Genomic DNA, 137,728 nt, shown 5'->3' with positions numbered 1-137,728 from the left:
CGCACCTGAGTGAAGTTATTGGCACCATAGCCTCTGCCAGATGAAACCCTGTAACCCCTAAAGGGAGGGGTCTGTCCCTTCCATTCTCCTGAGCAGTTGCTGCCCCATAGCAGGAGAGGGGGCAGACCTATAACTTTGTGCCTTGGCCTACTAATCTCATAGAATCATAGAATAGCAGAGTTGGAAGGAGCCTACAAGGCCATTGAGTCCATCCCCCTGCTCAGTGCAGGAATCCACCCTAAAGCATCCCTGACAGATGGTGGCCCAGCTGCCTCTCGAAGGCCTCTAGTGTGGGAGAGCCCACCACCTCCCTAGGTCACTGGTTCCATTGTCGCACTGCTCTAACAGTCAGGAAGTTTTTCCTGATGTCCAGCCGGAATCTGGCTTCCTTTAACTGGAGCCCGTTATTCCGCGTCCTGCACTCTGGGAGGATCAAGAAGAGATCCTGGCCCTCCTCTGTATAACAACCTTTTAAGTATTTGAAGAGTGCTATCCTGTCTCCCCTCAATCTCCTCTGGCTTCTATCCGTATGGATGGCAAAGCTGTTCCTAATGGCTGAAGATGTCATTACACGTCTCAGCCACATATGCACTGGACACATTTAAATCCATTAAAATTCATTAATGCATTCTAAAAATTAAATATCCCCGAGGTGCACGCACCTAGCAGCCCCTAAGCATGAATGCCAATACTCAGGTGCTTAGGTTTCACAATCTTGGAGCTATGGGGGTGACGAGCAGGTAGAGATCCTCTGTTGTTATTATTATAGATTATGCACATGTAAAACAAGGATACACAACTGCATTTAAATTTATTCAAGGTGTGCAAATTGGAATTACTGGCAGCCCAAGTACAAAGGTTTGAAGTTGGGCGAGAGGTTTGCTTGCAACCTTACAACAGCTTCCACAAAACCCACATGTGGCTGCTGGTAAATAGCACGTAAGGTTGCCAGCTCCCACCCACCCCCGCCCCGCCCGACATATGACGTGAAGAAGGAGCCCCTTAGCAAGGAGGTTTTCATTGGGGCTCATGCAGAACCCCAAAACAGGCAACGTCCTGCTCCAGATCACTCAAGGTGTCCAGTTCTCCTTTCAGTCCTCCAAGTTGCGGAAGGCATTCTGCATTTCCTCATTCAGCTGGTTATAGTACGCTTTGATCTTTGCCTCCCCGTCTTTTATTGGGTCCTAGGTAGAGAAAGGAAGGAAGATTTATGAAGGACAGACTTGACAGATTCTTATCCTTTGTCCAAAGACACTCAACATCTAAGGTGCCTACTCCGAGGGAAGCTTGGAGGATAGCAACAAGGGAGAGGGCCTTTTCAGTGGTGGCCCCCCGACTGTGGAATGATCTCCCCGCCGAGGCTCGCCTGGCACCAACATTGTTATCTTTTCAGCGCCAGGTCAAGACGTTTCTTTTTAAAATTTAACAAAGCATCTAAATTTTTTGTATATTTGTTTTTAATGTTCAATGTTTTTAATCTTTGTAAACCGCCCAGAGAGCTTCGGCTATGGGGCAGTATAGAAATATTTATTTATTTATTTATTTATTTATTCATTTATTTATATAGCACCATCAGTGTACATGGTGCTGTACAGAGTAAAACAATGAAATAGCAGAACCCTGCCGCATAGGCTTACAGTCTAATAGAACCATAATAAAACAATAAGAAGGGGAAGAGAATGCACCAAACAGGCACAGGGGAGAGTAAAACTAACAGTATAAAAGGAAGATCAAAATCAAATTTTAAAAGCCTTAGAAAAAAGAAAAGTTTTTAGTTGAGCTTTAAAAGCTGCGATTGAACTTGTAGTTCTCAAATGTTCTGGAAGAGCGTTCCAGGCGTAAGGGGCAGCAGAAGAAAATGGACGAAGCCGAGCAAGGGAAGTAGAGGCCCTTGGGCAGGCGAGAAACATGGCATCAGAGGAGCGAAGAGCACGAGCGGGGCAATAGTGTGAGATGAGAGAGGAGAGATAGGAAGGAGCTAGACCGTGAAAAGCTTTGAAGGTCAACAGGAGAAGTTTATATTGGATTCTGAAGTGAATTGGAAGCCAATGAAGAGATTTCAGAAGTGGAGTTACATGGTCAGAGCGGCGAGCCAAGAAGATGATCTTAGCAGCAGAGCGGTGAACAGAAACCAACGGACTGATGTGAGAAGAAGGAAGGCCAGTGAGAAGAAGGTTGCAGTAGTCCAACCGAGAAATAACCAGTGCATGAACAAGCGTCTTGGCAGAAGAGACAGACAAAAATGATCGAATCCTGGCAATATTATACAGGAAGAAACGACAAGATTTAGCTCCTGCCTCAATATGAGGAATAAAGGAGAGCGAGGAGTCAAATATAAAGCCAAGACTACGAGCTTCCTTGACTGGAGTAAGCGTGACATCATTGACAGTAAGAGAGAATGAGAGATGAGGAGAAGGTTTAGGGGGGAAAACAAGCAATTGTAATAAATGTAATAAATAATAAAATAAAATAAATATTCTTTGTTAAAAATAAATAAATAGATGAGTTCCTAAGAAGGAAAGAAGGAAGGAAAATTGTAGATAGTCAGGCAGACAGACAGACAGATAGATAAGGTGAAGAAAGAAAGAAAGAAAGAAAGACTACAATAAACTAGCTAAGCAAAGACTGAGGAGTGAACCGAGCAGTTCACAGCTACATCATTGTGACCCACTCGTTGTGGGTCACCATGAAGACAAGGCGCTCTGCCCCCTTACCTGGAACTTCATGGAGCTCAGCTTGTACATGATGTTCCCCAGGTTCTCGCGTATGGTAGCCCACGTGACCTTGTGCTCGGACTGGGCCGTTGACTCCACCGCGTGGCGGGCCATCTCATAGAAGGCAATCATGTTTTGGAGCATTCCCACCGTCTTGTAGAAAGGGCAGAACCTGGAACGGGGCGCGGCGTGGGAAAGCAGATCTCCTCAGGACCGGTCCGCACGATCCAACAAGCCCGCGGGGCTCACGTTTGTTAAAATCAACGACATACGCAGGAAGCATCACTAGGTTAATTACTCGCCTGGATGCAATTTATTGCGTTGCCTAAACCTGGACGGCAGGGCTTGTTTGAGGGTGAAAGAGCCCTCAAATAACCGAGCAACAAGCCATGGGGTATTTGAGAGTTGCTTCCCCTTCAAACAAGCCTTGCCGCCTGGATTCAGATGATGCAAGAAGCCATGCCTGGGCAGGTAATTAGGCTAATGGTGCCCTGGCACGCACCGGTACGCGCTGCCGATTTTATCAAGCCACTGTGGTTTTACTTAAATAAGCCACAGTGGCTTGTTTTGATCATGTGAACCAGGTCACAGAAGAGCAAACAAACCTGAGTACATGAAGGCCATGAAAGGTCTTGGATTTAGCCAGGGTGCTGTGTGTGGCAAGCACGCCCCCTCCACCCCCCACCCCCACCCCCCACAGCAGCCCATTGCTATGTCTGCCGAGTGAGAAAAAAGTTGTTTCCTTGAGTGTTCTTTTGTTGTTTAAAAAGGAAAAGGAGAAACAACTCAAACAAATAAAAAAGACAGGTTTTCCCCGTAGCCCCCACGTGAGCAAATAACATTCATAGAATCATAGAATCATAGAATAGTAGGGTTGGAAGGGGCCTACAAGGCCATCGAGTCCAACCCCCTGCGCAATGCAGGAATCCACCCTGAAGCATCCCTGACAGATGGTTGCCCAGCTGCCTCTTGAAGGCCTCTAGTGTGGGAGAGCCCACCACCTCCCTAGGTAATTGATTCCATTGTCGTACTGCTCTAACAGTCAGGAAGTTTTTCCTGATGTCCAGCTGGAATCTGGCTTCCTTTAACTTGAGCCCGTTATTCCGTGTCCTGCACTCTGGGAGGATCGAGAAGAGATCCTGGCCCTCCTCTGTGTGACAACGTTTCAAGTGTTTGAGGAGTGCTCTCATGTTTCCCCTTAATCTTCTCTTCTCCAGGCTAAACATGCCCAGTTCTTTCAGTCTCTCTTCACAGGGCTTTGTTTCCAGACCCCTGATCATCCTGGTTGCCCTCCTCTGAACACGCTCCAGCTTGTCTGCGTCCCTCTTGAATTGTGGAGCCCAGAACTGGACGCAATTCTCTAGATGAGGCCTAACCAGGGCCGAATAGAGAGGAACCAGGACCTCCCGTGATTTGGAAGCTATACTTCTATTAATGCAGCCATATCGCACTGTTGGCTCCTATTCAGCTTGCGATCTACAACAATTCCAAGATCCTTCTCGTTTGTAGTACTGCTGAGCCAAGTATCCCCCATCTTGTAACTGTGCCTTTGGTTTCTATTCCCTAAATGTAGAACTTGGCATTTATCCCTATTAAATTTCATTCTGTTGTTTTCAGCCCAGCACTCCAGCCTATCAAGATCACTTTGAAGTTTGTTTCTGTCTTCCAGGGTATTAGCTATCCCACCCAATTTTGTATCCTTTTCAACATTGGAAAGGAGCGTTGCTGTACAGGACTTACTCATGAACAGACCTCATGGGGAATGACTGGCTGCTTAACAGTGCGCTGTTTTAATTCCATTTCCAGCTCATTACAGAAAAGTAACAGCAGCACCAGCAACCTTTGTCGTTGTCGCTGCAATGGGGGTTTAATCAATCAATAAAGACGTTTCCTGCAACAGCCCAGTTTTAGACTCCCATGGGCTGCTCTCGTGCAGGCACACCCGGGAAATACCGTGCTTTGCACCACCACAGGGGTCCACGGCGCCCGTTTCAGGTGTTTGTTGACGCAAGACTGGAACGGAGCCTGGGCTAAGAGAGGCCCAGTTATTGGGCCAGCTGGCCCGGCTTACCTGTCGTAGGAGGAGTAGCCATTCTGCTGCAAGAAGTCATCCTTGATCAGTTTAGCCACCTCAAGGGTGATCTTGTCAGTTTCAGCGAGAGAGGCCTGGGCGAAAAACATTGGGGGCAGCAGCATAAGAGGAGCGCGCGGAGGTGAGGAGGATGAAAGACAAGCGTCAGAGATGGATCTCCGGTCTGCTCCCTCTCAAACAAAGCATCCTGGGTTTAACTTCTAAACCAAAAGGCTCTCAGGACAAGCTGGCCTAGAGATTACACATTTTACTTTTTTCCTGTAATAACGGAGGGGGACGCTATGGTTTTAGAGAAGCGTTGAGACATCATGTCTCTGTAAACACATGCGCTGTGCCCTCTGTATTTCACAGGCATTACCCTAGCGCCTTTGCTCAAGGATCCATTTTAGTTCCGGAAGAAGCGGCGTGGGAAAGCTGCAAGGAAGACCTGAAATGCTCTGGGCAGCTGCGTGTATGTCAGCCTTCCCTGACCCCTGCAGATGGGTTGGGCCACAACTCTAAAGCCAGATGCTGGGAGTTGGAGTCCAGAACGTTTGGATGGCGCCGGGTTGGGGAAGGCCTGTGCTTCTTCCCTTGATGAGACGGAAGGGAGTTGCTCTCTGGCACTCGAGAAACATGCAACTGCTTGCCTGATTGGCAGGCCACGGAGGGCCCTTCAAATTGGCTAGTCCAGAGAGTTGGAGGGATTTTTAACTGCTCCTGCTCCTCCCTTTTCTTCCCACCCCACCCCCCTCTCTGACCTTCCTCCATCGCTCGCTCTCTCCTGTTTGTGTAAAGGAAAACTAAAAGAACTGAACAAACTCGCTTGAAACCCTACGCTGTGCCTGCATTTATATGCAAGAGTACTTGTGAGTAAAGCTGCTTTTCTTTCCTTCACTAAAGAAAGGTGCAGTCGTCCCCCCGCCCTCTCTCGGCCTTTTGTGTGTATGTGGGATAGGTGAGCGTTAATTTTGTTCTGCCTTTTTGTCTTTCTAACCAGAAGCACCAATAGCAAATGATCTCATCACTCCTTACCTTCCCCACCAGCTGGACAATCTCGGCCAGGTCTTCCTCCTCTTGCAGGATCTCCTTGGCCTTGGTGCGCAGGGAGACGAACTCAGGGTAGTTCCTCTCGTAGTGTTCGTCCAGAGCCCGCATGTACTTGCTGTAGCTGATCAGCCAGTTCACGGAGGGGAAGTGCTTCCGCTGGGCCAGCTTCTTGTCTAGGCCCCAGAAGACCTGGAATTCAGGCCGGAAGGGGAGTGAGAGGTTATTTATTTATTTATTTACTTAGAGTATTTTTATCCTGCACCTCAGCCAAAAGGCTCTCGGAGTGGCTTACAATGTATCAATAAAGAAGACAGTCCCTACCCTCAGGCTTACATTCTAAAAAAAAAAAAGACATGACACACAAGGAAAGGCAGATGAGGAGGGAAGAGGGAGAAAATAAAAAGAAATTAAGGAGACTGCTTAGGCTGGTGGGAAGGCCCTGCTCCGTCCTCTCATCTCCCAATGGAGGGGCAAACCAACAGCTCCTTCTTCCCCACATGGTGAAGATGTTAGCCCTGTGAGGGGGGGGTTCCAACTGAAGCAGGCTGTGATGGTGCCTGCCTGCTCCAGTCTCCCTCGCATCTTCTTCCCCACAGGGTGAAGATGTTAGCCCTGGGGGGGGGGGGGTCCAACTGAAGCAGGCCCCGACGGTGCCTGCCTGCTCCAGTCTCCCTCGCATCTTCTTCCCCACAGGGTGAAGATGGCAGTTAGCCCTGGGAGGGGGGGTTCCAACTGAAGCAGGCTCTGATGGTGCCTGCCTGCTCCAGTTTGTTTCTGTCTTCCAGGGTATTAGCTATCCCACCCAATTTTTTGTCATCTGCAAATTTGATCAGCGTTCCCTGCACCTCCTCGTCCAAATCATTAATAAAAATGTTGAAGAGCACTGGGCCCAGGACGGAGCTTGAAGACCCTCCCTGACGGAGCAGTTTGGCAAAAACCTGTCGGGCATCGCAGGAAATTGCCCATTTAGTTGATAGGCCTTGCTTCGTTAGTCTAATTAAGCTTAGAGGACAGCTCCTAGCATTCACACTCCTTTGGAATCACGACAGCATGGAGGAGTTGGTGGCACGGTGGGAGACTCACCTGGACGATCCCTAGGGTGGCTGAGGTCACCGGGTCAGAGAAGTCGCCACCAGGAGGGGACACCCTGGGGGGCACACGGAAAGAAAAGCTGAATATTGCAAGCGCTCAGCCCAGGCGCTGATCCTGCTGGGTGCTGGCTAGCCATGGCCAGCTTTGCACGAGGCACGAAACAAAGAACTCACTGCAAAATATGCACGCTTCTCACAACTCCTAAATGCATGCGCAAGTAGACCTTGGCCTGTCACTGTTGTTTTAACAACGAGACAACTGAGTCAGGCTAACTGGTGATAATAAATATATATGACAAAATCTAATATATATATATATATATATATATATATATTCTGTGTGGTTTAAAAGCATACATCTAAACAATGAAAATACAGTGATATTGTGCTGGGGAAAAACCCTAACCATACCAAAAATAACCTAACATGTTACGACGTACAGTCTTCTTCAGTGGTCTAGTACAAACGACATCGTCTAGTATATAAAAGGCATGACAAAGTGTGCGGACATCTGTATGTAGACACCCTGCATACAACAAATCACTCACAATTACTAACATAAGACACAGCAGTAATTAAACCAAATTATAAACCTTGTCAAATCTCCTTTGGTACACGTACCGGCCAAGGCATACACAGGTTATGAAAGTAGGTACCCACTTCCAAGTATTTTAAAGAAGCACACAGAATTTGACACACACACACACACACCCCTTTTGTCACACACATTTTGCACTTTGCCCAAGATATAAAGTGAGGACTTTCTTTCCACCCCCGCCCCTAAAGTCACAAACTACCACACTGCCGCCATCATAAATTTGGTGCAAACAGTTGCTGTTAATAATCATAACAACAACAACGTGCTAATAATATGCACGGAGCTGCACAAAGTAGCAAACAAGAAGGAAGGGCTCTGCCCTGAGACGCTTACAATCTGAAATGCAACGTAAGGAAGATGAGTTTCCTTTCTTTAGACAAGGGAGTCTTCTGTTTCAAAAAAGAAAGGAAGGCGTTCTTCTGCACAATAAAAACCTGTCTGTCACCAGCATTCAGCATCTTTATTACGGTGTTGAAATATGTAAATGTAATCAACCAATTGCTTGAAAGCGAGACAGCTAATCTGCTCGGAGTTTCTGAATGGGCTCTGCAGCCCTGCTGGCACCTTCCTCTGCTTCTTTTTCCCGACCCAACCTTGCAGCGAGATGCAGCGGTTGGGAACGGGAGACCTTCGCACTTACGCTCCGACGATGCTGACGCTGCCCTCTCGCTCCGGGCTGCCCAGGCACTTGACACGCCCGGCCCGTTCGTAGAAGGAGGCCAAGCGGGCCCCCAAGTAGGCCGGGTATCCGCTGTCTGCGATATAAAAGGACAGGGTCAGCGGTTCCCAGCAGACCCAGCCAGAGGAGACCTCCCTCTGTGTGAGGATCCTTGGGGGAAGGGAGTGGACGTTGGGAATATTGCAACCTTGTCTGCAAGTTGCTGGAAGGGGCACTGTTGCAGTAAGTTAGACTGCTCTATAGCCTACAGTGTGGTTTCCTGTGATTTCCTTTTGCTCTTCCCCTTCCTCCCCCACCCCCCGCTCTCTGATTTCCACCATGGCTGGGAGCACATGGGTTTGTTCTCTTGCTCCTGCCAATGTAATGAAAAACACAATGAACTGAAACAAACTCTCTCGAAGCCCTACACTGTACCGACATTGTATATGCAAGAATACTTGTGACTAAAACTGTTTTCTTCCCTTCATTGAAGGAGAGTGTGGTCTCCATTTGCTGTTCTAAGATAGACTGCATGCACGTGGGACTGGTAAACGCTCATTCCGCTTTGCCGTTGGTTTTGTTTTTCTCTGCTCATTGCCTTTCTAACAGGAGGCATCATTACTAAATAATCCCATCAGTGGAGAGTTTGGGTAGTGGGGAAATTGACAGGGGAGGGAATTTGGCAGTGATGGTGGTGGTGGGTGGGGTCTGGGCACCCTTGGGGGCTGCAGTAAAGGCTTTGAAGGGCAGCTTCTAAGTGCAGGTCCTGCACTCCTGCTCTAGGGCTGGCTTTGCCTGGGCTTTGTCCTTTGTCCTAGATGAGGGTTTTTCTGGGGCGGCCCCTCCATTCCTTTGGTTGGGGTCTTGCCTGCATATCTATCAGCGGGAGATTGTCCCTATTCCCCACTCCCTGCTCAATCACTGCTCCCATCTTGGGGAGACGTTAGGGCTGCCTTCTGGAAATGTCGCTGTTCACACAGGTGCATGGGAATGCCTCAGATTTCGGGCCTTTCTCCTGACACATGCAAAACGCCTACGCTGGGCTGCTTCCCTCACGTTCTTCCCCAAATCCTCTGCTCCCAGAACTGTCTCCCTAGACAGTGGCTCAATTCAGACAACATGTTTCTCTATGCAATGGGAGAACTCCACTCAGTGGTTGAGTTTTTAGGGGGTTCTTTCCCACACAACATGTTCTAACTCCACCGTTGTGTGACTGTGGGCCCCCTCTCTCCTCCCATCAGCCATCGCTGGGGGAAAATATCCCAGCAGCTCTCCTTTCACCACTCTTGCCAGAAAACTCTGTAGCCAATGGGAAAAGTCCACTCAACACAACGGAAAACTCCACGGAGCCCTCCACACAACACAACAGTTGTGCAGGAACTCTCCTCTGCACAGTGTGGATATTCAGCTCCACCGTGGGGTGGAGTTTTTCCTCCAGACAACATATTTCTCAACAGTGGTGGAAAAGCTCTACTGGGGTTTTAAAACCACCATTGAGAAATGTGTTGTCTGAACTGAGCCAGTAAATGCTGTTACTGAATATATTACAGCCAAAACTATTCCATAAGGCGAGGGCAAACCAGATCCAAGAAGAAATCATTAAGTTTCATAAAAAGCAAGGGTCAGTTTAACGAACAGCAGTCGGAGTGTATGCTTACATGTCTGCATGCACACCTCAGGCATAAACTGGGGTGTAAGAATTGAGGAGGTTAGAAATATGCAAGGTACTTTCCTATTGTGAAAAACTGGACAGTGTGCATTCACTGTCAGTCATTCTATTTATAGATTTGATGTTTTGGTAGTGGTGGTTTTCTTAATTTCAAAAAATGATCATGAATTTTAAATATATTGTCACACTACAATCCTGTGCAAGTTTACTCAGAAGTTATTCCCACTGTGCTCGATGGGGCTTGCTCCGTAGTAAGCGCATAGCCCCAGCTGTCTTGAGCTTTGGAGGGAGGAGGTGCATTTTTTAAAAAAACACATTTTATTTTTTAATATAATAACAGGACAGGATTAGAGAGATGGCGGAGCAGGACAGAGATCACCATACAGCAAAGGCAAAGAGTTGGGGGAGGGGATCCCCCCCCTCCCATGCCTACCCAGGAGCCTAGGAAATCCTGAAAAGTTACCTGCAGGCATTTCAGCCAAGCGCCCAGAGATCTCGCGGAGTGCCTCAGCCCAGCGGGAGGTGGAGTCGGCCATCATGCTGACGTGGTACCCCATGTCACGGAAGTACTCCGAGAGGGTGATTCCTGGTGGTGGGGTAGACAGAAGAGAGGAAAGGAGACAGAGGCATTGCATTTCTCTGAAGAGCAAACGGCTCACGCAAGAGGCAGGGCTGTGCGCAAATTCCAAAGGTCCAAAGAACTAAAGTTGGCACAGCCTACGGTATTTTTTTTAATTATTCCATATTACGAACTGCTTGGAAAGATTGGGACCGGATCGGGCCATAGAGGTACGAAGTGCTTTGAGCCACTTTGGCCAGACTCGGGGCAACAGTGAGTCGCTGCCCCTACCTGCCCACGTGTCCTGCGATTGCGTCGCCTTGAGCAGGATTCCTTCTCGGAGGAAGAGGGAGAGAGACAGTTAATTATACCGCAGCCAGAACCATGTGCTGGAAGATACACCGGACAACGTCGCACAGTTACAGGAGTTTCCCGGGGCGTAAGGGCCAAGTCAGAGACCAAAATGCAGTCAAACCAGTCCAAGGTCATATCGGAGAGTTCCACCAGCGTCAACAAAATCCAAACCGAAAGTGAGGAGCCAGAAGGTCGTGGAACCAAACGTCAAGCCGGTCAGGGTTGTCCAAGAGAGAGTCGTCCAGGAATGAGCCAAGGGTCTGATAGTCTGAGTGCCACCAAGGAAGTGTGCCACCAGGAAGCTGAGAAGCTGACAGTTTGTCTTCAGCACTGTGTGACTGGGGCAGGGCTGTTTTATAGCCAGCTGTTAATCAGGCTCAGCTACCTCATTAGAGCCACGTGAAGTATTTAAACGACCTGCACGCTGTGCTCGACTTTTCCCTTTCTTCTGTTGCTCTTCCTTTGCTGCACAGGATTTATTACGTCCAACTCTGCCTCCGGCAGCTGTGGAATTCCAGACATGCTGGTGGAGGTGCCAGGATGCTCCTCTGGCTCCTGTCACTGTGTGACGTTGTCTGGTGAATCTTCCAGCTTTCCACGTGGTTCTGGCTGCACCAAAATTAACTGGCTCTCTCCCTCTTCCTCCAAGGAGGAATCCCGCTCAAGGTGAGGCATGACACCACGGGACTTACCTGACCTGTGCAGCAGCTGCCCGTCCTCAATGAGAGCTGCCATTTTAAATGAAGACGGGGGCTCTGCCGTTTCCTAGATCTAAGGTCGCAAACTACAGCAACCGTCAAGGCCAAAGTCAAATCGGGACCAATTCGGAAGCTCCGAATCAGCCTCTAAAGCGAATCAGGGAGTCCATGCACAGCCCTATGTGAAACTTCCCGCCATTGGGGAAGAGAATGGGGCAAGGTGGTGGTTGCTGGAGAAACGCGAGTTCAAGGCCGCCATCTGGGTGCACGAAACTAATTCTGTAGTTCTTTGGGTCCCAGGAAGCCAGATTTGCCCAGAGCTGGACAAGGAAAAGGCAGCCTCACCTGTGTAAATGGAGGCCTCCCGAGCCGCCACGGGCATGTTGGAGGTATTGGCGACAAGCGAGGTGCGTTTCATGATGCTCTCCGTCTTGCCGTCCACTTCCATCGTGAGCTGAGAGAGAGGGGAGTAAGCAATGTGGTTGGAGAGGAGATGTGGGACGGGTAGATCAGGGGGGCAGACGCTTGGGCCCAGGGGCCAAATACACCCCCCTTTGGGTCTCAATCCTCCTTTCCCTGATGGCCACACGCCCTTTCCTCTGCTTTGCTGGTTTCCCAGCCCCTGAACGTTTCTCCCCAATAGTACTGGCTCTGCATTCCTGCCACAGGGGGAAGGGAGTCAGCGATTAAGAAAAGACACACGGTGGGACCCTGGCTCAATGGCATCCTTTTTGCATCCTTCTTGAAGTATGGGCACCACACTTCAAGAAGGATGCAGAGAAGCTGGAGGAGGTTCAGAGGAGGGCAACCAGGATGATCAGGGGTCTGGAAACAAAGCCCTTTGAGGAGAAACTGAAAGAGATGGGCATGTTTAGCCAGGAGAAGAGAAGATTGAAGGGAGACATGAGAGCACTCTTCAAAGACTTAAAAGGTTGTCACACAGAGGAGGGCCAGGATCTCTTCTCCATCCTCCCAGAGTGCAGGACACGGAATAATGGGCTCAAGTTAAAAGAAGCCGGATTCCAGCTGGACATCAGGAAAAACTTCCTGACTGTCAGAGCAGTATGACAATTTTTGTGAACCGCCCAGAGAGCTCTGGCTATTGGGCGGTATAGAAATTAATAAATAAATAAATAAAATACGACAATGGAACCAGGACACGGAATAATGGGCTCAAGTGACAGGAAGCCAGATTCCAGCTGGACATCAGGAAAAACTTCCTGACTGTTAGAGCAGTATGACAATGGAACCAGTGACCTAGGGAGGTGGTGGGCTCTCCCACACTAGAGGCAGCTGGACAGCCATCTGTCAGGTATGCTTTAAGGTGGATTCCTACATTGAGCAGGGGGTTGGACTCGATGGCGTTATAATTCTTCCTCAAGGGCAACTCTGATTCAGTCTTTTCAAAGATGCTGTGAAAGGCAGTCAAGCCCAGCGCGGCATCGAGTATTCTTGAGCAACTGCTGTGCTGTGGGTTGCAAATCCCCCGCCAGGGCCCGTCAGTGCTGACACCCCGTGCCCCACCCTGTGCACACATCCCAAGCGGCATGTAGCTACAAGCTGCCATTTTAAGCATCCCACAGGGACCCAGGGCACCCAACAGAGCATTGCTCTAAGTCACTGTGGGGATATAAAACGGCAGCAGGCATCTCTAAGGTCAGGAGTGCTGCCACAACGTAAGGCGGTGGAGAGTGGGGCGTGGGCTCAGGAGGAGGCCCACAGAGGGCCCTGTGCTGAGGGCGCCGCTGGAGCGGGCCCCGAAGACACGTTGGTTCATCTCCCTGAAAGGATTGACTCAGAATCATTCAGACATTGAAAAGAATTATATAAGGCTTGAAACACATTGGGTCATAAGATTACCTTCTGTGCCTTGTTGAGGTCTCCACCCATTCTGTTCCTGCACTATTTCCCTCTTATTCATTCATTTATTTTCTAAAAATATTCCTTTCTTGTGTAGCTTTATATGTTCACCAGGGCCTGGGGCCAGATTCCATCCTTCCGGGATGCAAGCCAGTCCCTTCCCTCCAACCAAAGATTATTTGATCATGTCTTACGCTTTTGCACGTTCCTCCCCCCCCCCCCCCCCCGTTCTAAGGGGTCGCAATGCCTCTCCTAAGGCTGACGGACCGGCTGCAAGAGCTTTAAGCAACAATACGCCGACATTTTGGGAATTCGGCCCTCGAGATAAAAGTGGTTCCCTAACCCTGCCGTAAAGGAATGTGGAACTCTTGAGTAGGTTTGTGCCACGGCCGAAGGACCACACACGCTCTGCCTGCCGTGGAGAGCGGCCCTGCCCACATCTCACCTCAGGGAAGTCCCTCAGCACCTCCGACATCTCGTTGCCCCGCTCGCCGCAGCCCACGTAGATGATGACGTCACTGTTGGAATACTTGGAGAGCGACTGGGAAATGACCGTCTTACCGCAGCCGAAGGCTCCAGGGATGGCCGTGGTCCCACCTTGCACACACCTGGGGGAAGAGGGCGGGAGGCGAGGATGGGGAAAGAGACTCCGTGGCCCAGCCTCCCACCACCACTCCCTCAAGATGAAGAATCAGGAACCTTTGAGAGAGTGGCCCAGTGGCCGCACATACATCTACTAAAAGGCCAGTGTTGTTGGAAGGAAAGAGTTGGGAATGTCGTCTGGGGCTCTAAAATACGACCTAGCCTTCCCCTATAAACACCCAGTTGACCCCTGAGATCTCCTGAGGAGGCCTTATTGGTTGTTCTGCGACCACTAGAACGTGGCTAAGTAACGGCACGTGAACAGGGCCTTCTCAGCATCAGCACCACCCTCTAGAACACTCTCCCATGTGTTGTTTGGGGGGGCAGAAAATGTGGCAAACTTTAAACACTTCTTGACGACTGATTTCTTTCCCTGACTTGTAATCCACCATGACACTTCTCTGTTTGATCATTGCTTCCGTTGTAATGTTTTAATTAATCAGTTAATTAATAATTCTTTTATGTTGCTCTTACACTATATCAGAACCCTTATTTTACCTCTAGGCACACACTGGAGCCATTCACACAAATGCTAACCCACACTCAGTGGTTACATACGGATTGTTCTTGTACCCATGGTGGGTTGTTTGTTGAACCGTGGGTTAGCATGCTGTCTGAACATGTGCAGGGTGGCTTGTTAACCACCCATCAAACCGTGGGTTCTCTAGGTGGCTTGTTCGAGAAAAGAAGGGCCTGTTCAGACGACATGCTGACTATGGATCACTCAAAAACACTATCCACAGTGGATTAGCATGTTGTATGTGTGTGGGGATGCTTAGCAGTCATCTAGCAGGGGCCCATGGGTATTTTGGTGAAAATAAATAAATGGCACTGACAATAGAGTCTGCTGGCAAGAGTGACCATCACTTCTGGCGACGCTCTTGACCATCTCTATGGCTGGTGGCCGTTTTTAAATTTTCCTTAATAGAGCAGGTGCCAGCCAACCATTTGGTGAGTGAAGGATGATGGAAGGTGTGGTTAAGCCGCACAGCAGTAAGTGGTCTAATCACGGAAGAGTGGTGGGTAGGGCAACCATGGGATGTGGTGTGGTACCACAATCGTGTGGCAGGCCCGCTTCTCATTACCCCTCCCTTCTCTGTGGCTCCCCTGCCCACCTGAGCACGTGTGCACAGGCCCTTTGCCACACTCAGGGATGGTGCTGCCATAGAGGCCACTCAGGCGGCCGCCTAGAGTGCCAAGCTAAGAGGGGCCCTGTGCTGCACTCACGCGCGTTGTTGGCTGGGAGCCAGCCTGGCCCGAGGATTTAGCTAGGCCTGGGCGGGTGAGATGGCGCCCAGCGCCCGCCCAGCTGAAGCGAAGCCAGGGACGCTGGGGTGGCTCCACGTTCAGACTTCCACCCGGAAGCCGCCCTCCCAGAGCCGGGAGGCCACCACCAGAAGAAGAAGAAAAGCACGTGGCGAGCTCGACCCTGGCCCAAGCCAGCCTCTGCCTTACTCCCGAGGAAAGGGCACTGGGTCGCCTCGCTTCTCTCCTCAAACAGGCCGCGATGTCCATGCAGGTGGGCAAGCGAGACTCCCTCTCCCTTCCCCCAGGAAAGCGAGGGACTTGTGGACTCCTCGCAAGGCAAACTTTCCTGCTTCCCGATCCTGCACACGTGGATCAACGGGACTTGCATCCGAGAAAACGTTGCACCAGGAGGCACCTATGCCTCCTTACCCAGAAGCCTTATTCCCCCGAGTAAACGTGCGGAGGGGATCGGGACACCAGGATGCATAGCGGCTTGCGTTCGCATGGAAGTAAGTCCCAGGGAATTCCAGACGGCTCGGTCCCAAATCAAAGTGAGCCAGTCCCAGCTCTCCACTCAGAGCACATGTTCGGACTTCCGCACAATTTGTGGGGGAGTGCAAGTAGCTCACCTTGCCTAGGGCGCAAAATAGTCTGGCGCCGGCCCTGGCCACACTGCATGGCTGCGTTCAGACAACACAATAGCCCACGGTTCAACGAACAACCCATGATTCAACAACAAGCCACACTCAGCCACTGAGTGTGAGATAGCGTGTTGTCTGAAAAAGTGGATATACGGGAAAGCACAGAAGTAGCGCTTTCTCCAAGGCATTGAAAGCGCTGAGCCAGGAGCTCCCCTAGAAGTTTAGATGGCTGCCTTGTTTGCCTGCCAGACAAACCCCAGGCACCGGCTCTGGCGGCATCCGCATTGTCATCCTCGGCCTTATCACAGCCGATCAGGGAGAGCAGGTCTTACGGGAAGAGGGCGTCCAGGACCCTCTGGCCGGTGAGCAGCGGATGATTGGCCGGGAGCTTCTCGTTGACGGGGCGGATCTGACGGACCGGCCACACCTGCACCATCGTGAGTTTCTCCTTCGCTCCCTCAAAGTCCAGCTCCAGCACCACGTCCTTGGGGGAGAAAGAGGCAGGTGAGAGTGGTGGAGGAGGTGATTTCTGTGAGGAGGTCAGTTCAGATCTCATCCCAGCCCAAAGAATTCACAAGCCAGCCCCCTTCCTTTGGCTATATGGGTGTAATAGCACCGTCCTACCTTACAGGGAAGTTGTAAGGATGATTGATGTGATGTATGTGAAGCACACGAAATGCTCTAAAGGGCTCTATAGAAGAGACTACTGCCAGGAAGAGGGCCTTTTCTGCTGTGGCACCCTTGCTGTAGAATGAGCTCCCTAGAGCAGTTCGCCTGGTGCCAGATAAAGACTGTTTTATTTCCCCAGTATTTTATCATCCTATTCTTTTAGCTATGCTCTTTTAAATCTGTATTTTAAATCTCTGCATTGCTGCTCAGTTTTATTCTGGTTGTACTTTTTATGTTGTGGTTTTATGTTTCACATTTTATGCTGTACTTTGTGGTTTTAATTTTTGTGAACAGCCCAGAGAGCTTCAGCTATTGGGCAGTAGAGAAATGAAATAAATAAATACTATTACTACTACTGCTAATCATGATGATGATGATGATGATGATGATGATGATGATGATGATAATAATGAGGGTAGATGATAACCAGCTATGGAAATAAGCTAGAAAAATTTCTGGATCTCCATTGCTCAGCTAAAAGTAGGTTTGTTTCTTGGTTACAGAACTCCTAGTTACATGACATTTAGTCCATTAATTAATCAATTAAATCTGGATATGAGCAATCAAATAGTTTTGAAGGGGGAAAAGCAGCCTTCATTTGTTTTCGGCTGATGTCTCTGTGGGCTCTACATCTACATCTACACCAAGCAGGATATTCTCTTCTCGATCCTCCCAGAGTGCAGGACACGGAATAACGGGCTGAAGTTACAGGAAGCCAGATTCCGGCTGGACATCAGGAAAAACTTCCTGACCATTAGAGCAGTATGACAATGGAACCAGTTACCTAGGGAGGTTGTGGGCTCTCCCACACTAGAGGCAGCTGGACAAACATCTGTCAGGGATGCTTTAGGGTGGATTTCTGCATTCAGCAGGGGGTTGGACTCGATGGCCTTATTAGACACCCTTCCAACTCTGCTATTCTATGATTCTATGATTCCACTATGAAAGCGGGTACATAAAAGGCAGGAGCCACACGACTGCTTTATAGTGGTACCAAAGTGCTCTGACAACTGCTGGGGGCCACTGACACATCTACACCAAGCAGGATAGCTCCGGCTATTGGGTGGTATAGAAATGTCATAAATAAGTAAATAAATAAATAAATAACACTATGAAAGCGGTACATGGTCTGTGTCAATGGGCCCCAACAGTTGTCAGTGCACTTCAATACCACTATAAAGCAGTCGTGTGGCTCCTGCCTTTTATATACCGCTGCCATACTGCTATATTCTGCTTGGTGTTGATGAGCCCTACGTGTCATAGTAGAAGACACAGTGGAAGAGGCACACAGGTGGGGTGGGAATAGTGCTTCTAAGATTCCACCTGTCAGTTATACACATATTTTAAAATTATTATTATTATTATTATTATTATTATTATTATTATTATTATTATTAAAATGGGTTGCCTGGTTAACATGGTGTTGGGCAACTATTTAGGCAATCAGAAGATTTTAATCAATTTAAAAGGTTGTCGCACAGAGGAGGGCCAGGATCTCTTCTCGATCCTCCCAGAGTGCAGGACACGGAATAACGGGCTCAAGTTAAAGGAAGCCAGATTCCGGCTGGACGTCAGGAAAAACTTCCGAACTGTTAGAGCAGTACGACAATTAAATCAGTTACCTAGGGAGGTTGTGGGCTCTCCCACACTACAGGCCTTCAAGAGGCAGCTGGACAAGCATCTGTCAGGGATGCTTTTGGGTGGATTCCTGCATTGAGCAGGGGGTTGGACTCGATGGCCTTGTAAGCCCCTTCCAACTCTACTATTCTATGATTCTATGAAATACTGCAGCCCTACAGAAAAGGCATCTCATGGGTCAGAGGGAGAGGGCACACCTGGATCCATATCACAGTGAGGGATGGAAGAACTAGGGACACTCAAGCAAGTTTGCCAAGATGCTCCCAACTCCCCTCGGCCGCTCGGTTCAAGTCACCCCCATTCTTCCTTCTGACCTCTTTCTCTCTTCATGTGAATGGGGAAAGTGCGCACCTTTGTGCCCGTGTTTCAAAAGTGTGCACTTCCCCCCCCCCCACTCCGTCCCATTGACTAAACCCTAAAAAAATACAGGTTTTCGCAGTTCGGAATGTGAATGTTTCAAATACAGATCTTTCTCATGCTGTCACAAGTTCGGGAACTGGCAAACGTTTTTCTCAAACATAAAAATGCATTCCCGCTCTTGTTCAGGAATTTGAGTGGGGCAAGTTCAAATGATTTGCAATGAAATTCTCCTACATGCCAAATTATAGCACCGAGTCATGAAAACGGGAGACCCTGCGTGGATAATTATTTGCTAGTGACCCGAACCTCCCCACCCCCACGGATCTTCCGCTCTGCAAACACAAGCAACACCTACTGAAACGTCGTAGTTCCCAGCCGGAGCGACGTGGGTGACGGTGCCCCGGCACCGGGGCGGCACCATGATCATATGTTTGATGAGGGAGTTTTCATGAACCACTCCATAAATATCCCCACCGGTTAAATGGCTCCCAACCTGAAGACAAGGAGAAGAGAGTAACAGGAATGCTAACAAGTCTAAGAGGGTCTCTTTTTTTGTGGAGATAAAAGGAATAAGACGCAGCGCTAACTTTGCAGCGTTCTGGCCAACGAGCGTAAAGGCATTTGGATACCTGATAAGCACCAGGCTGTAATTTTTAATTGTTATAAAATGTGTATTTTATTGCATGAAAATTAAACGTATTGAAATAACGTTAAATGTATTTGGCTACCTTCATCGAGATCGTGACAATTCTGTACTTATTCCCACCCTCCCCTCAGGCCTCCTGACTGCAAAATTTCTGTCCTCCTGTAATTCAAACATTGGCATAAGCACCCACAGCAGGCCACTGGGTTACACTAGATGCTGGAATAGGACTGTGGAGCGCTAGGTTCAAAACTCCACTCAGCCCTACCTCACAGGGTTGTTGTGAGGTTAAAACAAAAGGTGTGAAGAACCCCAAGGTACATTGAAGATTTAAATATAATAAATATTTTTAAAAAACTAGTTTCAAAAGGCGGCTTCCCCTGTGGTGGATGTTGCCACACGGCTCAATAGGGCAAAAGCTGAGCTCGATGGCTTGTCTGGTTTTTACCCGGATGTTGGGGCTCGGGCTGAAATCCCACTTGAGCTCTCTGGACAAGGCCGAGATGTTGATGCCCCGGGGGATGTAGATACTCTTGGTCAACTCCGTGATGTCTTTCAGGGGACGCTGGATCCCGTCAAAGATGGAGCCCATAATGCCCGGGCCGAGTTCCACCGACAGCGGCTTCCCGGTGCGCAGCACAGGATCCCCCACGCAAACCCCCGCTGTGGCAACGTCTCAGGAAAAACCCTTGGCTGAGAAAAGAGGGGGACCTGAGAGCGAGCAGAGGGCAGGAGGAGAAGAGAAGGCAGCTCCCGGTTGGGAGGCTTTGGGAGGAAATTGCGCCCGGGCTGAACATGAACTGAAAACTGAAATAGTTCCTTCTCCAGGTGTCGACCTTATTTATTTATTATTTACAATATTTATATACCGCTCCCCAATGAAAACTTCGGAGCGGTGTACAAGATAAAATGAAAATAAAAACAGAATAAAACACTTAAAACAGATCTTAAAAGAAGCAAATACAGTGACTCCTGGGTGGACATTAAGGAAAGGCTTCCTGGAATAATGACGCTTTCAGGAGGCGCCAAAAGGAGTACAAAGTTGGCGCCTGCCTGACCTCCAGAGGCAGGGAGTTCCACAGGAGGGGGGCCACCACACTGAAAGCTCTTCCCCTGGTGGATTCCAATCGGAGGATGGATCTAGGTGGAACCACCAGGAGCAGGCCCTCGGATGACCCCAGTGACCGGGCAGGTTGGTAAGGGAGAAGGCAGAGCTCTCTCAGGTATCCTGGTCCCAAGTTGTTTAGGGCTTTGTACACAAGTACCAGAACCTTAAACCTGGCCCGGGAGCGAATAGGCAGCCAGTGCAGCTCCCTCAGCAGAGGAGTTCCATGCTGGAAAGGGGCAGCTCCAGACAACAGCCGAGCTGCAGCGTTCTGCACTAGCTCCAGCTTCCGGAGCAGTTTCAAGGGCAGCCCCACATACCTTGCGCATGTGCGCATTCAGGTACCCTCTTCACAAGCCCCATGGTGGCCCTGCCATTGAAGCACTTCCTTTTTGCAAAAAGTAATCAGAGCCTTCACAACACGTGTAAGCAACAGCTGGATATTTTTGTGTGCTATAAATACTCTTTTAACTTTCTATACCCCCAATTATAAAAACGCCATATATTTTCGGGGTGGTTTACAATAATAACAAGAACAGCAGTTTAAAGGGTTAGGATTAAAAAATCAACCCCCGCAGAAGTTAAAAACTGTAGCGTGATTAAAAGCCTGGGAGAATCAAAAGGTAGGTGTTCAATTATACACGGTCAAAAAATGTATAACTAAAAAAAAGAGTTATACATTAACTCTAAAAAAAGAGAACACAGATTATAAAAAAAAAAACACTAAAAAAAGAGAACACAGATTTGCATACAATTTGCATCTGCTAATTTGTATGTATAGATGCAAATTTAGAAATGATGAATATAATTGAAATTGAAATGCAATACATCTCACCATAGTGGAGAAGACAGTGACCAGGTGAGCCATGTGCTCAGCCTGGGTTCCAGGTGCTGCTCACCTCAAGTCCCCTCCTCCAGACTTCCTTTGTAGTGTTCTTTATCTTTAAATTGGACTTGGACAAGACATCCTTTCAAATAAAGGACACCTTCAGATACAGGACTATCCTCTGGCGGCCTTTCAAATAGAGGACTGTTCTCTGTAATGTAGGGCACCTGGCCACCCTAGGTTGTCTTCACCTGGCTTGGGAAAGACAGCAAAGGAGGTGCCAGGTGGGGGGCCCCTGGGGAGGGAATTCCACAAGTGAAGGACCACATCTGAGAAGGCCCTCTCCTCCATCACCACCTGCCTCGCCTGAGGAAGGCGCCTGAAGAGGACCTCCGTGTTTAGACAATGATCATGTAGGAATGAGGCCTCTACAACGGGGGATGAGGGACATCTTCAACAGCTAGGGGTCAAACTCAGATGTTCCTTGCAGCCAGGAGCACCAGGGGTCTGCCTTAAGAGGGGGACGAAGACCAAAAAGGGGTGGAGAGATAGGGGGATTAGTCCAGAAAGGCGCTGGGGGACAGGTCCCTAAGCGAGGTAAGAGGAAGGAAAGGAAGGGAAGCAAGAGCCAGCAAAGCGGAAGGAAATACAAGACTTTCCCCCAAAGGATACAGGTCTCCTCGTAGACTTGGATGGTGGCCAAGTCGCCCTCCAGGCGGATTATCTCGCCCACCAACTCGAAATGTCCGACGCGCACCAGCTCATACATGGCAGCCCCGGACATCTTGCAGGCGATCACCACTGTGGAGAGGGAAGCGAGAGGCAAACTCACCTTGCTTGTTTGCTCGGTTCCTCAGGTGCTGCTGGGACCATGAATACTGAGGTGGTGGGAAAGCCGCCCTAGTTTACAGGTAGGCAGTTCTGGATCAATGGGACTCAGCCCAATTAATATCAACGTTCAATAGGGTGACCCTATGAAAAGGAGGACCGGGCTCCTGTATCTTTAACAGTGGCATAGAAAAGGGAATTTCCGCAGATGTCCTTTGTATTTATTTATTTATTTCATTTTTATACCGCCCAATAGCTGAAGCTCTCTGGTGAAATTCCCTCTTCATCTCCACAGTTAAAGCTGCAGGAGCCCTGCCCTCTTTTAAACCTGGTCACTCTAGTACAGCTCCTGCAGCTTTAACTGTGGTGATGAAGAGGGAATTTCACCAGGTTCCCCATATATACCACCGACACCTGCTGAAATTCCCTTTTCAATGCAACTGTTAAAAATACAGGAGCCCGGTCCTCCTTTTCATAGGGTCACCCTACGTTCAATCAATGTGGGAATTAAGTTTTGGTTTGCAAGGCATGAAACAGCAAACACTTCTCGACATTTCATGTCCCTGTTAGTGTAATTTCCTAAATTCGACAAATGCCACAGGGATATTCCTCTATTACAATAAACATGGCAAAAAGAGTCCTGCAACACTCTGAAGATCAACACATTGTTTGTGGCAGAAGCTTTTGTGCAATACAAGCAGAAAGCAGGCCGTGCTGTTGCACAAGGTTGCTATTCTCATCTTGTGTACATTTGAGCTTTGCATGTAAATGTCAGAGACTGCACCTTGGATATTTTTTTGGCCTTTTGGGTACATTTGTTTCTTTACACGCAAACAGCTGAAAATAACGCTTCCATGCATCTAGTCCATGAAAGTTTCTGGGCTCCTCTAAACAAGCGATTCATTACACACTCGTGATTGGCCATGTTTTCGGGTCGATTTCATGACTCATCCATAACCAAGACATCTACCGCGAAATCACAGTATAAAAAGAACCACTTTTAGAGAAACAACAGAACCTTCCACCACTAGATGGCGCTGTCTCAATAGACCTCAGTGGAACTGAACGGAGGGGAAGTATTCAGTTAAAACCCCTTGTCGCCCCTCTCCTCCTGCATAATGCAGTCTATAACAATCGTGCCAAAGAAGACGGAAGCAGAAAAGCCCCGAGTAAACAATGTGATTTCCCTTAATGTAGAGATGCTCTCAGTCATAATCCATCCATTAGGGCCAAACTAGTTGTGATGTTGGGGACACCATTAGCCTTGATGTTATCCACATTCCATTGGGTGCTTTCTGGCTCCTTGCAAAATTCCATGAAAAAGGCAAAACAAAAGCCACACCTGGAAGCACAGAGGAACTGTTCCAGGAGAGGAAGTCGGGGAAAGCCTCTTGGGGCACCTTGAAGACCCACCGATTTATTCTATCCTAAGTGTTTGTGGACCACTAGCGCCTACTTCATTTCTCCTCCTGCCATGGGGTTCTTAGAGAAACCGGCACCCACAGGCCCAGTCAGCAGTGCCGGGAGGGCTCGTCACCTCCACATTCTTCCGCTCTACCTATTTACCAAGGGCAGCCCCTCTTTTCTGCTACCTGCCCCTGATCACTCACTGTCCCTCTGAAGATGCCTTGCGGATGCAAGCATGCGCAGGGCAGCAACACCCGGGCGTTCTTCAGAGTTCCCCAAGAGGGGCGTCATCTAGACGCAGCAGTGCAAAAGCAGGCGGGCAGGTGCAAAATGCCCCGGGATGAATGGTTTCTCTCCCAATCCTTCCCTCACCTTTATAACAACCAGTCCAGACCATACATGTTGCTGAACGCATTAGAGTTGCAGCTTTTGTACAAACCAGATCCACTGTAAGATGAAAGTCTCTATTCTACATTCTTCCATTGAAACAAAGAGGAATTGTGTTCTGGGCATGTCCTGCTGCCGTTTCAGAGCCTCGTGCAGAGCAAAAGAATACCACGTAAATCCCCTGTGTCCCTGTTTTTCTCTGTGAACCACCGGAGATGCAAGTTATGCTTCAGCTTCTCCACCCGCAGAGGACCTACCTGGTCCGGAGACCCCATGGACAAATCCCATCTCGCTCTCCTTTTCCGCGTCCCCAATCTTGGGGAGTTTGGCGAACTCCATCTCTCCGGCAGGGGAATTGAGGCAGCCGGGTTCTATTCACAAAGGAAAGGAGACCTGCATCAAGGGAGGTGGGGAGATGGAATGAGGCACCGTCGACACGGCTCCGCGTGGAACTGGGAGAAGCCCCGGTCCCATGAACTTCCCCCTGCCGCTGAATGGTGGGTCAGGTCTGATCCAAAGCTGTGAAGATCGCCTGCCCTGCTTCCCCCTTTCCTAGGTGCCAAGGCCCTGGCCTTACCCGCTGGAAGGGAGATATTCTTTTCAGAGGAACAGGGAAGGCCTTCCTCTGCTCAGCCTGTTCTCTCCTTCTGCAGGTAAACTTGCCGGGGCGGTGTCTCCACCTTTGGCAGGCTAGGGGCGGGCGGGGGGGGGGGGGGGGAATGCTATTTTTCTCCAGTAACAGTGGAGGGCAAACTGCTGCCTTCTGCCCAGAAACCAGTTCTGTCCTGAGCCAGCCATGGGGAGCTGGGAACAGACTGGAGGTCACTGGAAGGGGAGAGACGGAGCAAAGCATTCAGGAGCAACTGCAAACAGCCTTTCTGTGTACTGTCAACAGTTCGTCCCTCTTCCTTGTGCCTTTGGGGCAGCAGGTCCCTTGGCCGTTAACAAATTGTACCAGAAGCAGGAACTCAACAGCTTTTCCACATCTCCATGCCAAGTGGTGGGGGGATGTACCTGTTGAATTTCTGTCTGCCGTGCAACTGTTCCAGAGAGAGAGAGCTTGAGACTGAGAATTGGTAGAGTATTCAAATGCTGCCCCAAAGGGAGAATGTTGCCAAAGGCCGCTTTTCCTACCACAATGATGCAGGGACAGGACAACGCCAAACTCTGCAGATTATTATTATTATTTTTATCTTCTGTGTGATTCTTAAAGGTACAGGTCGCATTGCAAGCATTTTATGGCATGCTTTTTGAACAGCAGGGGATTCTACACGCCGTACTGAGGGCGCTTCCATGCGCCCCCAGTGCGGCCCCCGCATTTGCACGATTCCTAAAGGCGTGGAAAAGGGACATGTGATAAAAGCCACCCAGCTGTTCCTCTGCTGCAGCTGCCTTGACTCCTCCCTCACTACACATATAAACAAATTGGCGCAAAGCCTTCCCCAACCCAGTGCTGCTCAAATGTGTTGGACTTCAACTCCCACAATTCGCTGGGAATGATGGGAGTTGTAATCCAACACATCTGTAAGGCACCAGTTTGGGAAAGACTGCTCTTGAAGTCCAAGCTCTGGGTATGTATTTCAAACGTATCTTTAATCTAAGGAGCGAACGCCCCCTCGGCTGTGAAATCGACGGAGGGCGCAGAGCTGCCACATGCCCACGTTCAGAACAACTTACAAATAATACCATAAACACAACTCATACGCCACAAATCATTCCAGTGGGGCAAGACTCCCATCACCTATTAGCATGGGGAACAGCTCAGAAATTATTAGCCTGCTCAGAATTTCATACTCCAGATTAACTCTTTTTGTCATTTCCTTGTTTATTAGTAATTCACTTTCCCAGGAAGTTCAAGGCGGGCTACACTGAAAAGCATAACAGATAAGCAAAATTCAACAGCTACCTGTTTATTTTCAACTTTCTTTAAGACATGTTTCAAAATGAAACAAAAGAAACAGAAGCCTTTGGGGGAAAGGGCGCTCTGAACATGTTCAGGGACATTTCTGCCCTCATATCAATTTCCTTTTAATGAAACCGTATAAGATCAGTGTTGGAGCACGTGCAACCACAAACGAAAGTGCTAGATTCAATCCTGGTGTCTCCAGTTCAAAAGAAACCGTGGACAGCTGCTTCCAGTCAGAGCAGGCACAGCACTAGGCTGGATGGACATTCTGCACATGCTCAGAAACACCCAGCTTGTGGCACCAGAATGACTGAAAACAGACAACATAACACTGCTTCTTTTCCATCTCTGCTGCTGCCAGGACCTCTTCACTCCCACCCTGGGTGGGGATTATTCCTCTGCCCGCTCTAAATCCTTTCCAGATTCCTCTGCGCATGCCCTAATCCACCGCTGCTTTATTTATGTTCCTGCTAACTTTTACCACACTCAGCAAAAGCTTTCTGGCAGGGCCAGCTTTTTCCTGCAGCCGCCGAATCCGTCCGTTGCCAAGACACACGGATGAGGTTGCTATGGGCTCCCGGTTGCTGAGCAACCAGATTCCACTCCGCCGGGGTTCCCTCTTCCAAGGTAGGCCTCGATTGACTGTTTCTAACCTTTATAACAACCCCGCCCATGGTTCTGGTTCAGGTTTGGGTTCATGTTGCCACAATGCAACTGGAAAACGCATGGGTGGAGCACGGAGGGTGGAGATGCGTCCGTGAGCGTTTTTGGCACAACGCATCAATCAAGCTCTGCAAGACAGCCAAGGAGAGACAAAGGCTGCAGCCCCTGCCTGGACACACCAGTTCCAAAACCTCAACCCTTTCACATTTGTGACATGACAGCTTTCATTTAAACAATAGGAACAATCCGGTTTTTAAAAAGTGAATCAAGGGCATCTCGTGCTTCTCTGTTACCTCCCAGTAGTTCTCCAAACTCCTGCCATAAATGCTTCAGCTAGGGTGACCCTATGAAAAGGAGGACAGGGCTCCTGCGTCTTTAACAGTTGCATAGAAAAGGGAATTTCAGCAGGTGTCATTTGTATATATGGAGAACCTGGTGAAGTTCCCTCTTCATCACAACAGTTAAAGCTGCAGGAGCTATACTAGAGTGACCAGATTTATAAGAGGGCAGGGCACCTGCAGCTTTAACTGTTGTGATGGAGGAAATTTCACCAGGTTCTCCATATTTACAAATGACACCTGCTGAAATTCCCTCTTCAATACAACTGTTAAAGATACAGGAGCCCTGTCCTCCTTTTCATATGATCACCCTACATAAATGCTTCAGCCATCCCCATTTATACTATGGACAGACACACACTCTTTTGTGTGTGTGTGTTACCTGCTCCTAGTACGTCACTATTTTGCCCCTATTTTTGGCTTGACCACATTTAAAAGAGGGCAGGGCACCTGCAGCTTTAACTGTTGTGATGAAGAGGGAATTTCACCAGGTTCTCCATATATACAAATGACACTTGCTGAAATTCCCTTGTCAATGCAACTGTTAAAGATACAGGAGCCCTGTCCTCCTTTCCATAGGGTCACCCTACCTATGGTTATGGCTGATTGTTCAAAGTTGTTTAAGATATATGATGTCTTTGTGTTTGTTTTGTTTGTTTTATGTAAATAGTTTTTAAACTGTGGATACACCAGCACCTGGTGAAATCCCCTCTTCATCACAACAGGGCAGGGCTCCTGCAGCTGCTGCAAAGGACACCTGCTGAAATTCCCTTTTCTGTGCAACTGTTGAAGATACAGGAGCCTCGTCCTCCTTTGCATAGGGTCACCCTAACAGAGTGGGCCTTTTTCACTGTGCCAGACAACAACACCCTTCTTTCTCACCCTCACTGTTTTTTTTAGCTGAACACCCACCTTGATTAAGAGTTTTCGTTTACTCGTAAGCTTTCTTTCTTTCTTTTGAGTTGGATCTAATGAAGGCATTATTCTTGATTTCCCACCATGACTAATGGACTCTCCCAAAATGATCCTACCCAGACACTACCCAGATCCTCCTCTTAGGGAGGGTTGGAGGATGGCGACAAGGTTTTCCAGTGATAGCTTCCCGGTTTGGGAACACTTTCCCCAAAGAGACCTACCTGGTGCCAACTCTGCTAGGGTGACCCTATGGAAAGGAGGACCGGGCTCCTGTATCTTTAACAGTTGCATAGAAAAAGGAATTTCAGCAAGTGTCATTGGTATATATGGAGAACCTGGTGAAATTCCCTCTTCATCACAACAGTGAAAGCTGCAGGTGCCCTGCCCTCTTTTAAATCTGGTCAGGAGGGCAGGGCTCCTGCAGCTTTATTATTATTATTATTATTATTATTATTATTATTATTATTATTATTATTGTATCCCGCCTTTTGCCCAATGCTGGGCATGTTGCGATGAAGAGTGAATTTCACCAGACACTGCATGCATACAAAGGACACCTGCTGAAATTCCCTTTTCTACACAACAGTTAAAGATACAGGAGCCCCATCCCCTTTTCCATAGGATCACCCTAAACGTTGCTATCTTTCCATTATCAGATTAATGCATCAGTCGAATTATTTAAATGTTGCCACTGATGTTTAGTTGCTATATAAGGTGATTGTATTTTCCTGGGCAATTGTTTTATCTGTTTTAAATTTTGTATTTTTTAATTCTGTTGTAACACTCCGTTTTGTTTTGTTTTAGAACAGTATCTAAGAAATCTTCATAACCCTAATATTAATACTACTATAACAACAACATCTACAGCCCCAAATTGACAACTGACCTGTGACTTGACCTTTGTTGCTCTGCCCCCTGCAGGTCAGACTTGGTATGACAGCCACCGGTGGCGTCCACTGGGAGTGGAAGACCGTGGTGCGCAGTGACCTGCTGGCCCGTGGCTTCCACTCGTGCAACGTGGTGCAAGGGAAGCTCCTGGTCTTTGGAGGCCTGAAGTCTCAGGAGAGCCGCGAGCCGCCCCTCGGGGACGTGGTGGCCTTCGACCCGCTGCTCCAGACGGTCAGAACAGTCGCTCCCGAATGTGGGTGCCACCGAAGCCACCATGAGGCCGTGGTCCTGGCCAACCGCTTCCTGTGCGTGGTTGGGGGCTGGGACGGGTCCCGCAGAGTCTCGGACGTGTGCTGCTTTGACGCTGAGCAGGGGCAGTGGGACCGCTGGACCGCGGGGCCTTCCAACGAGGCCCCCGTGGGGCTGAGCAGCCACACCTGCACCAAGCTAACGGACCACGAGGCACGGGTGGTGGGCCGTGAAGGCGGGTTGCGGACACAGCGCCGCTATGCCAGCATTTTCACGCTGCGCGTCAACCCCAGCACCAAGACCTACTGGTACGTCCTGGCCAGTTCCTCTGAGAAAGCACCTGCTGGTGACGAGGCCCTGTGCAGGCTTCATTTTGGGGGAGGCCAATGTTCATTTGGGCCGTACCACTGGCTCACATAGAATCATAGAATAGCAGAGTTGGAAGGGGCCTACAAGGCCATCGAGTCCAACCCCCTGCTCAGTGCAGGAATCCACCCTAAAGCATCCCTGACAGGTGGTTGTCCAGCTGCCTCTTGAAGGCCTCTAGTGAGGGAGAGCCCACAACCTCCCTAGGTCACTGGTTCCATTGTCGTACTGCTCTAACAGTCAGGAAGTTTTTCCTGCTGTCCGGCTGGAATCTGGCTTCCTGTAACTTGAGCCCGTTATTCCGTGTCCTGCACTCTGGGATGGTCGAGAAAAGATCCTGGCCCTCCTCTGTGTGACAACCTTTTAAGTCTTTGAAGTGTGCTATCATGTCTCCCCTCTGTCTTCTCTTCTCCAGGCTAAACATGCCCAGTTCCTCCAGTCTCTCCTCATAGGGCTTTATTTCCAGACCCCTGATCATCCTGGTTGCCCTCCTCAGAACACAGCTGGTTGAATGCTCCTCCAGTGTACTAATAATAATCCCAGCACATAGAAAACTAGGGTTCTAACCTAGCCTCCTCTCTCACATGCTAGTTTTCTAGGTGCAAGGAATTATTTTGCATGGAAGAGCCTCCAATCACGTGAGCTCCCACCTGCAATCATGCATGGTACAGCCCAGACACAGGAACTGAGCAGTATTAAAAGAGTATTTTTCCCCTTTTGAGTCCTGAAAGGGCTGCAATCCACACTGTTAGGGCTTCATCAGGTGTAGCAGTGTGCATTCCACCAACCCCGCTGTCCGATAGCAGTTTCGCAGATATTTTGAATTTGACTGTACGAGAGTTAGCAGGAAATGGCATCTGAAAACAGCAGCAAAGCATGGTGGGATAGGCAGAAGGTCCGCCACAATGTAGAAGCAGAACAGAGAAGAAACTGCTACTGTTAAAACAACAATTGATCTGGTTTCTCAGAGCTTTTGTGGACTATCAGCTCAGGGAATGGTTTAGATTAACACTGGGTCTGTAGCTAGACCTCAGGTTTATCTCTGGATCATCCAGGAGTCAAACCTGTTCATCTAGGTGACACACAGAGGATCCAGTGCTCAGGCAGGGGCGAATCCTGGATAATCTCAGGATAAACCTTAGGTCTAGCTGTGGCCTTGGTAAATGGGTGCCTGCATCCAACCACCTTCCCCAACTTGGTGCCTGTAGTAGACTACAGTTCTCTTCATCCCCACCATGACCTAATGGCTGGGGCTGATGGAAGCTGAAATACAAAACATCTGGTTGGGGAAACCTGGCTAACCAAGGCTGTGGGATGCCCCTGTGTTCCATCTTAGGACCGTTACAAACAACAGAATGGCCCTTTTCAACTATACCAGACAACACCTTCCTTTCTCACCCCCACCTTTTTTTAGGGCTATTCACAGACTCCCCAATTCACTTCGGATCCTGATTCGGACCTTCCGAATCGAGCCCGATTCGCCTCGGATTCAGATCCAAAGCGATGCACAGCCTTATTTTTTTTTTTAGCTTAACACCCACCTTAAGAGCTTTTATTAATTTGAAAACTTCCATCATCCCCAAACCTGAGCAACACAATGGGGCTGACCTCTGAGTAAACATGCATAGAATTGCCCTGTTAGATGTTTCTCAGTAATGTTAGTTAGCATAGTTCAAGAAGGGTGCAAGAGGCAGCTGGACAGCAGTATGCAAGGGCTGCTTTAAGGTGGGTTCCAGCATTGAGCAGGGGGTTGGATTCGATGGCCTTAGAGGCCCCCTTCCAACTCTACTGTTCCAGGATTCTAAGATCTGTAGCACAGTGGCACAGTCCACCTACACAGGTTGTGGTTTCTCATCTCTGGAGGTTTTTCAGAAGAGGCTAGACAGACACTTCTCAGGGATGGATGAATTGGTTTTCCTGCACCTTGCAAGGGGTTGGATTGATGATCATAGAATCATAGAATAGCAGAGTTGGAAGGGGCCTACAAGGCCATCGAGTCCAACCCCCTGCTCAATGCAGGAATCCACCCTAAAGCATCCCTGACAGATGCCTGTCCAGCTGCCTCTTGAAGGCCTCTAGTGTGGGAGAGCCCACAACCTCCCTAGGTCACTGATTCCACCGTCGCACTGCTCTAACAATCAGGAAGTTTTTCCTGATGTCCAGCCGGAATCTGGCTCCCTTTAACTTAAGCCCATTATTCCGTGTCTTGTAACTGTGCATTTGGTTTCTATTTCCTAGATGCAGAACTTGTCATTTATCCCTATTCAATTTCATTCTGTTGTTTTCAGCCCAGCACTCCATCCTATCAAGATCACTTTGAAGTTGTTTCTTTCTCCCAGGGTATTAGCTTGTGGTCCCTTGTGGTCCCTTCCAACTCCACCATTTTATAATACCTGGGGAGCACTAGTTTGGGAAAGGTGGCTGTTGAGATAGAAGTAAAGCCATCTTTCCCTACCAGCCACCCTATCAGGTACGTTGGATTGCAACTCCCATTATTCCCATTATAATGGGAGTTGCAGTCCAACACAGCTGGAGCTTTATAACTCTCTCAGCGGCCCCCTTCCCCAAGTATGGCCACGCAGGCAGGGGAATAATGGGTTACAGTTACATACCTGGAGAGTGGCTGAGCATATGCAGAGTGACTGTCTTTTATTTCTGAGCAACCCTTGCATTCTCTTCCCCTTCTTATTGTTTTATGATTTTATTAGAATGTAAGCCTATGCGGCAGGGTTTTGCTATTTTATTGTTTTACTCTGTACAGCACCATGTACACTGATGGTGCTATATAAATTAATAATAATAATAATAATAATAATAATAATAATAATAATAATAATAATGTTTCTGGGTCAGAAGATGTAACTCGAAGAACGGTCTTGAACTCTGATACCTCCTTCTCTAGAAACCATGCTGCTTGCAGGAACTAGATTTCTCCCTCCCAAGAGCCTCTTCTCCTCGCAGCCTTCCCCAACCTGGCGCCCTCCAGATGTTTTGGACTTCATCTCCCATCAGCTCTGGCCAATGGACAGGGATTCTGGGACTTGCAGTCCAAAACACCTGGGCAACAGGTTGGGGAAAGCTAATCTATAGCAACTAACTGCTCCTAGTAACAGGGAGAGCCAACGCCCCTTCCATCAAGGGGCAAACGTGGCCACTGTTTGTTTTAGCTAATTATTATTGTTTTAGATTATTTATTATTATTATTATTATTATTATTATTATTATTATTATTATTATTATTATTATTTATATACTGCCTCATAGCCAAAGCTCTCTGGGTGGTTGGGGATGAAACATGAATCAGTTTGATTCTAAATAATTGTTCGCTATGTCTCAGTGCAACTGCCATCTTGGAAGAGGCACCCCGTCTGCCCCACAGAGGAGAGAATGCCTCTTTTTAAGGGGAGAAGGGTGCAAACTATGAAGGTGACCTTGACCCAGAAGGTGCGTACGCAGTGTATTCAATTACCTGCAGCCTCGCATTGAAAGGGAACTTTTGACAGAGGCAGGGGAAGTGGGCTGGTTTGAATCAAGGCTCCGTTGCCCGTCTCCTCTGGTTCCCAGGTACAAAGAAGAGGAATCCCGCACCGCCTCACGGGCCGGCCATTCCGCCATGCTGGTGCGCGAGAGCAGCACAGGCGGGAAGAGCAGCGGCTACAAGCTTCTGGTGTTTGGAGGGCGCGACTCTGCTGACCTTGACGTGGCTGGACGGTGGGAGAAAGGGAAAGTCCACGTGAGTGGGACGGGCAACGCTTGGCGTGAGCAGCTTCGTGGTTAGCAGGGCTGAGATGTCCCATAGAAATCCCCCCCAAAAAAACCGGTGCTGGGCCCAGGCTTTGGGGCAGCCTTAGGACGCACGGCTATCCTTAGTGGTCTCTGCTCTCTGCGGCCACCCAGTCTGCACCGCCACTCAGAGGGCAAAGGGAGGCGCAAGGGCTGCTCATCCCATCCCGTGCTGCTCATCCTGGCAAGGGGGCAAGAACAGCAAGTGAAGGAGCAGCAGGGGCAGGGAGGTCGGCCCTTAGGCCCCTGCGGGCGTTGGGGCCATGGCAGATGCCCCACGAGGCCAACCACTGGTGCTGCAGCTAAGCGTGGCACTCGGGGGAGGAGCTCCGGTAGGGCTCAGCCCCAGCCCCACGGGCCACGCAGCGGCCTCCGGAGGGGCTCGTCTGCCCCTGCGACGTCACAGACCCTTCCACTAGGCCCGTCACATAAACCCTTCTCAGGCCAAGCGCCGCCACTTGAAAACCTGAGGGCAGGTTAATTAAAACTTTTCCCCTAGCTACGAGGGAAACAGGTTTAATATAGGATCTTCTCTAAATATACTGTGGGTATAATCTGGGGTGGGTGTTTAATACCGTATTTCTTCGATTCTAAGATGCACTTTTTTCATAGAATCATAGAATCGCAGAGTTGGAAGGGGTCTACAAGGACATCGAGTCCAACCCCCTGCTCAACGCAGGAATCCACTCTAAAGCATCCCTGACAGATGGTCATATAAACATCTCTAAAAACGGGGTGCGATTATTATTCTTAGAATCAAAGCTTTTTTTTCTGTTGGTGGTACTGAAATTAGTGTGCGTCTTACAATCGATGGCGCCTTAGAATCGAAGAAATACGGTATACTGTAAGGCAGGTAAATAATGCCAAGCTGACACGTGGTATTTGGTAGCTAACAAAATAATAAGTTTATTGTTGTTTAAAAGTTTTAAATCAAAATATAATACTTTCAATCCTGCCTAATCTAAACTCTCCACACACCAACCACCTCACTCTTTTCACACCAACCCTAAGTCCCTAGAATCCAAACTCTTCTTATAACTGTCTTCACACTCATACACCTCACAAACTCCCAACACTCTCCTTATATACTCCTTCCCCCCCACCTATTACATCATAAACCACACCCACTCAGTTCTAACATTGCATAATTACCAGGCATATACAAGATAATCATAGAATCACAGAATAGCAGAGTTGGAAGAGGTCTACAAGGCCATCGAGTCCAACCCCTTGCTCAATGCAGGAATCCACCTTAAAGCATCCCTGACAGGTGGTTTTGGGGTAACACCACAGCCCCCTCCAACCCAGAGGATGGGTATGAAGTCCATCATATAAATCACATCAGCAATCCCTTACAGCCTACTTTGCAAGTTGGGGGCTTTGGAGAAGGTATCCTGTAGTTAAATTTGACATCAGTGTGTGAATTCTAGACCTTTCTGGACCTTTCAGGACCCCCAGTTTTGGTCTCTCTTTGCAACAGCCCCTCTTCTCCCCATGTTCTCTTCCTTCCCCCTCCGCCCCATTTTTTGAAACCGATCCACTCCTCTCAGCCACCCTTCCCCACGGGGATCTCCTCTTTCAGCTTCTCCACCTGCAGCTCTCAGAAGAACACCCTTGTCTAGTTAAAGTCAATCTCTTTTAATCCAAAGGTTTTAAGGACTGCGGGGGCCACGAACGTGTATACAAAACCTGCCCAGCTCTGCACTACCTTCCTCCAACCTTATCACACCTTTTCCCTCCTCAGGTCGATTCTGTCCACGCGCCCGGGCTGACGGAGCATCTCTCCCGCTTAATCAGCACCGCAAAGGGATCCTGGCAGGCTCCCAAAGGCCTGAGGCACCAATCCTGCACGGTCGTGGGGCCTTTTGCCGTCATCTTTGGTGGGGAGACCTTAGCAACAGGCAGAGACACCATTTGCAATGACCTTTACATCTATGACACAAGTAAGGCTCTTTCTCACTCCCAGAAGCTGGGACAGGTCTTTGCTGCGCTGATTATGACAGCGCATGGATTTCGCAAGCCAGACCGGAGCCGCACACACCTCATGGCAACATGGGTTGTAGGGCTGCCTTCCCACAGATTTTGACTCTTAACTCCCAGCATGTTTCTTTATTCGCCACGCTGGCTGGAGGCGACAGCCAAAATGGTGCAAAGTGCCAGGTTGGTGAAGGGTGTCATCATGGCTTGCCCAACATATAAAGAGTGCAATGTCTTGCTTATTCCCCCCACCCCACCCCGCCCCGCCCTCTGGGTTCTTCTTGGACTCCCTCTCTAGCATATGGCTCAGCCAAAGGTTCTAGCGCAACCTTTAAACTGGGAGGCCAGAATCCGGAGCGTCCCTGAAGTGAGGCCCAGCGGATTCCCTCTCTCCCCCCAGCCAGGGCCGGTGCCAGACCATTTTGCGCCCTAGGCAAGGTGAGCTACTTTCACACACACACACACACACACCCAAAAATGCCAACTTTGATTTGTAAGAACATGTTTCCTGGAAAAAAATAAGAAGCACAAAACTTGAAACTGCTACATTTATTTTAAAGTGCAAGAAATATGTCGTGCCAATTATAGCAAACAAATTGGAAAGGAACGTCTATGGGTCTAGGAGGGTGGCTTCCAGGCGGAAGCCCGAATGTGGAGCCGCCCCGCCCCGCCCCACCCCAGCGTCCCTGGCTTCACTTTGGCAGGGCGCGGGGCGCCATCTCGCCCACCCAGGCCCAGCTGAATCCTCGGGCCGGCTCACAACTAACGCGTGTGAGTGCTGCGCTATGCCCAGCGCCCCTCTTAGCTTGGCACTCTAGGCAGCCGCCTGAGTGGCCTCTATGGTAGCGCCAGGCCTGCCCCCAGCTAGCAAGCAGCCTTTCTGCTGCACCTCATGGACTGCTTTTGATATTCTCCTCCATTTCAAAAGGAATTTCTCATTTGGCATTACTCCCATCTAACAAAAAGGCCTTCGCTTTTTGATAGAAGAAAGGCAAGTGGGAGGAAGAGGGTGTGAGCCTCACAGCTAAGTGATTTAGATTTGTTTCCTGCACAAGGCAGAAGCAGACTCCACAGTTAACAGCCAGAGAAGTTGGAGAAAAGGGGTCCGCTTTTTGGCTGCTGCTCTGCATGCCTGCATGCCTGCCTCTGTGTGTGGTTTCATTCTTGCACATTAACTGCATGAGGAGATTGGAATAATGTATGTGCCCGAATGTGTTAAGCTAAAAATGTTATATAAGCAAGGAAAAGCTTAATTGGAATTTCTAACTCTCAAGACCTCTTGATATAGTAGAAGACTAGCTTGATAAGGAGGAATGACCATCCAGGTCAATTTGACATTGCCAGAAAAGTTATGGGCCACCTGTTGATAAAGTATAATGAAGAAGTTTTCTTTGATCTTTGTTTTGCTTTAGAACCTTGCCAACTGCTAATTGGTTAAGATGCTACCGTGTATAAATAGACCTGCTTTTCACACTGCCGGGGAAAAGTTATTTGTTTGTAGGACTCTCTCTGTACAGCTGCATTACGCTCAATGAAACAGAGTTGCTTTACAACCAAAGTGGATTTTTATCTTTGACAAGACGGAGTGGGGAGGTTGACATTTCTCAAAGAACCACAGGGAATCTCTTTTCTTTTCTTCTAGGGTCTTCACCAGCAAGCTGGTTCCATTTCCCTTGTTCCAACCAGGCCCAGAAGAGAATCGGCCACCGGACGTGCCTTTGGAATGACAAGCTCTACTGTGTTGGGGGGTTTGGGGCGGATGGCAAGACCCCCTGCCCAGAGATCTGCAGCTTGGAGATCACCGCATGAAGTCCAGAAGCTCTTGCTGCTGAGGGACCCTTTCAGGGGACGCTGTTCTGGAGTCTGAAGAGTTCCTTTGTCTCCCGGGAAAGGTTGTCCTTTGTTTACGTGAAATAAAAGCTCCCCCTCCAGCATGTGAAACCGACTTCTACCTTTCTGCAGATAAACAAACAGCCGGAGCAAGTGACCAAACTGAAGCTCACTAGGAAAAAAACCACCTCACTTGGGCATGTTGAACACAATCCAACTTTATGAATATAGTAATTACCAATTCAAAGGCTTGAATTCAAATCTAATACCTGGAGCACTCCAAAATCAAAATTTGATCCACGTGGGACGCAGCTATAAGACAAGGAACTGCACAGACACCTATCTAGCTAGGTCCTGTTAACACACATTTTGCCATGACAAAAACTGAATTCTTCATACTTATGTAAATTTGTACGGTTTCTCTTATTTTCAGGGCTGTGGCTCACGTTTCAGCAAATTAATTGTGAGTTTTAATCAATTAATTCTACATTATATACACATTAATAAAACAGTTGTGAATTAAAAACACTTTGTTTTCAATGATACACACTTTTAAAAGAGGCATTCCCTCATGCAAGAGAAAGGGGGAATGCTTCTTCTAAAGTGATGTTTGCTGCCTGCATTGTAATTAATGGTGTTTGGGTTTTTTAAAAAAATGTAAATCAATTTTCAGGAGCACCTTTTACAATTACTAATCAATTGGTAGAATAGGGGTGCAATCCTATGCAGGTTTAGACAGGGAAAAGTCCTACAACTCTCTGCATTCCCACCCTAGCTGTTGCAGTCCTACTTTAGATTTATTATCATTCTATAATTTTAAACTTCTCCTTCCTAGCCTACCCCAATACCCTTAAACTCTTCCTTTGTCAGCCCTGATACCCAGGATCCTTTACTGGATGCTGAACCTGGGACCTTCTGCATACAATGCAGATGCTACGGACCTTCCCCAGCTCTGCAAGGCCTCGGGCAGGATTGGGTCATTCCCAGCCCTGCTGCCCAGGACCCTCTAATTGGCCTTTCAGCCCTTTAATTCCAAGAACTGAAGCTACGACCACCTACACACAAAGGGACATGCCGCACCATTGTGCTTTGAGGATGGGAGGTGACCCTGCATGACCAAAAGTTGTGACACACAAAACGTTTATTTAACAAAAATATTATAACAGATGACACCAAAATAATAATAATAACGTTAAGCCTTTGAGGTCAAGAGCTGCAACTGTAGAGTGAGGGGCAAGTAAGTCCTTGATGAGGAAGCCTCTCTTCCCACTAGGAGACCAGGACCCCCGCGGACGTGGTTTTGGCACCCTCTGTGCTCTCCTTGGAGGGAGGCTTCTGGTCATCTTCGCCCATCAGGCGGATGTTGTGTTTTTCCCGGAACTCGTTCAGCTCCCGGCCTTTCGTTTGCAGCTGCTGACTCAGCGTCTCTATGATCTTGTTGATCTAAAAAGTGCAAACAGGGAAGGAGAGTCAGGACCGGCAAGCTGGAGAAGGGGAGATATTTAGGGAGGAAAAAAGAAGAGGGCTCTGAACTTTCTGCCATTCTCCCAAGTGGATGGGCACTCCATGTATTCCATCCAGGTATCCGTCGGCCTTTTATTTTGGTAGTCTTGGGAGTTTAACTTGCATGGTCTCCTACAGGCAGGCATCACAGCCTGTCACGCCTTCCTGTGCTGGACTGAAGAGCAGAGGTGCTCACTAGAATAACATCCAAGGAAGGAATGGAGGTTAATACAACCCTGAAATATCCTCTGCGTTGACAGACCCAACCCAACCTGCAAGTGGAATTTGGGAGCTGGCAGGTGCGTGCGGTTGTGTCACTCACCAACAATCAGTGACAGGGCAAAAGAGTGCAACAAGGAAAGGACAGCCTACAAGTTGAAAAGTGACCTCACACCTATATTTGCTTCTCTGCTGCCATGCTCAGACTCCAGATTCTAGTTATTTTCACTGCCCCTCTGCCTAGGTGGGGTCAGAAGAAGCAACAATATTTGTTTGGTATAATTCAAGAGAAGGCAAATAAGAGGGTTATAGAAGCTTTATTCGGGAGTTCACAAAGGGGTTAAAACCAATGCATGAGGAGGAGTGCGACAGCCACGCCCCTGTTCCTTGTGTCTGTCACCCTCCATGCATGCAGTCGGAAGATGAGAGCCTTCTTTATCTGCGAGCAAGAATGCTGATGTTTCCTGAGGCCAAAAAATTCCTCACCTCTGATCTAAAGTTGCTCGGTGCTTTTCCTTGCTTCCCTTTGCCTCTTTTTCACATGACCTGTCAGCTAATTAAGTCATACTCGTCGTAATCCTATTTTCTCTATCCTTCTGCGCTTCTCTAGTGGGGAACGTGAGCATCCAGAAGGAGGGGGAAATAGTGTGAAAATCTCTACATACACAAACACCGGACGATTTAATTATTTTTCAGCAATAAAAAAAAGATATTCTTTGCATGCGCTAAACATAGATGAATGTTAAGGGGATGGATGTTGGAGAGGTCTGTATTAGAATGACAAAACTGTGCCAAACAGAGGAGTTAAAAAGGGTTGCTGGCTGTGTTTTTACTTCTTTTTTAAAGGTGCAACATATTTTACGGGAGGTTTATGAACTGTCATTTGCACAATGGTGGTCTTTAGTGAAGAAAAATCAGCAACAGGCAACCAGCAAGGAAAGCTCTTGTGCATTGTAAGAGAGGTGGTCTTATTTTTCTCTCCAGCCTTTCAATGGCAGAAATGAATAATGAAAGTACTTTCAGAGGCATTACCTGATCTTTATTATTTTCCAGGGCTGGGAGAACCTCCTTCACGGTGCGCTCCACCAACACACCTCCAACCATCCGGTAACACTTCCTGGTAGGGTCCACTTCTCGAAGTGTTTCAATAACTAGCCTGTAGAGCGACAGAAACACAGAAAATCTGCACAAGAGCTTGTGTCAAAGACAGGGCTAAGAGATTCAGAAATCCACATAGCTAAGAACCATGCTTGTCAGCTTCATATATTGAAGAGCCTCGTAGTTGCAGGAGAGACATTTTGTTTGTTAAATGCCCAGCAGCCAAAAGAGGGTATTCTACTCCAGTAGTAAAAATAGGCAGTGTGTTATTTCGAATAAGTGAGACAAAAGGTTATATTCCCTGGGTGGCTTTCAGCAAATTATTCTCTCTCTGATCTATTCACAGGACTGTAATAAAAACAAAACTGTAGAGCTCTAAGAAGCACTATCCAAAAACAATTGTGGTGACTTTTCAAATCCCCGCCCATTGCCTACTTGTGTTCATTCAGGTCCATCTCCAGCTCAGCTGCCTTTGAGGCCAGACCTCGCTGCTCCTGACGCAGGCGGTTGAATCCAGCCACCACCTGAAGAGGAAGAAAGATTGACCAAAGGCCAGGTCACACTCCAGCCAAATCCAATCTAAGCAACTAAACAGAGACCCATTATAGTTATCCCTTTTGCATTTGCTTCTCTTCCCCCCACTGTCCTCTTCTTCTCACTATCAAACATTACAGAGGAAGCCCTTTGAGGGGGAAACTGCCTTTGTTTTTCTTACATGGCCAGTACACCACATCATATCACGCTCACCACAACACATTTAAATCCTCCCCAGGCACCGCTGAGGAAGGGGACTGAGTTAGCAACACCTGGAGATGGAGTCTGGCTTCATCTCAAGAACAACCACGTCCAATATCCCCTTGCCTTTTCCTTCGAGGTCCACTCCTTCCACTGGCATGGCCTGGAACCTCCTGGCGCCTGATCTTGACCACCCCCCTGCCCCTCAACAGCTGTGTTCACACAGACTCAGCTTCGCTGCTAGACCAGTTTTGGGTACTCGTATCCACGGCCGGCGTGGTGGGCCCTGGCCAAGGGCCACCACCAACCCTCAGCAGCCCTGGTGCTGCGGGTCTTCCTTGCCGTTCCGGCCTTTCCTCTTGCCCTCCTCAAGCATGAGAGCAATGACAAGAGGAGCAGCTTCAACGCCCCTTTTCCCTTCTCCTTTCGGGCAGTGATGCAAATTGGGCCCCGGAGGCCAAGGGCGAAGCGCAGGGGCAGCGACAACGACGCCCCTGCTGAGGAGGACGACTTGCCCAAGGGTCCCAGAGAAACCTGGACTTAGCAAGAACATGCCGTATTTCTTCGACTGTAAGACGCCATCGATCGTAAGACGCACACTAATTTCAGTACCACCAACAGAAAAAGAACCCCAAAGACACACCCGCGATTCTAAGACGCACCCCATTTTTAGAGATGTTTATATGGGGGGGGGGAGTGCATCTTAGAATCGAAGAAATAGCATAACTGTATCTTGTAGTATATTAGTATATATTGTATTATATTATTATTATTGTAGTGGGAATTTTGTGACATACTGGAAGGTTTTAAGAACGTGAGAAGCACCCTGTGGCTGGATCAGACCGAGGGTCCATCTAGTTCACACAGCGGGCAGGCAGACGTTGGCCAGGGACCTCCCAAAGCAGGACATGAATGCAACAGCACCCTCCCACCCATGCTCCCCAGCATCTGGTGCGCACAGGCTTACTGCCCACCAAGACTGGAAGCATCTTCAGCATCCAGAGAGGTTCGCTTGGTGCTTACATTGTTTTCCTTTCATCACCAGCGAATGACCTTTTTATTTTCTCAGTATTTTAACACCTAATTTAACTTAAATTTAAACTCTGCTGTTTTAATCTCATATTTTAACCTATATCAATTTTTGCTGTGTGGTTTTATCCTGGTCGTGCTTTTTATATTGCATTTTGTATTTGCGTTTTCAAATTGTTGGTTGTTATATTATGCTCTTCATGGTTTTAATTTTTGTGAACCGCCCAGAGAGCTTCGGCTATTGGGCGGTATAGAAATGAAATGAAATGAAATAAATAAAGTATTATTTAGTCGCTGCTGAAAGTCGCTCATGACACCAGCAGCTCCCAAGCGCCTCACAACAGATCTTGGCTTAAACGAAAGCCCTGCGCTTCGCACATGCTCAGAGACCCTGCCCTGGGACACGCCAAGGAAGAATAACGTGGAGCAGCACTTTCCCTCTCCGTCGCGACTTGGCAGACCCCAGGCGCGTGGAGAGCAGGCGCTGCACTCTGCACGTGCGCAGAGGCGCTCTCCCCACCCAGACCCACAGCCGGGGCCTTCCTCCTTCTCCTCCTCCTCCTCGCTCCCCGCCCCGCAACCCCCAGCACCTGCTCGGCCGTCATGGCCTTGGCCGCGGCCCCCGCGCCGGCGCTGGAGGGAGGAGGCGCCGGGCCGCTCTTGGTCTTGCCGCTCTCCGCCATCTTCCTTCCCTCGCCTGACAACGGCCCAACTTCCGGTGCCCCGGGGTCACTGCCCCCCTCGTGACCGGAAGCTTCCTCACTTCCTGCTTCCGGGTCGCCGTTTTTGACCTGGCGCCCTCTCTCTTCCCCCGCCCCCACTCTTTCTACGTATTGAAAACAGGACCCACAGATGTTATCCCTGGGGGAGGAGCCTTTTCTGTACCTTTCTAAAAGTCTTCCGCCCTCACTGTCCCCGCCGGCGCCATCTTTGTTAGGGGCACCGTAGAAAGCAGAGCCGCCGAAGCTCCTAGAACGGCGCAGAAACCATCAGATAAACATGAATGGCATTACTGACATGAAAGAAGCTTTGGCGGCACCAGCGGCGGAGGGACGACGACGACAACTCCTTTACCCCGCATTTTATTCCAAGGACGCCATTTTGCTTGAGGGCACGGTCCCCCTGCGCCATCTTTGTTCTGGGCTTCCAGCGACATTTTAAATAAGGGCGCTGGGAATCACAGAGATAGAAAAGGGGTAGATGGACCACCGATTTCTCCGCAGAGAGATTTCCGGGTTTGTTGGAAGTTTTTCCTAGGGACCCAACAGATACCCGCGGAGAAATGCAGCATTGTAGTCCACCGGTGGTTGGGCGTTCACGTGTACGTTGCATACACACGCACAAACTCAGCGCCAAATAAAAGGCACCGGCCAAAGCCAGGGGCTCCTGCTGTTCTGACCCGCGGTGGTGGTGGGATCTTATTTAGGGTGAAAACATCCCTGGCTGTGGATGATGAGAGTTGTAGCCCAACACGCCTGGGCGGAGCTAAAGACTGGGAAGGGCGTGGTGTAGACCAGGGGCAGCAGCGTGGTGTCTTCCAGATGGTTTGGCCTCTAGGAGTTTGGACTACAACTCCCATCAGCCCCAGCCAGGAGAGCCAATGCTCAAGCATTATGGGTAGGACTGCAATCCTATACCGCCCTACCTGGGAGTAAGCTTCAGTGAGCGCCATTGGGCTTACTTCTGAGTAGACACGTGCAGCATCCCGCGCCATCTTTATTATGGGCTCCGGCGCCTCAGCAGCGCCATCTTTGTTAAGGGCAAGCTCGACTTCCGGGTTGGACTTCTGCACCTGGCGGCTTGGGGACCACCTGGGAGCCTCTCGCCTCGCTGCTGCTGCTCCTCCTCCCCATGTAAACACTGCGGGGGGGGCGGTTGGTGGGAGGAAGGCTGGTGGCAGGAAGGGGATGAGAGAAGGGCTGGGCTGGGCTGGGCTGGGCAGGGGGTCGAAGGCTGACATGACCTGGGAGAGGAGGCCAAGGGCAGGAAATGGGGGCGTGGGCAAGGGACCCTCTTCTATTTGGGGGAAGGGGCACGGAGACTGAGGACTGGGTTTGCCCTGCGTAACTCCTGGCAATAGAGACGGCTGCCAGTTCTTATCTCCTCCTCCTTCTCCATCTCTGCTTTTATTTCATCTTTAGGCTTTGGTAGGGTGACCATATGAAAAGGAGGACAGGGCTCCTGTATCTTTAACAATTGTATTGAAAAGGGAATTTCAGCAGGTGTCATTTGTATGCATGTCGCACCTGGTGAAATCCCCTCTTCATCACAACAGTTAAAGCTACAGGAGCTATACTGCAGTTATATTGTGACTAGATTTAAAAGAGGGCAGAGCACCTGCAGCTTTAACTGTTGTGATGAAGAGGAAATTTCACCAGGGTCTCCATATATACAAATGACCCCTACTGAAATTCCCTTTTCAATACAACTGTTAAAGATACAGGAGTCCTGTCCTCCTTTTCATATGGTCACCCTAGGCTTTGGTGCTTAGACCCAGCCCTATGCTTGTGCTTTTAAGACTTTCGTGACACTCACGAATGCAGCAGGAACAGCTTTTCTCACCGCTTCCTGGCATGAGCAGGACCGGCCTTGCTAGGGTCAATCTCGGTGTGTTGGAGTTTTGGGCGCTCCTTGACATGGCGTGACTTCCCCCCACCTGCCCCCCATCCTCTAGGGCCCCTCTGCACTGCAGCAGTCCGAGGCTCCAGAAGCTTTGAAGAGAGACCCATTTCCCCCCTTTGACATTTCCAGGCTGAGAGTCGTGATCCAGAAGCCCCTGCAAGTCCTTCACGTTGCCAGGAAGCCGTTTCCAAGCCAAGCCAACAACAGCCTCAGGTAACTGGAACGGAGGAAGCTGCCTGACACGGAGCCAGACCCTTGGTCCATCTGGCCCAGTATTGTCAACACTGACTGGAAGCAGCAGCGGCTCTCCAAGGTTCCAAGCAGGGATTTCCCAGAGATTTTGGCTTCAAACCTGGGGCCTTCTGCATGCAAATAATATACTCAACCGCTAAGCTCCACCCCCACCCCACTAGCCAGACTAACAGATGCAAGACTCTTACCTTTCAGAGCTCAGGGTTCCTCCCCCACCCACCCCTGGCTGCCCTTTTTATTCCCACAACACCCCTGTGAGTTAGTTTGGGCTGAGAGACCAGGGCCCCAAATTACCAGCTAGATGGGTTGATTTTGAAACTCCCTGGTTTATCATTATTCATTCTCATTAAATTTATATCCTACCTTCTTTTCCCTCTTGCAAGGAGCCTCCTCTCCATTTTATCCTCAAAACAACCCTGTGAGGTAGGTTAGGCTGAGAGTCTGTGTTTGGCCCAAAGTCACCCAGTGAGCTTCAAGACAGAGTGGGGGCTTGAACGCGGATGCCCCGAGTTCCAGTCCAGTGCTCTACACCACACTGGCTCTCTGGTGGCTTTGTTATACCAGGTGAATGATTGATCACCCGTGCTGGGGCAAGGAGAACTTGCAGCTCTGCCCCTTGCAGTGGGGAAGGCTGCCCTCGCTCTGCAGGCTCCCTGCCTTCGCTCTGCAGGCTCCCTGCCCTCGCTCTGCTCTCTGCTGCCCCCGCAGATTCAAAGCCATGCTGAAGGGTGCTGGACCCCGGAAACCCCTCATTGCGGTCTGCCAGGTGACTTCGACCCCCGACAAGGAGCACAACTGGGCCTCTTGCTCCCAGCTCGTCCGAGAGGCAGCCGGGCGGGGGGCCACCATCGTCTTCCTTCCGGAAGCCTTCGACTTCATCGGCCGCAACACGGAGGAGACCTTGAGTCTAGCTGAGCCCCTGGAGGGAGATCACCTGCAGCGCTATGCCAAGCTGGCCAGGTAGGACGTGCTGGGGGCCGCCCCATCTGGCCGTGGGGCGGAGGAAGCGCCCCCATAGCTTGCCAAGGAATGGTTTGTCAATGAGCCCCAAGAGGACCTGCTTTTGTCCCAGAGACGAGGACCGGGCATTGCCCAGCCGGAGAAAGCCGCCCCGACAAACCATCAGGTCGGCTCCTCTGACTCCAGGGACAACCAGCTTTTTCTCAGCTGGGGTTGGGGGTGAGGGTCACGGCCTCATTTTCTGCACAACCCATCCTGCTTCTGGAAGCACTAAAGCAGCCGTCGCCATCCTGGTATCCTGCAGATGGTTTGAACTATTTATTTTAAACATTTCTTATTTAAAGAAATTATTTAAAACTACAACTCCCTGACCATAGTTTAAGGTGGCTGGGGCTAATGGGAGCTGTAGTCTCAAACATCTACAGGGCACTAGGTTAAAGAAGGCAGCATTAGAATACAACCTCTGCCTGCTTTCTGGCTTATATATACTAGCTTGACTTGCGCAGACCATCTGCACGCTAGTACTTTACTGCTCAGTATCCTGCCTTTCTGCTGGCGCCTCGAAAAGCTGGGTATGAGGCCAGCTGGGAGTCCAGTGGACTCCCCCACTCCCAGCCACTTCCCCCGCTCACCCGCCCACAGGACTTACCTGAGGCCTCCGTGTGAACCACTTCAGCAATGATACGCTTCAGTGCTGTCGCTCTCCCCCAACCCCACTCCCTGCTGTGTTTATATATCCTATTGCTTAGCAACACAAAGTTCTTCTCATAGCTCAGAACCTCCAGAACACAAAGTTCTTCTCATAGCTCAGAACCTCCAGCATACAAAGTTCTTCTCATAGCTCAGAACCTCCAGCCTGCCACGCATTGCCATAGCATTTTTTATATATAGATATGTGTGTTTGTGTGCCTCGCCCTTTAACCGCAGGGGTGGTCATCAGTCCAGCAAAAATTCAAGTCAAAATCCATTCCCCCAACCCAAAGTCAATGTCAGTGTCATTTATTTATTTATTTATTTATCATATTTATACCCCACTCCTCAGCCAAAAAAGGCTCTCGGAGCGGCTTACACTTAGCAAAAAAGAGCATTTATTTATGCTCCCACCTTTCCATATATTGTGTCCAAGGCAGTTTGGATCAAAACAATGCAAAACAAAAAAGTTAATCCTCACAGTATCTTAATATGTAGAATGCCATAAATTCATAGTTTGTATTTTAGCTTTTTAACTGTTCTACACCATTTTAATCTTTTACAAACTCTGTTTGTAATCCACCCGGAGAACATTAGCTATTGGGTGGATTAGAAATGCAATAATTAAATAAATAGTAAGGCAGTAAATAAGTAACTCCATTAAACAATAAAAAATAACAAAGCATAAGAATAAAGCCAATCGCATAACAAGTGAGTTCAAATTTACTATGTCATAACAGCATTTCAAACACATAATAAAATTAGAAATGAAACAAATTATTCCAACGAAAAATATCATTATCCAGTATCAAAAGCAGTAAGCCGATGTACAGCAGAACATGGGCAGGAGGGTGCTGTTGCACCATGTCCTCCTTGCAGGTCCCTGGTTGACAACTGGTCAACCATTGTGTGACCAGACTGCTGGACTAGACGGACCCTTGGTCTGATTCAGCCTCAGGGCTCTTCTTACGTTTTTAATATCTTTCAAACAGGACACAAAATGCCCAATACAAGGTACAGGGATGTTTTTGCCCAGCATGGGTACCAGCCATATTGGAGAAATTTGGGTAGGAAGACGGAAAGTCTGCTTGAACTCAAATAGGGTGGTCCTTCTCCATTCTGGCAATAGATGAGGACATAGAGAAGGGCAACTCTGACGGTTACAGCTATCATGATTTGCCCTCTTCTTCCTCCACGCCATTGCTAAAACCAACCGCCAAGCATTCACGCGTAGAAACAAACCCTCTCTCCTTCTCTTCTGGCAGAGAATGTGCCGTCTGGCTGTCCCTCGGAGGCTTCCACGAGAGAGGCAGGGACTGGGAGAGCACAGGACGGATCTACAACTGCCATCTCCTCTTGGATTCCAGCGGTGATGCAACTTTCTTAATATGGATTGCTTCTCCCTCAGCCAGGTTTCCCTAAACCCCAGTTTTCCACCCTAACCCAGTTTTTGAGCAATGACACGGCACACGGACACACTGCAACTCAGTGGGAAGTGATGTACACTGGGCCACAGGAACCCCAATTTAACATCAGCGTCGAGGGTGGGCTGAGAGAGCTGTTGGGCTTCTGCTGGACAACTGGGTGAAAATGCCAACTCAAGAGGTGGCAGGTGTGTATAAAGGCAAACGGCCAGTATTCTACCAATCGATAGCATGACCACAGTTAGAAAACCGCGTACAGTTCCGGTCACTACATTTCTAAAAGCAAATTCTAGAGCTGGAAAAGGTGCAGACGAGGGAAGCCCCCGCCCCAAAGGGTCAGGGGATTGGAGCCACTTCCATTCAAGGGAAGGCGAAAGTGTTTGAGGCTTCTTAGTTCAGAAAAATGGGGTGGCAAAAGTGGAGAAGTTTCTGCCGCTCAGAATTTTGGAGCTCAGCATTATCCAACAAAACTGACTGGCAGGAGGTTGAGAACAGCTGAAGGAACACACTTTTTCAAAGGCATACTGAATTTTTGGGAGTAGCTATCACAAGATTTGGCGAGGGCCCTGGGCGAGCAAAATCCACCACGTTTTGCTGCTGTTCCTGTAAGCCTGGGCTGTTGGTTTCTATTGGCAGGAAGCGTTTTTTTAATTAATAATCTCTGTTTTATGGATTTTGTAACGTGGTTTTATGGGGTTTTATTGTATCTGCTTTATTTTGAATGCTGGTTTGAGAGGGTTAAACCCTAAAAGGTGGCCCAGAAATGTTTTTAGATAGCTCAGGTGCCTTGAAAGGGAATAGACAGATTCATGGAGGAGGCAAGGTCTGTCCGTTGGCTACTAGTCGTGATAGGAATATGGAAGCCTCCAGAGTCTTTGACCGTCATTACCAACACCTTGAATTCCGACCGGAAGCGTATTTGGAGCCACTGCAATTCCTTTAAGACCGGTTTTATATGATCTTTATGAGATGTACCGATCAGCAGTCTAGCTGCTGCACTTTGCGCCAGCTGCAACTTCTGAGTCGTCTTCAAGGGCAGCCCCACGCAGAGTGTATTGCAGTAGTCTAAGCGGGAAGTTACCAGTGCATGGCCTACTTTGGCTAGGTTGCCCCTGTCCAGGAAAGGCCGTAGCTGGCGGATCACCCTTCTTTTCAGCATCTGAAAAATGCTCGCAGAATCTTGGCCCACAGCAGCGTGTCTGGCACCTGCTCCTGTTGTGAAGCTAAGGACGGTCCGTGGATTAGAACATTGATGCAACACTGGTGTCAGAAGGGGACTAGAGACAGGCATCTCAGCACGCCCCCACTGCTAAACCCAGCCAGCCAGCCAGCCAGGGAAGAATCATAGAGTTGGAAGGGGCCTATAAGGCCATCCAGTCCAACCCCCCGCTCAATGCAGGAATCTACCCTAAAGCAGGGAGGAGCTGCCGTAGCTAGAACCCACGCACCACGCCCGTCTGCCCCTTCCCTGCCTCTCGGGAAATTCCTTCCCCCATCTGATCCTTCTCTCCTTGGCGAGGCCGGCCTCAGGAGCTGTCGCGGCTGTCTACCGGAAGACACACCTTTTTGACATGGAGCTGGAGGGGCAGGTGTCCCTGAAGGAAAGCGCCTACACCAACCCGGGCTCCGAGATTACGCCGCCTGTCGACACCCCAGCCGGAAAGGTATGGGAAGCATCTCTGCCACAGGGAGGGAGGGAGGGAGGGAGGGAGGGAGGGAGGGAGGGTGGGTGTGTGTGTGTGTGTGTGTGTGTGTGTGTGTGTGTGTGTGTGTGTGTGTGTATGTAGAGGTGATGGTTCTGAGCCTTCTGCTGAGGCCTGTATTTTTTGAAACCTGGGAAATGTGTAAAAGAATCCAATGTGTGCAGACCGAGTGTTTTCATTAACCGCCATTTCCCCAAAGCCCTTTTCCACTTGCCTGACCCACCGCAGTTTACTGGCCGGACTCTGCTGTGACAAAGAGGAGCGTTTGAAATGCCCCACATGCAAAACCGTCCCAACGATTCTGTTGGGTCTTGAGCTTTGAGGATCCACAAATTTTGACCGGCCTTGGTGGCCGGCGCAGGGCCGGGGATCTCGTCTTTGCCGTCAGGGTGAAGTCAGGGACAAACTCTCCACCTTGTGGGGTGGGGTGGGGTTTGTCCCTGCACAAAGGGGTGTAAGGTCAGTGATGGTTCGCTGCTGCCCCACTTGAGAGAGCGAGGAAGCCCGGGGCTCAGCGTGCTCACAGGAGCGGGGAGGAAGAGTGGAGCCAGCTTGGGAATCCGCACCCGTAGCTTTGCCTTCTCCCCAGGCGGGCTGCTGTGAGGCTCTGAATGGCTCAGCAAAGGTCCTTCCCAAATGTACTATTTGATCCGGGGACTTCCTGCTCCACTGCTCTGTCTTTTAAGTGTTGGGCAACTTCAGGGGGGTCAAGAGGCCTCTTTCCCTCCTCTAGACCCTCCCCCGTGGGCCACACGCCTGGGGCCACGGGACCACCAAAGTTCAGCAGCATGGTGGCAAAGGGATCAGCTTGTTTTCAAGCAAATGTTGTCCCTTTTAAGCCTCTGTCGTGGTTTGCTGCCAAACTTTGGTGGCAAGGGGCGTGGGGGGGTTGCCACCAAATTTCAGCCACACAAGGGCCACACCAGGGGCTCTGTGTAGTTACGTGTTTCCCACCCAGCTGAGAGTCAAGTGGTGTAAATACATCTGTGAAGGAGCACACAGGTGGGCTGCAGGAAGGAAAGGAAGACACACACGCGAAAAGCACCGAGATCTAAAACAAAAACACGCCTTAAAATCCATTGGCAGAAGTAACAGAGGAAATGGTTAAACGGCTTGAGAAAACCAAAAGGTATTTGCCTGGCTCCGAAATGACATCCGTGTAGGTGCCAGGCAGGCCTCTCCGGAGAGAGTGTTCTGTGACCAGGCCGGCCACCCACCTGTTCTCCACCTGTTTCAGGTTGGCCTTGCCATCTGTTACGACCTTCGCTTCCCAGAAATGTCCCTTGCTCTGGTCCAGGATGGAGCGGAGATTCTCACCTACCCATCAGCGTTCACCGTGGCAACAGGCGCTGCCCACTGGGAGGTAAGCCATCCGACATCATAGCGTTTGGCTGTCTGCTCAGAACATGCGTGCATGCACACCCCATCGCTTTTCATAACTGAGGACAGAAAAGTCTTTTTGTCCACATACATTACTCAAACAAGGCATGTTTAGCCTGGAGAGGAGAAGACGGAGGGGAGACATGAGAGCACTCTTCAGATACTTGAAAGAGGAGGGCCAGGATGCAGACAAGCTGGAGGGGGTTCAGGGGAAGGCAACGAGGATGATCTGGGGGTCTGGAGACAAAGCCCTGTGAGCAGAGACTGAAAGAACTGGGCATGTTTAGCCTGGAGAAGAGAAGACTGAGGGGAGACATGAGAGCACTCTTCAAATACTTAAAAGGTTGTCACACAGAGGAGGGCCAGGATCTCTTCTCGATCCCACCAGAGTGCAGGACACGGAATAATGGGCTCAGGTGACAGGAAGCCAGATTCCAGCTGGACATCAGGAAAAACGTCCTGACAGCTAAGAGCAGTACAATAATGGGACCCATGACCTAGGGAGGTGGCGGGCTCTCCCACACTAGAGTCCTTCAAGAGGCCCCTTCCAACTCGACAACTCCATGATTCCTTCACAAGACTTTGCACATCCTCAGACACCTTGTCCTTAAAAACAAAAAGCCTATTCGGTACCTTCTCCTACCTGGAAGAGGCACTTTTCACATGCTCAAAGGCATTCAGCTCAGCGCACTTGAGCTTTGTGAAAGCGGACGTGTGCAAGCGCAGTGGGGACACGCCGGGGCTGGGCTGACTCGGTGCACTCCTTGCTCTTCAGGTGCTGCTAAGAGCGCGGGCCATCGAGACCCAGTGCTACGTGGTAGCGGCAGCGCAAACAGGCAAGCACCATGAGCGCCGCACCTCCTACGGCCACGCCATGGTGGTGGACCCCTGGGGCAGCGTCGTCGCCCAGTGCCACGAGGGGCCGGGACTGTGTTACGCGGAGGTCGACCTCGCCTACCTGCACCAGGTCCGGCAGGAGATGCCCGTCTGTGGCCACCGCCGGACGGACCTCTATGGCCGGGAAAGGGCTGCTCAGGAGGTCGTCCCGGACCCATGACCTCGCTCACCTGCCGCACAAGGCTGCTGGACTCTCCTCCACAATCAGGAGGTGGGGGCACGCCAAGAGAAAAGCACAGCTGCCCTCTCTTCCTCAGACCTGAGTGGATTCATAACTGATGTGGTAGCCCAGCAGTACGCCTGGGGTAAGGTGATCAGTGGAACGGTGAGAGAGAGAGAGAACCTTTCCCCGGTCTGGATCAGGAAGAGGAAACACATTAGCCCAGCCCCCCACTAGAAGGTGAACGCACCTATCCAGATTAATCCACAGCTTATACCTGGTCCTAGACTCCTCTAGTTGAAGTGCACTTGCTCAGACAGTCTCCAATGAATCACTTTTCTCCTAAATACATTGTTTACCTTTCTTTCCTTCGTACTTTTGTCTCTTCTTTAAGCAGGTTTCGGACTCTGAGCCCAGGTTTCACTTTGCAAAATAACATTATAGACCTTAAGACAGGTCAGGGGGAACTTTGCATTCAAAAGTTGGTGTTAAAAGCAGAATTTTACCTGATGCAAATTTATACACAGTCTCTTAATTTGCCATTTATTTTCGGTGGCCACGGAGAGAGAAGGGCCCTCAAATCCTGACCTCCACCACAGAAAGTCTTATTCAGTAGGTCTCTAGAGGCAGCTCTGCTCATTCTTTTGCTACCATGTCTAGAAACTTCTTTTAAGAAAGATTTTGAGGTGTGCAGGCAGCACAGTTGTGGAACTCTCTCCCAAAGACAGTTAGAAAGGTTCTCTCATTACTGTCCTTTAGACGGCTGGTAAAAGTTACCCTACAAAACTTTTGCTGATTAATGCCACTCCTTGCTTTGAGAGGGTTCCCAAACCTGCATTGCTGAACAGAATTGCTAGTGGCCCAGGTAAAAAGCTTGCTGGCTACCAGCAGGTAACCCTTCCAACTGCGCTCCAGGGTTTATAATAAATAACCCTAATATAGGCATGGTAGCCCTACAGTTAATCTCAAAACAGAATCAACGTCTTCACTGGATACATTGAGCTGAAGGAGGCGTTTCTCTGTAAATCATGTTTAGGAAATATTTGAAGGGTTACCAATGGGGAATCTTGATTTAAACCGGTCTCTTTTTTGCAGACTTAAACAGCATCTAAATGGCCTCAATTAAAGATCAGTGAACCATGAAGAAAAGTATGACTTTAGCTGAGTATTGCTCCCACAGGCTTTATTTTTCTGCTGCTGGAGCTGTTAACAAAAGTCATCATTTTTGACTAGTTAGAACAGGGACTCAGAAGCTCTTTCAGCCAGAGGGCGAAATTCTGTTTTCCAGTTGGTGGGTGGGGACTGAAGGCAAAAGGCATATGGGGAATGCCAACCTTTCAGCATGGAGCAAACCAAAACATGGGTGGTGGGGGAAAGTGGTCGTCTGGGGATCCCTGGCAGGCCAGGGCCACATCTTTGAGTTTAGAACAACTTACAGGGAAAAACTGAAATAGTCCTGTGAGCCCTGAAAGATTAAACGTATTTGTATCGAGGCATGAGCTTTCTTTGACTAAAGCCCACTTCATTGGGTGCATGAAACATTATTCTCGGTTGGCAGATTACAGTTTATACACACAGGTATATATTGGGGGACGGGGACTAAACAGTGCAGCGAAAAGGCCACGGAATGCAACCAGTAAGCTGAGGTACGTACACATACAAGAAAACTGGGCACAGAAAACTCTTGCCCCAAGAAATCTTTCAGACTGTTGTGTGTTTTGCCTTGGGCTATCTGCTAAGAAAAACTGGCCAGTCCTTCTGATAGGAAATACCTTCTGCCCCCAAATCACTTCAGCAAGACCCTGAAAAAGATTTGCCTCGTGCACATACCGCAGCCACAGGTGAGCAAAAGCACAATTCCCCCAACCCCACAACAGCAGCAACGATACAAAACAGAAGTTTTTTTTTTAATTATTATTTTTTTGTTTTTTTCTCGGAGGAAAACAAAGCTACACTGGGATCATGACCAGTTACACTGGCAGTTACTTTTTTTAAAAAAATACAGAAGTCACAGATTTTACACAAATTTGTGCCAGAATTGCCTTGAAATAACAGGGAGTGACTGTTTGTGTGGGTGCGCAAAGGGGCGGGACTTTTGCATACTTTGCTGAGACCCTCTGCACAGCATTGAAAGGCTTTGGACACTCACGCGCCGAGTGGAACGTTCTGACCGAATCAGGCAGCGGTTCGTTGGGAGCTTCAAGGGGCTCGGCGTTTGCAGTCAGCAGAGTCCAGTGACACGGCTTTCTGGGGGCTGCCACCACTTGAGGCTGCACCTGGAGCACATCCGCCTGCCCAGCTCGGTTCCTTCCAGCTGTGTTCGGTTACAGCTCCTATCATCCCCAAACAGTGGACCATGCTGGCTGGGGATGATAGGGGCTATAGCCCCAACACATCTGGAGGGCTCTAGGCTGGGGAAAGCGGAGCTACACATCTGAATGCTCACAACGCATGAATGTGGCTCAGCCAAAACCTCTGTTGGGTAGATTTTGCAGATTTAGTATTAAGCTTTAAAACAACAACACCTTTTGGGTTGCTTTTTTTGCTTTTTCTAGAAATCCACAGAAAACAAGGTATTGTGGGGAGAGAGAAAAGAAGAACCATAAAACAAATTCATACGGATCGAGTGCAAAAACTAATAGGCCCGTTGGCTAGCAAAAGATCCTGCCCAAAGGGGGACACAGTTGGATGGAGGAAGCCCCCCCCCCAAAAAAAAAGTAGGTGCAAGGCGGCGGCCTGCTGAGGCCTTCCTGTTCTTGAACATCCTCAAACAGAAGCACCCAACAGGAAGATATGCTCGGGAGCAGGGCTGATTTCTTAACAGAAAGAAAAACCCAATCTCTTGCAAAGATTGGTTTGGATACCTGAACGCTCTCTCCCCGCCCACTTGTTGTGTTCGTTTTTAATAAAGCATCGGTACTTTCCCACGAATGGGGCCCAAGGAAATCCAAAAGCCTCTTGGAGCAGGCAGCCAATGGATTCTAGCTTCAGCAGCACGAGGCCCTAAGGGTAGGGTTTTTTGGGGGGAGAAGGGGGGTGGTCCAGAGGGGCAGCCCCATCTCCTGTCGCAGGGTTATCAAAATGTTAACCCGGCGGTTTTGCACCCTTCCCATGAGCCACCAGGGCTCTGCTTTCACCCCTGCGCTGGGAACATCCAGCCTGAAGCTGGCTCCAGCAGCTCCAAAAAGCTTCTTCAAAACGGCATCTTTAAAAGCAAGACACCAAGTTGGAGGCGACCGCCGTGATGCTCAGCACCACTGGAACAAACGCAAGATCCGATTCAGCTCTCTCGCGCCCCCCTTGTGTTTTTTGCAAAGCAGGCTTTCTGGAGGAACTTTTGTTTTGGAGCCTTCGGGGAGTTGGGAGGGCAGCCTAGAACTAATCTCAGGTCCAGAAATGGAAGAATATGACCTCGGAAAGAACAAAACCATCCAGCGAGCGAGGAAGAACGGAGAGGATCCAAAGTCTTGGTCACACACAGAGCAGGGGTGAAGTTTGTAGACTGATCTCCCATGACCATCCATACATGGTACAGCCCTAACACACACACACAGACGACCAACAACAACAGCCTCTCCAGGTGGATGGGGCCACCCATGGGCTTACTGCAGTCTCAGAGAGGAGAGAGGAGACCCCAAGGAGTATTCCTTTCTCTGTCATCTTTGGAGGCAGACGCTCCCTCGACCGTCAGTTGAGGGAAAGGCACACACAGTGGATCAGAGGGGGGTGGGGTCTGGCAGCTCTCTCCACTCAGGATGCAGTCTGGTGGGGGGGGCGTGGCAAGGGAAAGCACCTGAGGGCCATTTTCAGTTCAGCGTAGCTAGGTGGGCTCAGAAGCCCCCCAAAAGCACACCTCTCTCACTCACTCGGGAACCATCTCCCAGAAGCAGATCTGAGAGCAGCAGCAGCCAAGGCTAACATGTCTCTGCATCCCTCACGCTCGGACCTCAAGGTGCTCCAGGTTGGGGTGGGGGGCTTCCATCCACACCCTAACCCCAACCCAACTCAATTGCATAACAGCTCCAAAATCCAACCGGCTGGATCTAGAGCAGCTTCAAGGACATCGCTACACAGTGGGGTGGGGGCCTGGCTGAGGTGCAGCCGCGCTTCCCCGTCTCCGCCCCGAGACCCCCAAGCTCCTCACCCACCCACAAACTCACAGCTTCGGAGAAAAAAAAAATACTGGCACAAGATGTTTCCCGTCACAAGAACAGGGACGTTTAGGTTTGCTTTTTTCTTTCTTTCTTTTTTAATATAAAGGGATAAGTTATGTCTCGCCTTCTGGACCCCGCCACACCTGTCTAGACCTTTTTTGGGCAACAGCGCACCACAGGACAGCCTAATTTTTGGAAACAGTTTTTTAAAAAAAATAATAAAAGAAAGAGAGAAGGAAAGAAAGAAGTCAACAGCACAAGAGAGGAAATGGTCCGGAAGGGCGACAGGTGCCAAAGAGCAGCGTGTTGGGGAGCCAAGACGCTGCGCTGACCGACGGGGCCCTCAGTCTACCTGGCCAGTGGGGGCCACAGGCCACAGGACCCTTGGAATTCTCCCTGTCTCCTGTTTCAGTTCCCAACGGGCAGAGAAAGAAAAACCAACTGCAGCACTGGATCCTCACATTGAAGCAGGTCTTACAGTTACTCAGTACATGGGCAGGAGCTCGAGGTTTCATTCCTTTGAGACATTTTTTCCTCTCTCTCTTTTTTTAAAGGAAAAAAAAATCCATCCAAAGGAGAGCCGGAGGAGGGGGCAGGAAACAACAACAGGCAGGGTTCAAGGTGCCGTCTGGAGCATCAAGTTCCGCAGGAGTTTCTGGCGGCCCACCTCATAATCTTCTTCATCCACGTTGACCAGGAGCTTGATGGCCTCGTGGCCCACCGCTTGCTTGAGGGAGTCCGTGATGAAGACCCCCTTCAGGGCCTCCAGCAGCGAGCCGTTGATGTAGTCGCGCCAGAAGGCGTCGAGGTAAGTCAGCTCGGAGAACTTTATGTCACAGATGATGGAGCCCAGGTCCCGGGATTTCAAGATGGTGTTGGCCTGGCTAAAGCGCTCAAACTGGCGCTCCAGCGGGTCCTGCTTGTTGGAGAAGACGTTGCCCTCCAGAGCCGTCTCGTGCTGACAATACTCCGCTCGGACTCGGAGGCGGATGTCTGGAAGAAAAACGCCAGAAGACAGGGGGCGCGTTAGTGGCGTCTGCTCAAAGCGGCCGACGCGAAAGCTTTCAACGCCGAGGCCTTGCAGACTGTCTTGTGCTCGGGGCAGTGAAGCCTCCAACGCTGACCGGCTGAGCTCAGGCGATGGGAGCGGCTCAGGCAAAAGGCAGCCTGGCAGGTTCAGCTTCTACAGGGGAGGGGGAAGCTGTCAGTTTGGCCGAGATGGAAAAGCTCGCCCCCCAAAAGTCGGCCAAGTACAGGGAAGAGGCCCGGGGAGGTAGGGGAGCTGAGGGACAAAGAGCTCAAGGGCCAGGAGGCTGAAGAAAGAGCGGGTGGAGAAAGAGGAACCTGGAAGAAAAGGAGGTGGAGACGGAGGCCTGGAGGAGAAGGCAGGGGGCGGAGGTCAATGGAGGCTCTGAAGGGGTTTCACGGCACTTAGGATTAGGAGAAGCTGTATAACATGGGGAAGGGAGTCCGAGCGAGCCAAAGGGTTTCAGGCCTGTAGGCAGGGAGCCGGGCCAGAGACACCCCATGAAGAGGATGCTACCAGTTGTGGCTCCTGCTGAGGCCACCCTGAGAGGGCAACAAAAGCCAAGAAGCGGTGGACCCTCCAATTCAGTTCTACACATGCATCTGAACAAACCAGCCAGTTCCTTGGCTTAAAGGCTTTAGTATTATTAGATTAGGAGACATGTTCATTCTGTCCAAGCAGAGCGCGGGATTCCACTGACGATTCTTGGGGCAGGCTGCCTGCACTACTGCCATCAAAGGGGGGCCCAGGTCAGCCAGCTAGGTCTGACGAAGGCACAACCTCCCAAGACCCATTGCTCCTCCATGCCCTCCTTCGCAATTCTGGGGGGAGGGGGGACTTGTGCTAGGGGCCGCCAGTTGCTAACCCCTACAGTTGCGTAGGGCCAGCAGCGGAACAGTTCCCGTTTCTCCCCTGGTATGGAGAGGTCTTGGGATCTAGGAGAGTCCTGGGCCTTGGATTAAAACCATCAGTGCCTGGAGGCCCATGCCGTCGGGAAGCTTACCGCACGTCTGTTTGTCTTTTGGATCTGGCGTCACCGACTTCCTCCTTTTCTGCTGGTTACTGAGGAAGGCTCTTTTCCTGCCCGATCGCTTGGTACAGATCTGGGGTCCCGAAGAGGAGCAGCAGACCAGCGGATGGTGGGGAGGCACTGGAGGGGACAAACGTCATGGCTAAGGAGCCAGGCCTAACAGCGGCCACTTATCTAGATATACACCTTCTATCCTGCTCCATAAGCGACCCCAAGCGGTTCTCAGAGCAAGGCAGCTGAATAGCTGGAACGCGCTCAATCCTCGATGGAGGCTGAAGCGTCGACACATCTGCGTCCCGCCCTCCCCTCCCCTCCCGGAGCTCAGGGTGGTTTACATCCCCATTTCCAGCCTTTCTCCCACACCGAGGACACGTCGGTTTACTCCCAAGTCAAACACCTGGAAAACTCTGGCAATCTCATCAACGCAGCCCTTTCCCAACCTGGTGTCCTCTAGATACTTTAGACTCCAAACTCCTAACAGCCCCAGTCAGCGTGCCCAATGGCCTTAAGGGCATGAATAGTTTACAGTGTTTATTAGAATCTCACATTCATTTTAAGTGGTGGTGGTGGTGTTTTTTAAGGGCTTGTTCAGAGATCTGACCCATATTAAGCTTGTTAGCAGTAGCAAAATTAAATACAACCTCCAGCTGACCAAAATCATCCACTAGTTCACACTACTACAGCTAGGCGGTTAACTGGGACCAACAGCGCTGCTGGCTGCATTAATTTCAACAGTGCTTTGAGAATTTGCCAGCTTGTCGGTCAAGCCTTGCATTTGGGAACAGAGGCCCACAGAGGTTGTGGGCTCTCCCACACTAGAGGCATTCAAGAGGCAGCTGGACAACCATCTGTCAGGGATGCTTTAGGGTGGATTCCTGCATTGAGCAGGGGGTTGGACTCAATGGCCTTGTAAGTCCCTTCCAACTCTTCTATTCTATGATTCTATGATGGCCTTGTAGGCCTCTTCCAACTCAGCTATTCTATGATTCTATGGTCAGGGACTGGTGTGTCTCAAGGATCCACAAAACCAAAAAGCAAACTCTTGGTTTTAAACTGATATTGCCTTCCATCATTTTGCTTCTGCTGCATCTAAAGGATCCCCTGCTCCCAACTTCAGACTGGAGATGGGTGCCTAGCAGAGACAGGGCACGCTCTGGGGTGGCCCCCTGGTTAAAGAAATCACTCCACAGACTGATTCACCAGGCACTATCTAGGTGCCAGACAGAACCTTGACTTTTCTGATAAGCATTTGCTGGTATTTGCCTGCTTTACTCTGGCTATGGCTGGCTCTTGTTCAGTGATGTATGAAAACTTGCAATTTTTGTGGTATTTTACTAAAGATTTATAAGCCACACTGGATGAGACCTTGTGGTAAAAAGTAGGTTTTAAAAGAATATAATTTAAAAAATAAAAAAGCAGGGCAGCCATCCCATTATTTTTAATGCTTCAAGAACAATATAGCAAATTATGGTGAAGCGAATGTTCCAAGAGCCTGAGCAGGAAATTAAACATCCCCCAAATTTAGAGGGATCTGGTTAATTTTCATATCAGGTTGAGAGAGAGAGAGAGAATGCTGAGCCACAGTAATTATTTGTAGTAAGTAGATTATTTGTAGTACTACAATTCTGTAGATCATTGTAGTGGATCTAATTTACTGAATAACATAATTTGGGAAGCCAAATTCTGTGAACAAGGTAGTGGGCAGGGTCTTCTCAGTGGTGGCCTCCCAATTATGGAACACTCTCCCCAGTGAGGTCCGCCTGGCACCAACACTGCCATCTTTTGGGGCACCAGGTTAAGACTTTCCTCTACTTCCAGGCGTTTTACACCATATGATCAAAGGGACGGGGGGGGGGGATGTGCGACCCTGTTAATTCTGCTTGATCTCTCATTGGCTTTTGGTACCATCGACCAAAAGCCTTTGATCGGCTCCGCGTGTTGGGCGTAAAAGGCACCGTGGTTCCAGTCCTACCTGCGGGGCCGATTTCAGAAAGTAACCTTGAGCAACTATTCCTCGCCCCCTTGGCAACTGAGCTATGGGGTCCTGCAGGGCACCATCGTATCCCCAATCTTGTTCAACGTCTGTATGAAGCGGTTGGGAGCGGTCACTAAGGGATTTGGAGCCCACTGCCATCTGCACGCTGATCACACACCGCTCTGTCTCCCTGTGACATCCAAATCAGGTGAGACTGTGCAAGTCTTGGATCAGACTCAGTGATGGGCTGGACGTAAGCCAATAAACTGAAGTTGAACCCTGGGAAGATGGAAGCCTTGTGGGTGAGTGGTTCCCAGGTCCGGGCGATAGGTGTTCACTGCCTGTTCTGGATGGGGTTGCGCTCGCTCTGAAAGACCAGGTTCACAGTCTGGGGGATACGCTGAGATCCATCACTGCCGCTGGAGGCCCAAGTGGCCCATGATGGTTTACTAGTTTCAGCTGGTTCGCCAGCTGCAGCCTCTGCTGGACAGGGACAGCTTGGCCACAGTGGTACAAGCACTCGTAACCTCAAGACTGGATTGCTGCGATGCGCTCTGTGTGGGGCTGCCCTTAAGGCCGGTCCAGAAACCGCAGCTAGAGCAGAACGCAGCAGCTCGGCTGCTGTCAGGAGCTGCCCCTTTTCAGCATGTAACTCCACTGCTGAGGAACTGCACTGGCTGCCAGATTTAAGGTTTCGTTACTAACGTATAACGCCTTAAACAGCTAGGGAACAGGATACCTGAGAGAGCTCTGCCTTCTCCCTTACCAACCTGTCCGGTCACTGAGGTCATCAGGGGAGGCGCTCCAGGCGGTTCTGCATAGCTCTATGGCCTGCTTGGAATCCACTCTTCGGTGTGAGTTGGGGGGGGGAGGGGGGTTTCCTTTCTGTGGAACTCCCTGCCTCTGGGTGTCAGGCAGGCAACAACATTGCCTGCCTGACAGCATCTGTCAGGGATGCTTTAGGGTGGATTCCTGCCTTGAGCAGGGGGTTGGACTTGATGGCCTTAGAGGCCCCTTCCAACTCTACTATTCTGTGATTGTTTTGTTTGTGGTGCCGGCTGAGGACATTTTTATTTCAACCAGCCTTCCCCAATTGACAGGTTACGGCTTTTACTGGTATTCAGATCTTTTGTAAAAATAACTTTTAATATTGTTTTTTATTTCTTTTATCTTTTATTGTTCACTGCTGTGGATTCTGTTTAGATATGGATGTTATAAAAATATGAATACATATGAGAGGGCTTTTAACGGGTTTCTCTGATTTCTTATTGCTGATCGGAGGGAAAAAGAATGTAAAAAGTATTTTTTTTTGTATGATGTTATTATATTGTAATTTTAAAGTTTTTATCTTTGTAAACTGCCCAGAGAACCTTAGCTGTTGGACAGTGTAGAAATGTAATAAGTGAAAATAAATGAAATGAATATGATCTGATCAAATCAAATTTCAGATGAGAGCCCCTGGCCCAGGATCACTGCAGTGGTAACCACTACTTCAAAGACTCTACAATCTCATGCTTATTTGATATCTGCCTTTCCTGGCTGTGCTAACGTGGTGCAGCGAACAGAGTGTTAGACTTTGGCCAGCAAGACCTGAGTTCAAATCCCTGCTCAGCCGCAAAACTTACAGAGTGACCTTGGGGCTAATTGCCATCTCTTAGCCTAAGCTACCAGCGAAGATAAAAAGAAAAGGGTGGGGACGAGCCATGGTATGAGTTGTTGTGTTCTGGGCTGCCGTGATGTGTGAACTAACAATGGCCCCATTCAGAAGACACCTTAAACCACAGCTTTAACCACGGTGGTTAAGCCAGAAAGCCAGGCTGAGTTCAGAAGACACCTTAAACCATGGCTTTATCTATGGTGGTTAAGCCAGAAAGCTGGCTTTCCAGCTTAATCACTGTGGTTAAAGCTGTGGTTTAAGGCATCTCCTAAACAGGGCAATGTGTGCAGTAACAAACCACGTTAACTATGAACAACCCTGAAAGAGAAGGCATGGTTTATTGTTGGGTTGTGAACTCTGGGTTCTTTAAACTATGGATTGTCATTATCTATGAACCCAGAATGTGGAACCTGTGGGTTGTTTCATCAGGCTGCAGAGGTGATGGGCAAGAGCAGTAAAAAAAAAATACCAACCCTCTACAAGTGAGTACTATGGCATCTCAAGGACTTTTGGGATACAGGGAAGGAGCACGCAAAGGAGGGCAGAAACAAACAACCCGGGATTGAGAAAACAAAATGTGGTTTGTTCAATCATCTGCCAGACAAACTTGGGTAGGGCAACAAGCCATGGGTTAAATAAACCATGGGTTAGCGTTATGTGTGAACCAGGCCATTATACTGAGCACCTTGGAGAAAGGGTGGGATAAAATGTAAGTACTGAACAGTAAATACACTGTCCACCCACACCTTAGCTCTTGTATTTCGGAATCTGAGTTTGACAAGACTCCTTGGGGAAATGACGGAGAACATTTAAGAGCCTCACTGGAAACCCCATCCCCCATCCCTTATCGTTTCATTTCAGAATTTTCAACAGACTAGGCTTCTGTCCTTAATGGCATTTACTGCCTTCATGAAGAGAAGCAATTTGCCAAGAATACACAGGTGCTGTAAGCCCCAAGCAACACAGGCTAAACAGGTTGCAGGGCTGGGAAAAAACCCTCCTCTCCTCATCCAGAGGAGGAATGTTTTGATTTTCTGGGATGCAGAAATCAGGCTTGTCAACTAATCAAGTGCCTGTGGCCAGTGAGGGCTCCCTTTAGGGCAACCAGGCACTGAAGTCATCCCAAACGTTAGTTCTTTACTTCTTTTGAGGCCCAAAACGCCAGAATGAAATGCAGCGGGCAGGAATGCCCAAAGCACGGACACCCTCAAGTGGAGGGCGAGACCGCTCCCATGGAAGCGAGATGGGTCAAGGGGCCTGGCGCTTGCCTGCCCGGGGCGTCTCACCGGATTTGGGTTGGTGGGCCGGTACGTGCTCTGGGCTGCTGTGGGCTCGCGGCGTCACGTAGCGAATGGAAGTCTCTTCTAGGTACTTGTCTACGAGATCCGGACACACTGCAAGAGAAAGGAAGGACGCGTGTGAACCGGCAGGGTGTCAAGAGAACAGATCTGAGGTGAACACTAGAAGAGGATGGATTTGAACCCTGGCTTGCCAGGGCCAAAGGGAGAACTTAAAGGCGTGTGTGTGTGTGTAGGCGCACACGCACGTAGAATAGGATAATGCGTTGCCCTTTGGAAAGAGAGGGACAAATAATTTACCAAGGTGCCTTTTTGAAACTCCTTTCGGAAGCTTCCCCTAAGGGAGAGAACCAAACTGGAAGGGGATGCCAACTTTCCATTCCTTTTTAAATCAAATTTGAAGAGGGACCAGGCACACGTGGGCTGCCTGCCTGGTGGACGCAGCCTTCCAGATGTCCCAGACGCCAGAACTGCTGGTTCTTGTCAGATCCAGAAGACAGTCAGTCAGCCACTCAACGTAAGAGGGGTGTCTCAATGCTTTAAAGCAAGGTAGGCAACCTGGTGAGCTCCAGATGTTTTGGACTTCAATACCCATATTCCCTGATCATTGGCCCTGCTGACTGGGCATTATGGGATTTGTAGTCCAAAACAACTTCAGTTTGAGCAATCCTCAGATTGCTTAAACTTGAAAACATTTGTAGCAAGTGGCTGCGAACAAATAGTTATGGTCGAAGGCTCTCGTAACCTCAAGACTGGATTACTGCAGCAGGCTCTACCTGGGACTGCCCTTAAGGTTGGCCCAGAAGTTGCAGCTAATGCAAAAATGCAGTAGCCCAGCTGTTGTCGGGGGCTCACCTTTGATGAGGGAACTGCATGGGCTGCCTAATTGCTATTAGACCAGGTTTAAGGTGCTGTTATTGGTGTATAAAACGTGGGACCAGGAAATCTCCCGTATCAGCCTGCCCAGCCACTGAGGCCACTGGATGAGATGCTGCTGGTGATTCCACACGAACCTGAGATCCGCTTGGACTCCACTAGAGTAGAGCTGTTTGGCTTACTCTCTGTGCCAGCTGCTCTCAGGTGGGCACCAACATTGCTTTGTTTTTGGCAGGTGCCAAAGACAGTTTTATTGAAAGAAGCTTTTCTTGAATGACCACCCATGGTTTTATTGGTTAACTTGGTTTTAATTGTTGTATTATATATACATCCCCTGCCCTCACCACCACACATGCACACACTTGACTGTTCACTGCTCAGAAGTCTTTTTTTAAGTTGTAGAGCGGTTTATAAATGATGTAAACTAACATGGGAGTTAATAATGGCAGTTCCGCATAGAGTGGTGATTAGCACAGGTGACCAAGCGCTGGGAACCAATGACAGGGGCAGGCCACCACTTTCACCCCCTGCTCATGAATCTCCTAGAAGCACCTGGCTGGCCCATGCTTGATACGCCGGTCAAACGGTTGCCTATTATTTGACGGCAGCCAATCATTCCGAGAATGCCACGGGACAGATGGCACTGTATCTTTAAAAACAAAAAGCGCTTAATTACGGTAGGAGTCCACAACCTTCTTGGGTCAGTGGACAAATATGGGATTTTGATAGAATGTTGTGGGCACTCCCACAAAATGGTTTCCACGGGGCACCCTGCCCTTTCATACAACGGCTGCCATGGAGGGCACAGCTGGTCACAGAACACTCATTTCCAAGAAGCCAAACTGGTGAGGCTAAAAGAGAAATAACTTGCCCAAGAACCTGATTACACGGCGGAGGTGAGGACTGAGCTATGAAACACAAAACCGCTCTTTTGGACCCGAATAAAAATGGTGCTGGAGGACAGAGCTTTGCGACCAGCCAGACGCCCAGATAAAAAAAGGTTTAATCAGAAAATTCTTAATATTTTTTTTTTAAAAAAAAACCAGGAGCGGCCCTGGAACCTGGTGAGCCAAAAAGAGAGGTTTCCGTGGGCACACGTGTGCTCACTGGCACCACTTGGAAGAGCCCGGCATGAGGGCAGAGGAAGGGCAGCTCGCCAGTTCGCCTGCAGCAATCATGGGCAAACTATTCACACTGCAAAACTTCCCCCACTGGCCACCTGCTACAGCTGCAAGAGCCTCCAAATCTGAACAGAACCAGCCGTCCGGTGGGCGAGCAGGTGGAGCGGCAGATTAGGGCTGGGGACGACGGCCCAGGTTCAAATCCCCATTCAGCCATGATGCTCATTCAGTTACAGTGAGCCGGTCCCGCATGCCAGGGGTGGCGGGAGGATGAAGAGGAGAGGAACTATGTACATCACCGTGACCTCCTTGGGGGAAAGAGAGGGAAAGGGTCGTAGAACAAACGATTCAATATGTTTTTAAAAATTGTTTGCCGTTGTTGTGAAATAACCTAATTATTAATTTTTGTACAGCCTCAGTATCAAACGTGTCAACGAGCATCTTCTTGGTTCCCATAATATTAATGCTTTTGACCATTTCTTTGTTACACAACGGCCTTCCTCAAACTGTGCCCTCCAGGTGTGCTGGAGTCAATGGCCTTTAGAGGCCCCCTTCCAACTCTACTATTCTATTTTATTTTTATTTATTTATTATTGCATTTATATCCCGCCTTTTTCCCTCTAAGGAACCCAAGGCGGCGTACATGATCCTCCTCCCCTCCATTTCAGCCTCACAGCAACAACCCTGTGAGGTGGGCTGGGGCTGAGAGCCTGGGACTGGCCCAAAGCCACCCAGTGGGTTTCCAGGGCTGAGTGGGGACTAGAACCCAGATCTCCCGACTCCCAGTCCGACACTCTACCCACTACATCACACTGGCTACGATTCTACGGACATTTGGCCTGGTCAGCAAGGCCATTAAGATGCCTACGGAAAATAGATCAAGCCCTGACGACTAGCCAGGAGCGCGAAATGTTCAGAGGCAGCGTCCCAAGCACCAACAGAGGAAGGGCGCTTCCAGTCTGTGGCACCTGTGGGAGCTCTGGACAAGGTGTTCTTAACCCAGCCAGTGGAAAAGGGGGTGGAGGTGGGGTGAGTCCAGGGTCAGGGGCCCAAGCCAAAGGCCACCTACCAGCCTTCCTCCTCTTCAAAGTGACATAGGGCAGCAAGTCATGGCGGGTGATGATCCTCAGCAGCTGTAGCACCTGGCGGAAGTTGGTCTCATCGCAGCGGCCCTGCCTCTCCAGCGCCAGGAGGAAGTCCCGGCCGCTGCGAATCATCCCCCTTTCGTAGTCGTCGATGACGTCCACAAAGAGGAAAGACAGCACCCGGACGTCGCGGTGGGTCAGGTGGGTGCCCACGATGTCGAACATGCGGTGCAAACTGTAGAGGCCATGCTCCCGGTCGCCCTCCTCCTCCGGCCACGCCTGCGCGCAGCTCCGCTTCAAGGTGTTCATATCGCGCCACGGCCGGGCCTGGTTTGGGCCACCCAGTTTCCGCCGAAATTGAGGGGGCTCCTAAAACTCGGGCGCTGAAAGAGAGGGAGGCAAAATTGGTTCAGGACTCTGTACGCAGAATGTTGGGGGTTTGGGGGCGGCAGAAGAAATGGAAGTATTTGGGTTGGAAGAAAGGAAGAGGGACTGCCCCACGTTCTTCAATTCATACAAAAGCAGAGAGAGAGAGAGAGAGAGAGAGAGAAGACAGCGAAGTAGTTCTTTTCTTTGCTTTCTAAGATGAGCACACTATTAGCAGCATTGACAGAACACACTTTGCCATGAAGGAGGAGGTGGCACCGGTCTCTTAGGGAGGCTGAACCAAAGACCCTTACGGATCTCGAGGTCAAAACTTTGTCCAACGCATCTGGAGGGCTCCAGGTTGAGGAAGACCGGCCTGGACGAAGCCAGAGGCGGTCTAAAGCCAGCACAGTGAGCTGCAGAGTTGAGCAGGGCAGATTTACAATCAATGTTTTGGGAGGAGTTTTTTGAATGAAAGTTTCCATGGCTCATTACATGTGAGAAGGGCCCGACCTTGACAGCTTCTACACGGGATGGGCGACGGGCGTTATCTTTGCGAGTGACATTTATAGCTGGCAGAAACTCCTGTGGATGAGCTGACCGCAGCAGCACATACCCTGGCACAAAACTCCTATTAGGGGCCAACCTGAGCCGTAACTTAGCTACCTGCTTTCACCAGGGGGAGGAAAGGAGACATAATTCATCAACAACCAGAACAATAACTGAACGCACCTTTTAAATTTTAAATTGTGAATCAGCCATCTGGTGCCTGACAAGGAAATACAGACACACACACACACACTTACTTTTACACATTGACTGGGTTCACACAACACACTAACCCACACTCTGTGGTTGTCTGTGGATTGCTGTTGAACCGTGGGTTATCGTACTGCCTGAACGCAGCGCATTTTCTGTTAACCATGCAGTGTGGCTTATTTTTCTTGAACAAGCCATCTTGAGAAGCCATGGTTTGTTGTTCGGATGTTCAGGGTGGTTAACAAGCCATCCACAGAAAATGCACTACATTCAGACAACACAATAACCCACAATTCAACAACAACCCATACTGAACCACTGAGCGTGGGTTAGCGTGCAGTGTGAACCTACCCCCTGTCTAACATGGAGCACAATCCAATGGGAAGTTCTCCCCCGCAAGCTTCGTGAAATGAACAGGGCCTGCGAAAAAGCACTGTCGTGTGCTTGGGTCACTTCATTTCAACAAGGTCTGCCTTCCTCAAGAGCTCTTCCTGGCTGAGTGTGCCTTTTCCGTCAGGTCTGAATCTTCCACTCCCAGTCTGAGGTTGCTGCCCCACGCTTTGCCTCATGGCAAACTACCTCAGGCTGCTGTCGGAGGATGCATTTACAGGAGCCTCAGATGCAATGCCAGATGCGATGGTGCTGCTCCTGCTTTCCATACAGGAGGCCCCCAGTTCGATCCCCGGCGTTTTCAGGTAGGTCTAGGAAGGAATTCTGCCTAAAACCCTGGAGAGCCAACTCCTGCCAGTCAGTGTCATCACCACCAGGCTTGATGAACCAAGGGAGCTTCCTAGATGACAAGCGCTGTTCCCCACCCACCACCCCACGCCGATGACCCCTCACAGCTACAGCACTATGGACCATCCTTTGCTAAGTTCAGTGGAGCGCTAAGCCATGAACACTGGTGCCAGCTTCTCCTGTCTAGCACAGAGCCTGCAAGGGACAAGCTCCGTTTCACCCTTTCCCAAGGCCATCTACAAAACCACTTGCTGGCTCTCCCAAAGGAAGGGCCCTCAGCCCGCCAGCAAACAAGTTGACCGAGCAGCACAAATCCCTGCCAGGTTCTCAGTGGGGTCCAGGGCAGGAATTCCCTCCAGAGCAGGGCGGGGGGGGGGGGGGGAGGCGCATTCTTCCTTTCCGCAGGCCTAAAGCTGTCTTCTCTGCCAAGTCCTCTGCGTGTGCCAGGACCATGGGCAGGAGAGGGAGATTTTGGTGGCAACCACAAATAAGAGCTAGCCAGCCTTTCCTAGCCAAGAGCCTTCCAGATATGCGAGGTAGGCAGACACATACAGACCCCATGGCTTTTCTGCCCCTCCCTCTCTCACGCGCTTTCATTCTGGATCAAGCTGTCATGCTTGATTCCTCAACCTACAGCCGCTGGCGAACTCAGGTCAAAACTGTGGCATGCGTGGGTGAAAACCCACTTTTATTCCGCGACCTACCTCAACTCCGAGAACACAAGGAGAGTCTGCTGGGTTAAATGGTAAACAACCAGCCTGCCTTGAGGACCATGACTCCTGCGACTCCAGACCCACCTACTGTCAGCTCCTGCTTCAGGTTCAGACGCCGGCCGGACTTCACTTTCCACCCAGCTTCCTGATTCTGACCCTGATCCCAGATTACTCCCATTTACGGCCACACGCCTTCTACCTCTGACCCAATGAGGCTGCTGACCTAGTTCACGGCTTTTCCTCAGCTCAATCATGACCTCTGGTGGAACGCTGGCGTCGAGATGCCTAAAGACGCCTGTTTTAAATCGCCAATACTAAGAAAAACCCCAAAGAGTCTGCGAGGCAGAAGAGATTGCTTCAGCAGCAATCTCGTTAGACCTACAAGCAACCACAGTCCATTTTGAATACAGCATGTCTTTCCTGGGGCTTCCAGATGCACAAATCTAGAGCCTTTCTGCTGTTATCAAGGCACCTCCCTTTTAATTAACACTTTCTAGTTTCCTCTCCTAGGCCTAGAAGATGCAAAGAAAGTCTTCCTGCTTACATGCCATTCCTCTAATTGGTGGAACCCGTTGGGCGGTCACCTCTGCTCACCCCGTAGCCAATGGGAATATCGTTCTTTATTCCCCCTCCTTTGACCACCGGAAGATACTGTGCCTGTCACAACGCTCTGTGTGACCCCTGCATCATGAGTATTTTACCTCAAGGAATTTAGTGTAGGCTAGCAGGCTTAGCTCTGGGGTCCCCCTACTCAAGGTTAGAGGGGCGGGGTGGCAGCGGCTGCAGGTTGACAGTTTTGGCACAGCAAAAGTTGTTCAGATGTATTCTAGCAAAAAGGATTCCACTGGGCACAAAGTCACAGGAATGTGGCATTCGCCTCTGCTAATTTGCCTGCTGTGTAGCAGACACATTTTTGAATTTGATACAAAATGAGGCCCCTTTGTGTATTGCTAATGACATCAGAATAAAAAGGGGAGATAACATTTCTATTCAAAGCTCGTTACCAGCACTGATGCCTTGAAACCTCTTTTTAATTTTTGTGAACCGTCCGGAGAGTTTTGGCTATTACGTGGTATAGAAATGTAATAAATAAAAAATAAAACACCAGGCCACAAAGACAGCCTGCTTTGGCTAAGCACACACCCGCAGAACCATTTCACACGCTACACAGCTGCAAACCAGGCTGGGCTGCTTCCAAGCGTATGGCTTGGCAGCAAATTTCAGCCTATCTTTGACTCACTGACGAATATATCTTGTACAATGCTGGCGCATGCAAACATGGGCTGGTCACATTCATACATTACATTTAAATCCACCTTAGATGTATGCCTGAAAACCATCACGTGTGAAGATGCTTTGCCATATGTTCAAGGGCAAACGCCTCATTCAGGTTTTTGAAACGAGGAGCAACAGATGCTACAATTCAAGAACTGTTCCAAGCCAGAAACAACTCAGAGAAAAGTCATGAAAAAACATCTAGGAGGCAAACCTAGGAAAGAGAATTGAGCGTGTGCACGTTCCAATATGAGTTCAAATTTGCCCCCCACCCACCAGTGGGTCAGAGGGTAAATTAACGGGGCAGAGGGGGAGGGAAGAGAGAAGAAAAGAGACATTCCTGAAGTTCAAAACCATAGGACAGTCAAGAAGGGAGAACTCTTGCTCCTGTATCAAGCAAGGAAAGGAAAATTGCAAAACTCCAAGAAGGTTAAGGAAGGCTAAACATTAAGGAACCACTCCAGGCCATCTAGGCTCACTGAGAGGTGGGGGAGCCCCACGGTTCGCCGGAGAGTCCCTCCTGTGCCTGCCGAAGGTCCCAGCCTCAACCCCTGGCGGTGTCAGTTGAAAGATCTGAGGCAGGGAAACACTGCCTGAGGCCCAGGAGAGCCACTGCCAGTCCAAGGAAACGCCACTGGGCTGGATCGGCCAACAGCCAACTAGACAAGGCCTGGGAATTCTCCCCTCACAGTGCAATTTCAATACAAGTAATAAAGTACGCCTCTGAGCATTGACAAAGTGTCTCTCCCTCCAGAGTAAGCCCAGCCAGACAACACTTGCAATTAGAATGGAAACCCCAGAGCCTCCGGTTCCAGAAATTAAGCACTCCACGCAAGCCCAAGCTGGGTGCTGTCCTCCTCTGAGCTTAGGTGAAAAGTAGGGCTAAGGCACCACTCAGGGTTGGGGAAATTGTGGGCCCCCAGGCGTTGTTGGACTCCCAACTTCCATCAGCCCCAGCCAGCATAGCCAAGGGTCAAGAATGATGGGAATTGGACTCTGGAGAGAGACAGCTTCCCCATCCCCAGTTTTGATAGAACCTCCGTTACTCTACCCCATCCACCTCTTCTGTATTTTATATGATACGATTTTAGGAGGGAAAGCTCGTCTGCTTCCCACAGGTATTGAGTTAAACAGCAGGTTAATATTAGGGCATTCCCTCTGGCTTAGCAGATGCTTGCCAGAAGCCTTTTGACCTCCAAAGCAGGAAAAGGAGTCAGGGCCTTGGCGGTTCAGCCCTGTGTGGCCAAAGTGCTCCAGACACCTCAGCCATGCAGGTTGTTCAATTGCCCTCATACTGGCTCACCTGTGTAGCTTCAAGTTTTGGGGGAGGGAGGCTGGGATGCCTCATGCTTGCCAAACAGCACACTTGCCATGGTGAGGAAAAAACAGTGGGCATAGCTTTTAAACTCCTTTTCAAGCGCTTTTAAGTGGGCTCTTCCATTCTTGAAAAGCTTTCATCTTTGTGGAAGTCCACATGAAAATACAACAGCAGGGCATCCCAAGAGCGTAGAAACCATAGAGCCAGTGAGTTAAAGGAACCAAGACTGTGACTAAGATGCCACAGAGTTCAAATCTCATTTTAAACCATAAACCCACTAAGCCTGCAGTCCTATGCATATTGACCAAAGAGAGAGGGAATAAAATGTCTATAAAAGCCGGGATTTTCTTCCCAGTAAACATACTTAGGGTTGTGTTTTAAGTTATCTTAGTCCTGTCGCTATCGCTCCACCTCATTGCTCCCACCTGCAATATGGGGATAATTATAGTGACCTGCCTTACAGGACTTAGAAGTGCCACACTGGATCACACCAAGGGTCCATCTAGTCCAGCACTCTGGCCAACCAGCTGTCAACCAGGGACCTAAATGAAGGACACAGTGCAACAGCACCCTCCCACCCATGTTCCCCAACTACTAGTGTATATAGGCTTACTGCATTGAATACTGGAGATAGCACACAACCATCAGGGCTAGAAGCCATTGATAGCCTCTGCCTCCAGGAATTTATCCAACCCTCTTTTAAAGCCATCCAAATGGGTGGCCCTCACTACATCTTGTGGTAGTGAGTTCCATAATTTAACTATGCGCTGTGTGAAGAAGTACTTCCTTTTATTTGTCCTGGATCTCCCACCCATCAGCTTCATGGGATGGTGATCCCATTGGGTTCTAGTATTTTGAGAGAGGGAGAAAAATGCCTGCCTGTCCATATTCTCCACACCAGGTATCATTTTGTCTCCCCTGAGCCTCCTTTTTTCCAAGCTAAATAATCCCAGCTGTTGTAACCTTCCCTCGTAGGGGAGAGGCTCCAGCTCCTTAATCATTTTAGTTGCCTTTTCCTGCACTTTTTCCAGCTCTGTAATATCTTTTTTAAAGTATGGTGACCAGAACTGTACACAGTATCCTAAGTGTGGTTGCACCATACATTTATATAAAGGCAGTATAATAACTGGCAGTTTTGCAGGGATACCCGAGTTAATGCATTTGAATCCAGAGCTATCTGGTTCATGCTCTTTGCCAGAAGCCTCACTCAGACCATGGTCAGTGAAGACAATCAAGAATGGCCAGACAACGGTTCTCCAAGTTGTCAGGCCGAGACGGGTCTTTCCCTTCCAGAGGTCCTTTCCGCTGATGACGCCAAGGGTTATTTGCATACAAAGCAAAACTTTCTGCCACTGAACTATTGGCCCTTACAATTCTTCTTGTCAAGATTCACATTACTCCTGGTGAGGACATGGGATCTGTTTTGCAGATTAGGAGATGAAGCAGAAGGGGGAGGAGAAAGGGGAGACCTGCTAAAAGAACTGAGCTGATATTTGAACTATTATTTTTTGAAAGATCAACAGCAAAAACACCATAAGAATTCTCTAGTATCACACCAGGGGTCACATAGAAACTAAGTATACTGCACACTGATCCAGTATATTCAAGCACATGGCAAACCAAAGCTACATTTCACATATGCTAACCAAGTTTCCCCACCCTTTTTAAGAGGGTCTTTACGGTGCTGTCAAGAACCACACTCTGGAAGGAAATCCCCCACCCCACTTTCCAAACACTTATTCCTTGACAGCTCCAAAAACCCGGTCATGCTCCACGCAAAAGGGCAGGTCAGTCAACAGGAAGACATCCAGGCAGCCACAGCCTTGCCCTACTTATGCTAATAAGCAACATGAACAGCAACGGAAAGGAATGAATCACCATGCATGATATCAAAAGGTTTTGGCACAAGTTAATATACAACAACGAAGTCACACCAACCTTATGTCTTCTTGTTTCCTTGAGGCTCCCTCTTTGCCACGTTTAGATCCAATCCTGCACAGCTGGCGGGGCACACAGGGCCAAATGTGAACATACGAAGTCTCTAGTCCACTTTGTGTTACTTTTTAAATAAATAAAAAAATGAACAGAGCAAAAAAAAAAAAATCTTGGCAAATGGATTTCATATATGACTTGGGGGAAACAGGTATCTTTTATTTTAAAGCTAGATTTTCAATACATAATCCTGGAGGGGCCCAATCCTGGAACAACTGCCCTCTGCACCTCTTTTGCTTTCAAAAGAAGATCCGCATGAAAGGGAAGAAGTCAGGAACTCCCCAACAAAACTTGGGAAACTTTGGGTGTTTCCACCCGCGTCTCCTTCTCTACCCATATACCCTTTGCACTAGCAAGCCTAGCTTTCTTAGAACTTAACTCTGATTTTATTTATTTATTTATTTATTGGGGAAAAAAGTTGTAACAATCTTGACATAGTAATCTGGGGTGGAATATACTCAAAAGTATTAAAAATGCAAACTTATTTTTGACTTGACTATCCGTGGCGACAGCTGATGCAACCATTTTTAATGTATATTTAATGCCTCTCTCACACCGGTTATACTAATTCATCGAGAACGTGGGTGCTGTCTCCCTCGCTCCCAAAGCAGAAAAGTTATCAAAGTTTAAGCCGCTTCCCAGCTTTTCATCTATTAAAAATATGCAGCTGCATGCAGGATTGAGATGATCAGACGCTTAACGTATGAATAACCTGTTATACGTTAAGTATAAATCACATAATGATTTTTACCAGTCTATAGGAAGCAAAACAATTCCGATTGTTCCTAGACATACAGCCTGTGATTATTTATTTCCTTTGTTCAACAGCAAGGAAATCTAAACATGTTTATTTGAAACACCCTTCGAAGGCCAGTGTGCCTCAGTTTTGAAGCGTGCAGTTATACGCCACAGCCCCCCCCCCCCCAACAAACAACCCCAGGTCCACCTCCTCTTTCCCCGTTACCTTATTATGCCTTTGCTGTGGCCCTTCCCTCCCTTCGGCTTAAGGAGGGAAAACAGGTCACAGGCACAGACATCCCAGGGGGCCACCGCCTACAAGACCCTGTCGGCCCCACCCTTCTTGCTCTCATCGCCTTGTGCCCCAATATGGCCCACTCCCCAAAACGCCTTCCAAGGCAAATGGGGTGCGTGTGGGGGTGGGGGTGTGATGTTTGAAAAACCCCGCTCTGCCCCTCACCCTTGCCAAACTCTCTGCCCCTTTGCAAGCCCACCCACCCACGCAAAAGATAGGTGGGTGCATGGGGGGTGGGCTTCAAAGGGGGAGGGGGCTTTAAAGGGGGGAGGGGAGGGGGGCTTAAGTCCCCCTCCCGCACCAAGTCATAATGCTCTGCCTGCTACCCCCCCCCCCCAAACCTGGCTCCTGGGGAGGGTAACTTTTTGAGGGATAACTTTTGGGGGAGTCCCCCCTCCCCCCCATGAGGGATGACGCCCCCTCCCCCTGTGGCCGAGGGTGTCGCCGCCTTGGCCCCCTCCCCCTCCCCAAAACAGGCCTCAGCCGCCGCCTCGGCCCCCTCCCCCGCCTCGCCCCCTCTGCCCGGGCCCGGCGCGGCTGCCTAGGCCTCGCGGTCTCGCTCACTCTCTCCTCAGGGCCGCCGGGGCCGCCATGTTGGCTCCATCCGCTACGCTGCCCCCGGTGCTGACCGAGCCTCGGCCGCTGCTGGAGCGAGAGGCACATCCGGGCAACCGGCACCTCCCTCCTACCGAGGCTGAGTAGCCCACATCCGGGCATCCCCGACCCAGCGACCTACTTCCTGCCGACCGGGCTGAAGCTGGCGGCGCCATCTTTCTCTCGGGCGAGACTCAGCGCGCCCGTTCGGCAGCGTGGCGGCCATCTTTGCTAAGGGCGCTGGGGCTGGCTTCGCTGCCATTACGGACTCTGGGAGTGGGGGAGCCATGTCGGTGCGCAGGAAAGGGCAGCGCGAAGGGGCGGGTTAAGGAGAAAAGGCTGCCCCCACCCCCCAAGTCAGCCCCAGGGCTTATTTCAGTGGCAGGGCTCTTAGCCTGGGGGGAACCAGTGGCGAGCGGAGTGTCTCTGAGCATACACAGAGTACGTGGGGATTCCTCAGAGCGTGCTTGAGCACTAGCACCAGACTCTTTGCTTTAAAAGGACTTATTTCAGTGCCAGGGCTCTTAGCCTGGGGTAATCAAGGGTGAGCAGAGCGTCTCTGAGCATACACAGAGTGCGTGGGGATTCCTCAGAGCGTGCTTGAGCACTAGCACCAGACTCTTTGCTTTAAAAGGACTTATTTCAGTGCCAGGGCTCTTAGCCTGGGGTAATCAAGGGTGAGCAGAGTGTCTCTGAGCATACACAGAGTGCGTGGGGATTCCTCAGAGAGTGCTTGAGCACTAGCACCAGACTCTTTGCTTTAAAAGGACTTATTTCAGTGCCAGGGCTCTTAGCCTGGGAGTAATCAATGGTGAGCAGAGCGTCTCTGAGCATACACAGAGTGCGTGGGGATTCCTCAGAGCGTGCTTGAGCACTAGCACCAGACTCTTTGCTTTAAAAGGGCTTATTTCAGTGGCAGGGCTCTTAGCCTGGGGGTAATCAATGGTGAGAAGAGCGTCTCTGAGCATACACAGAGTGCATGGGGATTCCTCAGAGCGTGCTTGAGCACTAGCACCAGACCCTTTGCTTTAAAAGGACTTATTTCAGTGCCAGGGCTCTTAGCCTGGGAGTAATCAATGGTGAGCAGAGCGTCTCTGAGCATACACAGAGTGCGTGGGGATTCCTCAGAGCATGCTTGAGCACTAGCACCAGACTCTTTGCTTTAAAAGGACTTATTTCAGTGCCAGGGCTCTTAGCCTGGGAGTAATCAATGGTGAGCAGAGCGTCTCTGAGCATACACAGAGTGCGTGGGGATTCCTCAGTGCGTGCTTGAGCACTAGCACCAGACTCTTTGCTTTAAAAGGGCTTATTTCAGTGCCAGGGCTCTTAGCCTGGGAGTAATCAAGGGTGAGCAGAGCGTCTCTGAGCATACACAGAGTGCGTGGGGATTCCTCAGAGCGTGCTTGAGCACTAGCACCAGACTCTTTGCTTTAAAAGGACTTATTTCAGTGCCAGGGCTCTTAGCCTGGGGGTAATCAATGGTGAGAAGAGCGTCTCTGAGCATACACAGAGTGCATGGGGATTCCTCAGAGCATGCTTGAGCACTAGCACCAGACCCTTTGCTTTAAAAGGACTTATTTCAGTGCCAGGGCTCTTAGCCTGGGCGGGGGGGTAATCAATGGTGGAGTGTCTCTGAGCATGTACAGAGTGCATGGGAATACATCAGAGCACTAGCCCCAGACTCTGCTTAAAAAGGAAAGAGCCATTAGGAAAACAGCGGTCAACATTTCACAGATGAAAACAGGGACGTGTTTGTAGCTCCTTTATGTCCATACTAGAGGATCACTTTTGCCATCCAGCCCCTCCACACTGAGCCATTGCTGAAGCCTCTTTCCTGGATTTGATTTCTCTGCAACAAACCTCCACTTCTGTAGCAGATTGCAGAAGGGCGGCTGTGTTCATTTGTGGCACCAAAGGCAGAGACTTGTGGCACCTTCGAGACCAACACATTTATTATCGCATGTGCTTTCGCTGACTGCCGTCCACTTCATCAGGTGCATGAAGTGCCTTTCTCAGTAGCATAGGAACCGAAAAGGGGAAAAAACTGAGATTGCATCCAGTGTTAGTCCAATTTAAAGTAAACCCATTCAAATAAATGGGACTTACATCAGTCTAACATTGGATACTCTCTAATGTTTGTTTGAAATAATGATCTGCGGAGGAAAATTAGTTAATATACCATACCCATTTAAAGAAATGTATGTAAAATTATCCATTGTGTTATCCATCTGTCAGGGATGCTTTAGGGTGGATTCCTGCATTGAGCAGGGGGTTGGACTCGATGGCCTTGTAGGCCCCTTCCAACTCTGCTATTCTATGATTCTATGATTTATGGTGGAGAAAAACATTAAAATGATTTTAAATGCTTAAAATATTGGAGTCTCAAAATATGGGGATGGAGCCGCCATTACTATTATTGCATTTCAAAGGTATTTATTTTTGTTTTTAAAAATGATTAAAATAATAAGTCAGCCACTCTTCACCATGTAAGAAATTATAAAAGAAAGTGAGGGAGGAAATGATCTGAAATAGAAATATTGCTTACCAAAGGAGAATGACAGAGACAAGAAATGCACACTTCAGTTGTTCCGGCCTCCCTGATTTCTTGCCCCCTTTCTGCTTATGCCATTGAATGATGAATGAAAAACTGGAAAAAAGAGATTAATTAGAATGATCTGTGTTGAGAAGCCTAACCATGTTTACTCTGAAGTAAGTCCCACCAGTTTTGGGGGAAGTTACTCCCAGGTACATAATGTGTACATAGAATTTTTGAGGTGCTTACTTTAAAAAAAACTAACTTAGAGATAGGCTCTGCGGCTTAAGCATATTGCAGTTCTTCCAAAAAGCCAAAATCTGGGAGATGCAGCTGCCTTACAGTCTCACACTACACAATTTTAGACATATCTACTCAGAAGTAAATCCCATTGAATTCAATAAGACTTACTCCCAGGCAGGTGGATCCGAGACCTGAGATCTGTCAGAGGAGCCCTTCTCCTTGCCCCACCAATGCGAGATATACGGTGTGGTGGGACATGGGAGAGGGCCTTCTCTGCTGCGGCACCCCGGCTGTGGAACGCCCTCCTGCTGGAGGCCCAATTGGCACCAACACTGGCTGCATTTCGGCACCAGCTTAAGACATGGCTTTTTAACAAAGTCTGTGATGGCTAAATCCACCAGCCTTGCACACTGTCTTGTTTTAATTGGATTTCACTGTTTTAAAATGCCATACTGGTTTTATCATAAAAATGGCTTAATTTGTTTTAGAATCGTATATTTATTGTTCTATTTTATACATACGATTTTATCTGTACGCCACCGTGAGATCCTAGTGATATAGGGAGGGATATAAATGTTTTAATAAATAATAAATTTATTAAAAGCTCTGGTTGAGCTTTTATATTGTATTTTATATTATGGCTTTATACTGTTGTTTCATACTTTGAATGTTTTTAATTTTTGTGAACCGCCCAGAGCGCTCTGGCTATTGGGCGGTATAGAAATGAAATGAAATAAATAAATAAATAAAAATATAGCAGCTTTCCTGACCGGTTGCCCTCCAGGTGTGTTGTTGGACTACAACTCCCAAGACTACAACTCCCAGGGTCTCCTAGCGAGACATGCCGGCTGGGGCATTCTGGGAGTTGTAGGCGAACACATCTGGGAGGCGACAGGTTGGGATTGCACCCTGAAAGGCTCAGATCCAACCAGAATAGCAGAGATGGGATGGACGTGAGGGAGAGAAAAGAGGCTCTTCAACAACCCGCATGGACAGGACTGAACAGACCAGGCTAGGATTCCTCCCAGCCCTCAATGAACGACTTGCAAAGGCCAAGAGGGAGAATTAAAAGGCAATTGCTTCTTCTAGAATCCTCAAGCCAGACAAGCAATAACAAGTTCAACCACAGCTTTTAAAGCTCAACTAAAAACTTTTCTTTTTCCTAAAGCTTTTAAAACTTGATGTTGTGCAGACTTCTACTGTTACTTTCTACTGTTAGTTTTTCCCTACCCTGTGCCTGCTTACCCTTCCCTGTACCTGTTGGCATTCTCTTCCCCTCCTTATTGTTTTACTATGATTTTATTAGATTGTAAGCCTATGCGACAGAGTCTTGCTATTTACTGTTTTACTCTGTACAGCACCATGTACATTGATGGTGCTATATAAATAAATAATAATAATAATAATAATAACACGATTACTAAGAGAAGTCATATACTGCCCGTGTTCGGAAGACACGCTAATCCACGGCTGTTTCCCTTTCTGTTCCTATTAAGCCCCCCCTCCTTCCTTCCTTCACTCTATTAGCGTGTCGTCCGAACTCAGCCACTAATCGACCCTCGCTCTTCCCGGAACTTTACTGTTCCGGCCCAGGGACGCCGCCGGGCCACTTTCCACAACGGGCCGGAAGTATCGGGCTTGACCCGGAAGTGGGGCTCGAGTAACCAGGAAGTGCCGCCCGGCTAGACCTGAGCTGTACCGAGGCGCCATTTTCTGCGCGTCCGGGCCCGGCGATGGGCTCCTCGAAGCGGCACCGGGAGCGGGGCGAGGCCTCCGAGGACCCCCCGCCGCCGCCGCCACCACCCTCCTCCGGGAGCGGCGCTGCTTCCTCCTCGTCGACCCGCCACCGGGAACACAAGAAGCACAAGCACCGGAGCGGCGGCGGCAGCAGCAGCAACGGCGGCGAGCGGCGGGGCAAGCGCAGCCGCAGCCGGGGCGAGCGGGGCAGCCGGCGGAGTGGCGGGGATGAGGCCTCCGCCTCCGCTTCCTCCCGGGGGAGCCGCGGCGCCGCCGCCGCGGGCCAGGACGCCGAGGTGGGGAGGCGGATCAAGCGGGAGAAGCGCGACGAGGGATACGAAGCGGCGCAGAGCTCAGGTGCGGGGAGGCCGGGCGGAAGCGGGGGCCCCGGCTGGGCCAGGGTGGATGGAGCGGCCTTCACACACACTTCCGCCGCCGCCGTCACGATATGCGGGACTACAGCCACCATCGTCCCCAGCCGATGTGGCCGTTGGGCACCCGGTTGCGGAAGGCTGGGTCGAATGTCAGCCCCAAATCCCCGCCTAACCCACCTCGCGGGGCTGCTGGGAGGGTATAATGGCGGGTGGAGTGGAGACCCATACCCCTTTTATGTCCCTCTGAGCTCCTTGGAGGTGAGGCGGGATCGGAGTCATCAGAATTAAAGGGCATGTAAAAATCCCTTTGTGTTAACACACTGGGAAGGGCTGGATATATGCCGCAGCACATATATATCCCGCCTTTTTTCCTCCAAGGAATCCAAGGCGGCTTGCATAATCCTCCTCCTCTCCATTTCATCCTCACAACAACAACCCTGCAAGGTGGATTGGGCTGAGAGTCTGTGACGGGCCCAAAGTCACCCAGTGGGTTTCCATGGCCGAGTGGGGACTGGAACCTGGATCTCCCGACTCCCAGTCCAAGCTCTAGCCACTACACCACAAAGCCCCACTGAATTCTGAGGCCTGGAGGTCGCTGTTAGCGGACCTCCTTTTGAGTGCAGGACGTCCCGGGTTCAATCCTGGGAAGCTTTTCCCAGTCACTCTAGGGAGAAAGACCCTCACCTGAGACCCTAGAGAACTGGTCCGGAGCCTTGGGCCGGATGGACCAGCGCCCGTCTTTTCAGGTGCTCTTCATTTTTTCTTGCTGCAACAGACCAACCATTAGGCTGACTTTGCTTACATTGCAGCAGCCTGGTCCTCCGTTGGTTTGAAAGCCATAAGGGTGATTTTTGTTCATTTGTTTTTATTACAACCCCTCTGGCACCTTAGACAAGGATGGGGAGAGAGACCTCGCGGTGGTGGGAGGAGGCCACAGTGCCCCCAGATAAGGGCTCAAAATTCCTGTTACGGGCTGAAACGGATGCGACGGCACCGCTCCACATTTGCCCCATCACAAATGCTTTGATGCATTTATATTTATTTATTTATTTATTTATTACATTTTTATACCGCCCAATAGCCGAAGCTCTCTGGGCGGTTCACAAAATTTAAAACCATGAAGAGCATAATAAAACAACCAACAATCTAAAAACACAAATACAAAATACAGTATAAAAAGCACAACCAGGATAAAACCATGCAGCAGAAGTTGATATAAGATTAAAATACAGAATTAAAGCAGTAAAATTTAAATGTAAGTTAAAATTAGTTGTTAAAATACTGAGAGAATAAAAAGGTTTTCAGCTGGCGACGAAAGGAGTACAGTGTAGGCGCCAGGCGGACCTCTCTGGGGAGCTCATTCCACAACCGGGGTGCCACAGCGGAGAAGGCCCTGCTCCTAGTAGCTACCTGCCTCACTTCCTTTGGCAGGGGCTCACGGAGAAGGGTCCGTGTGGATGATCTTAAGGTCCAGGCAGGTACATTTGGGAGGAGGCGTTCCTTCAGATAGCCTGGCCCCAAGCCGTTTAGGGCTTTGTATGTTAGTACCAGCACTTTGAATCAGGCCTGGACCTGGACTGGCAGCCAATGAAGTTGTAAAAGGACTGGTGTGATGTGATCTCGTCAGCCAGTCCCTGTTAGTAAACGGGCTGCCCTGTTTTGTACCAGCTGAAGCTTCCAGACCGTTTTCAAAGGCAGCTCCACGTAATACATTGCAGTAATCCAAACGAGAGGTTATCAGAGCATGGATAACTGTAGCTAGGCTATCTCTGTCCAGATAAGGGCGCAGCTGGTATATCAGCCTAAGCTGATAAAAGGTGCTCCTTGCCACTGAGTTCACCTGTGCCTCAAGTGACAGTTCTGGATCCAAGAGCACCCCCAAACTACGGACCCGATCCTTTAGGGAGAGTGCAACCCCGTCCAGGAGAGGGCAAACATCACCTCACCGGACAGATGAACCACCCGCTAACAGTGCCTCCGTCTTGTCTGGATTACATCTCAGTTTGTTAGCCCTCATCCAGTCCATTACCGTGCCCAGGCACTGGTTCAGAACAGTCACTGCCTCACCTGGGTTTGATGAAAAGGAAAGGTAGAGCTGGGTATCATCCACATATTGATGACACCTCAGTCCACCTCTCTGGATAACCTCTCCCAGCTGTTTCATGTAAATGTGTTTAACATAGGGGATAAGATAGAGCCCTGTGGAACCCCATGGCTTAGAAGCCACGGCACAGAGCAATAATCCCCCAGCACCACCTTCTGGAATCGGCCATCCAAGTAGGAACGGAACCACTGCAACACAGTGCCTCCAACTCCCAGCCCAGAGAAGGATACCATCGTCGATGGTATCGAAAGCCGCTGAGAGGTCCTGGAGAACCAACAGGGTCGCACTCCCCCTGTCCCTCTCCCGGCAAAGGTCATCCCACAGGGCGACCAAGGCAGTTTCCGTTCCAAAACCAGGCCTGAAACCCGATTGAAATGGATCTAGATAATCCGTTTCATTCAAGAGTGCCTGGAGTTGTCCTACAACCACCTGCTCAAGCACCTTGCCCAGGAAGGGGATGTTCCTTGCCCAGGATGGGGAGAGAGACCTCGCGGTGGTAGGAGGAGGCCACAGTGCCCCCAGATAAGGGCTCAAAATTCCTGTTACGGGCTGAAATGGATGTGATGGCACCGCTCCGCATTTACCCTGTCACCTACACGCTTTGATGCATTTATCTGTAGAATTAGTACACTGTTTGTCGTGGACCTGAGTAGTGTGCCGCTGCCACTCTTAACAGACTTGTGGAGGAAATGTGTTGGGGCATGTGCAGAGCGTTTACATGTGACAGGAAGTGCCTTAGCTGTGTCTGTCGCATTAGCCTTGAGTCTCTTTTTGCACGCAAGAAGCCTTGGTCAAGCACAGCTGCTATGTTCTAGCTAGCCTGGTTTGAAGCTCTATTTTCTTCTCTCCCCCCACTCCCATTAGAATCCTTACTTGCAGAGCAAACCATGCGTGCTTGTAAATGTACAAATGTATTGTGCTGCGTTCTCCTGAGTCAGACTATGGGCCCACTTAGCCCTGTAATGTCTTACGTACCACATGCAGCCTAAGGCCTTGCAGGGAATGTGCGGTCTTTCCTAGCCCAACTAGCCAGATCTTTCTAATTCTACCACTCGGATAATGTCCTCACCCTGGCTAGAGCCTGAAACAGAAAAAAGCCTCTTTCTCGGTGTGTCCTCCCTTTCTCCAAGTCTTGAGACAGGCTTGCTCACCCTGGGAATGGCCTCCGTGCCGCCTCATTTAGTGCTGCATCAAGCAAACCTGAGTTCATGCGTGTAGGAGCCCTTGATTCTTGTGTGTGTTTGTATATGCGAGAGAGAGGCAAATAATTTTTCGTGCATCTGTCAAGAACCAGAGCTGTTAGGTGTTGTGGAAATGTCATAACATAAATATAAAGGTTCATGTGTGCAACTTGCGTGCAGAGATTTTCTCCTCCTCCCCAATTTGAGTTCAGAGGAACTTGTTTCCACAGGGGGAAGGGATAAGGGTCAGGGCACTGAGCTGCAATCTCCACACACACACACACACGCGCGTGCGCTTGCTTGGGTACTAAATTCAGCACAGGATTGCAAAAATGGAATAACACAGCTTCGGTTACAGATTTTATGTTGCGTTAACGTTTGTTGTAAACACCTTGCTCTCTATTTCCAAACAGTTGTTGGTTCAAAGTCGAGCTCAGGAGACGCTTCCCTCAGCATCGAGGAGACAAAGTGAGTGAAACAGAGATGAAGAGACTGGAGTCTTTCCGTTTCCCTGCTCAGATCCCTGGCCAATCCTATGCGCTGGCATCCCTGAGCTTAAAAGCACCTAACTCTGCATTAGGCCAGACTGTAGGAATTGGGAAGCAGGCTCTTTGGGACCTTTGTGGCAGGCTCAGGGTGCCGGGCTTTGCCTTGGATTTTCCCGGGGAGCTGGGAAAACGTCAGCCTGAGCACACAGTGGCTCTACCCATGCCCTTGCCCTGTGACATGCTGCAGGAATCTGACCTCTCTGCCCCAGCGTTGGGCAGACCAGGTAACCGTGGGTTTCTCTTTCTTTCTGCCGACAGTAAACTTCGGGCTAAACTTGGGCTGAAGCCTCTGGAGATAAACACCGTCAAAAAGGGTAAGTTCACCTTCCCTTGTCCATGCCGAGGCTCCATTGATTGAAGAGCCTGGGTTCTTATCTGTTGTGTTTCTTAGAAAACTCCTGCTTTCGATGGGAGGCAAATGACGAGGCCTGCTAGGTAATCCACAAAGCTTTTATTAAGCAGCAAACATCTCTTCCACCTGAAGAGAGTCTAATCTCTTGGAAACTTCCCCCTAGGCAAAACTATGCAAACTAAGCGAGACAGTTGTCTGATTAAGGAGAACAGGAAGCCCCTTCCCAAACACCCGTAACCTCAGAGAGCCTGGTGTGGAGGCAGGTTCTGGCGCAATCCTAGTCGGACCGACTTTCTCACACCTTCCTTCCGCTCCGTGCGTTTTAGCTTCCGGTGAACCCTAGCATCAGCTAGCTTGTCGGGGCGCTCTCCTCCGGAAGAAAGCTCACTTCCCACTGAGTGTGTAGGATTTGGCCTTGAGGAGATAAGCTCTGGAGAGGGCTGACTCCCAGCTGGGGTATCGCCTGCGAGAGCTTCCTCCCCCACTGGTACAGGCTGGCTGGTGTCTGGCGCCGCCGCCTCTAGTTCCGAATCGGATTCTGATTGATTACCTGAATCACCTTCTCCCAAAACAGGGGCAGTAGGGTTAGCCATGACATTGTCTGCCGCTGCCTGTTTCGAGACCAGCTCTGGGTTACCTAGCTGGGAATCTGCTGAAGCAAGAGGGCGCCTGACCTACAGGTCCGAGGGGTGCCATTAGCCCGCCTGCTGTGCCTCTGCTGCTTGCTCATACATGTTGTGGGTGGGAGGGGGCAGAGCAGGTCGTGTGGGGAGGTTATGGGAGCATGGTAGGGCCTTCCGCGCCTCCCACCCACCCCACCCCGCATTCAGCTGAGCTCCTAGGGTGCCTTTCCAAATGCAAGACAAGATGAACGGAAGGGAGGATTTATCGAGCCTTGTGGGCGATGTTTCTTGCGTATTTTCTCTGCCTTTTCAGGGCCTTGTTCTCACTGAGGTGGCAAAAAAACCCCATGTCTGGCTCTATCGCTTCAGAGCGCTTACACTACAATGCTTTTCCTTTCAAAAGAGAAAATAAAATCCCTTGCATATAGAAAGCAAACTTGTCAAGTAGAGTAGCCCTGTCCCTCATATGCTACTTCTCTATATGTGAAGGAATTCTTTTTATATCTTAAGAACCTAAGAAGAGCCCTGATGCTGGATCAGACCCAAGGGCCCGTCTAGTCCAGCACTCTGTTCACACAATGTCCCACCGGCTGTCAACCAGGGACCCACAAGCAGGACATGAGTGCAACAGCACCTTCCTGCCCATGTTCCCCAGCAGCTGGTGTACATAGGCATTTCTATATTCCATCACGCAAGTCCCCACCTGTAATCTGAAGTGGTGCCACCCAGAGAGAAATTTGCCATGTCAGTGAAAACAAGGCCTCAGCTACTTTGGGCTTAGAAATTGGATTGTTCTCACAGGGGAGGGGAGGGGAGGGGGCGTTACTCCATCCTTGTGCAGCTTCAAAATGTTTAAAGGAGACGCCGGCCCTGTGCCTAAGGCAGCCAACCTCCCTGGCTGCAGTTCCACAGAGGGGTCTTCTGCAGAAGTGCAACTTGCTTGATTCCCTCAAGGAAACTCTGGAGGTTTTGTCCTCCTTCTCCCAGTGCCAGGGGCCCGCTTGTTGTGGCTCTGCAACCTGAGCCAGGTAATGCTGCCACAGCCCAGGGATGGGAGCCGTCCTGCTCAACCTCCGTCCAGAGTCCACCTCCCCCTGTCCTAGCACAGTCATAGAATCACAGAATAGCAGAGTTGGAAGGGGCCTACAAGGCCATCGAGTCCAACCCCCTGCTCAATGCAGGAATCCACCCTAAAGCATCCCCGACAGATGCTTGTCCAGCTGCCTCTTGAAGGCCTCTAGTGTGGGAGAGCCCACAACCTCCCTAGGTTACTGATTCCATCGTCAGACTGCTCTAACAGTCAGGACGTTTTTCCTGATGTCCAGCTGGAATCTGGCTTCCTGTCACTTGAGCCCGTTATTCCGTGTCCTGCACTCTGGGAGGATCGAGAACAGATCCTGGCCCTCCTCTGTGTGACAACCTTTTAAGTGTTTGAAGAGTGCTATCCTGTCTCCCCTCAACCTTCTCTTCTCCAGGCTAAACCTGCCCAGTTCTTTCAGTCTCTCTTCATAGAGCTTTGTTTCCAGACCCCTGATCATCCTGAGTCATCGCAGCCTCTTAGATAACCTCGTTTTCCTTTCTCTCCTCCCCCGGCAGAGACGGGCAGCAAGGAGGACCCCGTGGCAGCTGACGTCATCAACCCAATAGTGCTGAAGCAGCGAGAGGAGATCAGGGAGAAGCTTGCTGCTGCCAAGGAGAAGAGGCTCCTGAACCAGAAACTCGGGTACCACGTCCAGCTGCTCCATCTGCACCCACCTCCGGTGCCTCTTGCTAGCACGGCCCTCTCGCTGAAATGGGAGCGGAATGGGTTTTCCGCCCGTTCTGCGTTTGCGAAGACTCACTCTGAAAAGCAGGCGATGACCCTATTCAGTGATTACTCACCTGGTCCATTTTAAGCATATGTGTGTATGCTTCCCCTGGGTCTTCTGCTTCTGCTTTACCCTGCCTTTGCTGTGAAGTGGCCGTACCGCATCATCCTTTGTGGGCTGATCCTGGGCCCACCAGTGCCCCTGCTCTGGACAGCCTCTCGGTGCTCGGGTGGGGCTTTCGGTCACCCCCTCTTCTTTTCCTACCCTCAGGAAGATCAAGGCACTTGGTGAAGATGACCCCTGGCTGGACGACACGGCGGCCTGGATCGAGAGAAGCCGGAAGCTGCAGCTGGAGAAGGACATGGCTGAGAAGAGGGTTGGTGTTGGGACGGTGGGGGGCCACCGGGTTGGAATTCCCCGCCCAGCCTGGCTGGGTCGCTGGAAGGGCGTTTGTACCACGTCAGGGGGTGGGGGGCGGCTGTGTCTGCCATTCGTGGGGGGATTTGGTGAGCAGCCTTCTCACCGCACACACTTTGGTGGGCGGAGTCCACTGGTGCCTCTGGGCTGGACGTCGGCTGCCTTCCTCCGTGCCTTGGTCATTGGGCACGTATTCCCTCCCCGACCCGAAAGCGGTATCTCATGTGCGTATTATTTCAACCCCGAATCAGGCCAAGCTCTTGGAAGAGATGGACCAGGAGTTCGGCATCAGCAGCCTGGTGGAGGAGGAATTTGGGCAAAAGAAGAAGGTGAGGGGAGCCAAGGAGGCGGGCAGTCCCATTAGCAGCAGCCAGCTTGACTCCAGGCAGACATTAACGTCCATGGCGAATAGGAGGTCTCCGTTGGTTGGGCGAAGGGGGCTGGCAGCCGAGCGAGGGGCTGGCCTGCTGGCCTGGCCTTGCCCTGCCATTGTGTCCCTTCCAGTTTGCAGCAAGCAGGGTTGGGCCCCCCTGCCTCCCATCGGTCAGCTTGCTAGGAGGGAGTGTGAGTAGAGAGGGTTCCTAACACACCTGTGCAGGCAGTTTGGGGGTCCCAAGGACGATGGGGCTGTGGTGGTCTTGAATGCCTAGCAGGAAAGCAGACATGCTTGGAATATTAGGCTGTGGGGGAGAGAGCGCTCTGTTGAGATGGTTTCTGTGCTCTCCCCGACGCCCATCAAACATTTCCACATATACGGAAAGAGCCGCTGGACCTTTCTGCCGTGGGAGAGGATAAGCTGGTGCCCACCTTATGAGATCCATCCAGAGGCAGGGGTTCCCTTTCCGTTTCATGTGGCCGACAGATCCCAGGGCCTGGCCTGAAGGCCCCGGACACAGCAGCCTTGCTGAAGCGAAGCAGTCCTATGTCTGGCCGGGGTCTGGAGGGGAGGGGAGGTCCCTTGGGAACCCCAGGAGAGCCAGGCAGGATGGAAACGTGGCCCAACTCTTGCCCTGGTGGGCAGCAAGGCTTAGGTGACGCTAAGCTCCGTAGGCAGCTGTTTTATTCCTCCCCGGAATAAACCTTGTTCTTCGGCTGATGGGTTCCGGTCTTAACTTCCTTTGGTTGTAATCTCGGTCTGCTCTTCGGAGCAGTTCTTGGAAAGGACTTTTCAGAGCAGTCTTTCACTGGCAAAGGGGCGTGGAATTCTTACCGGTTGTTTCTTGAAAGTGCCGTTTTTGGAACAGCTGCAGCTTCTCCAGTCCTGGGGTGATGGCTGTGCTGCCAGGCACCTGCGTGCTGTTTCTTTGCTCTCACGTTTTTAATTTACATGCAGTGCCTCCACAGCGCCTCCTCTGTGTCCTGAGTCCCATGAGTTGCGTTAGAGGGACGGGCAGCCAGGAAAGCTTCCCTAGGGCCTCCCTCCCTCCCTCCTTGGGCCGTTGCCTGGGCTCTTCTGAGGCCTGCTTTTCCATGCTGTTCCAGCAGGTGGGCTACAGCTCGCGAGACTTGAAGGGCCTGACGGTGGAACACACCATTGATTCCTTCCAGGAAGGGGAGACGGTCATCCTGACCCTCAAAGACAAAGGTGAGGACTGACCTTTTCCTGTGCCTTCCATGCGAGAAAACAAGGCCGGAAGCCTTGATATACCTGCTCTGCATGAAGGCCTCTGTGTATTGGTTCTTGCAAGGTTTGGAATAACGTATGTGCCTGAATGTGCTGTAATGCTAAAACTGTTATATCAGCAAAGAAGTGCTTAATTGGAATTGCTAACTGTCAAGTCCTCTTGATAGAGCAGAAGGCAAAGAAGCTAGCTTGATAAGGAGGAATGGCCATCCAGGTCAATCTGACATTGCCAGAAGAGTTGATAAGGTATAATGAAGAAGAGGTACTGGTTCCTCTCTATTCGGCCCTGGTTAGGCCTCATCTAGAGTATTGCGTCCAGTTCTGGGCTCCACAATTCAAGAAGGACGCAGACAAGCTGGAGCGTGTTCAGAGGAGGGCAACCAGGATGATCAGGGGTCTGGAAACAAGGTCCTAGGAAGAGAGACTGAAAGAACTGGGCATGTTTAGCCTGGAGAAGAGAAGATGGAGGGGAGACATGAGAGCACTCTTCAAATACTTAAAAGGAGGAGGGCCAGGATCTCTTCTCGATCCTCCCAGAGTGCAGAAGACGGAATAACGGGCTCAAGTGACAGGAAGCCAGATTCCGGCTGGACATCAGGAAAAACTTCCTGTTAGAGCTGTATGACAAAACATCAGGAAAAACTTCCTGACTGTTAGAGCAGTACGACAATGGAATCAGTTCCCTAGGGAGGTTGTGGGCTCTCCCATACTAGAGGCCTTCAAGAGGCAGCTGGACAAGCATCTGTCAGGGCTGCTTTAGGGTGGATTCCTGCATTGAGCAGGGGGTTGGACTCAATGGCCTTGTAGGCCCCTTCCAACTCTGCTATTCTATGATTCTATGAAGACATTCTCCGTACAGCTGTATTGCGCTCAATAAAACAAGAGTTGCCTTACAACCGAAGTAGATTTTTATCCTTGACACATGGCATGCTGCTACAGTTGCCAGGAGATATTTTTTAAAAATTAAATGTGTATTGGGCAGTTTTTTCTATACATAACCCTTCCTCGGTCAAATAAACAGAAGTCAGAAAAGCAAAAACAAACATCAAATCAAGCTGAAGGAACCAAGGAAATGTATTAATACAAAAAAGGCAGCAGTGGCAGTATCATATTCCTACGTCAGCCAAAATGATTGGCTGACGTAGGATTAATGAATAATAAAGCAAGGCCAGTCAGCTGAAAATGACTGCATCCCAGATCTTAGCCCCCTTTTCACAGGACTACTGCTTATGTTGGTAGGAATCTCAACCCCCCCCTCCCCATTACCCATATCTAGATTAATAAGTACATTGTAATCTAGACATAGGTAATGATGTGTGTGCAAAGGCCATTTCCAGGCATAACGACATGGGGAGCAGCCGTGGGACGTTGCCAGCCTCAACCTGACTGTTCTCATCCCTGCAGGTGTTTTGGAGGAGGAGGGCGGCGACGTCCTGGTGAACGTCAACATGGTAGACAAGGAGAAGGCCAAGAAGAACGTGGAGTTGCGCAAGAAGAAACCGGAATACAAGCCCTACGAGGAAGAGGAGAGCGTGGACGACATGGTGATCGTAAGGAAGCCTCCTTGCATGGCTGTTTGTGGGCAGGAATGGGCTCAAGTGACAGGAAGCCACTTCCTGACTGTTAGAGCAGTACAAGAATGGAACCAGTTACCTAGGGAGGTTGTGGGCTCTCCCACCCTAGAGGCCTTCAAGAGGCAGCTGGACAAGCATCTGTCAGGGATGCTTTAGGGTGGATTCCTGCATTGAGCAGGGGGTTGGACTCGATGGCCTTATGGGCCCCTTCCAACTCTGCGATTCTATGAGTACAGAGCACCTGAAAGAGCCACAGAAAACCACAGAGGCTGTGGAGAAAGTGCATAGAGAGGTCTTTTTGCCCCATGACCAAGGGGAGGAAAGCATCCAAGTCGAATCAAAAGAAGAGAGAAACTAGTCCTCAGGGTGCAAAGCGAACGTGCTTCTCTCTTCTTTTGATTCTTTTTGCCCCATGTAAGTTGAGGGCCAGTAAATTCAGGATAGCTGTGGAAGGGCCCGTGGCCCGTTGCTGGAGCCACCTGCTCTGCCGGCAGAAGCTTCCAGGTCCCCAAACCCCGGAGGCCTCAAATGGCAGCCGGAGCTGGTGCCAGGCTGCCCGCGGCATCTGGTTGGCTGCTGTGGGAAACTGGATGGAGGCCAGGCTAGAGAGCCTCACCTCCGTCTGATTCAGCAGGGCGGCATCCTGGGGGTGGGAGTGGCTTGGCCACGGAAGACCTGGGATCCCGGGGGTGGCCACGAATGCGCCACGCTGCTCTGGGCTGCTGAAGGCTGCCAGGTGGGCTTGGGCTGCAGTCGAAGGGAACAGGCTGTGGTGCCTCGTGCAGCCAAAGGGGGGCAGGACGCACCTGCCAGGACCGGAACGCGGAGGCTGGGAGCTGTGGGACGGGAGGCCTCCCTTGCAGGCGGGATCGATCCTGTAACGACGCCGGGGGGGGGGGGGCAGCCTGTGGCCTCTCACGGAGTGCCAGCGGCCAGCTCCCCGTCTCTCTGGGACTCCGGGCTGGGAGGCCGTCCCTTGCAGGGCCCTCTTGCGGCAGTTGGATGGCCGCTCCCAAGCCTGCGTGCTCGGGGGGGGGGCGGCCCTTTGCCCTCCCTTTCTCTCAGCCCCTGCGCCTCTCTCTGCCCTGCCCCCAGCTCAAGCACAAGGGTGTCCTGTCCAAGTACGACGAAGAGATCGAGGGGGAGAAGAAGAAATCCTTCCAGCTGGACTCGGTGGGGATGGCCGACGGGTCCTGGGAGCGGGAGCTGCAGCAGATCCGGGACAGCCTGCACCTGCGGGCTCAGACCCTGGACGTGCCCGGCCTGCGCTTGGCCTCCGAGTACTTCACCCCGGAAGAGATGGTAGGTGGAGGCCGTGGGGCGAAGCGGGGAGGGCTGGCAGCCAGGCCTTCCTTCTCCTTTGGTTCTTGGCCGCCTCAAAGGTTCCAGTCCGGAATCTCCCAGCCCTTGAAGCCTGAGCCGTTCCTGGCCGGGATGGGGGAAACGGGATGGATGCCGGGACTCCCGTTCTAGGGAAGAGGCGAGGCAAACGGGGCTGGCCAGGCGCTTGTCTCGGAAATCCCCCTGGGTGCCTGCCTGGAGCTTTCTCCTTTGAACAGCTGCAGGGGAGAAATGCAGCGGGGGGCAGGGCGGGGAGGAAACTGGGCCCTTTCCTGAGGTGCGCAGGCCTTGGGGGGCAGGGGGGGATGAGTGGGCCTGCCGTCCTGGACCAGGGCTTGGGCTGCCTGTGACGTGCCATCCCCACCCCCACCCCCGTCGCCACAGAACGTCACTTTCAAGAAGACGAAGCGCCGGGTGAAGAAGATCCGCAAGAAGGAGAAGCCGGTGAAAGCCGATGATCTGCTGCCGCTGAGCGACGAGAGGAGCGAGCGGGACTTCGGCTCCAGGTGAGGGCGGGGCTTGGCCCATGGAATCATAGAGTTGAAAAGGGGCTTATAAGGCCATCGAGTCCAACCCCCTGCTCAGTGCAGGAATCCACCTTCAAGCATCCCTGACAGATGCTTGTCCAGCTGCCTCTTGAAGGCCTCTAGTGTGGGAGAGCCCACAACCTCCCTAGGTAACTGATTCCATTGTCGTACTGCTCTAACAGTCAGGAAGTTTTTCCTGCTGTCCAGCCAGAATCTGACTTCCTGTAACGTGAGCCCGTTAGTCCCAAGGGCCCCTCCCTGTGCCAATGGCCTTCCTTCCTTCTCATTGGTTCTACTTCTGTTCCTTCTCCCCAGAGCTAGGGGGCAGCTGGAGCAGGGGATGTGGAACTTGTCTTTCTACTCTGCCCCCCCCCCCACTCCCACTGATCTAGGCCAGTCAGTGTTTGGCAGATGTGGAGTGGGGGTGGGGCACCTTGGGCCTAATCCAGAGCCCCCCAGGAGGAATCCCTGCTGTTGTCTTCCATCTCAGACCTCAGATCATGGGGAAGCGCCAGGCACGCTGCTCCACCCTCCCCTCAGTTGGGAGGGTGCAGGGGGATCCCTTCGATCTCTGCTCTGGGACGAAGGGGGGCCGGGGATGGAGCCGGTGGGCCACATACGCGCACCCCGCCTCTCCGAGGAGCCCCTCCTTGCTGCGCCCCCTGAGTCCGTGCATGCCCCGCCTGCTGCATCCTCTGCTTGGCTCTCCAGGCTCCGTGGTCGGGGGAGGCGGAGGAGGCCTGTTCAGGTGGAGGAGGAGGACGAGGAAGACGACGACGACGGGTACAGAGAATACAGCCGGAACGGGGGCGCCGAGCCCTTGCCCCCATCGGACGACGTCCGGGTGGAGAGGATGGAGATCAGCAGCGAGGACGGTGTGTCTGCAGGGAGGGGAAACGAGTGGCCAGCTGGGATCGAGGGGTTGGGGGGCGGGGGGCATCTTTGGGCCGGCAGCTCAAAATAGGCCTTCCAGCGGCGTCAAGAGAGGACTCGGTCGGGCCGGGAAAGCCGTGGCCCTTGTCACAGCAGGGCTCCCTTCTCTTCCCTCCCTGACAGAAGAGGCTCCGGAGGACCCAGACTATCCCGCCGCCCTGGAGGAGGACGAGGCTGAGCTGGAGCTGCAGAAGCAGCTGGAGAAAGGGCGCAAGCTGAGGCAGATCCAGCTGCTGAAAGACAGTGGGGAGAAGGTGAGGCTGGTCGCCCCAAGGAGCTCCGAGGACCCTTGTTGGCCTCTTGAGCTGACGGGGGAGGGGGGAGGCAGGCGGGCCGCCCCGGGACGGGCGAGGGCCTCCCGGGACTCCCCTCGCAGGCCTTTGGCCCCAGCCTCTGAGCCCGGGGGCAGCCGGCCGTCAGCCTCCGCTCCTCCCCTGCAGGTGATCGAAATCGTGAAGAAGCTGGAGACGGGCCGCAGCCAGGAGGACGACGAGGAGCTGGAGAAGAAGGGGGCCATCGTCTTCAACGCCACCTCCGAGTTCTGCCGCACACTGGGCGAGATCCCCACCTACGGGCTGGCCGGCAACCGTGAGGACCAGGAAGAGCTCATGGTACGTCCCGGCGAGCCTCTGGCTGGAGCTGAGAGGGGGCGAGCAAATCCTCAACGGGCTCGAGGGGAGCCCCCGGCCACTGGCGGCCACCTGTGCCCCCAGCTAAGCCTTCTTCCCCCAACAGCGCTCTGGTAGAGCCCCAGCGCTTCGCCCTGCGCATAGGAAACGCCTGGCAGCGGCGATGGCCACAGGCTGAGGTGCTTTAGCAGGGGAGGGAGAGAAAGCGGCGAGTCAGTGACCGCGCTATCGGGCCTCCGTGGTCAGGGGCGGCCGACATCCGAGTACCAGTCCCGGGGCAAACAGCGGGAGAAGGGCCGTTGCCTCCTCGTCCCGCTTGGGGGCTTCCCGGAGGCCACCCCAGTTCAAGCCGGAAGCTGGGCGAGATCTGCCCTGGTCACCCGCCTGAGCTTTGGATCCGAGTTGAGCCTGGCTCCTCCTGCCCGCGAAGCAGCTGCTCTACCACGGGCTCTCGTGTCCCCCCACCCTGCTCTCCTTCCAGGACTTTGAGCGCGACGACGAGAGGTCAGCCAACGGGGGCTCAGACTCCGACGGCGAGGAGAACATTGGCTGGAGCACGGTCAACCTAGACGAGGAAAAGCAGCAGCAGGACGTGAGTACGGCCAGGGGGCTGGAGCAGCGACTGCCCTGCGAGGGGGGAGGCTGCAACCACTGGGATGGTTCAGCTTGGGAAAAAGGAGGCGGCTGACGGGAGACAGGAGAGAGGTGGACAAAATGATGCCTGGTGGGGAGAATGTGGGCAGGGAGGCATTTTCCTCCCTTTCTCATAGTCCTCAATGCAGGGCCATTCAGTGATTGGTGGGAGATTCAGGAGAGATCAAAGGAAGGACTTCTTCACACAACACAGTTAAATTATGGAACTCACTGCCACAAGATGTGGTGATGGCCACCCATTTGGATGGCTTGTGAAGGGGGTTCTTGGAGGAGAAGTCTAGCCGTGGCTGCTAGCCCTGATGGCTATGGGCTACCTCCAGTATCCGAGGCAGTGAGCCTGGGTGCACCAGCTGCTGGGGAACATGGGCGGGAGGGTGCTGTTGCATCATGTCCTGCTTTGTGGGTCCCTGGTCGACAGTTGTTCAGCTGCTGTGGGAACAAGAGTGCTGGCCTAGGTGGGCCCTTGGCCCGATCCAGCCTCAGGGCTCCTCTGACGCCCTTAAGAAAGGCCTGGGCAGGTCCGCAGGGCTGCTGCCTCTCCTATTCCTCAGCGGCCAGCTTGCAGCTGGGGGGCCCTTCCCCATCTCGCTGGGGGTTAAGCCCAAGGCGCGTGCTGAGCCGGCTCACTTCCTCTCCCTCTGGCTTGCAGTTCTCCGCCTCCTCCACCACCATCTTGGATGAGGAGCCCATTGTCAACCGGGGCCTGGCTGCTGCCCTTCTGCTCTGCCAAAACAAAGGTAAGGCAGGGGCAGGTGGGCGAGCGGGTCAGCGTGCCTCAGGTTATCCTGGGCCTTCCCATCTCCTGCAGGGCTGCGTGCGTAGACTCATAGAATAGCGGAGTTGGAAGGGGCCCACAAGGCCATCGAGTCCAACCCCCTGCTCAAGGCTCCCGGACAGAGGGTTGTCCAGCTGCCTCTCGAAGGCCTCTCGCGTGGGTCAGCCTTTCCCTTGTGTGCCGGGGCGGGGGGTGGGGCTATATCTTGTGCCTGCTGGGGCAGCCGGTGCCCCTCAAGGGCTGCGCATGCGCCGACTGCTATGGCTCCCCTCCTCCTCCTCCCTCCCCCCAGGCTTGCTAGAAACCACTGTGCAGAAGGTGGCAAGAGTGAAGGCCCCCAACAAGTCGCTGCCGTCGGCCGTCTACTGCATCGAGGACAAGATGTGAGTGGCACTATCTCCCCCCCCCCCCCCGCACCCCCAGAGGCCGTTGCATTCACGTCATGTGAGACTGCTCTGGCCTTCTTTGGGAGGAGGCCCGTTGCAGTGGCTGAAGCAGTTGTGCGTCTGTATCGGTTGACCACCGGTTCAGTCAGCTGTGTGGTGGGAAGCGAACACTTTTGCTGTTACCCAAGGCACCGGCTGGTGCGCAGGGAGCATCTTGTGCGCCGCTGCGCCATGGCTAACCCGAGGGAGCTGAGCCCTCCGCTAGGCCGGCGGGGTAAAGGCAGCCGCGTCCTTCTCACCCCACAGGGCCATCGATGACAAGTACAGTCGCCGGGAAGAGTACCGGGGCTTCACCCAGGATTTCAAGGAGAAGGACGGGTACAGGCCGGATGTCAAGATTGAATATGTGGATGAGACGGGGCGCAAACTCACGCCCAAGGAGGTACAGGGCCAGGGCCACGCATCGTCTTCCCAGGCGCTGCTAGGGGGTGCAAGGGTGTGGCTCCCTCCCAGGTGGGGAGAAAGGGGCTCCTCGGACCCAGACATTCGCCTGACCGAAGGGGTTCGAATGATCCGTTGAGCAGAACAGGTCTAAAGAAAGAGGGTGGGGGGGGGTGGGGGCAGCACACTTCATTTGACTTTTCAATGATCCGTACGTCGTGCAGCGGGCGTCATCTTGGAAGACGCATCCTCTCATGCGGAGAGGGCATGCCCCTTCTGAGATGGAAATTCCCTTCTGCAGTTTTTCTGACCATAATTAAAAATTGTGCGTGTGTAACAAGGGTGCTTTTTAGTTGACCAAAACGTGCTCGATTGCTTTGATGACCCCATTAAGGGACTGAGCGCTGCGGCCCCAATTCTCCGCCTTGGTGCGCGTGAGGCCTGGCAGCCGGCATCTCTCCTCCTTGCTCGCCTTCACCCTTCCGCGTGCTTCTCTCCTCGCAGGCGTTCCGGCAGCTCTCCCACCGTTTCCACGGCAAGGGCTCCGGCAAGATGAAGACGGAGCGGCGCATGAAGAAGCTGGACGAGGAAGCGGTGAGGGAGGGGGCAAAGGGCCCGGCGGGAGGGGGGGCAGCTCTTCCCCTGTCACGGACAGCTGGGGGGCAGGTAGCATATCCAGAACACCTTGCGGGGGGGGGGGGGGACAGAGATGCAAAATCTCTGGAAATTTTGAAGCTATGGGGGAAAAGCAGAATTTTGGGGGGAAATTGGGGGAAAAATACAATATTAGGAGTTTTTACAGATTGAAAGTCACTTTGTTACTTTAGTAACATAAAATGTAATTATGTACAAGTTGGTTTGGCATAAAGTTACCACATTTAGTATGTTAAAAGTACCGTGTATTCAAAGAATTATTACAAATTGAATTTACTACTTTAAAAAAAAATTGGTAACAAATGGAGCTCCAAGCTCCTGAACTGTAAGGAACCTCTTTGGTTTTGCCAGTTTATGAGGAGCAGGCAAAAAAACAGAAGGAAACCATCAACATTAGTAACAAAGAAAATTATGTAGTTCTCCGCTAGTCCTCCACGGTGCTAAAATAATCCCATAATCCACTTTTTCTTCATTTTGTCCAATTTTTCAGGGGGGGGGGGGAAAGTCTTTGAAAAAAAGCGTTTTTTCCCCAGGCCTTCACATCTCTAGTTAGGGGGACCCGAGAATATCTCTAACAAACTTCCCCCCACCCCCAATACTGGTCCTCCACAACATGGCTTCCCCCTCCTGTTGATGCGCGTTTCTCTGGGGGCCTCTCTGGCCTTTGACACTCTCCTCCTTGGGGGCGCAAAGTCAGGCGAGGCGTCAAGCTGCAGAGGGAGGCGTTGTGGCAGGGGCGGGGGAGGGCAAGTGGCACTGACGGAAGCCCTCTCCTCTCCTCTCCCCCAGCTCTTGAAGAAGATGAGCTCTAGCGACACCCCTCTGGGCACTGTGGCTTTGCTGCAGGAGAAGCAGAAGGCCCAGAAGACCCCTTACATCGTGCTCAGCGGCAGCGGCAAGAGCATGAACGCGTAAGGACCGGGGTGGAAATGGGGGAGTGTCTTCGGGCCGGGGTGTGTGGCGGGCAGGGGTTTGGGGCTGGACCCCTCCAGGGCCATCAGAGTTGGCCTCCGGCGTTCCTCAGTCGGCTGCTGTGGTCCAACTTCTGAAGCTGATAGGTCAGAGATTCAGGACAGATACAGCGCGTAGTTAAACTATGGAATTCACTACCACAAGATGGTATTGATGGCTCCCAATTAGGATGGGTTTCAAAGAGGGGTGGATAAATTCCTGGAGGAGGAGGAGGAGGAGGTCGATCCACAGCTGCTAGCCCTGATGTGGTTATGTGCTAACTCCAGTCTCAGAGGCAGCAAGCCTGTGTGCACCAGTTGCTGGGGAACATGGGTGGGAGGGTGCTGTTGCACCGTGCCCTGGTTGACAGCTGGTTGGCTGCTGTGTGAACAGAGTGCTGGACTAGATGGACCTTTGATCTGACCAGCATCAGGGCTCTTCTTATATATCCACAAATCACTTTGAAGCAGCAAGGCCTCTTAAGAGTTTGCTACTTACGAGTAGATTACGTCTATTGAGGAGGGTGAGGAATACTTGGGAAAGTATTCAATTCCCAGAGTCCTGTACATTCTCAGTAATTGGTACATCTGTGTACAGCAGGCCTGAACTGCTACCTCCAGCTGTTACAGATGTGGGGCCTAGGCTGGAGGAGTGTAGCTTGCATGAGTGAGTTAATGGCTGAGACTTGAACCAGGCAGCCTCTGGCATTATGGCTCCTCTTCTCAGCCTTTCCACTCACTGTCTAAACACTCCTTAGTATTGTCTGGATAAGAGGCCCTTTACTTGCTTCTGGGTGGGTGTCTTTCCTGTTTCCTGGTTTCCTGTTGACGATTCTCTCTCTCTCTCCCTCTCCACACAGAAACACCATCACCAAATGAAATTCCTGCTTCCTTTTGCTGGACAACACCTGCTCCTTTTGGGGGTCTCTGGAGCAGTTCTGTGCGTGGGGTGCACATGCAGGACCTGCACCCTTTGCTTCTCATGGGAATCTTGTTTAATACGGACCTGCTTTGTATATAGTTGTGGAGCTGAGATTTTAAGCACCATGTGTCTCCCCCCCCCCATTGTATCTATATGTGAACCCTAATAGCTCGAGTAAATGTAACTGCATCCTCACTCGTTGTCAAGCCTCTTCTTTCAGCCGCCCACAATATGTTTTAAAAATTCTTTTGGGGGGTGGTCAGGTGGGAATACATGATAGTCTACATGGAGAATCTTTGGGCTGCCTTGGGAATTAGATGAGTTGCAACGACAGCAAGTCTTGTTCTCTGCGTGGGATCAAAGCGGCAGCTGACTGAACCCCTCCAAATTGCAGGGAGAGACTCACACAACTGAATGCTGCTGCTTCTCCTCACATTCCCTACACATAGAAAACTAGCGTGTCAGGGAGAAGGGTCCTAGCCTCATCTTACAGGGAATTTGTCTTAACCTTTAATCAGCAATGGGACGGGCTTGGTCTCACAGGGCAGATGGAGGAGGAGCACAGCTTAAGAGGTAGATCACACACAATCCTTGCCTGCAGGAGGGCTCCATTCCTTGGCATCATCTACAGGTAAGACTTTAGTCTGAAGACCTGGAGTGCTGCTGCCAGACAGGATAAACAATATAGGATGAACCAGGGCAAGAAAGAATGAAAGCAAAGCACGCTCATACTGCATAAATATCTCTAGTGTACATCAGGATGTACTGATAGATGTCTGAGTGATTTACATTTGAAGAGTTCCAGTCTCCAAACTTCCTTATAATAGCAACAACTAAAAAGCGTTTTTGCTCTTAAGCTAGTTTGCTGAAAAAGAACATTTGAGGGTGTGTGTGAAAGGACCTGTGAGCTTGGTTTTGGTACTAATCACACATTCCTGGGGTCAGAGGTATCCATGTCCTAATTTTAGCATATCTCCTGCCTGTAGCCACTATTTTGCACCTGGTTCCAGTTAAAAACAAAGTAGATCCCTGCCCTAGATTGGTTATACTAAATTTACTGCCGCTTTTCTCCACTAAAGAACTGAAGTGTTTTTAAGCATCCACAGGCGCCAATTCCTGTTCAAGTGATGGATTTAGACAGCGCTGTGGCTTCTTCCAGTTATCCACCAGAATAAATTATGCAGATTAACTTGTGCTACACTTTTTGGCCTACACCTTCCATTGTCCTTCACCATCCGCTATGTTGGCTAGGGCTTGATGGTAGTTGCGCTTTCCTGAAACTGCTTAATTAGCATCAACCCCTGCAATTATTTATAATGTTTGTATACTGTTCAATTATCTAACACAGATTCCAGAGTGGTGAATAAACAGTAAAAGATTTTTTAAAAATAAAATTGTTCAATTTAAAAACAAACCAGAAAAACAGTGGCTGGTCAGTTGAGGAAGGCTTCTTGAAAAAGTGTTTTTAGGAGGAGCTGGAAGCAGCCTAGTGCTGGCACCTGCCTGACCTCCAGGGGCAGGGAGTTCCACAGAGAAGAGGCCACCACACTCAAGGCACTCCGCCTGGTGGATTCCAATTGGGCCATCTGGAGCCACCAGGAACATGCCCTCCGACGACCCCAGTGATCAGGCAGGCTGGTAATTACCAAATGTCTACTGCAACAGTGGGGCTACACACCTATTTGTGTTAGGCGATGTGTGTAGACATCAAGTTCATAGCAAGAGCTGTATCTCTCGTACATAAAGCTGTTTTGTGTGTGTGTGTGTGCTCAGTTGCTTTACTACGGGGTGGTGGGAGAGAGGATCTACTGCTTCAATAACTGGAAAGAGGCCCTCACCAAGAGTGCAGCGAGTTCAGTAACTAGCTCTCTTGCAGTCCTTAAAGTTTATTGAAACACTTGTTTAGAAGACAAGAGCAGCATTCCCCCAAAAGACAGACGTGGAAGGGGAAGTGGTGCAAGCCACGGGAGTCGCCCAGAAAAAGATGGGGGTGACAGGGAGAGAATTGGGATTGAAAGAGTTAAGACTTCAGACCCGCCACCATCTAAGTGAGAGCTAGAATCTCCATCAAATGCTATTTGCGCTTTGGCCGGCTCCCGCTGTGCGCTACCAACGCGGTCCATCCCCAACGAGCCATGAGGAGCTGCCATTTCAGAATGATCAAGTGAACCTCGAAGCCTGTGATCCCCGCAAATGGCTATCACTACAAGTTGCACCTGCCAGTCAATTCCCGGGTTTGGAGCACACTTTTATTACATAAGGCAAACGGGTGGGGAGAAACAGAGCTGGAGTCCAACAGCGGCGTCCCGCCTAGAAACGGGCAAAGCATTCTTCAAAGCATGAGCCTTTTTGCTGCAGGCTCCTTTCGCCTGCGACAGCGGCTCAGAGCTCGGCCTCCTTGTAAGAGCCCCAACAAGACAACAGCTCATTCGAACTAACAGGAAAAGGCTGGGGGCTGTGGCAGAGTCCCTTCCCTCTGAGCCCCAGGGCTGGCTTGGTCTGCTTCACAAGATCTAATCTTCCTCTTCTGAGTCGCTGCTGTCCTCGCTCTCCATGTAGTCATAATTTACCCGGTTTGTGTTCACAAACAAGTCTGTGTCGTCATCCTCAGAGTCTTCCTCCCCTGCAGAACGGGGTGGGCTTTGCGCCCTATCCCTGCTAGAGGGAGAGATACAAAGAACGTTCTTAGGACAAGCTTATCTGCCGGGCGTAGCAGTCCTTCTATTCCGGCTTCTTCTACCCAGCTTTTCAATCCTGATTTCCCAAAGCAGTGTACAATTAAGAATAAAAAATTATAAATGAAATAGAGATCTGGTATTGGAACGGCTAAAAACATAAACGAAATAAAGATCTGGCATTGGAACAGGTAATAAAAATACTAGTCATAAACAGTCAATTTAAAAAGAGCAACCGTCTTAAAAGGTACAAACTTCTAGATCTGTTGCAAGCAGTGCAAAGCTGAGGGGCCACCCCTGAGGAGGCTAGGTTGGTGGGAGTGCTAGAAGGTTCATATTTCCTGGAGGTATTCTGGGCTCAGAGAGTTAAGGACTTTAAAATGTGAGCACCAGCACTTGGAAACAAAAGAAGTACTGTTAGCGGGGAATGGATTCCAAACACCACGCTTGAAATCACTGGCAGGCAGCGATAGCTAGCTAGCCCAGTTGCCCGGCTGATGACTTCAAACAACCGATCAGATCACAGCTCAACGCCCTGAAGAGGCTACATCTTGAAGGCAGAGATCCAAAGTCACCAAAGCTGCCTCCCTCTCCCTGCCTGCCCCCCACATTCTAGGAGTTTAGCTCTCATACTCACCTCTCCTTAGTATTGCTGGGAGTTCCTGCCACATCACCTAAAAAGGCTTCAGGCCTACAGAAGAAAACAGACGGGAGAATATTGGCACGTCAACAGTTTGCAGGATCCATCCAACCCTACAGAGGAGTCACCCCACAAATGGCAAGGGATGCCGTAGAGATGGGTCATAGACACACGCGCCTTGGTAAAATAGGCGAGGCAAGTGCGTCAGTAGTCGAGAGAAGAGGGTTCAGAAGTGTTCAGACTCTCCTCAGCAGAAGCTCTTTTGCTGCCATTGCCACAGGGAGGGAAGGAAGGCGGACAGCTCTCCCTTCTCTGACACTCACCAATATCCTTCCTTTTTCAGATAGCGAACGTGGTCCTTGTAGAGGACGAAACTGATCTCTGCTTTTACTTTCTCCCCTTCTTCTATGGGATCTACCAGCAGGAAGTCACCTGGAAGAGAGAGAGAGAGAGTCACACGCTGAAACAGAAGCATTGTGTATGGAGGGGGGGGAGTTTAAGAAGAGAAGCTTTCTTCCACTTGTAAGAGATGGCAGCCCCTGTCACGAACCTCTCTTGATCCAGATGTTCTTGCGGAATTTCGTGGGCATGCTCACGAGAAACCGTGTCCCCTCAGGCGTCTCCACCTCATGGAGGTTGTTGCCTGGAGTTCCCAGCACCTGGAGAAGAAAAGCAAAATTGCTCGGAACACAACCTGTGCTGTGGTTTGTTCTCAAGAACCCCACAAAAAACAGCCATCATTACAGATTTCTGAAAAGGGTCCTTTTTATGGGGCTGGTTGCAAGCCCAGGCCCCAATCCTTTTCTCTCCCACAGAGGAGGAGGATCGCAGCCTCTTTGTAAGTCTCCAGCTGCAGACAAGCTGGAGGAAAACTGAGGCAGTCCAGAACCTGCCTAAGAACCAGAACCACGGTGGATGCGGATCCAGGCCCACAACGTCTGCAGCTGCCTCTGGGATGGGACACAGCAGCCAGCCAGCCAGCCAGCGACTGACGTCTGAAGCAAGATCCCTGCAGAGAGCACACCCAGAAACCCAAGGCCAGCCCAGATCCAAGCTGTGTCAACCAGGCCTCCTTTCTCACCCGGACAATCTGCTGCCTCTCGGAAGGAACCACATAATCCCCCAGGACTTCTTTCACCACATGCTTGCGCTTGGTGGCTTGGGACATGCTCTTCCGTTGGGCCTGGGTACCAGTCTCTGCTCTGGGTGGGTGGGTGATGCAAGGAATCGTTTGCAGGATGCGTCCTCGTTCTAGAAGGCTGCAAGTAAGAGTCAGAAAAAAATAATGGGGCAGCAACACAGATGCTTCCGAAGTCCAAATATCAACTACAGCAGGAGGAGGACATCATGGGGCTGGGAGATGAGAGGGCCCAAACCCATTTATTCCTAATTTTGCTCAGGGGACAGCATCGAGTATCTGATAATGCGCTGGCTTAAAACACAAAGGTGTAAAGGAAAAGGAGCAAAACAGCCTGGCCGCCACAGGAATCCCCTTGAGCTTGGGGATGGAGAAGAGACCTCTGCCCTTGTATAGCGGGGGCAAGGCCTAGGCAATGGGCAGCAGCCCCCTCAGCTGGAGGTCTCAGGAAGCCGCACCTGTTCCCAGGGACAGCCAACGTCCGAGTTCAGGGGCTGTGGATCCAGTGCTGGTTTCACTCCCTGGTACATTCACAGTTCTGAAAGAGCTGAGTGGCGGGGAAAGAGAGGAGATAAATAAATTAGAAACCTTCTTGTCCATCACAGGCCCCAAAAGTCTTCCTTTGAAAAAGTAAAAGCACTCCAACCCTGGCCGTTTCTACACCAGCCCTTTATTTATTTATTTATTACATTTTTATACCGCCCAATAGCCGAAGCGTCCCAGGATCACCCCTGTGCATGCAAATGACACACAGGGGATCCTGGGAGCAGGCAGAGGCGACCCCTCCATTTTCCTGGGATAACCCTTAGGTGTAGAAAGGGCCCCTGTGACCTCTTTGCTTAGCTGCTCTGTTCTGCAACCTTCCAAGTCCTTCCTTGGCAGATGATGCAACCAGCTCTGCTTTTGCAGCCTAGGAAACTGATGCTAGGAGAGATGATGATGATGATGATGATGATGATAATCACCAGTACCACCACCATGTAATAATTGTCTTGTAGGATCAGAACCAGGGTCTTCTGAGTCCAGCATTATGCTTCTGGGGTGCCCCTGCCAATTATGTATCATGTGGAGCATGTGGAGAAGACGTTTTTCTCCCTATCCCATGATACTAGAACTCACAGGAGTCATCCCACGAAGCTGATTGGTGGGAGATTCAGGACAGGTAAATGGAAGGACTTCTCCACGCAGCACATAGTTAAACTATGGAATTTGCTGCCGCAAGATGTGGTGATGGCCACCAATTGGGGTGACTTTATAAGGGGGTTGGATAAATTCCTCGAGGAGAAGGCTATCCATGGCTCCTAGCCCTGGCGGCTCTATGCTACCTCCAATAGCAAAGGCAATGATCCTACGTACACCAGTTGCTGGGGAACATGGGCAGGAGGGTGCTGTTGCACCTGTTATCCTGCTTGTGGGTTCCTGGTGTGTGGACTAGATGGAGCCTTGGTCTGATCCAGCAGCGCTCTTCTGTTTTCTTATGCCTCTGTGAAGCATAACAAGATGCATCATGGATCCAGGGGCAGGCTGCTTTTGAACATGGACAACCAGCTGGACAAACATCTGTCAGGGATGCTTTAGGGTGGATTCCTGCATTGAGCAGGGGGTTGGACTCGATGGCCTTGTAGGCCCCTTCCAACTCTGCTATTCTATGATTCTAAGTTGGATTGAGCCACTGCGAACAACAGCCATCATAAAATCATAGAATAGCAGAGTTGGAAGGGGCCTACAAGGCCATCCAGTCCAACCCCCTGCTCAATGCAGGAATCCACCCTAAAGCATCCCTGACAGGTGATTGTCCAGCTGCCTCTTGAATGACTCTAGTGTGGGACAGCCCACACCCTCCCTAGGTAACTGATTCCATTGTCGTACTGCTCTAACAGTCAGGAACTTTTTCCTGATGTTCAGCTGGAATCTGGCTTCCTTTAACTTGAGTCCGTTATTCCATGTCCTGCACTCTGGAAGGATCGAAAAGAGATCCTGGCCCTCCTCTGTGTGACAACCTTTTAAGTATTTGAAGATTTCAATCCTCCCTGGATCTCTCCTGTTATAAGAATAAACGAACTGCCTTCCTGGATCAGAAGAAAAGACCCATTCTCTGGGCACTTCACAGAAAAATCCAACACGGCAAGGTACAGCATAAAACATGGAAGCTTAAAACCACAATATAAAAGCACAACCAGAACACACCAATACAGAGATTTAAAATACAGATCAGAAATGCAGATTTAAAGCTAAAATCTAAAAATTCAGATCTAAAGCTAAAAAGGTCTTCCCCTGGCACCAAAAGGAGTCGTGCTTCCCTGCCTCTAAGCCTGCCAGTCTTACAGGGCCGGCGTGACCCACAGCTCATTATTATTATTATTATTATTATTATTATTATTATTTGTATCCCGCCTTTTGCCCAATGCTGGGCCCCACTTAAGGGACCCCCCCATTCTCCCCTCCCCCCCCCCCAGTGAATCTGCCCACACCCCCTTCAGGCCACCCCACACACCTCGTGGCAGCGAGTTCCACAGGCGAGCTGCATGTTGCGCGGAGGAGGTATTTCCCTTCCTCCTCCCCGGGGTCTACTTAGCACCGAGGGACGGTGCCTTACGTTCGCGCGCTGCTGCAGCAGCCACAACAACCCTGTAAGGTAGGCCCAGTGCGAAGCCCCTCATGCCAGATGGGGAGGGGAATTAATTCATGCCAGATGGGGAAGGGAATTAATTCATGCTACCCGGGGGGGGGGAGCGGAGGGCTCCCGCACCTGTCCCGTAGCTTCAACCCTCGCTTTGCGGATACCTGCTCAGGAACGTGCGCCTTCTCCTCCGCTCTGAAGCACGAGAAGCGAACACTTCCGGCTTCCGGCGCCCTGGGACCCGACTTCCGGGCGCGCCCGTCTAATCGTTCCGCCGGCTTTCCTGCCTGGCTGGCAACGTTCCGCTTTCATTGCTGCACTAGTTGGGGAATATTCCCGTCTATATGGCCGGTGTCGTCCTTTGGGTGACTCAGCTCCGTTGTCATTATTAAAATAAAATAATAGTGGTGGGTAGTAAACGCATGGGAATGGGTGCCTGGTGTACATGGAGGTTTATAGAACCATAGAATAGTTGGAAGGGGGTCTGTAAGGCCATCTAGTCCAACCCTCCGCTCAGTGCAGGAATCCACCCTACAGCATTAGTTTAGTTACTGATGGGGAAGTAAAGAAGAAGAAGGGAAGAAAAGTCCCAAAGAATAACTACTACTACTTATTCTTATTCTTCCACCATCAATGTACTTGGTGCTGTACACAGTAAAACAATAAAACAGCAACTCCCTGCCTCATCTAGAGTATTGCGTCCAGTTCTGGGCTCCACAATTCAAGAATTACGCAGACAAGCTGGAGTGTGTTCAGAGGAGGGCAACCAGGAGGATCAGGGTCTGGAAACAAAGCCCTATGAAGAGAGACTGAAAGAACTGGGCATGTTTAGCCTGGAGAAGAGAAGATTGAGGGGAGACCTGAGAGCACTCTTCAAATACTTAAAAGGTTGTCACACAGAGGAGGGCCAGGATCTCTTCTCGATCCTCCCAGAGTGCAGGACACGGAATAACGGGCTCAGGTGACAGGAAGCCAGATTCCAGCTGGACATCAGGAAAAACTTCATGACCGTTAGAGCAGTACGACAATGGAATCAGTTACCTAGGGAGGTTGTGGGCTCTCCCACACTAGAGGCCTTCAAGAGGCAGCTGGACAACTATCTGTCAGGGATGCTTTAGGGTGGATTCCTGCATTGACCAGGGGTTTGGACTCGATGGCCTTGTAGGTCTCTTCCTACTCTGCTATTCTATGATTCTAGAATCATAGATTCTAGCTTTTTATACTGTATTTTGTGTTTGTGCTTTTAACCTGTTGGTTGTTTTATTATGGTTTTAATTTTTGTGAACCGCCCAGAGAGCTTCGGCTATTGGGCGGTATAAGAATGTAATAAATAAATAAATAAATAAATTCTATAGGCTTACATTCTAATAAAATCATAAGAAAACAATAAGGAAAGGAAGGCAATGCACCAAACAGGCGCAGGGGACAATAAAACGAAAGGTGTAAAAGTAAGATCAAAGCCAAGTTCTAAAAGCTTTAGAAAAAGGAAAAGTTTTCAACTGAGCTTTAAAAACCGTAATTGAACTCATGGTCCACAAATGCTCTGGAAGAGAATGCCAGGCATAAGGGGCAGCGAGAGAAAATGGACGGAGCTGAGTAAGAGAAGTAGAGACCCTTGGGCGGGTAAGAAACATGGCATCAGAGGAGCGAAGAGCACGAGCGGGGCAATAAGATGAGAGAAGAAAGATAGGAAGGAGCTAGACTGTGACAAGCTTTGAAAGTCAACAGGAGAAGTTTATACTGGATTCTGAGGTGAACTGGAAGCCAATGAAGGGATTTCAGGAGAGGAGTAACATCCGTTGGGTGCGGTCATCTGGAGTTTTGGAGTGCGCTGTCATCAGTATGCTGAGGACACTCAGCTCTACTGCTCCTTTTCATCTTCATCAGGGGAGGCTGTGGATGTGCTGAACCGGTGCTTGGCTGCGACAATGGACTGGATGAGGGCTAATAAACTGAAACTCAATCTAGACAAGACTGAGATGCTGCTGGCGGGTGTTTCCTCTGATCGGATGGGGGGCATTCAACCGGTTCTGGATGACGTTGCACTCCCCCTGAAGGAGCAGGTTCGTAGCTTGGGGGTTCTCCCCCAGAACCATCTTTGTCACTTTATTATTATTATAATTATTATTGTTATTATTGTTATTATTATTATTTATATAGCGCCATCAATGTACATGGTGCTGTACAGCGTAAAACAGTAAAATAGCAAGACCCTGCCGCATAGGCTTACAGTCTAATAAAATCATAATAAAACAATAAGGAGGGGAAGAGAATGCACCAAACAGGCACAGGGTAGAGTAAAACTAGCAGTATAAAAGTCAGAACAAGATCAAGTTTTAAATGCTTTAGGAAAAAGAAAAGTTATTAGCAGAGCTTTAAAAGCTGCGATTGAACTCCGGTTGGTGGCCCAGCTACGCCCCTATCTGGACAGGGATAACCTAGCTTCAGTTGTCCGTACTTTGGTAACTTCCAAATTAGATTACTGCAATGCCCTCTACATGGGGCAGCCTTTGAAGATGGTCTGGAAGCTGCAGCTTGTGCAAAATGCGGCGGCCAGATTGATAGCTGGAACAGGGAGGTTTGAGTATATAACACCTGTAAAGGAAGCACGTTCCCAGCAAAGCTGGCCTTTCCACTGGATTTTGCACAGATCCCCAGAACAAACGCACACGGCTCCCAGTTTGGAGGGTTAAGCCCAATTTTATTCAGGATAAGGGTAGGATATACAGGATTAGCATTCCAAACTATTAAAACATGCAGATATATATATAAGAACCCAAACCAAGCAAACTAAAAACTATGTTGCAAATCATACATCACCCAGCCATGATGTCAGCCAGCTCAGGACAAAACCCCTTTTCAAAGAATATTCTTTATAGATACCTTTCTCGCTCCTTCCCCCCTCCCTTCGAAGATCTTTCACACCTTCCCCAGAGATGTTAATTCTCGCTCAAGGCCGGTCGGCCTGGCCCCAAGCGGTTCCAGGATGTACCAGAATGCCCCCATGCAGCTGGCCGCTTATCTGTTCCGCTCCTAAAACCATAACAATAAAATAATTTAACATATTAAAAACAGCCATTCCCAGTATGATTTTATCCCTTCCTTACAACACGGATTCTGGCCCGCTTGCATTGGCTGCCTATATGTTTCCGAGCCCAATTCAAGGTGCTGTTTTAATCTATAAAGCCCTACACGGCTTGGGACCTCAATACCTGATGCAACGCCTCTCCCGACATGAACCTACCTGTACACTGCGCTCAACATCTAAGGTCCTCCTCCAGGTGCCTACTCCAAGGGAAGCTCGGAGGATGGCAACAAGGGAGAGGGCCTTCTCAGTGGTGGCCCCCCGACTGTGGAATGATCTTCCCGATGAGGCTCGCCTGGTGCCAACGTTGTTATCTTTTCGGCGCCAGGTCAAGACTTTTCTCTTCTCCGAGGCATTTTAACAGCATTTAACAACGTTAAGTTTGTTTTTAATGGACCCCAGAATTGTTGTTTTTAAATGGATACTGTTGTTTTTATACTGTTTTTTTATGTTTTTGATGGTTTTTAAATTTTGTATACTTTTAATGTTTACTATTTTTAATTGTTGTAAACCGCCCAGAGAGCTTCGGCTGTGGGGCGGTATATAAATGTAATAAAATAAATAAATAATAAAATGAGCCAAGAAGATGTGTGGTAAGAGCCCTCAAATTGAGCTCTCTCTTTCTAGGATCGTGTCTAGCCGCCGGCACCAAATAACAAATAGACACGGGGTAAGATCAAAGCCTTGGCTTTATTTCCGCAGCGAAAAGACTGCCTGCTTCAAATTTAGGAATAGCAGCAGCAGCCCTGAATGTTTCTCATCCAGGGCTTTTATATTGTATTGCAAACAAGTTACATATTAGGTCATACAGTGTCATGCTTGGGTATATTTCCATAAGAAACTCATAGGCTAACATTGCAGCGACTGCTCTTAGCAGAAACCCATTGTATTGTCTGTTGATTGAGCAAGCTGGGCCTTTGGAGATAACGCGCTTCCCTCTTGACCCCAGCTGTGTATTGTGGCCTCTTCGCTTAGGCTGCATGTTTGCCTTACCGCTTGTCTTGTGATAGAGAACAGCTAGTTAACTATTATTTATATCAGATGATCTTAGCAGCAGAGTGGTGAACAGAAAGCAATGAACTGACATGAGAGCAAGGAAGGCCAGTTAGGAGAAGGTTACAATAGTCCAGCCGAGAGATAACCAAAACGTGAACAAGAGTATCAGTCCGACAACTTGAATGGCAGGGTCTCTCTGGAAATACCCCCCACCTTGCTTGCAAAAAGAATATCTGGGTGTTGATGCAGTTTGGGTTAAAAACAAATGTTATTGTTTAAATTGATATCCCACCTTTGCACCAAAATCGGCACTCTTATTAGTGTGTGCTGTGTTTCTTCTCTTGGATATTATACCTGCCATTTTTATAACAGTAAGCAAGAAAAATAACAACAAAGAGTCTTGTGGCACCTTAAATAATAACATGTATTATTAAATCATTGCTTCATTTTTTCCCTCTTCCCTCCCACACCATCCCTTTTTCCTTGTGTGTTGTTGTGTCGTTTCAGATTGTAAGGCTGCAAGCAAGCGCTGTGCTTTTTGTTCATTGAATGTGTAAGCTGCTCTTTTTTCACTGAGCAGTGGGGGGGAGGGGAGAATCTTAAATAAATAAAATCATTATGGTATAGGTTTTTGTGTTCTATAGTTTTCTTGCTTATAAAAATGGCAGGTGTAATATCCAAGAGAAGAAACCCTGTAAACACCAATAACATTGCCTCTGTTGGCAGAAAGGTGGGATATAAATTAAATAACGTTGGGGTTTTTTTTAACCCAACATGCATCAACATCCAGATATTCTTATTCTAAACCAGCGGGATCATTCCAGAGACAATCTGCAATGCAGGTTCTTCAAACCTCAGCCTTTTTCTGCCCAATGTAAAACATCGCTTCTAGCCTACAAAGCTTGCAGACTATTTCGTAACTATTTGATTGGCCCTAATATAGGTATTATCGTGTCAGCAGTTGTGATTCTAAAAAAATCTCTCAGATTAATGCATCTGCCATCATTTTATCGATAGATCAATTCACTTTATTTTTCTAGCCCTTTTCCATTGCAAAACCGTGAGTTATTTGTCCAAAGTCTTTTGAAAACATTTGACTGGAGTCACATGATGCATCTGGCAGTTTTTCTTCATCATCAATTGTCAGAGACATTCTCTAGATCAGCAGAAACATTTTCTCTTGTTTTTGCTGATCCACTTCCCCAGTTGGTGTATTGACTGAGCCAGACCACAAATAGGCCTTGCCTGTTTTGGAAAAACAGCAGCATTATTGGTGTCCTTTTCCTTCTTTTAGTTCCCTTCAACCTTCTGTTTCTGGCTGCCTGACTTGTATTTATACTACATATGGCAATATGGATGAGTGTACGTGCATGATCAGGGAGCTGGAAACAAAGCTCTATGACTATAAGGAGAGGCTGAAAGAACTGGGAATGTTTAGCTTGGAGAAGGGAAGGCTGAGGGGAGACATGAGAGCACTCTTCAAGTCCTTGAAAGGTTGTCACACAGAGGAGGGCCAGGATCTCTTCTCCATCACCCAGAGTGCAGGACACGGAATAAAGGGCTCGAGTTACAGGAAGCCAGATTCCATCTGGACATCAGGAAAAATGTCCTGACAGTTAGAGCAGTACGACAATGGAACCCATGACCTAGGGAGGTGGTGGGCGGCTCTCACACGAGAGGCCTTCAAGAGGCAGCTGGATGCTTGAAGGTGGATTCCTGCATTGAGCAGGGGGTTGGAAACTCTACTATTCTATGATTCTATGTGAACTACATTTATTCATCACACAGTGTTTCAAATCTTTAGGTGACATTCCCCCTCGCTCACCATTTTTTTAAACCCCCCAAATGCAGTCTTTCCTCGCAGGGGAGTTGCTCCAACCCCTTGATCATTTTGGTACCCTTTTCTATACCTTCTCCAGCTCTACAAAATCCTTTTTTGAGACTGAGTGACCAGAACTGTACAGTCTTCCAAGTGTAGTCCCACCAGAGATTTGAGTAAGGACAGTAAGATATTGACGGTTTCTTTTCAAATTCTATCCAATTTGTGGAATTTGCCTTTTTCACAGCAGCTACACACTTGTTTGTGTTCATTGAGCTATCCCAATATCCCTTTCCTAGTCAATCACCACCAGCTGAAATCCAATCTATGTGAAGTTAGGATTTTGGCCCAGCATGCATCACTTTAAACTTGGCTTACATCTATGTATATAAAACGCTTAGGTATGTTTCCGTACAGGCTTCAGCTGATACAGGTTGCTAAGCAACAATACAATGTGAAACATCAGCTGATACAGGTTGCTAAGCCCCTTGCCCAACTCCTCCAGGCTTTCCAAGGTAATCCTACCCCCTTTCTGCCTCTTTGCTCCCCCCCTCCACGAAGGGGGCAGCACCACAGTCTGGAGCATGAGCGAGACACGGCCAGGGCCTTTGGTGGCCAGGTGGGAGGCCGCTTGCCTGCTGCAAGCCCAGGCCCTGGCCTAATCTCATGCGAGCTGGTCGGCCGGCCCAAGGCTGACAGGAACCCTGGGGGAGAGGGGGACACCTGCTCCCCCGACCTCCCTGCCTCCCAGGTCTGCCAGACGGCGCTGTATCGGCAGCCTCCAAGCAGCCCGCGCCCCCACGATATATAATTAATAATATGCTACAACGGTGTATGTTATGCCAGGCACAGCTAGTTGAATGGAATTTGCGATTTAATGTCCATTATCCTAGTTTGGAGAGACCCTTAACAATCCCTAATCATTGGGTGTTAATAAACCAGGTGACCTTGCTGGTCATTCATAACTCCAGATCATTTATGAACGAATTAACAAGCACCACTTCCAATACAGATTGAGGGCCCCCACTGTTTATATCCTTATTGCAAGACCTGTCCGTTTATTCCTCCTCCTGGTTCCTATTCTTTAACCAAGAGTTCTCCTCTTATCCCAAGAATGCTAAGTTTGCGCAAGAGTCTTCGATGAGGGACTTTGTGGAAAAGCCTTCTGAAAGTCCAAGGAAATGTAGCCTAGCAGATCCACATGCTTGTTCCCTCTAAAGGGTTTGTGTGAGACAGGACGTATCTTTGGAGACCATGCTGATTCTTTTGTTTTTAACAGGGCTTGCCCTTCTATAGGCTTACTAATTATATCTTTAATAATGATTTCAACCAATGTACCCAGAACAGACATTAACAAGCCTGTAAGATCACAACAGGAGTCTTTATTAGTGTGGAAAATACAGAAACACCAAATACTGCTACATCTTTTAATGACAGACCAGAGACGTGGCAAAGTGAGCAGTTGGTCTTCCAAAGGAGAAAAACAACAACCTTTTGGTCCAGGCTTCCAGTCATTTCAGGTCAGTTTTCGTCAGAACAGCACTTCAAGATCTGATGGGCACCAGGCGAGAGGGGCCTTTTCTGGAAACCCACACAGAGATCAAAGAAACAAAAACCTTCTACCTACCCTTTGCATTACTTTGCTTAGGTGGGCCACAGTTCAAACAAAATGAAGCAAAAAAGCTGCGTTCCCCAGGGGAGGTTTGCCGTAACGGCTGTGAGGCTCAGGACCGGCTAAACCATACTACAGGGCTGGCGAAGATACTTGTTGGCTGAACTTGAGAACTTTTTTTCCCCGCAGGAGCACATTTTAAAAATTTGGTTTGTTAAAGGCTCTATATTGTGTTTTATCACGTCATATTTTAGAGTTTTAATTTTTGTGAACCACCCAGAGAGGTTTGGATATTCCATGGTACAGAAGCAGAATAAATTAATGAACGAACGGGTGGGGAGGAGGACCTCATGGCATTAAAGTGCACACACACACCAAGCAGCACTGGGAACATTACTTTCCTGAGCATAAAGACAGCCTGGAGCAGCAGCCCAGCCACAGAAATACTGTCTCAGGAGCTTCTGCAACTCCACATACCCGTGACCTTTTCATCAAGTCCTCCAGAAGCAGAGTAGGGCTTGCCCTAACGGAACCGGGAGTACCTCCTCCCCCAGTAGTAGTCACGAGGGAAGCCTCCGTATATCAGTGCTGCAAGCTCTAAAGGGAGAAGATGAAAAGAGTGCAAAAGAAGAGGTGGCCAGGGGCGGGGGGGGGGGGGGGAGAGAGAGAAAGAGAGCGCCTTTGACTTCCCTAGAGCAGCACTTGTTAGAGATAGCTGTGATTTCAAACATTCTCTTCCCTCTTCTCCAAGAACAAGGGAAAATTCACTCTCACACTTATTCATAGGACGAGGAACAGGGACCTATCAAGTTAGTGTGTAAAAGAGATCCTCAGAAGATCTATCTGAAGTATGAGTAGGTTTCGTTAAGTTATACGAACGCAGGGAGCTCTCAGACTGAGTCAGACCATGGGCTCATCCAGCACACCCTTGCCTGCTCAAGCTGGGAGCCGCTCTCAGATGGCGGGAGTGGGGGTGGGGGGTCGGTCATTCCCATCCCTGCTTTCTGAGATCCTTTAACTGGAAACTGACCCAGGTCCTACGACCCCTCCTATTTAGCCAGAGTCCCGTGGTTGAGAAATGGCACCAAGGCCTGAGTTCTGGGGCTCCACTGATGGCCGGCCCCTGAACTAAGCCCTTTCCTTCCATTTCTCAGTTTGCCTTCTAATAATGCTTTAAGGTGGATTCCTGCATTGAGCAGGAATGGCCTTAGAGGCCCCTTCAAACTCTATTCTATGATTCTAAGTAGCTCAGCAATGACCTTTTTTAAAAAAAAAAAATTAAAAATTAAAACCAAAGAGGTTCAGAGCACAGAGCAGCCAAAGGCCTGGCTGTTCCAGAGGAGCACGTCCCTTTCACTGCATCATGGATGGAGATCGTGGTTCGCCATCCCCTCTACACCAAGAGGCCTGTCCCTCACACAAAGCCTCCCAAAGGAACCTGCTCCAGCTGGAAAGGGGACTAGTGAATGGATCTACCCTAAGACAAAGGGCTCCCAGGCAGTCAGTAACAGCCAGGAGGCTGGGCCTTCCCCAACAGGCATGAGATGCCTAACCAGGGCTATTTGGGAAGACAGTGAGCAGAAAAGGTGTCTGGCTAACTGGGTCAGGATCATGTCTAAGGAAGATGCCCCGGTCCTGGTCTCAGTGCTAGAGGGGCAGCCAGCAGGGCGGTGATTCAGACAGAGAGGCAGCAGAGGGTCCCCCAGCGCCTAATCCACCACGGCGGAGCTGCACATCGTGTTCATGCCACAGGCTCGGCTGCCGCGGTACAGGTAGTAATAGCCCTGAAAGAGACACAGGAGGTGGGTCAGCGAAGAAGAGCACAAGTCGTGGCATTTGCTCAAGAGGCAGGCAAGAGCCACGCCAGGCACTGGCTCCTTCTTGCCTTAGGGGGAGGGGGGGATGCTAAACTAAGAGGCAGGGGGTGAGGAGGGGGTGGGGTGGGGAGGACGGCGAACTGCCCAGAGAGCTTCGGCTATTGGGCGGTATAAAAATGTAATAAATACATAAATAAATACACTGAACAGAGCCAGAGCTGGGGAGAGGCAAGGGGGTCTGGCTGCTGCGTTGGGGAGGGCACAACCTGCCAGGCTTACCTTCTCCCCCCAGTCCTCGCCCCAACTGTTCTTGATAGCCCAGAATGGAGTATGCCCACCTGGTGGGGGAGACAGAACACAGCCGTCAGGAATGAGCAAGCAAGTTACTAGACAAGTCCAGACTAAGTGAAACAGCAGACAGGCCATTAGATCACAGCCAGGAGGTACCAAAGGCCATCTCGCCCAGAAGCAGCAGGGGCATCCGCCCACCCACCCACCCAGCCCCGCAGTTTCACCCATGCCCCATTGTGCCATGAACAGAGAGCAGTGCACGGTGGGACAAATGACCACTAGTCACATTTAAGGTGATGTACGGAGGGTTCCCGGGCAAGTACTGGCCAGACCCAAGACTGCTGAATCATGTACTTTCAAGCGATGCCCCCAGCAAATAATATGATTCAAGTAAGTGAGCCAAGTCATATACCACTGCCAAAGGTAGAATTCCAACCCATTTGACGAGTTTTATCCTCTCTGCACAGGCAATAGCATAAATGCAGGCTTTACGAATTCTATCGGAGGAGTCTAGACTGACGGTTTTTAATCTTTTCAGCAGTGGTGCCGAGTTGCGGAATGCCTTCCCCAGAGGCTGACATTATGCCAACAGTACTACAATTCAGGACCTTAAATTTTAGGCAAAAGGCAAAAATATTTTTATTTTATTTACCCAGGTACTTTAACAGTTGATTATTATTTTTAATTGAGCAAATTTTAATCCACTTTGAAGTTTTGTCTGCTGTTTTCTTGGTTTTGTGGGAGAGGGGATTGATTTTGTTTTATGCTCTACAACATCCTGAAATCTGTTATAAAGATGTTTTAAACGAACAAACAGAGGGAAAGATGCGGAAGTAAGGTTGCTCAGCATTACGGAGCACAGTCCTAGATTATTATTTCCAAGGGCTTTAGAAGTCTGCAGGTAGCCCAATTCTCCCTGCCTCCCCCAGGAGGAAAAGGCATCAGTACACAGTAGGAGGAAGCGTTCCACAAGATTGCCAGCAAGACTGTGGGATGTAGGCTCCAGAGTCCAAGCCCCACAGGGCCCCTAGCCCTGCTTCAAGAACAGCCCTGCCCCATACCTAGCCTGAAGCAGACACTTACTTGTGCCATAGCCCACCAGGAGTACTGCGTGGTCAATCATCCAGGGATTGCAGAACAGGAAGAAGGGGTGGGAGACTCCCTTTCTGTAGAACTGGGTGGGAAGAAGAGGAAGAGGAGGAAAAGACTTAAGAGCCAACTGCGGGCTCCAAACAACCGGATTCAACCTCAACAACACACATTGCATCCTTTGCTCCCTGCTGCAACATTTGGGCCTTCGGGGCAGTTTTAAGGCTCAAGAATAAAGACACAAAAATAGCCAAATAGATGCTAGCTGCAATGCTCGTCCCAACACGGCTCCCAGTCCTTGCCCCCCTGAGCCATTCTTTATACAGTGCTTCCTACGGCTCAGCCCTCCCTCCCACAACTCAAGAGCAAAAAGAGGGATGGGGGGAGTCTGTGTTTGGAACCAGAATAAGACGCTAAAAAAACCCCCAAAGTCAATTTACACAGCTGACTGCAAATACACAATGGGGCTACGTTCCAAAGGCAGCGTTCCAGAGCACAGCACCAAGGGCCCCAAGCCGCTCTTAAAGCAAGGGAGAGCCGGCGCCACGATCCGCACACCCAAGGGGAGACCTCTGTACTACACAGTATGGAAGAACGGCGCTGCCCTCCCGGGGCTCTCTCTCACCTGCATGGCAAAGGCGTTCAGAGCAATGGAGATCGGGCCATTCTTTGCCAGCCAGGCAGCAATCTCTGTAGTGGAGAAACGGGAAGGTTATGTGCAAGGCCACTGTTAAGTTGCACAGATATGAAAAAACCCGGAGGGGCAGCTTACCCTGGGAAGGTGGGGTGGAGCCCATCCCCAGAAAATGAAAGCAGACACTCCCTGCCCCTCCGCATCAGTTACTGGTCTTTCCAAGGGGCAGCATTTTCCCCATGTGGATTTGCATGCGCTTAAGACATGGACATGCTGCCTTTCTGCCCAACCTCATTATGCCTGTGAATGTCGCAGTGTGTTCCCTGAGCCACACGTGGCAGCAGCAGAGAAGCCCTTAAGGGTATGATCAAGTTCATGATCCTCCATCGGCAAGGGCACCTCGCAAGCCCAGAGAACGTCCTCTTAGATGCAAAGGCACGTGCCCTCTTACTGTGACGTTTCTTTTACTGTGACGTTTGCACCCCATCTTTCTTCCATCATGAAACTCAAGGTGATTTCCAGGTGGGTCCTCCCATCCGGGCATTGACCAGACCCAGGCCTGCTTCGCTTCAGCCAAGTGCCTGCCTCAGGTAGAGCTTGGCCAGAAGGCACATGCCACTTCCCAACCATTTCTCAGCATGCTAAGGGACCCACAATTTGGCGCATCCAACAACATCCCTGCACGGTTGTCTCAGCTTTCTCACCTTTCTCATCCCGGGAGATCTCCACAGAGCTATTGATGTAAACGGCCACCTTATCCTTGGAGAACCCGCACTTCTGCTCAAAGCCCTCGTAGTGGTAATCACGCTCGGTCTCTAGGCCACCTGGGGAAGGGAGAAGAAGCCGGAATGGCAATCAAACTGTGATCTAGGAAGGAAAATTGGGGAGGAGGGAAATAGGCTGGGCTCAAGTGATGCAGGAAGGGGTCCTAGGAGTTATTTTAAAAACACACTGACGAGGCAAGAGGCTGCTTCCAAAAATAAGAGTAGCAAAGCACAAAACAGCAGCAGCAATACAGGACTGCAGTATTCATTCAGCAGTTCTGAAGGAGAACTGCATCCTCACCAAAACGCTGCACGGACAGAGCAGTTTCAAACGTCATTGGGGTGGTTATTCCAAAGGCACTGAGGAACTGTAATAACAGCAGTGCTTTAAAAGATCAGATTCTGCACCAGAAAAGTTATATTCAGCAAAAAAATCTGGCAGGAACAACACGCCAGTCAAAACTGGAAAAGCAGCTGCGTTTTAGTTTTTTTTTTGGGGGGGGGGGACCATCAGGCTCAAGTTCTTCAGAGACTGCTGTATAGAGGTAGCCGTGCTTTAAAAGTTCAACATGCAGCGTATTACATTTTCCCCGCCGCACCAAAAGCAGATCCAGGCCAGATGTCAGACACACAGAGAAATTAGCTGCAGGATCTCCCACACAGGACCCAGAAGCTTGCTGGCACAAAAAGAAATGTTTTGCTGCAGCCAGACTCACCTAACCCCTCAATGGCCTCGTATGCAGTGGACGGCAGCCCTCCTCTGCAGGCTTTGTCGACGGCGTCACAGTCCAGCAGCTCTGCAGAGGGAGAGAGCAGCCGCCACCGGGTGAGGACCTGGAGCTGAGCCCAGGCACACTATTCCCAGCCTTGGGGGTCAACCCTCTCCCCTCTCCCTCTTTCCTCCTGAGGCTCATCTCCAAGCTGTACACACCCCATCTCGAGTCATGGACCGCCTGTTATTCCCCCAGAGATCAACTGACCAGACCTCACACCGCTTTCTCCTTCACCAAGGGGCATCAGGAGAAGACTGTGAGAGCCGCACCTCTCTTGCCAGTGTGGGACATTTAAAGCACAAAGAATGCCAGAAACCAGCCTGGTGGAGGAGCCGGAAAAAGAGGCAACCCCCCCCCAGATGATCGCAACACTGCTCTGCACCCCAGAAAACTACAACGTCCCAACGCTGAGCAGCAGGATCCCACCATGCCCATCTGCCTGCCTACCTTGCTCAGAGAGGGAGACCAAGGAGCCCTTGTGTAGGAACCACTGGCCTTCCACGTTGCCTGTTACCGAGAAGGCCCAGCAAGAGCCACAGTCGCCCTGCAAGCAGGAGAAAAGGAGACCGGGGGGGGAGGGGACGGACTTACTCCAGACAGTCTGACCCTGTCCAGACACAAATGGCATTCATATTCAAGAATGGAGGAACAGCCTCAAAACCTCCAAGCCCTAAATGGCTCAGCCCCAGAACGTGGCATAGATCACTTCCCTCCATGCACCCTGTAAGGACAACAACGGCATGCACGGAGACCCCTTGACAGCTGCTCTCAACCATCGGATTGTTCTTCCCTTTGGAGGCTCAAAGGCCACCCTGTTCCCTGGGCGAGCAGATGCTTCTGGAAAGGGCAGAGGAAGTCCAACCTGGTTCTTGACAGCTGTGACAGCCCCGTGGTCTCGCCAGTCCCATTCGTCAGGGGCTGTGTCCCTGGGGATGGTGGCTAGCTTCATAGGCCGGCCAGGCAGTGTGGACAGCAGTGGGTTCAAATATGTAGAGCGGAACTCCTCCTCTAGAAGGAGACAGAGAAAAAACAGGCTGAACAGGGGAATTTGAAGAGTGCCACACAACAGGTATTTTGTGCTGTTTTATTTGTATATTCTCTACAGCACCAAGTACATTGTTGGTGCTAAATAAATAAATAAATAATATACGGGAAAAGGTCTCTCTCTCTCTGTCTTGAGACAATGGAGGTTCCTGTCAATGAGAGCAAACTATACTGGCTAAAAGGACAAAGAGCTAGCATAAGGCAGTCGACACTGCAAGGCCTGGGAGCGCACTTCAAATATGCACGAGAAACGGGAAAAGCCAACGGAAATGCTAAAACTGTGCAGCAGTTAGTGAATGGCTGCTCTGATGTATTCCACCCGCAATGCTTCGGTATCTTTTACTGGAAGGAAGACTGGGACTTGCTGTACTCAAGAAGCTACCCAGAGAGCTTCGGCTGTGGGGGGGTATATAAATGTAATGAAATAAATCAATAAATACCCTACACCTGAACAGTCAGATCATTAATCCATTTAGCCCCGTGTTGTCTACTTTTATTCATTAAGCCTGTTTAAAAACACCCAGGGCGACGAAAGTATTAAAAACTACACAGATACAATAAAATCCACAGAAAGCAATGCAGCCCAGCAAAGTGATAAAATCCAGCCAAACAATAAAACTGTCAAATTAAAAACCAGCTGCAATAACATACTGGGAAGCCTGGGCAGAGGAAGTCTTCACCCGGCATGAAAATGACACCAAGTTTGGCACCAGGCCGGTTTCCCTGTATGGAGCGCCACAACCAACAAAGCCCCCCCCCCTCAATCCCCCCCCCCGAGTTAATGCCTGCCTAACTTCAGAAGGCAGCAGGGGGGGGGGAGGCCTTGGAGGAGAGCCTCTGAGGAGCTGGAAGCTGCTCGCCAAGGCCTCAGGCAAACACCTGCTACATAAAGGACCCTTGAACAGGCAGGACCAGAGGCCTCCCACGTGCAAAGCAGGCTCCCCACCACTGAGCTATGCACTCTCCCCATAAGAAGCGGGGCAAGGATCCAGTCAAGAGAAGCCCCCATTCTTCCAGGTGTGGGCTACGCTCGGAGCTTTAAAAAACAAAACAAACCAAGAAAAACAGGGCGTGGGACCAGCAGGAGGCAATGTTTCGGGGCCCATGGGCACATCTGCCAGTTTGAGGGAATGTCCTGGGCACCACTGCAAAGTGGCTGATACGGGAGAGACGGCTAGTCCCAAAGGACAAGAAAACCGGGGCCTGACACACGAAGCAACTCCTTTGAACCCCCAGTTTTCAGTGCTAAGAGAAACCTATCTCACAGAAGGCAACCCCCTTTTCTTTCCCCGGCCAGAAAAAACACCCTTCCCCCCCCCCCCACACCCTCAGCCCTTTCTCTCTCTCCCTCCCTGATTCATTACCCACAGGCTCTTTCGTTCACACACACACACAGAGGCATATGCACACGCACAAACACAGTTACATCAGTGGGCACCGAGAAAGGTGTCTTGGGGTGCACTGGTGCCCACGGGAACCACGTTGCCTACCCATGGGTCTAGACAGAGAAGGCCCAGATGCACTGCTGTTACGTACTATTCACATGGCACATTTTAGTTGGCTTTTACAGCTGGGAAATTATCTTCTCCCAGGGTCTGTTGAGACAATGGCAATTTCAGGGCATTGACTTATGAGCTGGGATTTGTAACATCAGCACTGCCAAAAAAAAACCACCCTGGTGTGGACTCTTCATCTGAGCCTTGTAGAATCATAGAATAGTAGAGTTGGAAGGTGCCTAAAAGGCCATCAAGTCCAACCCCCTGCTCTGTTAGCAGGAGCCAGGGGGGCAGGGTTCAGTAAGGGCTCTGTCTCAGCTACTAATAGACAGCAAGTTTTGTAAAGAATGCACTTTGTAAGTGCATGTTATTCCTAGCAGAAGGCAGCATGTCATGGATTTTAAAAGAAAAGTTTTACTGGAATTTGTGGGAAAGCTACTGAGAAATCGCTAACCAGCCTCTCGCAGAGGAAGATAAAATGTCTTATTGTAAAATGCCAAGTGAAGGGCAACTAAAGGATCTGGGGGTATAAATAAGTAAAAATAATAACTTTATTAAAGAGAAGGCAGGAAAAAACCCACAACCAGATCCACAATGAGTTCTGGGTAACTGATCTCAAAAACTAATTGGCAAAGGAGGTCTGGATAATATCTAAAGAGAAAATGCTGAGTTTATTTATTAAATTTTTATACTGCCCAATAGCCGAGGCTCTCTGGGCAGCTCACACTTAAAACAGCCCTCAAAAGGTTATTTGAGAGAATGAGGTGCTGTAAAACTTAATGTTTAGGGTCAAAGTATATTTGAAGAGTGTTGGATTGTAAAACTTTTATTATTTTATTACTCAAAGTCAACAGGGTATTTGTTTTGCTTATCAATTAATGGTCAATAATTACTGGAGATAAAATATCATATCAGATATAAACACTATAAAACTTGATATACAGGTGTCTATAAAAGTCTGTACACTTGGTTTTAAGTAGTAAATTTTGAGCTTGGGAGTTTTTTCAAAGACTTCAGAATCAATCTTCTCTAGCCTAAAGGCGCAATGCTACTGGAATGCCACCGCCAGCCAGAAGGCTCCAGAAGGCTCTTTCTGTTTGTGCGTGTTTTATTCCCATTGGGGTTTTTGAGGAGTTAAGACTGTGAGCCCAACTTTATGGGGCAGGAAATAATTGTGAACCATGAAGCAATACCACAGAAAGTGTATACATACACTGTAATGAATCTTCTTTTCCATCTAAAACAGGGTTGGGCAACTTGTGGTCCTCCAGATGTTTTAGCTGACAAGTCCCATTATCCCCCACTCTTGGCTATTCTGGCTAGGGCTGATGGGAATTGTGGTCCTCCAAATGTTTTGCCCATCTCTGGTCTACAAACTCACCAAATCTGCGTACATCCTATTCAGACCTTGGTAAAAAAAATTAGATGAAATCTCTTCTTTTAGACTATTAAGACTGGAATCTTGGATAACAGAGAATGTTTAGGAAATATTGTCTTCTTTTAAACTATTTAGATCTTGAAATCTTTTACTTTTTTTTAATTAAGGAACTATTATTTTACCCTACACATGTGGTATTTGATGCCATTTTAAAAACATTTTAAAATTAAATTAAAAACAGATCCAAAGAATGTTTCTCCTTGCTAATTCTTGTTAATACAAAACCAAGATTGAAACAATTTCTGGTGTTCCCTTTGTTTGAAGTATATTAATCAGCTATTGGTAGTTAATGGATAGCTAAAGTATTCGTAAATATTGGAACTATAAATTGACAATCTTCCACAAATTAAAATTCATAACAAGCATTTGTAATCCAATTGAGAGATTGGCAGCCAAATGCTTCACTCACTCTCAGCTACCTGTCAGGTCACTGAATTTGGTGACTCCATATTCTGCTGTACCCTGATCCAATTCCTGAACCATCCGGGCCTTCTGCAGATTCTCAGCAAATATTCGGAAGCGCCTCTCCGTTTCTGAAGAGAAGAAATCCAGGGAGATAATTACAAGTGAGGATTGTTTATAATATTCTTATTTATTGTTAGCGGCTATCATTTCTTTAGCATGCTTAACATGCTACCAGACTCTGCCAGTGGGTGTTACGTGGGGTTACTAGAGTCCGAGTAAGCTAGCCTGGATCAGGAGAGACTGTGCAAGGGAACAGTACAAATCCAAGCAGCAACAACATCTCATCTCTTCCTGAGAAGCAGAGGGCTTTATCTTGCGAGATTTTACACAGCTCAATCATCTCATCTTTTGCACTAGTCTATTAGGAGGCAGTTCGACGAAAGGGGAACCCTGTTTTAACCATTTCCTTCACCCAGCATTCACCTATTTTGTCCTTGTAGCTCTTCTGGTAGGTATTCAGAAAATCCTTGAAGAGGGAAACCAGATGGATGGAGGTATTCTATGGAAGAAAGAATCCAGAACTGAGAAGCTGGCAAACTGGAGAGCTCAGGCACAACCAGAGGGACTATTGAAAACTGACACAAAACTGCCTCTGACTGCAGAATAGTTTCCCCATAAAAACTGTGAGGAAATTAAAACTCTAAAAAACACAACAGCCCTTTTTGCCAAGAAACAGGACGTCGTTCTCTCTTGTAATTATGGGGGTGGGTTTTTTCCAAAGTGACACTCACCTGCAGAAACCTCTCCCCCTGCAATGACTCCTCAACTTCCATAGCAGATGCCTTGGGATGAAACACCTCCCACTTGCCTAGTTTTGCTGCCTGGACTACCTCAGATGGCTCTGAAGAGAAAATAGAAGAAATAATTTATAATTCCAGAAATTAGAGCTAAAATCCCAAGTCCTTCCACTCCCCAGTGACCAACCAAGGTTGTGGTGTATGAAAATGAAAATGTCAATCCAGTGCGCGGCTGCTGTAAAAAAAGGCAAACTCTATCTTGGGCATAATCAGAAAAGGAATTGAAAATAAAACTGCCCAGGTCATCCTGCCCTTATACAAACCTATGGTGCGGCCACATTTGGAATACGGTGTACAGTTCTGATCACCACACCTAAGAAAAGATACTGTAGAGCTGGAAAAACTGCAGAAAATGGCAACTGGAATTATCAAGGGACTGGAGCATCTCCCCTATGAGAGAATTGCTTAGCGTGGAAAAAAGGAGGATAAGGGGAGACATGATAGAGGTGTACAAAATTATGCCTGGTGTGGGGATTGTGGACAGGGAGACATTTTTCTTCCTCTTTCAAAATATTAGAACCCGGGGTCATCCCATGAAGTTAATTGGTGGGAGATTTAGGTCCGATAAAAGGAAGTACTTCACATAGCACGTAGTTAAACTCTGGAATTCACTATGACCAGATGTGGTGATGGCCAACAATTTGGATGGCTTGAAAAGGGGGTTGGATAAATTCCTGGCTATCCATATCCACTAGTCAGGGATAGCTGGGAAGGCAGCTATGTGCTACCTTCAGTATTAGAGGCAGTAAGCCTATGTACACCAGTTGCTGGGGAACATGGGTGGGAAGGTGCTGTTGCACTCATGTCCTCCTTGTGGGTTCCTGGTCAACAGCTGGTTGGTCACTGGGTCAACAGAGTGCTGGACTAGATGGACCCTTGGTCGAATCCAGCAGGGCTCTTCTTACGTTCTTATTGCCTCACCAAAACCTGCTTGAATCTGATACGCAGAAGGAACTTTCCACCTGACAGCCTATATCCCAATTATTCTTGTCGAGTCCAATGTCCTTGCACCCATTTTGATGCTGCTTGTTTTCAGTCAACATTTCTGAAAGGAAGTCTTGGCTCAGGGAGCCTTCTGTTTATGGTGACAGTATGAAGAGGGTGGGGTTCGGGGCCTTACCTTCTTGATTGTATTTATGCATCAGACAGACTACCCAGACCTGACTTACCAGAAGGGTGACACTCTTGCTTAACCAGTGTCTTCTTGCTTGCCCAGGGCTGACTCCAGACCTCAAAATGACAGGACTGGAGAGAGAGAACAGAGACAAGTTATAAGAGCATGCAAGGCACATAAACACAGATGTTAGGCAAGCAAGGTGAGTAAAGTTGGCTTACTGCTAGGTCTAGGAGGGCTAATGGAGTCTGTTAGGTTAGCAGAGGAAACAGTGGGAAGTCAGAACCCATAGAAAGGTCTGGGTCTTTGCCCACCCCCACGCTACAGAACTCTTCCCTCCAAGCTACACAGGCATTATCTATCAGCTGACAGCACAACTGAGCTGTCCTTGTTTGTGGGGAAATTCATGCATAGCGAGTCAACTGAAGCCAGGTCACGAGATAACATTTGAGTGGAAAGTGAACTGGCAAACTTGGATCCCCAGAGCGTATGCATGCATGTGGGGATATTAAATGTGGACTGTGGCCTTGTTGTTTAAAAGTCTGAGTCAATAATATGGATGTCTACTGCTATAAGAGGAACCATGGTACTTTATGCAGACCAAAGCAAATCCAAGATGTTCCCAGGTTTCTAGATGCTCGGTCACTTTCAAATCGTCTTCCAGACACTTAGACCAGTCAACATAGTGTGAAAATTCCACTCAGTGGTTGAGTTTTTAGGGGACACTCACTGATTAAACAGAAGCAATTAATTATTATTTTTATTATTAACTCGCCTTTCTACAAGACTGTGAAAATCCCTAGGGTAGCACAGTACTGTAAAACAGTGGTTCCCAATTGGGGGTCCGCGTAACCCACCCAGGGGGTCCGTGGCACCATTCACTTGTTAGCTCTGCAAGGTCTGCATTTAATAAAAGAAAATATGCCATCTCCCGCGCTCTGTTTGCTTCAATGGTGATGTCATACGCAAAAGCACCTGCGTGATTTAGCGACTAACTTCAGGGATTACTTCCCTGCACCCTTTTGAATGTGGTGATATACATACAACTAACAACTCTATCTGCGGAAGAGCAAGATGGTTCATTGAAATCATTTTTCAAACGATATAGACTGGACGAATTCTGGATGAAGGTCTTTCTTGATCATACGAAGTTAGGTGAAAAAGCTTTGAAACATCTAGTTCCCTTTTGTTCCACATATCTTTGTGAACAAATATTTTTGAAGTTTTGTTTTATGAAGAACAAGCACAGAAATTGGCTCGACGTTGATCCAGATTTGAGATTAAAAGTAGGAAATATTGAACCGGATGTGGAAGGGATTGTTCGGGACAAAAAGAGGCATGTTTTCTCCCATCACATTTAGGTTTAGTAGCTGCTAGACATGTCATAATTGTTCAACTGTAAACTAGACTTAAGTAAAATTAAATTTGTCTTTATATTCCTAACTAAATCATTGTCATCTTTGTGTGGTAATATCACAAAAATCACAAATTTTATGGTCTGTTTTTTAGTATCCCTAAAATCCTTTGCTTATTAGGGGCTACCCCTTATTTTCTCCTAAAAATTGCTTCGCACAGGTAACTACCAGAGAGATAACAAAATTTTCAAAAGTAGGGGGTCCATGGCTTAGCCTTTGAAAAACAAGGGCCCCGCAGTACTTAGCTAATTGGGAACCACTGCTGTAAAACATTCCAATTCCTAGGAGACAAATAATTTCCATTTTTCAGTGGCAGCATCCAGTTCCTAGCTTTGATTATTCAGGCCCAGGTAGGCTGCTAAGGAACTATGTGAAATGAGGATACCCAAAGGCACCACTGAAGTCCAGGTCTCAGCATGTCAGGGGCGTTGGCTTGATGGCTCCCCACCCCCGCAGCCAGACCCAAAACGACAAGTAGAACACAGATCCTCACCATCTGCTTTGGCTCGCCTGCAGCGGCATAATTGGAAGTATCTCGGCCTGGTGCGTGGTTCCCATTGCACTGGCTCGACAGCAGGGTGACGTCCAGGTAGTATTTGATCCCGTTCACCACCTGGAGATAAGAAAAGAGCTCTCAGATAAGGAAAGAGCTCCCAGAGTAGGCAGCTGTACAAGAGCTGATGAATCTGCCAGAGGAGCCAAACAGGTTTTGTAGAAACTGCAAGAGGGCAGGAATGTCCTTGATTGGGGGGGGGGGAGGCAGCTATCAGTGCAGAAAAAAACACACAACTGTGATTGGAAAGGATTGTGTTTTACCCAAAGTCAATTCCTTGGCTTTAGCGTTGAGGCTCGTAGCCTTGTGCCGCAAGCATAACCCACAAAACAAGAACTGCACAAAGTTGAAGCAGAATGCACATCCAGTGCCTGGCATACTGCTGACACTTGGAAATGTTTGCTTGCAGCAGGGTGATATTCCCTTGCCTTTGAACTTTCAGTGTACTGCAGGATTCCTGAAGGTTTAATGGCAAGAAAGAAGACCTTACAGTCCTTCTTTTTGCCTAACTAAGCCCCTGAGAATTCCAAACATGGAGCTTTTGCAAAAGGCTCTCATAAAAGCCAAGCAATAAACAAAACCACAAACATAAAGCTAACATGGCACAATTCCAGAGCTCAGGGACAACTGTGGCCAGAACTCCCACAGGGTAAATCCCACAGAGCACCCCAGTTGTAAAATGAAAAATTAAGAAGAGCAAGTTGTAGGGTGGCCACGTACACATCACCCAAAGGGAGGAAACGCATCACCAGAAAAAAGGCCAACAGGGGACAACGATTTGTATTTTTTTTAAAAAAAAAATGCATGTTAATTTATATGTATAGATACATATTTAGAAATAATTCCTATAATTGAAATAGGAATATAATACATCTCACAATAGTCAGGACTCTGACCAGGCCTGCTCAGTCTGCTGTGCAGATGCTAACTCCCAACAGATAACTTCAAGTTCTCCGCTCAATCAATCCTCTTATGTTTCCTTATCTTTAAACAGGACGTGGACTAGACAGACCCTCAAATAGAAGACACCTTCGAACAGGGCACGTGGTCACCCTTGTGACCACCCACGCGGTCACTCCATGTTTGGAATTCTCAGGCCTTTCCCATGGGAATTATGGTTAGGCGTGCAGAGAGCATTTCAAACCCTTATAAATGTGCTCTCACAGACTGCTGACAACTCGATCCCATCCAAGATATAGCCTGCCTCTCAGGGAGGAGCAGGAAGGTGGGGAAAATGGGTTTCTTCTGATTCACAGGCTACTGCTGGCCCCCCAGGCATGTTCCTGGTCTTTCTTTTTGAGTCACTGACCTTGTTCTCTTGCAGCTTAAGTCAGAGGTGAATTAACGCCACAATTCTCCCCACAGCCTGAGCTTTGTTATAGGCAGATCAACACCAATTAAGGTCAGTATAATAAAGGCCAACATCAATTAAAACAAAAAAAGATTGAATGATCCAAGCTAATCCGAGAAGCCACAGCTGGAAGCAGGAAGCCTCTTGGAAGACGTTTTCAATATACCTGTTTAAAGCGGTCTAACTGGATGAATGCTGCTACCCAGAGCTATTTTAGAGTAAGTGGATTGTAGATCACGTGAGGAAAAAGAGGACTGCTTAGGCAGCAGTAAGGCAAGGGGGCAGGGGAGCATCCTGGGTGGCGGCAGACACATCCAGGTCCTTCATACATTACTTCAGTCCTGTGGACACCAGTCTGAAGGGGGGGCATGAGGAGAGAGCCCTCCCTTTGCTTTTGGGGAGGACCGGTCCCAATCTCAGGCGTCTCTAGTTCAAAGGCTCTCTGGTAGCAGAGGCGATGGGGAAGACTCTTCTTGCCTGCCGCAGAAGCTTTGGAGGACGGGCTGGATGGACAAATGCTCTGAGCCGGCATAAGGCAGCCTCCTCCCTCTCTCCCCTGTTCTTAGAGGAGACCCTTCCTCAGGCAGGGAAAGGGGGCGCGTGCCCCACCCACACGCCCCCAGCACGACGGGTGGGGGTGTCATGCAGACCGGCCCATGTTGCACCCCCCTTCCTTCCTATATGCCAGCCTTCCCCAACCAGTCACCCCCCACGGATGGGCTGGACTACAACTCCCATCATCGTGACTGGGAAACATGAGCGTTGCAGTCCAACGTATCCCCGCTGACCGCACTCCTTCTCCCCTATCGGGCATGCTGGCTGGGGATGATGGGCGTTGCAGTCCAACCAGCCTGGAGGGCGCCAAGCTGATGAAGGTTGCCGTAAGTCTCCCTCCCCTTTACGACCATCACACACGTGACCCTTTTCCCTTGGCCATGGTGGCTGGGGATGATGGGCATTGCAGTCCGACCAGCCTGGAGGGCGCCAAGCTGATGAAGGTAGTCCCCCTCCCCTTTACGACTGTCACACACGTGACCTTTTCCCCTTGGCCATGGTGGCTGGGGATGATGGGCGTTGCAGTCCGACCAGCCTGGATGAAGCTTTCCGTAAGTCCCCCTCCCCTCACGACCGTCACACACGTGACCCTTTCCCCTTGGCCATGGTGGCTGGGGATGATGGGAGCTGCAGTCCGAGCCGCCCGGCCCCCTCCCCCGCAAGACTGCCGTACGTCGTCCCCCCGCTCCGCCCCGCCTCGCCCCGGGTTAGTCTGGCCTTGGCCCACCTGGGTCTTGGCTGTGCGCAGCGCCCAGAAGCCCCCCGCTCCGCCTCCGCCATCGCCCCGCTCGAAGGCCTGGGCCAAGGCGAAGCGCGCCGCCGCCAGGACCGCGCCGCCCCTCACGTCCACCTCCACGGCGGCCCCCGGCGCGGCGCCGGCGGGCAGCAAGTGCGGCAGCAGGAGGCAGCAGCAGCAGCAGCAGCAGAGAAGCGACGTCGACGGCGCCATCGCGGCTCTGAGCGGCCGGAGGAGAGTTCGCCTCAGCTGAGGGGAAAGGGGCGGGGCCTAAAAATTCAAGCCCCGCCCAGGCAGAGCGCGGCGTCATTGGTGCCTCCGGACAAGCCCCGCCCACTCTTCTCTCCTCATTGGCTCCGGTGAGGGTAGAGGGGCGGAGCCATTCCCAACGTGCGCCGCCTACCCGGCACAAACAAAGGCGTCACGAGGTCGCCAAAAGGGGAGGCGGAGCCTCAACCAGAGACGCTCCCCCTCACGTGACATCAGAGAACCTCGGCCATCGGGAGGGATAGAAATGCAATAAGTAAATAAACGTGCAGAAACCCCCCAGCGCCAGGTGTCTCCTCCAGACGTTGGCACCGCAAATGGGCCTGATACCCGCTCCTCGCAGGAGCCTCCCACAATCTGGCGCCCTCCATAGACGTTGGACTACAGTTCCCATTATCCCCCAGTCACCTAGTTGCAGGAAGGCTGCTCTAGACTTAAAATGGGTCTTCCCAAGCTACTTCCAAGTTTAGTGCAAACACAGGGGTGGGTGGTGCAGAGCAAGGGTATTTTATACTGTTGTTTTATACTTTGAATGTTTTTAATTTTTGTGAACCGCCCAGAGCTCCGGCTATTGGGCGGTATAGAAATGTAATAAATAAATAAAACAAATAAAAGGGGCTATAGAGTTTTCCTTACTCTTGTAATAGAAGGTATGGTCCCCCACTGAAACGTGTGGGCAGATTATAATTTTTTCTATCAAAGCCCTTCTTGACATAACACAATTAATCTATATGCAATTCACTGCTGCCACAAGTATCAATGGACAATAGCTTTGGCGGGCTTTAAAATGGGACCAGGAAATCTCTTGGGAGGAGGCCATTCCAACACCTTATCTGGACAGAACTTCCATGTTCAGAGGCAGCTACTACATGCCAGTAGCTAACGCATGTTGTTGGACTACATCTTCCATCATCCCTGGGAGTTGGAGTCCAACATCTGGAGGGCCCCGCTCCTCAGCGAAAGGAAGAACAAGCCAATAAACAAATACCTGGTTGCTCACAAACACATGTTTACACATTCAGGGAGCCAGGTCTGGCTACAGCTTCCAGTCATACGTTTGAGTAGTAAACCCACATTTCCCCCTGTGCGCAAGAGATCCATGATGGACACTTAGGACAAGTAGAACAAGATTGCAATAGCAACCTCCCACCAATATTCCCCAGCAACTGGTGCTGAGAAACATCAGGAAAAACTTCCTATTAGAGCAGTATGACAATGGACTGTTACCTAGGGAGGTTGTGGGCTCTCCCACACTAGAGGCCTTCAAGAGGCAGCTGGACAACCATCTGTCGGGGATGCTTTAGGGTGGATTCCTGCATTGAGCTGGGGGTTGGACTCGATGGCCTTGTAGGTCCCTTCCAACTTTACTATTCTATGATTCTATGATTCTGATACTGGAGTCAGCATACAGTCAATACAACTTACCCTCCATGAATTCCTCTAATCCTCTTTCTGAAGACCCATATCCAAAGCAGCCCACAAGGTGAAGGCCAAGCTTTTGTTATCAGCCACAGAAGTTTTTGTGTCAATTTCAGCCTTATGCCAGTCTTTCAAGCTATTCCTAACAAGAAGGTCATGGAGATGATGCTGGACAGTTTTAAAGATGCTCAAGGAAGAAGGCTGAGCATTCCAGCCCAATTATCTGGAACTGCTCCCCATCCTAAGAACTGGGCTAGAATGCTTGGTCTCCTTTCCTGGACATTTTAAACATCTAACATTGGTATGAGTTTGAAAGAACTGTGTCTTTTCATGAGACCAGGACTGACAAATGCTCATCGACTCAGCTACCTCAGGGAGGTGTTGTATTGCTATTGAACATTCAGAGAACTGGAATCCAGCCACAGCTGGGATTCTCTCCACCACCACCACTTCCCCGGACAGGTATGCCAATCCCTCAAGTATAGTGAGTGTCTCCTCCAAAGCTGCCACACCACCTCCCCCAGAAATCACCCCAATTCATGTTCAAACAACACTGAGCATTTAACACATCCGATTTTTATTGTTTTAAAAACTTTGCAATGATTTTTGGTTCTTGTCGCTAAGCCGACAGGCATAAAAGTTATGTCGAGGATCAAAAAGGGGGAACAAGTCAGGGGGGGGGAATCCTAATACAATTCTTGTTTTTAGAATTAACAGGTAAACGTCAAGCCAAATGGACTCAAGCCAAGAGATTTGACAACTCTCCCTTATGTCAGTAGGCAGGTATGGTTTTGGAGTTAGGTGGCTCAACAAAGTCAAATGACAGCCAATCACCTCTACAGAGCTCTAGATTGGAACATTTCCCCCTCTTCAACTCCCTGCCCCAGAAGAAAAGGTTCAGTTACATTAAAAAGGCAATGATGTTTTTTTTTTCCTGGAGTCAGGAGCAATAGCTCCTTGTAGATGCTGGAAGGTTTATAAGAAATATACACTTGGGGGAGAAGGGGAGGTTCAATCTCTAGCTAACTACAAAAGCCCTAACAGCATCCACCAAGCTTCAATCAACGGCGTTCACAAGAAGGCGTCACACCATTCCCGCAGGCAGCCGTAACAGTCTCTGGATTGCTTGGCATTGGCGCCGCACGTGTCCTTCAGCCATTCACGGAAGAGGTCTTCGTCCTTCTTCAGCACTAAAAACTGCCCAAGCACCACGTAAGCCTGGATTCAAGGGAAGAGGCAGGGGAAACAGAGGGGTTAAGCAACGGGGACAGAAGTCACGACAACTGCATCACTGCCACGCTAAGTGTTCTTAAACCACATGGCGCCTTCCTTAGCCACGCTGCTACAGGTTCTCAGTGCTGTGGCTTTCCCTCCCCAATTTCCACACCTGGTTTTCATCCAGATTCATTATGAAAGGCTTCAGATTGCTTCATGCAGCTATTTCTCACAAGAGGCACCATGACCGGACTCTCCACGCCCCACCCTAAATTTGCATGAGAAAACTTCTGTGGAAGGCAAGCCCTGTGGAAATTGCGTTGCGTTGCACTCAGCGCAGTGTACATGGCTTCGCAGGAGGCCTTTCAACCAGACAAAGATCTATCTCGTGTGACTTCAAACTATGCACTAGCCAGGAGCCAATACTGGCCCCCAAACACAATGTAGCAAGCTTAAAAGTAAAGCAGGTCTCCCTGGGCTTACAGCTTTACAGACTTGTGAAGTCTGCCCACCCGCCAGCATGGCAAACAGGCCCCATGGCAGATTCACCCTCCACCCCATAAGATGATTACTCTTTCAGGCTCAGAAGATACCTTGTCAAAACCTTTGTTTTCCAGCTTCTTGCCAAGTACGTCTCCAATGCCCGCTAAAGTGCCCACAGACTTCTCCCCCATAGGCTCAGCCACGAAGTCTCGGTGCTTCTGGCTGGTGGTCATTTTGGCTGCTGCTCTGCCTGCAAAGCAAGTCAAGAGCTCAGGTAAACGTCGTAACTAAGGAGGTGGGAAGAAAATGTCATCAAGCAGTTGGCAAAACCCCACAAGACACCAGAATTGCATACCAGCCAGGGGTTCTCCAGAGGTAGGTTTGGCCATCTTTGGGTTGCAGGTCACACCCAGTCATGCCCTACCCTGGAGGAAATGACACGGGACAGAACATTTTCCACTTCTAGAAGTAAATGTGGCAGGGAGGAAGGTTAGGAGCTGTAGGAGAACGGAGAGTGTATGATGGGGGTGATAATAACTGTTTGGAAACTCTTACTGTACAAGGGCATTAGAAGTCCTACTCCTTCCCCACATTTTTGCCCCTCATCGCAGAGGGGTGAATGAATAATGCAAAGGTGGCTCAGGCACAGTCAGTCCCCCATCTGACATCTGCTTGCAGCATGGTGGAGCCCCTCCTTCAAGCACCCCAATTGGCTGCCTCCGTCCCCCTCGCCTTTCCACGCTAGTGGCGACAGCTAGGGGCCCAGCCTTCGTGCCACACTGATTGGCCAAGTAGGGCTGTCTGTCACACACACACACCGGCAGGGGGGCAGCCCTGCCTGTTTCGTGCGGAGGAAATTGCTATTAAAGCTCAAACTTTGAGGTTTTTTTTTTCAAAGTTTCAAAATTTTCTGCACGCCCTACACTGCTCAAGCTCCAGTTTAAAACAAAAAATGAGCAAAACCGGTCCAGTAGATCTCGAGTTAATAATCGTTACACTACTATTTTCTTACATAAGAGTTTGATGATTTTTAGCATAGTAAACCTTGGGTGAGAGTGGCCATTCAGGATAGGGCGGAATGGGTGTGAGTATGGCTGCCTGCCAGGGAGACGGGAGAGAAAGGGAAATGGGGAGTTAGATCAGTTAAGGAATGAGGAGCGGTTCCAGGGTATTGGGTACTACAGAGTTATGTATGCTGCTGTTCTTAAACTAGGTTGTTTTCAAATTCCTCATTCACCCATGATATGTGGGGCACTACCGTTCCCTAGGGGCCATACAGAGTTGGTCTCTCGTCTATCACCGGAACAATCTATAGTCTCCTGATAAGGGAAAAGGCTCCAAGGCAGCGGCAGCGTTGCTTCGCACAGCTAAATAAGGCAATGTGGTAATGCAGACATCTAAATAAGGAAAACAGCACCACCTACTGGACAGTAAGTCATCAATGAACACCAAGAAGAATAAAACCATAGCGGTGCTCTGTGATGATAGCTTTTCATAGAATCATAGAATAGCAGAGTTGGAAGGGGCCTACAAGGCCATCGAGTCCAACCCCCTGCTCAATGCAGGAATCCACCCTAAAGCATCCCTGACAGATGGTTGTCCAGCTGCCTCTTGAATGCCTCTAGTGTGGGAGAGCCCACAACCTCCCTAGGTAGCTGATTCCACTGTCGCACTGCTCTAACAGTCAGGAAGTTTTTCCTGATGTCCAGCCGGAATCTGGCTTCCTTTAACTTGAGCCCGTTAGTCCGTGTCCTGCACTCTGGGAAGATCGAGAAGAGATCCTGGCCCTCCTCTGTGTGACAACCTTTTAAGTATTTGAAGAGTGCTCTCATGTCTCCCCTCAATCTTCTCTTCTCCAGGCTAAACATGCCCAGTGTGAGCTTTTGTTTTTTGCTTTTAAAAAGAATGCACTTGTTTCAGTTTACCAAGAACATTTCAAATCCTTAGCACATCATTAATTCTTTGTAGTGGCTTTCCTTTGCAGGGTTCAGATTTATTTATTTATTTATTTATTGCATTTCTATACCGCCCAATAGCCGAAGCTCTCTGAGCGGTTCACAAAACTTAAAACCATTCAAGGTATAAAACAACAGTATGCAAACATGATTTTATATACAATATAAAAGCACAAGTAGGATAAAATCAGCAGCAGTGGGCCCTCCATCTAGCACATTCCTAGCTCCTCCAGCTAGCTGCTGGCTCTTTTCACCTAAAAGCATCCTCACACCAGCTGGTATTCGAAGATGTCATCATTCACCTTCAATCATCTAGACAACAAGACACAAGAATCTCCTACTCTACCACATTAGCTGATCTTTTTCCAGATCCTCACTGTGGGATTCCTCTGGCTAGAGGAGAAACCAGCAAGCAGCAATGGCTGGAAAACCTTATTTCCTTAAGAGCAAGCAACACTCACACCCATATAAAGGAGAAGAGTATGCAGCAAGTCGGGTTTGCAGTTTCCATTCACTTAAACCCAACTAGCATTTTAATCCAGCCCAGGAGGAGGGTAGGAGCCTGTGCCTCTTGACCCCACCCTGCATCCCTGTCTTCCTGATTTTATTGGCACCCAAGAGTCCGCCACACCCAAACACTCCCTTTCAACATACCTTTGGCACAGAGGCAGCCCAAGCACTGCAACAAGGCAAGGCTGTGGAAAGCTCAGGTACCCTGGAATTGAAGGCAACACTTCAGAGTCTTAAATGCTTTTCTAGGCACAACAGCAATGTAGGAGAAAGACATTTCTCCCATGTTTTTCCCCACAGAAAATTTTCTAAAAGCACATTGTTTCACAAGATGAAATAATATCATCATCTAAAGATTCAAATACCATTGAAACTGGGGACTTTCAAAGTTCTAATTAACTTTTAGATGACTACGGGATTTCTCTTCCCTCTCTAACATTCAGCTCTTTAAAGACTGAATGTTAACAATTTCAACACCTTCACTTTCTACTTAAAATTTAAACACTATAATGAAAGTGCATGGTGTTGAATTATCATGTCAAGTACTCCAGTAAAATAATTTCCAAGAAAGCTTTGAATGTAATATTTAAGTATTTGTTATATTTACAACCCGCCTTTCCTCCAAGGAGCCAAAGGGGATGTGTATATTCCTCCTCTCCATTTTATTCTCACAACAACTCTGTGAGGCTGTGAGGCTGAGAGTCAGAGATTGGCCCAACATCACCCAGTGAGCTTCATGGCAGAGTGGAGACTTCTGAATACACGCGCTTAGGATTCTACTGTAAATAAATGTGCTTCATTGAATGTTCTTCCTAGTCAAATATTAAGTTCAAGTGTTAGCTACCAGAAAATGTTTGAAATATCTATAAGCCATATACAAAGAACAATCAACCTGGTGTACTTTCAAAAAGTTTTGTTTACTAAATACAAGGCAAAGATGCTAATTCAGTTCCCAAGAGATTTAGAGCATCAAGTATATTTCTAAGAAAATGTCTGGAAACTACCAATTCCAGCTTTTCCAGAAAACTCACGCCATTTATCCCTGAGGTACAGACCCAGTTCATTTTCATTAATGACTGCTCTGGCCCTACACCCCAGTTTGTTGCTGCTTTTTACACAGGGACACAGTGGGAATAAGATACACCAAAGTTTGTAGACAGACCCACAAAGATTTCTCTGTACATGGAAGTTTCCATTTAACTATCGCAGCTAGTAAGGAACAGTTGCTGCCTGGCTAGATTAGAACAAAAGGTCTACCCAGCTCAATATACCTTTTCCAACAGCAACCAAGTAGATGCTTCTGAGAACCCCAGAAGCAACTGAAGGCAACAGGATCCTGTGTGTCTTTTCCCATGTGAGGGGATCTAGCCCTAGGATTAAGCATTAAACCCATAGAAATTGGCAAGCAAGTTCAACCCTCACATTAATTCACCTCTCCCATGTTTTCCCTTTCCCTTCACTGTTGAAATTTGGATTGCAAAATCGCTCTCCTCCCACAGACAACAACCATTAACATTTACAGGAGTGATTTTGAGCATCCAAAGCATTTTCATACAAATACGACTGCTACAGCAACAACAGAGTGCTTTTCACAGACTTACAACCTTTGGCTTTAAAAAAAATGAGGAAAAAATATGACCTAAGCACCAGTGGCAGACATACTACACAGTCTGGCCATTCTCTTGTTGGTTATTGCTTCAGAATCTATTCAGAAGCAGAGAGGTATACAAATGTGGCAAATGAATAAATGCCACCTAATCATAGAATAGCAGAGTTGGAAGGGGCCTACAAGGCCATCGAGTCCAACCCCCTGCTCAGTGCAGGAATCTACCCTAAAGCATCCCTGACAGATGGTTGTCCAGCTGCCTCTTGAAGGCCTCTAGTGTGGGACAGCCCACAACCTCACTAGGTCATTGGTTCCATTGTCGTACTGCTCTAACAGTCAGAAAGTTTTTCCTGATGTTCAGCTGGAATCTGGCTTCCTTTAACTTGAGCCCGTTATTCCGCGTCCTGCGCTCTGGGAGGATCGAGAAGAGATCCTGGCCCTCCTCTGTGCGACAACCTTTTACGTATTTGAAGAGTGCTCTCATGTCTCCCCTCCATCTTCTCTTCTCCCGGCTAAACATGCCCAGTTCTTTCAGTCTCTCTTCATAGGGCTTTGTTTCCAGACCCCTGATCATCCTGGTTGCCCTCCTCTGAACACGCTCCAGCTTGTCTGCGTCCTTCTTGAATTGTGGAGCCCAAAACTGGACGCAATACTCTAGAGGAGGCCTAACCAAGGCCGAATAGAGAGGAACCAGAATAGAGAGGACCAGCTCGTGTCCACGCTCTGCCACAGCAGAGGCATGGAAGCCACCCTAATTATCTGACGTTGCACCAACTTTGCCAAACCTGGCGCCCCCTGGGACCATTGGGAGGCAGTGTGATGCAGTGGTTAGTGTTGGGCCGCAGCTCCATCACCTCCAGCCAGCATGGCCATTGGGAGGCAGTGTGGCGTAGTGGTCAGAGTGTTGGAATCTGGGAGCTCGGGTTCCAGCCCCCACCCGGCCATGAAGCTCCCTGGGTAACTTTGGGCCGGCCGCTGACTCTCGGCCTGACCTACCTCGCAGGGCGGTTGCTGTGAGGGTAAAATGGGAGAGAAGGACGACGAGGAGGAAAGGCGGGATTTAAACCTAACTAATCAGGAGGGTGGGGGAAGGGCGGGTCACGTGGCTGCTGGCTTATTTCCATTTGACTCTCAGCCGCCTCAGGAATGAGAAGGCCCAGGCGAGACCCCCGTCACGGAGCAACTTATGAAGCCGCCTGTGCAGCGCCCAGCACGGCGGCGGAAGCGCCTCACCGCCCCGCGTGTGTCTGTCGCCCTCCCAACCCCCCTCCCCTCCCCTCACGATGCTCTCCGGGGAGCCCCCCCCCCGCGCGCGCCGCCACTACTCACCCGCGCTCGCCTCAACCGTCGCTCCCGCGCTGCCGTGCTTCCACTTCCGGGTCGCGAGGGCGACTTTACCGCCCGGCGGGCGCTCTAGGCTTCCCGCAGTCTTTCTATGGCTGCGCAAGGCTGGCCGGAGGCGCCCACAAAACACGCACCTTCGCAGCAAAGGCCGCTCTAGGCTCCTCGGAGGCTTTCTATGGTAGCTGTTGCCCCAACCTGGCGCCCTCCAGCTCTCCCACCCTAGAGGCCTTCAAGAGGCAGCTGGACAACCATCTGTCAGGGATGCTTTAGGGTGGATTCCTGCATTGAGCAGGGGGTTGGACTTGATGGCCTTGTAGGCCCCTTCCAACTCTGCTATTCTATTTATTTATTTATTACATTTCTATACC

General features: G+C 49.8%; 9 protein-coding genes across 16 annotated transcripts; 3 read left to right on the top strand and 6 right to left on the bottom strand.

Moving 5' to 3' along the window:
* Window positions 1–975: 975 nt before the first annotated feature.
* LOC134411889 (V-type proton ATPase catalytic subunit A-like) lies at window positions 976–24,055 on the bottom strand. Its single transcript, XM_063145590.1, has 14 exons — window positions 23,974–24,055; window positions 21,767–21,895; window positions 19,612–19,826; window positions 18,876–19,013; window positions 16,186–16,337; window positions 13,768–13,930; window positions 11,808–11,916; window positions 10,315–10,437; window positions 8,165–8,279; window positions 6,919–6,982; window positions 5,821–6,024; window positions 4,786–4,880; window positions 2,715–2,886; window positions 976–1,184 (listed from the first exon to the last, which is right to left on the bottom strand). Exons 1-14 carry the CDS (start codon window positions 24,053–24,055, stop codon window positions 1,092–1,094), a joined length of 1,854 nt encoding a protein of 617 aa, XP_063001660.1. The 3' UTR covers window positions 976–1,091.
* A 2,023-nt stretch (window positions 24,056–26,078) lies between these two features.
* KLHDC9 (kelch domain containing 9) lies at window positions 26,079–36,721 on the top strand. The gene is made up of 5 exons (XM_063145855.1): window positions 26,079–26,249; window positions 28,460–28,983; window positions 32,606–32,774; window positions 34,569–34,767; window positions 36,444–36,721. Exons 2-5 carry the CDS (start codon window positions 28,472–28,474, stop codon window positions 36,608–36,610), a joined length of 1,047 nt encoding a protein of 348 aa, XP_063001925.1. The 5' UTR covers window positions 26,079–26,249; window positions 28,460–28,471; the 3' UTR covers window positions 36,611–36,721.
* A 1,033-nt stretch (window positions 36,722–37,754) lies between these two features.
* PFDN2 (prefoldin subunit 2) lies at window positions 37,755–41,912 on the bottom strand. Its single transcript, XM_063145991.1, has 4 exons — window positions 41,806–41,912; window positions 39,887–39,975; window positions 39,386–39,509; window positions 37,755–38,074 (listed from the first exon to the last, which is right to left on the bottom strand). Exons 1-4 carry the CDS (start codon window positions 41,896–41,898, stop codon window positions 37,901–37,903), a joined length of 480 nt encoding a protein of 159 aa, XP_063002061.1. The 5' UTR covers window positions 41,899–41,912; the 3' UTR covers window positions 37,755–37,900.
* Window positions 41,913–42,986: 1,074 nt separating this feature from the next.
* On the top strand, window positions 42,987–51,686 carry NIT1 (nitrilase 1). 4 transcript variants are annotated; one of them, XM_063145880.1, is made up of 7 exons: window positions 42,987–43,068; window positions 43,967–44,050; window positions 44,798–45,049; window positions 47,005–47,108; window positions 48,694–48,827; window positions 50,104–50,229; window positions 51,022–51,686. In XM_063145880.1, coding segments are annotated over exons 1-7 (984 nt in total). In that variant the 5' UTR covers window positions 42,987–43,066; the 3' UTR covers window positions 51,304–51,686. The 4 variants fall into 4 exon arrangements, with proteins under 4 accessions (XP_063001950.1, XP_063001949.1, XP_063001948.1 ...); XM_063145879.1 differs by lacking the exon at window positions 42,987–43,068 and adding an exon at window positions 43,801–43,822 and having other exon boundaries at window positions 44,473–45,049; window positions 51,022–51,683; XM_063145881.1 differs by lacking the exon at window positions 42,987–43,068 and adding an exon at window positions 43,814–43,822 and having other exon boundaries at window positions 51,022–51,685.
* A 1,493-nt stretch (window positions 51,687–53,179) lies between these two features.
* DEDD (death effector domain containing) lies at window positions 53,180–74,393 on the bottom strand. Of its 2 annotated transcripts, none has more exons than XM_063146115.1 (6): window positions 74,285–74,393; window positions 72,634–72,754; window positions 65,511–65,909; window positions 62,433–62,540; window positions 57,488–57,634; window positions 53,180–56,450 (listed from the first exon to the last, which is right to left on the bottom strand). In XM_063146115.1, exons 3-6 carry the CDS (start codon window positions 65,833–65,835, stop codon window positions 56,074–56,076), a joined length of 957 nt encoding a protein of 318 aa, XP_063002185.1. In that variant the 5' UTR covers window positions 65,836–65,909; window positions 72,634–72,754; window positions 74,285–74,393; the 3' UTR covers window positions 53,180–56,073. The 2 variants fall into 2 exon arrangements, with proteins under 2 accessions (XP_063002185.1, XP_063002186.1); XM_063146116.1 differs by having other exon boundaries at window positions 72,634–72,695.
* Window positions 74,394–78,796: 4,403 nt separating this feature from the next.
* Window positions 78,797–97,839, top strand: SART1 (spliceosome associated factor 1, recruiter of U4/U6.U5 tri-snRNP). 2 transcript variants are annotated; one of them, XM_063145692.1, is made up of 20 exons: window positions 78,797–79,184; window positions 82,900–82,954; window positions 83,293–83,348; window positions 85,606–85,732; window positions 86,088–86,193; window positions 86,486–86,563; window positions 87,720–87,819; window positions 89,263–89,408; window positions 90,528–90,734; window positions 91,158–91,279; window positions 92,012–92,175; window positions 92,357–92,487; window positions 92,674–92,844; window positions 93,344–93,454; window positions 94,166–94,253; window positions 94,584–94,674; window positions 94,984–95,119; window positions 95,623–95,712; window positions 96,562–96,683; window positions 97,583–97,839. In XM_063145692.1, exons 1-20 carry the CDS (start codon window positions 78,824–78,826, stop codon window positions 97,599–97,601), a joined length of 2,481 nt encoding a protein of 826 aa, XP_063001762.1. In that variant the 5' UTR covers window positions 78,797–78,823; the 3' UTR covers window positions 97,602–97,839. The 2 variants fall into 2 exon arrangements, with proteins under 2 accessions (XP_063001762.1, XP_063001760.1); XM_063145690.1 differs by having other exon boundaries at window positions 87,717–87,819.
* A 2,032-nt stretch (window positions 97,840–99,871) lies between these two features.
* Window positions 99,872–104,970, bottom strand: EIF1AD (eukaryotic translation initiation factor 1A domain containing). The gene is made up of 7 exons (XM_063145579.1): window positions 104,882–104,970; window positions 102,556–102,644; window positions 102,041–102,218; window positions 101,510–101,618; window positions 101,283–101,391; window positions 100,957–101,010; window positions 99,872–100,302 (listed from the first exon to the last, which is right to left on the bottom strand). Exons 3-7 carry the CDS (start codon window positions 102,125–102,127, stop codon window positions 100,158–100,160), a joined length of 504 nt encoding a protein of 167 aa, XP_063001649.1. The 5' UTR covers window positions 102,128–102,218; window positions 102,556–102,644; window positions 104,882–104,970; the 3' UTR covers window positions 99,872–100,157.
* A 7,444-nt stretch (window positions 104,971–112,414) lies between these two features.
* On the bottom strand, window positions 112,415–128,776 carry CTSF (cathepsin F). Its single transcript, XM_063146108.1, has 14 exons — window positions 128,553–128,776; window positions 125,860–125,979; window positions 124,007–124,082; window positions 122,772–122,881; window positions 122,464–122,539; window positions 121,995–122,108; window positions 118,460–118,605; window positions 118,045–118,141; window positions 117,541–117,621; window positions 116,765–116,884; window positions 116,052–116,116; window positions 115,421–115,511; window positions 114,326–114,384; window positions 112,415–114,013 (listed from the first exon to the last, which is right to left on the bottom strand). Exons 1-14 carry the CDS (start codon window positions 128,772–128,774, stop codon window positions 113,939–113,941), a joined length of 1,452 nt encoding a protein of 483 aa, XP_063002178.1. The 5' UTR covers window positions 128,775–128,776; the 3' UTR covers window positions 112,415–113,938.
* A 2,025-nt stretch (window positions 128,777–130,801) lies between these two features.
* Window positions 130,802–137,444, bottom strand: BANF1 (BAF nuclear assembly factor 1). Of its 3 annotated transcripts, XM_063145997.1 has the most exons (4): window positions 137,346–137,411; window positions 134,555–134,615; window positions 132,056–132,195; window positions 130,802–131,465 (listed from the first exon to the last, which is right to left on the bottom strand). In XM_063145997.1, exons 3-4 carry the CDS (start codon window positions 132,176–132,178, stop codon window positions 131,319–131,321), a joined length of 270 nt encoding a protein of 89 aa, XP_063002067.1. In that variant the 5' UTR covers window positions 132,179–132,195; window positions 134,555–134,615; window positions 137,346–137,411; the 3' UTR covers window positions 130,802–131,318. The 3 variants fall into 3 exon arrangements, with proteins under 3 accessions (XP_063002067.1, XP_063002066.1, XP_063002068.1); XM_063145996.1 differs by lacking the exon at window positions 134,555–134,615 and having other exon boundaries at window positions 137,346–137,444; XM_063145998.1 differs by lacking the exons at window positions 134,555–134,615; window positions 137,346–137,411 and adding an exon at window positions 135,682–135,751.
* Between the last annotated feature and the right edge of the window lie 284 nt (window positions 137,445–137,728).

The sequence above is a fragment of the Elgaria multicarinata genome, chromosome 21, assembly GCF_023053635.1.
Source record: "Elgaria multicarinata webbii isolate HBS135686 ecotype San Diego chromosome 21, rElgMul1.1.pri, whole genome shotgun sequence".
Classification (NCBI taxonomy): Eukaryota; Metazoa; Chordata; class Lepidosauria; order Squamata; family Anguidae; genus Elgaria; species Elgaria multicarinata.
The sequence above is the reverse complement of the archived record's forward strand: the minus strand, read 5'-3'. Positions and strand labels throughout refer to the sequence as shown.

Coding starts and splice junctions, on each gene's coding strand:
- KLHDC9 (XM_063145855.1), top strand. CDS start 28,472: ATGACAGCCACCGGTGGCGTCCACTGGGAGTGGAAGACCGTGGTGCGC. Junction 28,984..32,605: donor CCCAGCACCAAGACCTACTG/GTACGTCCTGGC, acceptor TCTGGTTCCCAG/GTACAAAGAAGAGGAATCCC. Junction 32,775..34,568: donor GGGAGAAAGGGAAAGTCCAC/GTGAGTGGGACG, acceptor TTCCCTCCTCAG/GTCGATTCTGTCCACGCGCC.
- PFDN2 (XM_063145991.1), bottom strand. CDS start 41,898: ATGGCGGAGAGCGGCAAGACCAAGAGCGGCCCGGCGCCTCCTCCCTCC. Junction 39,510..39,886: donor ATGGACCTGAATGAACACAA/GTAGGCAATGGG, acceptor GTCGCTCTACAG/GCTAGTTATTGAAACACTTC. Junction 38,075..39,385: donor TGGAAAATAATAAAGATCAG/GTAATGCCTCTG, acceptor TGCACTTTTTAG/ATCAACAAGATCATAGAGAC.
- DEDD (XM_063146115.1), bottom strand. CDS start 65,835: ATGAACACCTTGAAGCGGAGCTGCGCGCAGGCGTGGCCGGAGGAGGAG. Junction 57,635..62,432: donor GGCCCACCAACCCAAATCCG/GTGAGACGCCCC, acceptor TGTCCCCTCCAG/TGCCTCCCCACCATCCGCTG. Junction 56,451..57,487: donor AAAAGACAAACAGACGTGCG/GTAAGCTTCCCG, acceptor TTTTTCTTCCAG/ACATCCGCCTCCGAGTCCGA.
- LOC134411889 (XM_063145590.1), bottom strand. CDS start 24,055: ATGGAGTTCGCCAAACTCCCCAAGATTGGGGACGCGGAAAAGGAGAGC. Junction 21,896..23,973: donor CCATGGGGTCTCCGGACCAG/GTAGGTCCTCTG, acceptor CCCTCTCCACAG/TGGTGATCGCCTGCAAGATG. Junction 19,014..19,611: donor GCCCGAGCCCCAACATCCGG/GTAAAAACCAGA, acceptor CCTTGTCTTCAG/GTTGGGAGCCATTTAACCGG.
- BANF1 (XM_063145996.1), bottom strand. CDS start 132,178: ATGACCACCAGCCAGAAGCACCGAGACTTCGTGGCTGAGCCTATGGGG. Junction 131,466..132,055: donor AAAACAAAGGTTTTGACAAG/GTATCTTCTGAG, acceptor CCTTGAATCCAG/GCTTACGTGGTGCTTGGGCA.
- CTSF (XM_063146108.1), bottom strand. CDS start 128,774: ATGGCGCCGTCGACGTCGCTTCTCTGCTGCTGCTGCTGCTGCTGCCTC. Junction 122,540..122,771: donor AGGGGGAGAGGTTTCTGCAG/GTGAGTGTCACT, acceptor TTTCTTCCATAG/AATACCTCCATCCATCTGGT. Junction 122,109..122,463: donor GAGCTACAAGGACAAAATAG/GTGAATGCTGGG, acceptor TCTTCTCTTCAG/AAACGGAGAGGCGCTTCCGA.
- SART1 (XM_063145690.1), top strand. CDS start 78,824: ATGGGCTCCTCGAAGCGGCACCGGGAGCGGGGCGAGGCCTCCGAGGAC. Junction 83,349..85,605: donor GATAAACACCGTCAAAAAGG/GTAAGTTCACCT, acceptor CTCCCCCGGCAG/AGACGGGCAGCAAGGAGGAC. Junction 91,280..92,011: donor GAGCGGGACTTCGGCTCCAG/GTGAGGGCGGGG, acceptor TTGGCTCTCCAG/GCTCCGTGGTCGGGGGAGGC.
- EIF1AD (XM_063145579.1), bottom strand. CDS start 102,127: ATGTCCCAAGCCACCAAGCGCAAGCATGTGGTGAAAGAAGTCCTGGGG. Junction 101,619..102,040: donor AGAGGCAGCAGATTGTCCGG/GTGAGAAAGGAG, acceptor TTTCTTCTCCAG/GTGCTGGGAACTCCAGGCAA. Junction 100,303..100,956: donor CCCAGCAATACTAAGGAGAG/GTGAGTATGAGA, acceptor CTCTCCCTCTAG/CAGGGATAGGGCGCAAAGCC.
- NIT1 (XM_063145879.1), top strand. CDS start 44,658: ATGATTGATCACCCGTGCTGGGGCAAGGAGAACTTGCAGCTCTGCCCC. Junction 45,050..47,004: donor CGCTATGCCAAGCTGGCCAG/GTAGGACGTGCT, acceptor CTCTTCTGGCAG/AGAATGTGCCGTCTGGCTGT. Junction 50,230..51,021: donor CAGGCGCTGCCCACTGGGAG/GTAAGCCATCCG, acceptor CTTGCTCTTCAG/GTGCTGCTAAGAGCGCGGGC.